Consider the following 144,179-nt stretch of genomic DNA (forward strand, 5'->3'; position numbering starts at 1 on the left):
ATACTGAGAACAAATTGGTGGTTGCCATGGGAGAGGTGGGTGGGGAGATGGGGCAAATAGGTGATGGGGATTAAAGAGCACATTTATTGTCATGCGCACTGAGTAGTGTATAGAATCATGATATTTATGCCTGAAATGATAATAGTGTATATTAATTATACTTGAAAAAAATAAAAATAAGTAAAAGGCAGGTATATGAATAGAAAAAAAATAAGGCCTATTTTTTAAAAATCACATAAGGGAAAGAAATCACTTAGAGTCTGATCACACATACATGATCACTCAACAGTTTGACTCACGTACTTGCAGTCTCTGTAAACACTTTTTATATAAACAGTTTCATGTTATAGTGTTTTAGCCTGTTTTTCTTCACCTAGCAATATGCTATAAACATTTTTCTATGTCAATGAAGATTTTATTGCATTTTATGATATCTGCATGGAAATCCATTATGTAGATAAACTACAATTTATTTAAACACTCCACATTCTCAGACATCATCTTAACTTGTGTCAGTATAAATAACACTGTGATGAACATCACATGTTCTTCGAATAAATTCTTAATGATAATAAAATAGTGAATATTTGTTGAATGCTTAGTAAGAGCCAATGACTGAGCTGAGTGCTTCACAAATGTCTGGATTAAAGAAGTCTCAGAGAACCTTAGGAAGCAGGTATTATAATTAATCCCATTTTACAGATAAAGTAACTGATGTTTGGAGATAGTAAATAACTTGCCTGTGGATAAACAGCTAGTAAATGGTCAAGGCTACACACTTAGGTTTATCTGATTCTAGAACTTGAATAATTATTTCTGATGCCTACATATACAGAATTAGTTTCTGTATCTTTTAATTCTTTTGATACCTTTGTTATAGCCTTCAAGAAAATTCATTCTAATAGTCCCCACCAAAAATGCAGGAAAGTGGTCACAACCCTCATCCACACTAATGTCACGGTTCTTTGTAGTCTGCAAGCTAAAAATGGCTTCATGTTATTGTTTCAATTTGTAATTTTTAAGTTACTTGAGAGATTGCATGTTTTTATATTTATTGGCTGTATTTATTGTTCAAGAATCAATTTTTCATGTGCCTTTTTTCTCTTTCAATGGGCCATTTATCTTTTTTCTTATTGATTTGCTTAGCAATATCCTAGCTATCATACACTTTTCAAGTATTTTTCACACTTCATGCTTTTTTCTTGTAACTTGACAATTTCCATTATTTCTTCATTGACTTTTAGGCTTAGACTTTGCAAGTGTTCCCTTACTAACTCCTCTAGGCCCAAGTACAGAGTCAGTAGGTATGCAGACAGAAAGCTGACACGGCCAGCCAGCCAGCAAGCCCCCTCCTAAAATGCTTTAAAACCAGACTCTGCCCTTACTTTCTCTCTGATCAGATCCAGAGTCACTAACCACAGTCTTGGCTCTCTGTCACAAAAGGTCAGAAGACATGTCAGGTATAGAAGGCCAGCATCCAAAGTACGATTTGGAGCTGACATTTGGTGTAAAATACAGCACAAATCTTAGCAGTGTCCTCCTTAGACATTTGCTAATTGATTAAATTTGTTTTTATTAAGATTTTTCACATACCATAAAATTCACTATTTAGAAGTGTAAAATTCAGTGGTTTTTTATTCCAGTCCCAAAGTCGTACAACCATCCCCACTATCTAATTTCAGAAATGTTTCATCACTCCAGAAAGAAACTCCATACCCATTAGCAGCCACTCCCCGTTCCCCCTCAGTCCAGCCCTGGCAACCACTCATCGACTTTCTGTCTCTCTGGATTAGCCCATTCTGGACACTTCCTAGAAATGGAATCCTACATTATGTGGTCTTTGGGTCTGGCTTCTTTCCCTTAGCATCATGTTTTTAAGGTTCATTGCTCCATGCCGTGGGCTTCATTCCTTTCTGTGGCTCAATAACATTCCATCAGATGGGATTTTGTCTAGCCATTTCATGTGCATGGACATTGGGTTGTTTCCAAGTTTTGGCTATTATGAATAATGCTGCTATGAAAAATCCATGTCCGGGCTTTTATGCAGACCTATGTTCTGTTTCTCTTGAGTAGATGGACAAGAGAGTGGCTGCATCATTTGGTACCGCTGTGTTTAATGTTTTGGGGGATCTGCTGGACTGTTTTCCCCTAGCTCCTGCACTGTATTTTCATTCCCACCAGCAATGCGTGAGGGGTCCGATTTTCTCCACATCTCTGCCAATACTTATATATTTTTATTACGGCCAGCCTAATACAGGGAGAGACTTTTATACTGGGTGGACTTTGAGTCCATTTAAATAAAGACAAGCCTTTTGGGGTGCCTGGGTGGCTCAGTCAGCCGAGTCACTCTTGATTGCGGCTCGGATCTGGATCTCAGGGTCGTGAGTTTAAGCCCTGTGTTGGATTCCACACCCAGCGTGGAACCCACTTAAAAAAAAAAAAAAGGCTTTAGAGTGGGTCTTCTAGGGAACCTGCAGTCAGGTCAAAGAATGACAAGTCTTTGAGAATGACATTTTGGGAGAATTCCAGCTCCCTTTTGCTCCAGCCAGTACTGGAAATGTGGATTTATTTTTCAAGACTGCTGCTGAGCGGGCGAGTGGAGGATGGGACTAGAGCAAGTGAAAAACCAGAAATGTGGGGCGCCTGGGTGGCTCAGTCGTTAAAGCGTCTGCCTTTCAGCTCAGGTCATGATCCCAGGATCCTGGGATTGAGCCCCGCATTGGGCTCCCCGCTCAGCGGGAAGCCTGCTTCTCCCTCTCCCACTCCCCCTGCTTGTGTTCCCTCTTTCGCTGTGTCTCTGTCAAATAAATAAAAAAATAAAATCTTAAAAAAAAAACCCCAAAAAACCAGAAATGATATTCATACGCAAAATTTTCAGATTTTTAAAGCACCTTTTGATGGGCCCAACTGAAAATACTCTTGCGTCAAAACCATCTGTGGGCCCCAGTTAGGATCTTGGGCGTAGAAAGAGGTGGTTTGGTGGGATAGTATGGTTTTCAATTGTTTTAAAGCAGGAGAACCTTTTTGTCAGGGAGAATTCCACTCCGTACCAAAGGTAATACGTAAAATATTTCACAATCCAAAGGCAGAGGCTCCCGCCCATCAGAACAGACACGGGCCTTAGCTGTGCTGGGTGCCGTCCTTTGAGTGGGCTGGATGGTGAGGAGATGGCAGGGCATCCGGGAGGGGGTCCCTCCGGGAGCAGCCCCCAGGGCAGAGCTGCCACAGATTCACAGATGAAAGTGGAGCTTCTCTTTTTAAGTGGTGCTGGGAGAGGAGAACCTGGCTGCTGAACCCTGCTGGGCCCTGGGCCCTCCAGCCCAATGCGCTGGGCCCAGGACTCCCCTGACCCCACCTTCTGCGCCTCCCAACCCCCTGGGCTTTCCTTGTGCTCCAAATTCCCTGTGACTCCACCCCCTGCGCTCTGGACCCCGTGGCCCTCTCCCTCTTGGGCCCCCTTGTGCCTGGGCGTCCTGCACCACCCCTACCTCCTACCTTGGGGGGACCAGAGCTCTGGAGAGGAGTCTAAAGAGCTCCTGGGCCTCCTTTGGTTTGATCTTTTGGATGTGTGCCTCTCACCCCTCGGAGGGTGGGAAGGGGAGTAGTAGGCCTGGGGCACAGGGGCTCTACTCTGGCACAGGGGTGGGGACTCTCTGGGGTCCCCCCATTCTCCCGCAAGGTGGCTGCCCCTTTCCTGGGACCCTCGGGCTTGCTACTCCCACTGCTTCTCCGGGAACGTCATGGGGCCCATGGTGGGGGGGCGGGGGTGCTGCTGGGGCTGCGGTGGGGACTTCCGCCTTCATTCCCGTAACCCCACCACTGCCATGCCTCATGCGGGAGTGCTTCTGGGGGAGGGGTGCCTCCCTGGAGGGCCCCCATCTGTGCCCAGGCTCTCTTCTCATCACCTCTTCCAATGCTCCAGCCCCACGAGCAATTCCGCCCTCCTTGTTCATGAGATGCTTTCTTCCCTCCCCCCCTCGCCCTCCGAATGTGTAGCCTGGCTTTGCTGGGTGCCCTGCTCTCCTGGGTGGGTCCCTCTGAAGCAGGTTCAGTCTCCCTGCTGGATGGAACTGGCTGAATTCCACACTCCTGCCCCAGAAGGAAGCACCCTAGTCAAGGTGAGTACTGATTTTTCATGGAAACAACGACATCTCATCTCCCATAAGGAAGGCATATTAAAAAAAAAACAAAAGTAAAAAGTGGAAAAAAAAAAAAAAAGGAAGGCATATTCACCTGTCGTGTGTCTTGGACCCCGAGGCTTGAGAAACAAAAGCCTTGGCATTACTGGGGTTTTCACTCAGGAACCTCTGACTCCTGTCTGAGCCCGGTTTCTCCTGGGAGTCTCATCAGCAGGTGACAGGCTGCTGGACTGTCCTTCGTGATTGGCACCCGTCCTGGCCGGATCGTTTCCTGCCGTCGTTCTTCATTCAGCTTCAAGGGCACGGTCTTTGGCGGCAGCAAATGGGGTTCGATTCTCATTTCCACAGCTGCTGAGTGATCTCAGGGGCTCACCTGGCCTCTGCGGACCACAGACTCAATTGTGAGCCCGAGAGAAGCCAGTCCTCTTTGCCGGGAGGGTCGAACCGGCTGACGTCCATGCCATCCGGAGGGGCCCACCGGAAAGGAAAGTACGATGCTCAGACCCCGCATGGCTCGCTGGCCCCATCCACGCTGGGGACAACACCGCCCTCCAGCGGGCACCCACGGCCCCGGGGCCGCAGGAAGGCTGCAGATGGAGCGGGGCGGCCTTGTGGTTCCCAGGGGCGTCGGAAGGCAGACTGTCCAGGTTGGAATCCTGCTTCTGCCCCTTACTGCGTTCCTTTGCACTCGCTGCTTCTCTGTGAGTTTGGGTCTTACCTGCTGGGAGTAGAGGGACCTAGCTCAAAAATGGTCTGTGCGGCGTGAATGACCTCAAGCACCTACAGGACTTTTAGTAGAGTCCAGGTGAGGTCACAAGAACCCATTAACACAAACCAGTCCTGCCTGTCATAGCCCCTCGGGGCCTCCACCTCCAGGAACAGCTTAAGGGAGCACGGCATGTGGGCTCTCAGGAGTTGTAAATGGCACTTTAAAACTAGAAGCTTATCATTTGATCAAAACAGCAGAGAGGGAAAATGGCCTCTTCCAGGATGAAACCCAGGGCTCTGGGAGGCTGCCTTTGTGAGTCTAGACGGAGTTCAGGAGTTCATGGAGAGAAGACTCTAACTCCCAGTTGGGGTCCTATTTCCACACTGAGATACAGCCTCAGCTTTTCAAATCGGGTCAGCAGCTTGCTAGGGGGGATTATCTTGATGCCTAATTAATTAGTTGGAAGTAAAAGGACTTTTGCCAAGTGGAGGAAAGACATCACTATCGGGTCATCTGTGTTAAAGTGACAGCTAATTAATGCCATTTTAATTAGGACATGACAGCGATTTAATTTGCTGTGGCAGTAGGGTGCTCTCCTTGGGGGTGTGGTGGGACACCCCCAAAGCTGCGGGTCAGAGACCTGCATTTGGGTGCGTTCCGTCTCCATCACCAACCACAGGTGTCACCCAGGGCATGTTATCTAACCTTCTCAGGGCATGTTTTCCTTCGCTGAGAGGTGAGTATTATTAAACCCACTTCAGCCATTAAACACGGTGATTGATGAGAACACAGTCTAGAAGATATTAGGTCCATCACATCGTGATCATTTCTCTCAGCTACAAGGCCCAGGGAGCCCAGCTTTACCAGAGAGGGGAGATTTTTGTCTCAGTGTTCCTTAACCTTTTACCGATCACCATTTTCCAACAAGGACTCAAAGAAAAAAAAAAGTCTGAAATATTGTGATGATTACCAAAATGTGACACAGACACACAAAGTGAGCAAATGCTCTTGGAAAATGGTGTTGATAGGCTTGCTAGAGGCAGGATTGCCACAAACCTTCAATTTGTTAAAAACAAAACAAAATAAAAAAACACAGGAGCACCTGGATGGCCCAGTTGGTTAAGCGTCTACCTTTGGCTCCAGTCCTGATCTTGGAGTCCTGGGATCGAGCCCCACATTGGGCTCCCCGCTCAGCGGGGAGTCTGCTTCTCGCTCTCTCTCTGCCCCTCCCCCTGCTTGTGTTTGCTCTTTCTTAAATAAATAAATAAATCTTAAAAAAAAAACAAACAACTCACAGTCTCTGTGAAGCACAGTAAAGCGAAGTGCAATAAAGCGAGGTATGTCTGTTCCTTCTGCGGATCTGTGATAACCGGTTGGATAATCTCTGCCTACAAGCGTGAGCCAGTCACGAACGCGTCATGGGACTGGGATGCCTCCTGTCCGCCATCGTCCGTCATCACTTTATGACAGAGAGGCTGACCCGCCCAACTGACAGGAGCTGGGACTTTCATGAACGTCAGTATCAGGATGTGGCATGATCAGACTTGGGGAGGCGCCACTCCAACGGGATGGGGAAGAATCCCCAGTGAAAACGAAGATGCTTTATTTCTGAACACCAAGAAAACCGAGCAGAGCCCTTCTGGGGGAAGGAATTCTGTGTCCAGTCTAGACAGGAAGCGGGTAACTTCATAGCCAATTGCTGGGTCGTCAGCCTTTTGGGGCAACAGTGGTGGAAGGAAGCACTGAGCGCCGTATCCCAGAGGCCGGTCCGGTTCATCAGGTGCTCTGTGCACTGTGGGCCCATCGCAGATGACTCCTGTTCTGCAGGACACGGCTGTCCCAAGCCACTTAGTGAAACCTCCAGATGATGAATTCAGAGAGCCTTGGGGGAACATTGGTAACAACTGCATACTTGAAGAGACATGAGGAAAATGTAGTCCACTGGAGAAAAAGAATGCAGACCAACAATTGAGACCTGAGTGCACCCGTGGAGTACCCTTGAGTGGGGTCAGCCTGTTGCTGAAGACACGAATCCTGGGAGGAAAGGCCGCTAGGCATCTGAGCACTCTGGCCCAGGGATAACCGCCCCCAAATTCACCTGTCAAAATCCTATCCCCCAAGGTGGGGCCTGTGGGAGGTGATTAGGTTATGAGGGTGGAGCCTCGTGAATGGGATTAGTGCCTGGATTAGTCAGGGTTTTCCAGAAAGAGAGCCCATTAGGAGATCCAGTTACCGATAAGAGGAGATCTACTAGGGGATTTGGCCCACATGGTAATGGAGGACTGGAAGCCCGCAGTCCAGTCTCCAAGCCAGAGAATGAGGAGAGCCGAGGGTATAATTCAGTCTGAGTCTGAGGCTGGAGGACTGAGGAGCTTGCTGGTTTTAAGCCCTGGAGGCTGAGGGCCCAAGAACCAAGAGCTCCGGGCTCTGAGGGTAAGAGAAAACAGACATGGAATCTCCAGGACAGAGAGAACTCACACTTCCTTCCCCTTTTTGTTCCATGTGGGCTCTGCAGGGATTAGGTGATGCCCGCCCACGAATATCCTCAGCCTACTGAATCAACACTAATGTCTTCCAGAAACACTCCCACAGGTACACCCAGAAGTAATGCTTTCCCAGCTACCTGGGTCACCCAAGCCCAGTCAAAGTGCATGTGAAATGCACAGTTCCCTTATGGGCAGAGACAGCAGCGAGCTCGCTTTCTCTCCCTCTGCTCTCCACCAGGCCAGGATACCAGAAGCCGGCCATCTGCAAGCCAGGAAGAGGGCACTCATCAGATCCTGGATGTGCCAACATCCTGACTTTGTTCAGGGCCAGTATGTTCAGGCAGCTGATGATGTTGGGTCTAAGCCAATGTTTTTCAATCTATAGGACACAATCCATCACAAGAGTATGGGATCAATTTAGTATGGTATGACTAGCATTTAAAAAATATAAATAGAAAATATCTGAAAAAAATCAGAGTAAAGGTAGTCATTGTTTGGTAAAAGTTTACTTTTCAGGCATATATGTGTGTGTCCACTGGGTTTTGATGTAAAATATACTTCCTATTATGGGTCTCTATCCAAAATGTTGAAAAACACTGGTCTAGGGCAATCACGAAGCTCCCACGCCCCCCATCCCCTGCCCTACTTCCAGCTAACACTGAAAAGAAAAATTAAAGATATGAATATGCATGTTGCTAAAATGAAAAATATCGAATAAATGTATTAAAAATATTTAATCATACGCTTAAAGCTAGGTACCCTTTTAAAAACCCTTGTAAAGTTGGCAAGATTAGGACAGTCATCCAGCCCAGGGCTCGTGAGAGCATTCACATAATGTGTGCCTCTGGAAGGTTATTTTGTGACAACACATCACAAGTGATTTGGAGTCTTTGCCCAAGTAATTCCAGCTCTAGGAATTTATCTAAAGAAATGATCAAATGTGCAACAAAAAGGAATTGAGTAAAGGAATGATGATATGGTCATATATGGAATTCTATGCACGCATTGAAAATATTTCAAATTGTTGCATGGAAGAATTCCCACCACATGTGAAGGAAATGAAGCATGCTTCAAATCAGCATGTGGAGTGTATTTGAAGTATATTTACATGAGGAAACCTATCTCTGTGTGTCCCTTTGCCGAAACAGTTTGAAAGAACATGCACCAAGTTAAATGGTAAAATTATAGGTATTCCTCTCTTCACCCCATCTTTTTCTTAATAGCCTTCTGACTTTCCAGTAATGAACGGATATTACTTGAGGATCAAAACTAATAAAAAGCTTTCAAAGTGAGTGGTATTTGCCATTGCTGGAGCCAGGAAGGAGATCCTCTCCCCACCCTCCCTCCTTTGCAAGGGGCCAGCAGTGCTGGGCACATTATGACCATGTGTTTTGCAAGCACATGCCCGGTGTGTGGTGGGGAGCCCACCTGTCTGGTGCAGGCATGGCATCCAAGTGCCTGGAAAATCAGGGCTCTCATTTCCTGGTTGGTACATGGACATCTCGAACCCTATTGTATCCACCTTGCAGGGGTGAATGAGAAGCCAAGGAGAGACAATTTGAAAAGTGTCAGGTGTCACATAAATCCACGTTGTTATGCCTCGTCATGATTCAGTAGAGAGAAAAAAGGTGATTTGGCCATGAGCAGAACCAGAACAATCCATTCATAATCCAAATTCTAAAAATAGCACTCAGCAACGCCAATCTAGGGAGAATTAGAATCATTCGAGAGTCTGGAAAATGTGAGCCAAAGGAGGTCAGAAGGAATGGAAAATTGGTTATGCATACTTTTGTTAGAAAACTCCTTTTTTAAATTTAAATTCAATTAATTAACATATAGTATATTATTAGTTTCAGAGGTAGAGTTCAGTGTTTCATCAGTCTTATTAAAATGCTTTTTTTGGGGGCACCTGGGTGGCTCAGTCGTTAAGCGTCTGCCTTCGGCTCAGGTCATGATCCCAGGGTCCTGGGATCGAGCCCCGCATCGGGCTCCCTGCTCAGTAGGAAGCCTGCTTCTCCCTCTCCCACTCCCCCTGCTTGTGTCCCCTCTCTCGCTGTGTCTCTGTCAAATAAATAAATAAAATCTTAAAATAAAATAAAATAAAATAAAATGCTTTTTTTTAAAGATTTTATTTATTTATTTGAGGGAGAATACAAGAGCAGGGTGAGGGACAGAGGGAGAAGCAGACTCCCCACTGAGCAGGGAGCCTGATTTGGGGCTCTATCCTGGGACTCTGGGATCATGACCTGAGCCAAAGGCAGATGCTTAACCGACTGAGCCACCCAGGCACCCCGATTCATCGGTCTTATATAACACCCAATGCTCATTACATCACGTGCCTTCCTTAACGCTCATCACCCAGTTACCCCATCCCCCCTCCCCTCCAGCAACTCTCAATTTGTTTCCTATGATTAAGAGTCTCTTACCATTTGTTTCCCTCTCTGATTTAATCTTGTTTTATTTTTCCTTCCCTTCCCTCATGACCCTGTTTTGTTTCTTAAATTCCACATATGAGTGAGGTCATATGATACATGTCTTTCTCTGACTGACTTATTTCGCTCAGCATAATACCCTCCAGTTCTATCCACGTCCTTGCAAATGGCAAGATTTCATTCTTTTTGATGGCTGCATAATATTCCATTGTGTATATATATATATATATATATATATATATATATATATATATATATATATATATAACATCATCTTTATCCATTCATCTGTCAATGGACATCTGGGCTCTTTCCATAGTTTGGCTATTGTGGACATTGCTGCTATAAATATTGGGGTGCAGGTGCCCCTTCAGATCACATTTGTATCTGTGGGGTAAATACCCAGTAGTGCAATTGCTGGGTCATAGGGCAGCTCTGTTTTCAACTTTTTGAGAAACCTCCATACTGTTTTCTAGAGTGGCTACACCAGCTTGCATTCCCACCAACACTGTAGGAGGGTTCCCCATTCTCTGCATTAAAACCAAAGACCCCACCAAAAAGGAGAATTATAGACCAATATCCCTAATGAACATGGATGCAAAAATTCTCACCAAAATACTAGCCAATAGGATCCAACAGTGCATTAAAAGGATTATTCACCATGACCAAGTAGGATTTATTCCTGGGCTGCAAGGTTGGTTCAACATCCACAAATCAATCAGTGCGATACGCTGTATACATAAAAGAAAAGACAAGAACCATATGATCCTCTCAATAGATGCAGAAAAAGCATTTGACAAAGTACAGCATCCTTTCTTGATTAAAACTCTTCAGAGTGTAGGGACAGAGAGTATATATCTCAACATCATAAAACGCATCTATGAAAAGCCCACAGCGAATATCATTCTCAATGGGGAAAAACTGAGAGCTTTTTTCTTAAGGTCAGGAACACGACAGGGATGCCCACTCTCACCACTGCTATTCAACATAGTACTAGATGTCCTAGCCATAGCAATCAGACAACAAAAAGAAATAAAAGGCATCCAAATTGGCAAAGAAGAAGTCAAACTGTCACTCTTCACAGGTGACATGATACTCTATGTGGAAAACCCCAAAGAAAACTCCTTGATGAAGAAACAAATCTTGTGTGTGTTGCTAAGAGCTGTCGTGTAGGGCTGTGCTGAGGTCCATGCTCTGTGGATTGGGGAAGGGCCAACATTCTGTCATCACGGGGATCCGGCTTTAAATCTTGGCTCTGTTCCTCTCTAGCTGGGCAACTTGAGAAAAGAGCCTCCTAGCCTTGGTTTCCACATCTGTAAAATGCGGACCTTGCAGGGACATGGTGCAGATCAAAGGAGATAGGAATTAACAGGCTCTTGTATGATGGTTTGCTGTAGATGTCTAATAGGTACTGCTTTTAAAATTACTACTCTTACTCTTACTATACTATTACTACTACTACTATTACAGTTATTTCATGTCCCAGGTAGATGACAACCTATCAGGGGTGCAGGAGAAGGCAGCTTGCCCCTGGGGGAGAGGTTGGGTGCCCTGTGAGACCCCTTCAAGGCAAAACCGCCATCAGTCTGGGACTTAGGCCACCTCTAAACATGCTACGTTCGAGGGAGAAATGAACAGTGCACTTATCTCCATTCTATTCACAAGGGCAAGTCATGTTCTCTCCTGCTGTGTTTTTCAGTTAAAGGTGGACAGAATCTGAAAGCGCATGGCTTTACTTCACCTGCCAACAGCTCCTTCCCTTCCCAGGTCCAATAGCAGGAGAGCTGAGCCCAGTTTCCTGCTCCTCAGTTGGCGCCCTCTGTGCTCCTTTCCACTTCCCCGTAAGGAAATGTGGTTTCTGTTGGTTTCTCTCGTGGACCGATGAGCCATCCAGCTTGCCCCAGGGAATCATTTCTGCAGGGAAGCGTGTCTGAAGGCCGCTCATCACCGGGATCGTCCAATGAGAAGCAGAATCAGACAAAGATGGACTTGGCCTACTCAGTAGTGTCAGCATGGAAGAAACGAAGCACCGAGTCCAGGCTGAATGCTCTGTCCTGTGTATGGCCAGGGGAGGTTTAGGGGTTCCTGCAGACTACGGCTGCTTTGCCCCTCCCAGGTCAGTCTGAGGTCAGTCTGGGGGGCTCCTGGCCCGGCCCTGGTGTGACGCCAGGCCTGCCTGAGCCCACGGTACTCCATTCAAAACAGCCCCCTTGGGGCGCCTGGGTGGGTGGCTCAGTCGTTAAGCATCTGCCTTCATTCAGCTCAGGTCGTGATCCCGGGGTCCTGGGATTGAGCCCCAAGTGGGCTCCCTGCTCGGCAGGAAGCCTGCTTCTCCCTCTCCCACTCCCCCTGCTTGTGTTCCCTCTCTCGCCGTGTCTCTGTCAAATAAATAAATAAAATCTTAAAAACAAAAACAAACCCTAAAACCAGCCCCCTCACCAGTATCCCTGATTCCATGCTAGCCACGCTGCAACCCAATCTCCACAGTCAGAAAAAAAGCAATATCCTAACTCCTTACCTGGTCCTTGGACCAACAATCCCCTAACTCCTGTCCCTGGGCTTGGATGACCTGGACCCCAGCCCCATGACCTCCGACTCTGCCAGATTTCCTTCTGCTGGTAGAGTACAGCCAGCTCCCTCCCGTGCTAGAGGCTTTGGACTTGGCTGCCCCCTGCCTGAATGAGGTTCCTTCCAGCGCAGGCTGCAGCGGACACCTTCCTGGGTGACCCATCCAATTGCAAGAAAGCATCCTGCCCCTTTCTCATTACCTTGTTTTCTCTATGGTCCCCATTACCTTCTGCAAATACTCAGCCACTCTTGTATCCCAGTGGTTTCTCCACTGGAATAATGGAATAGAACCTTCCAAAGAGAAGACCCTGCATGCCCTGTCCACCATGTCACCAGCTCCTGGAAGAGTGGGGGTGCTCCGTTGAGTGAATCTGCCACAGACAGTTGGGAGCTCAGGTGCACCGCTTAGTGGACTCTGCGTCCTTTCTTCCTCAGCTTTGGTGATTGAAGTTTTGGAGTCTCATGTGATATGTTGACCCAGTGCTTTATGATTTCTGCATGACTCGTCTGGAAGATTCTAGTGCCAGGGGATGGGGGCGGAACCTTGAGGGTGTAGTAGGCAGAAAAATGCCAAGCAAGGTTTGAGGAAGATCTAGAAGACCCTGCTTCTAACCCTGCTCTGTCTTATCTGGCGTCTGGCCTTGAGCGAGCAACAGCAATAAAATACAGATTTTCGATAAACTGGAGGAATATGCTAAAGACCAAAATTCTGTTTTAGTTTCTCCAATCTTTACCTTGGGAAATGCAGATGGGGTTGTTTTGAGCCCCGTAATTCTGAGATCTAGATCCTAGAGAGTGATGGCTCTAGGCCTGGGTTCTCAAACTTTTAACAAGCTTGTGAATCACCAGGAGAGCTGTAAAAAAAGATTGTCCGGCCCCAGTCCCAGAATTTCTGTTCAGCAGGTCTGGGTGAGAGCAGAGAATAATCTGCATTTCTAACATGTCCCCAGGTGATGGGATGCTGCTGGTTGGGGACCACACTTTGAGGACCACTAATCTAGGCTGAGGTCTCAGGCAATGAGGGTCACCAACTTAGATTTGCACAGTGAACAATTCGAGCATCAGATGCACTCTTTTTTGGGGGGAGAGGGGCAGAGGGAGAGAATCTTAAGCAGGCTCCACGCCCAGCACAGAGCTTGATGAGGGGCTCGATCTCACGATGCTGAGATCAAGAGTCCGACGCTTAACCGACTGAGCCACCCAGGCGCCCCGTCAGATGCACTCTTATTCCTCCCAACAATCCCGAGAAGTGGGTATTATCAAGCCTGATCTACAGATAAGCAGGTTTGCAGTGTCATAGAGCAAGTCCCTGCCTCCAATCCCACACAACCAGCTGGCCCTCCCCGAGCTTCCCAGAGGGGCAAACGTCTTAGACACCCAACATCCTGAAAGGTCACCATGCCCCACATCCGCTAAGTCCTGTTCCTCTGGTGGGAACGGCCACGGTCGCAGGGTCTCCTGGTCTCTGTTTCTCTCTCCTCCCAAAAGCAGCGGACACCACAGCCTTCTCAGTTAGGGAAGGGGTTTAACTTTCTGTTCTGATATGCGCTACCTGTGTGACCTTGGACAGGTTACCTAACCCTTTATAGTTTACAAGTAGCTTTTTTTTTTCTTCTCATTTATCCTCTCATTTGATAGCTCCAATGATCCAATTGAAGATCCCATGTAAGCTCCCCCCATCGCCTGCAGGATCAAGTCCAAGATTCTTGGTAAGGCATTCAAAGCTCTCCAGATCTAGCCCCTGCCTCCTTCTCCACCTTCCCTCTGGCCTGAAGCTCTTCCTTCTCGTATTCTCAGCATGATGGTTGGCACACAACACTCAGCCATGGGAGGCCATGTGGGGCCATGCTGTGCTTTCCTCCTTCGTCCCTGTCTGGCTCACCCTTCCTTTCCTTCTTATCCATCTCACTCCTACTCTCTTTTTCAGGCGGTCCGAGTGAACATTCCCCACAATGGCTCATATGTTTAGTCATCCAATAAATATTTATTGGCCACCTGCTCATGCCAGGAACCGTACAAGATAGATGCTGGGGCCCTGTCTAAGTTACATGTTCTGCTGCAACCAGTACCCATATTCATGGCAGCACTTAGGTCACAGGACTGGAATTGCCCAGCCAGTTCAACCATCAGTCTGCCCGCGAGAACTTAGAGCAGAGCAGAGCTTATTTACATCTGTGCTTTCCAAGTGACTGTGCAATTAATATGTGTTAAATCAAGCCCTACAAGATATTTATGCATTTTTCTTGTATTTCACTCTATCTGGTTAATCTTGATATTATAGCGATTTCCTAGTGTTTATATTCTTATGCAGACATATCTAAAATGAAATAGAATACGCTTACTAAAAATAATTACAATTCACCCTTCAAGAGCTTATACATTCTACAATTCCTGATTCAATCTTTTTTAGAGGTGTCACCTGAACCCCAAGACTCCCCTCCCCCCACTGCCCTTAACTTCCCCACCTGCCAAAAAAAGTTGTAAGTTGAGAGCGAAATATGCTGTGCGGATACTTACCCTTCTTTTTCATTAAGTATCAAACAACTTCCAGTACACCTTTACTGCACTACGCCAAAGGGGCCTTCTACTAACTTGTCAAAATGTGTTATCTTTTCTTATTGAAATTTAGACCAAGCAAGCATGGCTGAACATGAGCTGTTCCCTGTAAGCCAACTTTTCAGATCACTAAAACTCTCTTAGAATGCCAATTTCCTTAACAACTTCCTCCTCAACTGTAGACATATCTCAATCAGATTAAACATGACCTAAACCATCCTCTATGTCTCAGGCACTCACGAATGCCGCATATCACACTGAACCCTAACGCAGGGATATTTCGAGCAATCACTTGCACAGAACCATTTGCCTCAAACCGGCCCCAGATGACCATACCTTTGCTGCTCTTTTGATGTATTAACTCCTTTATTTCCACTTCTCTGTGCTGTTAGACTAGATCTATCATTCACTCTTCCTGTACACAATTTCCTGAGCGATTAGGAGCAAGGCCTATCTCGTCAGTAGAGTATATGAACAAATAGGACTTTGCCGTTTATGTGCAAATTTTAAGGTTCCGTTCAAGATGACCAAGAGTGCTGGAGTCTGACCTCTGAATGAGTGGGACATAGTCATCTTTAGCTTTTCCCTACAAAGAGTACGAATGAGAATCCAGACTGTTTTCAGAAGTATGTGTTTTAGAGGTCGAACACCTCACAACATTTATGTGAAGATCTCTAAATAGACCCCTCCAGATTTCTTAGTGTATTAATTTGGGCTGATACAGACCCTCTGGATTCAGTAGCTTAGAAACAAAGGCATTTATTCCTCTCTCATGTGTCGTCTGAGTGTTCCTAGTGGACAGGCGACTCTGCTCCACAGAGGCTTCAGGGACCCAGGATCTGTCCCCCTGCCATCCTATGGACGTGGCATTTATCTGCATGGTTGGGGCAAAGTCACACCTTCTCTGGGTTACAGTTGGTGGGAAGGGAAGAGAAGGTGTAAGGGGTCCATATTGGCATATATCCCTTTGACTTCCATCCCTTGGTGGGAATGTCATGAGGCCACAAGCAACAGCAAGGACTCAGGGATGTAGTCCCCGACTGTCAAGGCAGCTACGTGCTCAGCTGCAACTCTGTTCATGGAACAGAACAGATTCTGGTGGACAACTGGCAGTCTTAATTTAAAAAAAAAAAAAAAATTATTTCCCTGTTTCTATTTTATAGAAGTATTGTGAAACTGCTACATAATTATTTTATTTTACGAAAATACAATAGGGAAAAAATCAGACTTCTATAAAATGTTAAAGAACCATATTTATTTTAGATCTGAAACAAACCTGAAAGGTCTTCTGGTCATTAGGCAACGTGTCTCCAGGAGACGCTATCTTACTGACTTGTTTACTACTGGTCTTCCCCAGAAGAGCTGGAGTTGGGCTCACTGCTGATCCCAGCATCTTAGCAAAGCCTCCTGGCATATAAGGTGATTCGTAAATCCCTGTTGGAAGAATAAATGAACCTGAAACATATCAAAATGTAGTGATTTTAAATGATTTTGTGAACTTATATTGTCCGCTGCTGAGTTAGCAGCAGTGGCAGAAATGTTTTGGGGATCTAATTACAACACGCTTCTTCCATGTATACATATAATGAGTGTACAGTTTAAATACTGGCCAAAGTACGGAAGTACAAAGTACAAAGAAAATTTGCACAAGCTCCTGAATGACCCTTGATGTTTATGCTTCTGTTCCAAAGGAAAAGCTAATTAGAGTCTGACCTATGTTGTGCCTTAAATTTTTTTTAAAAAGCAAAGTACTGTCTTGAACTTGACTCTCAGATGTGAAAAACACATTGTGTGACATTCAAAACACCTGTCAAATGCAAGCGCCTCCATCGGCTGAGAGATAGGAAATGGTCTGTGATCAAGTACTGGCCTTTTTTTCACCCCCCAGAACAAAAATCCAACATTTTGCCACCATTAAGACCAAGAGAAGAATTCAAATTAGACAGTCTTGTCACTTGTAAATTAGAAGTAAATTCTTATTACAGAGTGGGAAATTTACTCCAGCGAATATAACAGTAAACGTTATTAAAATAAGTTCAGTGACCTTTTTAAAAAAGATTACAAAATTGAATTTATTGAGTTTCACACAAGATGCACTTATAAAATTAGTACTGAATGCCATTTTAACAGAGGAAATGAACATCATTCCGAACTCCCAATAGATTCTGCAAAGGAAATGAAATCTTCCAAAAATGACAGCACAATAATAACAGGATAATTCAAGCTGAATTGAAAGATATACCCAAATCATATTCTTGCTCTGATCAGGGCTATGTTTGGCAAAGTTTCCCCCAAACTATTCCATTCACGTGGACACTGTTCCTTTTGGTGGTGAAGAGGAGATGGATATAAGAAGAATTCTAAAATGGCGCTTTGTTGAAACATACACAAAATACGAGTCTTTTCATTTTTAACTTAAAATACTTCCTGGTTTCACAAAAGCATTTCAGTAAGATATCCTCTTTTACCCTACGTGAACATTAATCTTCATATTTCTTTAGTTAATGCAAAACATTAAGATTCAGTTCCATATTTCTACAGAAGCCAAAGAAGCCAAAACATTAAAGCATGCTTTGTATTTCACCCAGGAAAGAGACGGATCCCCTAAAATTTATCTTCTGCATATCATATGCCCGAAGGGTCAGCACAAGAGCTGAACTTCAACATGAAAACATGAAAGGAAATGACAGTTAACAGTTACATCTGCACATTTTGAAATGAGACGCTGTAGAATTTTTATAAAAATGCAGAAAGGTTTCTCAAGATAAAACTGTGGTGGGAAATGACTTATGATGTGGGCCACAAGCTAGTAATTAGCAGAAATGGAATCTTGATCTCAAACAAAACCAAAAAGCACCTTTTGGTTGCTGTTCCCAGCGTCCATACACACACACCTCGCTGCCCCCGACAGCCGCGCTCGCAGCCCAAACACACGGCCGCCGGCCCCCAGCACAGGCACCCCCACGGACGCTCCAATCAGCAGGACTCCCGCATTTTATAAGCCCAAGCAAGACGCTACCCAAACCATTTAGAATATTTGCTTTAAAGCTGCCACTTTAAAAAACTGTTAAAGTTGACACCTTTGGATTTTGTACACTGACAATTCTTTAGCCCATTCAACACCAAATCCTTTTAACTGTAACAATTTATGAAGCAATTCGTTTTAAAGCGAAACCAGTTAACCATACATTAAAGTTAACACTGCTCTTTTTCAGTATAAAAGAGTGCCTTCTTGTAAGGGTATTTCTATTTTATCCATTGCAATGGAACAATACACAGCTCACATTTTGCTTTAAAGAGTAAACTGAAAAATTATGAAACATTTTTCTCCGTGATGCAACCTTCATTAATGAATATTTTTTAAATAAACAAACCGGGTTAGGATTTTTTCCTATAAAATGTTACTATTCATCATGAATTATTTTAGGTAGCCTTTTATTCTGATTAATTCAGATACATCTTCTTCAAGGATTATTCTGGCGGTAAGAACATTTATCTTGACTTACGTTTAATTATTTTTTTTTTAATGCTTTGGCAGATGAAGGACAGTTTGAAAACTGTTTGTGAAAATAGTATGGGACTGGAAAGGTAATGTCATGGGAAAAGCTTCACAGTTTTCCAGGTATATCCTTGTACTGAAGAGGCCTCAAGGCAATTTGATGTTCTGGAAGCGCGGACTGACAAAGCAGAGTGATTCTGACATTTCGCCCGTGAGGCCCGGGGGTGACTGCTCTCTACTGAGCAGGTGGGGCTCCTCCAACCCGTCAGGTTTCCAGAGTCCAGGCTGGAGGTCGCTGCTCTTCTGCGACCTGACCTGCAGCCAGACCCCATTACTGGAAGAAAGATATTAAGATTCGCTTTCCATTAATAATTTAAGTTTTTAAATAAATATTTAAGTGCCATTTTTCGCATCTGTCCGTCCCGGGAGCAGAGCATCTCCCACCCCGGGACTCCGCTGGGCACGAGAGGCCACAGAATTCAGTCGATTCGGTTTCCACAGATTGTGAACCTGTCTACCTCTAACAAATCTTTCTTTGAGGATCTGTGCTTTAATTCAGAGCTTTCCTGCGTTATGTCCTTCTCATCGCCATCTGGAGTTGTGAGAAACTGATCAGAACTGCTTGCCACAAGTAATGGGATGACATTTTCCTTTGGATGAATAGGCTGGCTGGTGACCGAAGCGGACAGGTTTTCCTCTGTGGAAAAACAGATCCAGCTAATTAGAAAAGGATTTCCCTCCAACTCATAATATATACAAGCTTACCAAGAGAGTGGTAATGGAAGGAAGTGTCCATCACCCATACTTTAAGGTAAAGCAAGTCAACACTAAATAGCCTGGGGCATATAAGCGGCCATGGTTTATAATGAAACTCATGGGCTACGCCATTTGTTTGCTCAATTAAAATTTTATAGAAGGGCTATTTGTGGATAGTATCTCACAAATAACACCACTCCCTGATTTTGGGAAGATCAGAACTCCCATATAACAAACTCCCTCCTACATGACCAAGTCCTAATGATTGTTGCCTGAAAAGTTAGCATTGGCTCCCACACTCAGGATGTCAGGGGCGAGCGGACTCGAGGACATCCACCCTCTTCGTGTAGTCACTTTAGCAGCCCTGAGCATTCCACCCACGGGAAGTCCAAACGGAGGCCCCTTCCCCTATGCTCACTTCGTCTACCCTTTGAAATTTAGTTCAGGCATCACCACCTCCAGGATGGGAGCCTCTCCTGTCCCCTCCCCTGCCCCACGCCTGCCGACAACCAGCTCCCCTTTCTGGATTACCCGCTTCTGCCACCTCCCCTGCCAGTCTGGGAGGTCCTGCGGGCACGATTCACTATCTCTGTGTCTCCAGGGTCCCGGATATTACCTGGCACACAGCAGCTCCGCGTATTTAAAATTAAGCCATTTAAACAACAAGTCCTATGAACGGATATGGAACAGACAGGACTGCCATCTAATGACAAACACGGTATCCGTGTCCCACTTCTGCCTCCAAATCTTCCAGGCCAGCAGCCCTGGAATCATCCTTCCTCTCTCTCTCTCACTCTGTGAAACCTCATCAGCAAATCCTGTGCTCTTCCAGACCTATCTGGAATCTGGCCAGTGCTCCCGGCTCACACCACTAGCCCCTGTTCTCTTTTTTTTAAAATTTTTTTATTGTTATGTTAATCACCATACATCATTAGTTTTTGATGTAGTGTTCCATGATTCATTGTTTGTGCATAACACCCAGTGCTCCATGCAGAACGTGCCCCCTTTAATACCCATCACCAGGCTAACCCATCCTCCCCCCCTCCCCTCTAGAACCCTCAGTTTGTTTTTCAGAGTCCATCGTCTCTCATGGTTCGTCTCCCCTTCCGATTCCCCCCCTTCATTCTTCCCCCTTTTTTTTTTCTTAACATATATTACATTATTTGTTTCAGAGGTACAGATCTGTGATTCAACAGTCTTGCACAATTCACAGTGCTCACCATAGCACATAACCTCCCCAGTGTCTATCACCCAGTCACCCCATCCCTCCCACCCCACCCCCCACTCCAGCAACCCTCAGTTTGTTTCCTGAGATTAAGAATTCCTCATATCAGTGAGGTCATATGATACATGTCTTTCTCTGACTTATTTCGCTCAGCATAATACCCTCTAGTTCCATCCACGTCGTTGCAAATGGCAAGATCTCATTCCTTTTGATGGCTGCATAATATTCCATTGTATATATATATACCACATCTTCTTTATCCATTCATCTGTCGATGGACATCGTGGCTCTTTCCACAGTTTCCACTAGCCCCTGTTCTGACCCAGGCGGCCTCCCCGCTGGCCTCTGCCTCTGGCTCGCTCTCCTTGAGTCTCCTTCCCACAAAGCTGGAGAGTGATCCAGCTGGATCACGTCACTCCTCTTGCACCACCTTCCTTCATGGTGTCTGGCCTGTGGTCTCCTGATCTCCAAAACACCCTACAGGGGCACTGAGACACTTGTCTGAAATGCACTTCCCAATCCTGAAACACAGCCTTCCCACACAGCAAGAGACGCACGGCAGACAGCAGGGTGGCCTCTCTGACTCCTTCTCTAGTCCCTCTCCCGTGGATGGGTCCACTCCAGCCACCCGGCCGTTGGGGTCCCTTCACACGCCCAGCAGGTTCCCACCCTGGGCCTTGGCACATGCTGCTGGTGCTCCTCCTCCCAGGAAGGTGCCGCTTCCTTGGCTGGCGGAGTTTTGGACTCCCAGTCACACTTCCCTTTCCTGACCCGGCTGTCATTTTCTCTACAGCACCACTGCCCCCTCGCTTTCTCCCCGTCTCCCCAGCAAGTCAGAATCGGCGCTGCCCTTCCTCCCTACTGCCGTATCCCCAGGCCTGTCCTGTAACAGGTGCTCAACGATCATCTCCTGGATAAGGAATAAATGTAAAAACTCAGAGCACTGTGTTAGGTGTATCTGCGATGAGACCTAAAATACAAATATTAAAGACAACTCAGCAAAGTGAAATCAAATCTTGAAAGCACTGCGAAACACTGACCAAACGGTGATTTACTAGGAAAAATTCAGATCATTAACTCTTTGGAAAATGATTCACACAAGGGATGGAAGGAACCAAACGTACCTTGAGAGGGTTTACATTTGTTCTGTGATTTATTAGGTGGTTTGCCTGGTGCACTGGCTGGAGGGGGATTAAACAACTTTTCTTCCATCTTGGCCTCCTTCACATACTGGCATGATTTCCCCAACAGCACGATGCTATTAAGTACTTTCAGGGATATCAACCTAAAACCAGAAGGAAACAAACACCCATGGTTGGAATTCATCTCAGTCACAGCGAACGTCATCTTCTACCGCTGCTAACGAGAAGGCACGGGGCCAGGTGAGGAGCGTGGGCCCGGGAGCCGGAGGCCCGAGTCTGGGATGGGCGAGTTTCCCATGAGGCTTCTTTACCACAAGGGAAAATGCCTGATCGATTCCTTAGTTCTCATTACAACAAGAAATTGTACCACTTTGAAGTTTTACCTGGTACAAATATTTAACATTTATTCTTTCACTGCAAAACAAATGTATTTAGTAAATGTAGATGAACAAAAAATAACTTCTAATTCCAGAGTCCAGCACTACTCACTGTGATATTTGGTATGCTATGTTTCGGTCGCTTTTATGAATTTATACCAATCCGTACTTTTCCACTGTTTAGAAACAGAGTCTATTTTACAAAGCAGTAGGGGCTGGAGTTCGGGGCCAGGGCAGATTCTGGGTGCCAAGTGTTTGAGTTCAAATCCTGACTCACTGCTTAGAACCTGTGTGGACCTGAGTGCATTTCTTAGCCATGAATCCAGTCGTGATTCCAGTCAGTGCTCAGAACAGTGCTTGGCACACAGCAATGTCCACCAATTTTGCTAAATGCTATTATTGTTTTACATATATATTATTATGAATATTTTCCCTACCAGTTAATATTCCTCAGGGACATTATTTTAATGTCTTATAATATTTCACTGTTTGAGTTACCATATAACAAAGCCGCCTGAAGCCCTTACCCCATAAAGCTCTTAATTTCTGGATATTTGGGTTATTTCCAATATTTTGTTTCTATTTAAAGGTTTCTAATTAGGAAAACTTAGGTTAAATCTGCATCTCCTTAAGATAAATGCGTAGATAGCTATAATTATCGAAGTGGAATTTCTGGGACCAAAATGTATACGACATTTTAAGGTATCTGATACAAATCTGGCAAAAAAAATTCTGAAAAACTACTCTTCATGTTGGTATCTTCTCATGTATGGGGACCTTAAATGACAACCACGGACCCCACTCCAGTGTCACGAGTGAAGAGGCGGCTGCTATCTCTATGGCTGAGGTGAGATCCTGACAATCACAGGAAACTGCGAGTCAGTGGGGGCGAGGCTAAGGAGGGGCCTGGCAGGGAGGTCAAAGAAAGAAGCAAACAGGTTTCCTTCACTGCCCCTAGACTCTCCCCTCCAGGAGCTAAGAATGCAAACATCCAGGGAGGACCTCACATCAGATCCATGGCCCCCAGGATCTTCACGGCAAAACACTCCCCAATTTATCCCCAGACCCGACTGTGCTCCGAACTCCTTACTCGTACCTTCCCTTGCTTCCCTGACCCTGCCTTGGGGATATCTAACAGGATTTCAAACTTACTACAGCCAAGCCTTCCAAAACACAAAAGAAAACAACACAAAATCACAGCCGCATGTACTTCTCACAGGCTTCCCCACTGCAGTATGGCGATTCCACTACCCTCCTTGCTTGGGCCCCAAACCCTGCAATCACACTTGATTCCTTAGGTTCCCTTACACCTCACATCCAATCATTCACCGGCAAGTCCTGTCTGGCTCCACTTTCAACAAAGCCACCAGCTGACAAATTGTTAGCACTCCAACCGCTACCACTGGCGTGGCAGCCACAGTTCCCTGTCCCTGGGAGGCCCGTAAGCGCTTCCTGACTTGGCCCGAGGTCTGCTTCTCCTCTTGCCACACTCCAGGCCGTGCTCCACACAGCCGCCGGAGTGGTCCTGGCCAGAAGCCAGCTGGATCTAGCCCTCTTCTGCTCGGAAGCCTCCAGGGGTTCCTCCTTCCCTCAGCCGGAACCCGAGCCCTTCCCGGGGCTGCTGGGTGTCCTCCGCGACGCTCCGTCTCGACCGCTGTGCTCCGGGCTCCCCGCTGCTGTTCCTGTCGGGCCTGTCCTGTGTCGCCTCTGCCGAGTCTGCTATCCTCCCAGGCATCCGCATGGCTCTCTCCCTCACTCCAGCTGGTCTCCACTGAAGCTCACCAGAGAGGCTGGAAGGCAGGCACTTCCGCTGTTCTCCATCTCCTTACACTACCCTATTTTTCTTCCTGACGATTACTATAAACTCTCACTTTACAGAGATTTGCTTTTCTGGTTGTCTATTTTTCCACTAGAATTTCAGTGCTACAAAGGCAGGGCCCTAGTCTTGCCCCAGGCCCAGTAACTGGCGCCTAGCGGGTGCTCACCGAGGAGTGCCGACTGCAGGAGGAGGGCAGAGGCCTTCCACCTGCAGCTCAGGCCATGGCAAGTCTGGGGGGAAAGAGGCAGAACCTGAGGCGGTGGGGAGAAAGCCCAGCACTGGTGCCAGGAGGCCCAACTGAATTCTGACTTGTCCACACTCAAGGGAGAGTCCTGGGCTTGGTGAGGTCACAGAATAAAGAAAGCTTCAGGGACAAGGTGGTTTGGGAAAGATTTTGAAGGAGGAGAGGATAATTTGGGCACTACCCTGATATAAGGTAATAAGGAGAAATGAGTAGAGTGGAAAGGTCAGTGAGCAGCTGGGCCTCTGTGGACTATCGAGGGGAACAGTGATGGGGGCGTCGTGAATTTTCAGTCATTCAGCTTAAGGCACATCCACTTCGGTGATTTACACACACACAACTGTAACTAAACAAAGGTTTTTCAATGTTGCATACACATGCTTCACTTCCCAGTTTAGGTCAAAAGAAGAACAAAAGAATATTTTGTTAAACAAAGATGGAAGCAATTATAGCAACAGCCCCTGATGAACAAGGCACAATGCCAAGAACTTTGGAGTGCTATGTGAGCATTTGCACCAGAGATGCAGGATCTCATGGTTTTTAATATCAAAAAACTGAGAGATGTGTATGGTTCCTTGAACTTTAGAAGCTGTGAGTCAGTTCCTGTAGTATGAAAAAGGGGCAGGCTCTAGGAGAAATCAAGGCCCCGGGCTCCCTGCCTCAACACAATTTCCTATGTGCCCAGTGTCAAACCAAAGCCACCAATCAAGGTACTGATGACATGGCTTGGGACACTGCAGGGACAGAGGCTTGATGGCCGGGGGGGCATCCTGACTCCTAGAACCTGAGCAAAACCTCGGTGGGGAGAGCCCCATGGATTCACTGAGTTAAAGATGTTTTTAAACACAGGAAAATGTCTGATTGTAATGGCAGATTTTATCGTGAAAGGAAATAGGAATGCAACTGAAACCCTAAGCAGAAAGAGCTTTAACTGATTCCGCTAAAGATTAAAATAAAATCTAAAGTGCTATTAATACTAGTACCAAACAGCAGCATATTTCACTGAATGTCACCAAGTCACGAACACAACTGGAGGTATGTGCTGTTAAGGGAGCCCCGGGCCAGTGAGAATGGATGTAGGGTGCTTTGGTTGCAATTAACTTCCATTACATCTTGCATATATACTTTACTGTACAATCAAAAACATATTCAAGAACAGTTAATCTTACCCAAAATAGAAGAGTATGACACAGGCATAAGACAGGATTCCTTGCACTTTAATTGAGCTTGTTACAACTCTGATGAGCTAGCCAGAAACAAACCAAAACAACAAAAACACACAAACAAAACATACAACCACAGAGTTATTAGTTAATATTTAAATAAAGACTTCTCCATGCTGATTTCAACATTTTAGATACACTCCTGCAGGCTTTGTCTAAATCCAAGTAAGCAGTTCTAGATTTTTCAATTTGCATGAACATCTGGCTGCTTGTGAAAACTTCTGTGGTCGATTTGGATTTGTTCAGGCAAATTTAGGATGCCTGTGGCTAATGTCATGTTCAGCTGTTGCTGACTCTCTGAAGTCGGGCACTGTATCTAGGTTCGTGAATGACACATTTAGTTGTACCCCCACCGAGATGCAAATTAGCTGATTTTTTAAAATGAAAAATCACTCTGGAAAATACAAATAAATTCATCTTGCTGCATGTGTGCCCACCAGAGCTAGAACCATGTAGCACGCCCTTCCCTTGTTCTTGCTTTGTCTTTCCTTGAGAGTCTTTTTAGGAACCCACAGTGACTTACGGGGAAGAGAGGGAAAAGGGAGCCTTAGGAGCTGTGTACTGTTTGAAAAAACGGAGTATCACAGCATTGTCCTTGGAAGTGTGCTGAATTAATCTGGTGGGTCTGTCACTGGAAAATATTTATACGTTACAGGTTCGGCTTAATAATGTGTCTACATCTCAGGGTCTAGTGGGACTGCTACATGTAAATGGAAAGTCTGGGAAAATAACAGACCTTATCCAGCAATGTTAAGTTATCATCAAGTGGAACTCTATTAGAGTGTCTTAAATAAATACCGTAAGATACATTTTAAACCATATTTTACAAATGCTTTTAGTAAAAGAACAACTGGGTAGAGATCGAGGGAACTGTCACGTGTTCCTGAAGGTCCACTACGAGAAGACTGATATGGAAGTCCTTGTCTGTCACAGGCTCTACTGGGGAGATGACCTGCTGTACAAGTATTCGTGGTGGACGTTAACGTGGCTCTAGGATTTTACTGATTAATATGAAAGGCAAGCCAATTGCTGCATTCAAGGCTTAAGTGATTTCATTTTTATCTAATACATTATTAGGTAATTTTAAGGTATGTATGTCTATAGCTTAATTTCCATGAGACCTTAATATATCATTTCTTTTACTTTGCCTGGATATGATTTCATTTTAGGACATAAGGTAACGTTTAGAGAGAAACACTGCCACTCGTGGGCCTTAAAGAGACCTCAGAATATTCCTCAAGGCTCCTAGATGGCTGCCAAAGCTACGGGGTCACTTTGGAGCTCTGCGAGGAAAGTGCTACAGGAGAAAACCCGCTGGATCACTGCCTAACTGCATGATCCCCTCTGAAAATGCAGGAGGTTCTCCAGAAGCATTTCATTAATCAATTATTAGCTAAACTTAAATCTTTTGGTACAACAACCATAAAAACTCATTTAAGGAATAAAACAAAGGCCAGAGAAAAATTTAAAAATACTAAATTAAAAAATCCATACTAATTATGAATAGAGTTTTCTGGCAAATAAATTGCTACTAGTTAGTTATTATTTGGCAAAGCAGAGCCACATTTAAATCCAATCATTTAACCAATCCTTTAAAAATAAAAGAAGTCAGGCAACCTAGGTTTATCCTTACACTATATGTATCATGTTTCCAGTTCTAGGAAACAAATGCAGAAAAATTTTAACATCCTATCAATCTCTTAAACAATTTTACTCCTTAAAATACTCTGTTTTTCCACAGTTCTAGGAGTTCCTTTTCCCAAACAAAAGAAAGCTATGTTATTATGTAACAAACAAGTTACTAATAGAACTGAAAACATTGAGGATGCGGTTGTCTGGAGAGTCACAATGAAATTTACATAACATTAAATCTATTAATCTTCCAGCCTTTAAAAAAGGTCAGGCAAGCTGGTCTCAAATATAGTTGGTATCACAATTTCTTTATACATCTCTTAGGTGACTTCCATGACACTTTGCATCTAGGGGGAGAACTCTAGATGTCCTTTGGCAAAAAGACGGTTGCATTTGTTTCGATGTGAGAGTAGGTAGCCAACGAGGAACATAATCAAATACAGGTACAGCCAGCAAACCTTAATTAACATTATTACAGCCTGATGTGGCCAGTAACTTTTTGCAAGGCTGTTCTGAGCAATTCATTAAAAATATTCAAAGTTGGTGACTATTTTTTGGATTGATTTAATACATTTCAGTGCTAATATTTAAAATATATGTATATATTTTCTGAGTGTAACAGTAAAAATTTTCATTGTAAAAACTCTGGAACAATTGTAAAAAGTAATGACTATAATGGACAGGGACTATGTCTTCACTTGAGCATAACAAAATTTATTTAACCTATTTTACTTCTTGCCAAACTTTTACTATTGTAAATGCCATTGCAATGCATAATCTTGCCTATAAATGATCATGTGCCTTTTATAACTATTTTCTTAGGATAAATTCCTAGAACTCCAATTACTGCATCAAAGCAGTCCAACTGCCTTTTACAAATGCTGGATCGACTTCTCAGACTTCCGTTAATACACGCTACAGTGGTCGCACATGCCTACCACTAGGCATTTCCATTCAAAAAGAAAAATCTTTGCCAAATGAATAAGCAAAAATGAGTACTCTCATTACCAGGAAAGCCATTACATAAAATATTTGTTAAAATTACTTATCTGTTGGACAGCTCAAAATCCAAAAGAATAATATTGTAACTTAAAATTTCCTTCCAGATCATTTACCCTTTAGTTTTTATATCAGGTCCTTCTGAAACAAACTTCTTGATAATTCATTTATTAATACTTTATCATAATAGCTATCTCATTGTAGAAAAGGGAAAAAAGTACGAACTTACTAGAACAGCTAGTGGGAGAGGGATGAACCCCATCCTCCGTGCCACGGAGTCACTGTAATCAGTATATGCCTGCACAGAGAAAGGAGAGAAGGATTTCTGGAACTGAAAAAGTTCGCTTCCACTTACCACCAGCAAACGTTCTCAACGGGGGAAGCTATGCACAAAAAGAAAACCCAGCAACTATTATGTAATTGAGTAAAATGTGGAAATCTAAATGTTCATAAGAAGTTTTAAATCCGAAGTTGTATAACTGTTAGTATGCTACAGAAATCATACCTTATTTAATACTAAGTACTATGATTATTTTACTAAATTACAAACATAGTGTTGAGAACAGAGATAAGTAGGAAGTTGAAGTTTATGCAACCTTCCCTTAACCAATATTCCACACTAAATTAAACCATTGTTCAGGTAATTTCAGACTACTATGTCTTCGATATAATGCTCACATTTTTCTGTCGACTGCTAACAAGGTCAAAAGCAAGGCTGGCTCTATATTCACTGTAGACCTAAAGACAAATAAGAGTGAAATATTAAGTGATATAGTACAAATATACAATATGCAAAGATTTAATCGACTTTGTAGATGAAAACGTTTAATAATTAACCAGGAAAAAGGTGCTGATAGCCAAGGAGACATCTGGATAGTGCTTCTCTGTTTTCCTACAGTAAAGGTAAAAAAGCCTCAGCCCCAACTGTTATGTTCACAAGCTTTTTAAAGATTTTTCTTCAAAGAGGGATAAATAGTCAATGATTATGATCCCGAGAGTTTAGAATTTGGGGAAGAGTGGCTATTTTAAGTAGCATAATAAATATAAAATAATTTTGAAATTTTAAATGCATAGTTTAAAAATTATTACTGTCTATATAACGATAATGATACCTCAATTCAAACAATGGGTGCTAAGCAAGATGTAAAACTGAGTTTGAGAATGTAACATTTACGGAAGCACTGGAAACTGTCATTTCACTAAAAACTGCACTAAGTACTTGAATCAAGTTTATTAATTTTGACTTCAGATGCTGAGAAAATGATCCCATGAAAAGGGGACCATTTTGCACTGAGGAAACCAAGAGAGTAAACAGTGAAATTACTTGATCAGTGCTTTATAAAAGAGTGCAAAATCTTATTTAAGTTTATTAAAGCATTCAGAAGCTCTTAATCAAATCATCATATTGTAGCAGTTGCAACCACGTTAGATTTCAAATCTCTGCCTTTTGAAATAGTACCACGGGAAGACAAAGTACAACCCAAGTAACATCTAGGAAACTGTCCAAATGAATATTCATTTAGGGGCTGAGGTAGGAATGGGGAGGGCGCTGGAACTCCCAGGCTTTGTGTATGATGGGCCTACGGCACACATCTATTTGTGGCAAGTCCACAGAACAGCTGGATGAAACATAAAGCAAATCTCCTGAGTGCTTTCACCAAAAAGCTGTCTTCTACATCTTTTCAGAAATCTACAGCCACAGAAAAATAATCCGTTTTTAAATACAAAATACTTAAAAAAATCTAGCCAGAGAGAAAAGGTTTGATAGTCTATGCTTAAATAGAAACAATGTGATTTTTAAAAGTTTAAGTACACAGATGATAGTATTAACAATTTATAATGATTGAGTTAGTGACACTCTACTCCGACCTGAACTACTGGCCAAACTATACTTCCACCCAAAAGTATGGAACCAGGATTGTTCAATACTGAAATAACATACTTTCTGTAGTATAATACTTTTTAAAAATTTAAAATTATAATTCTAACTTCAAAGTAGTACTCTTATCTTAATAAACGGAGTAAACCTAGCCTTATTTTACATCTTTATAATATTAAGCAGCAGAAGTCAACATTATTTTTTTGCTTTAGAAAATATTACTTTTCATAATTATTATTTTATTTTTTAAATTTAAATTCAAGTTAGTTAACACATACCGTAGTACTGATTTTAGGAGTAGAATTTAGTGATTCATCACTTACATATAACACCCACTGCTCATCCCAACAGGTGCCCGCTTTAATACCCATCACTCCTTTATCCCATTCCCCGCCCACCTCCCCTTCAGCAACCCTCAGTTTACCTCCCTCTAGGTTTCTATCTTATTTTTCCTTCCCTTCCCCTATGTTCATCTGTTTTCTTAAATTCCACGAGTGAAAGCATATGGTATTTGTCTTTCTCTGACTTATCTTGCTTAGCATAACACCCTCTAGTTCCATCCACGTCATTACAAGATTTCATTCTTTTTGATGTGTGTGTGTGTGTACATACATACATACACACATCTTCTTTATCCATTTATCAGTCAATGGACATTTGTGGTTCTTTCCATAATTTGGCTATTATTGATAAAGCTGCTATAAACATTGGGGTGCATGTGCCCCTTCCAATCAGTATTTTTGTATCCTTTGGATAAATACCTAGTAGTGCAATTGCTGGGTCATAGGGTAGTTCTGTTTTTAACTTTTTGAGGAACCTCCATACTGTTTTCCAGAGTGGCTGTACCAGTTTGCACAGAAATCAACATTAAACACTGAATTGCTTATTAAAATACATACATCTGCGGTAATGTCATTGAACTTGGTGATAAAGGCATGTTTTACAATATCCACAGCAGTTTCTGATGCAATCACCATACAGACATCTGGAAACAACACCCAGAGGTGATCTAGAAAGGACAGGGGAAAAGAGACAATTAAATCTCTTAATATGAATAGAACATCATATACCATAATATCACAGGCTGCCATAGAAATCTGAAATCTCCACAGGGCTAACCTACAATGTTGTCAATAAATGATAACAGAGACAAAACTAGCATTCAATTAATTATCAAAAGAGCTATATTTTATCAAGTTAAAGGATAACTCATTCAATAGCTATTTATTCTGTATTTTCTCTGTGCTAAACCCTTGAGGGGCAGGACACACAGGTGAACAGAGCCCCCAACTTTCTTCACGGAGCCAATACACTGATAGAATGGCTAATTAAGCAAGCTTGTCATAACATCCTTTAATTCTATAGCTGCCTAATGTGACAGTAAATAGCTAGTAGGGACAGGTGCTGAAGTCAACTGAACAATCTCTTCCCCTCTTTATTACTATGACTTAAAGATACTGATCATTTATTTCACTGTCACACTGATGCAATTTGTCACATCTGCTCATCTTTATCATATTTATTAAAATGTCAATTTGGTATCAAGTACCTGATAAAAAATGCAAACAAATAACCTCCTGAGACCCTGAAGAAGGATATAAGGGCGGGACTGAGCAAGAAAAGGTTAGAACCGTTGACAAGGACCTAGGCAATTTGGGATCTGGGCCCTGGAGGGCGGGGTGGAGAGACTGTAGCTCTGGCCCTCTGTGCTGGCAGTTTCAGTGGGCCTGGCATCGTGTTGGGGTTTTGGGAATCAGGAAACTTCTTTCAACATTGAACTCTGCCACTAACTGGCTCCATGACCTCGGGCAAGTTTCTTAATGACCTAAGCTCCAGTTTCCTCATCTACAAAATAAAAAGTCTCTATACTTGGCCATTATGAGAATTAAATAAGGAGATAAAGTGCAGAATAATGTGCCTGGCACACAAAATAGCTAGTATTATTTTTATGTTATTCATGATCCTGGAAACTTACAGGAAGCTTCCATAAATGGTATTTTGGTTTTTAAGAAAAGAAATTAAAGAAATCAAAGAGTAAAAGATTAAGTGTTCCTTTTATCACACTCTCTGCCATAGCAGTAATAAAGAAGACCTAAGGTACTTAGTTGAAAGTCACAATACAAATGAGAAGAGGATTTCAAACATCCAGTGGTCAGCAGGCTCAGGATTACTGTCCTTTGGCACAACAGCCCTGCTCCAGGATTGCTGATCCCATGTGAGTTCTGCTGGCACCAGCCGCACATGCCCACTCCCCTGCCTCTCGTAGATACCATGTTCGCTGCCTTGGTTATAAACGGAGAATCCAGTGTGTGTGGAGGAGGGCTTTGCTGCCAAAAGTCAGGCAGACTTTGGGTCTATTCAGACAGGAACTCAAGCCACTGGAAAATAGATCATTTGATCTTATGCTTTCTATAAGCAAATGACTTCTGGAAATATATTTCCAAGATCATGTATCTCATTTAACACCTGTTTCTGGTTTTTCACAGGTATCTGAAAACTAGCAATGAACCAAAATAAATGAACAAGAAGTTATTAAAAGCCTGGAATGTGCATGGCATTGAGGGCAATAAATAAAATGCAAAGTATAATCTTGGTCCTAAAGAACGAGGTTGCATAAAAATGTCAAGACATAAAAAAACTCAATTACTTGAGATACCTGAGCACTTGACCATTTCCCACCCACCTCACTCAGCATTACCAGACTGTGTTATAATCACCTGTCAATTTCTACTATGAGCCTGGGAGTCCTACATCTATCTTAGGACTCTCTACGTGTGCTACAGTGCCTGGCTTTATGGAAATGCCTGCTAAGTGAATGGATAATGAAAATTCATAGAATCTCAACAACTTCCTGTCAGCCTTGATTTAAAGATGTATAAGTAACCAAATGTACTTCCTTACATGATATTTTTTTCAATTTATCCTTATTCAAAATGCTAATTAAGAGACAGTGAATGAGTAAAAAACAAATGTTAAGAAAGAACAAAAGTTCTTTTGGCGAACCGTGAAAATGAAAAAGAGCCGACTGCATTTAGATAACCCCAGTACACCACAGTTAAGAAAACAAAGAGGCTGCAGTGCTGAGCAGTGTCCACTCAACCCAGCTCTAGAGACACTGTGAGGTTGACAGGAAATGACGGGCCAAAGACTACTTCATGCGGTGCGGCATCCTACCACCCGCCACACTACGGGGAACATGATCAGTCCCTTCTACCCAAACAGGTATTTCCAACACCCAAGGAGCGGAGCAGCTAGTTTTTGAAGTTCTCTGCAATATTCACTTTATTCCATGTAAAAGAATGGTTTTTGGTTCAAGAGTAAAATTAGAAGGCACTGTATCTGTTAAGAGTTACGTACCTGGATTCCAAGAAAACTGCTCCATGTTTCTTAGACACACTATTAGCAAAAGCACATAATTCGTGAATCGTTCCTTAATATCTGAAAAAAAATTAACATATACTTTACTGTATATAAATAATAATATAGTTCATGTATAACTTTCTTTTAGTCAGAAGATTATGAAAGTACAATTACATATAAATGTCTGCAAAATAAATATACTATTTTATATATAAGATGGTGTTACATTGGTAAGGCATTTATGTCTTTCACTGACCCAATTCAGGTATGGAAATTCCAGTTTTGTACATGGTTGCACATATCAGTGGTTTTGTCTGTTTTAATAGCTGAGTAGTGTTCCACAGCATGACCATACCACCATTTGTTTATCTGCTTTCTTACTGACAGACATTGGGTTGTTTCCAGTTTTTGGCTGCTATCAATAAAGCTGCCATATTTCTTGTACAAGTCTTTTGTGAAAATGTGTTCTCGCTGCTAAGTTATAGGACAAGCAAACCTTTAACTGTATAAGAAACTACCAGAAGGTTTTCCAGGGCAAATGTAGCATTTCCCACTCACACCGTCAAAGCATGAGAAGGCCAGTCACTCGGTACTCCTGCTAGCGTTTGCCAGCGGCAGACTACGGGAGCAGCCATTCTGGGGGGTGGGCTCTTCCACCCCCATTTTCCACCACAGTACAAATGTCAACACGGTGAGAGATAAATTATGTCTTCATATTCTCATGAAATAGTCTTGACTTTGTGAACTTCACTCCAGGGTCTCGGGGATGCCCCTCCAGGGTTCCATGGGCTATACTTTGAGAACCAGGACACTATGCTGCTTTGATTTTGTAACTATGAAAGATAATGTTTCCAGGGATAGATGTTGTGCTTTCATTCTTCTTAGGGTTAGTAAGGAGCCAGTAAGGCATAACTGAAAAAGCTGAGCACAGAGAGACAACCTGAAGTTTAGAGTCATAACTCTGCTCTTGACATCTGTGCAGGTGACCTTGGGGAAGTCAAATTACTCTCTCTGTGCATTAGTTTCCACATCTATAAAATGGAATATCATCTGCTACAAAGAAATTTCTGGATTAAAAAGAAGCTCTGAAAGTATGGTATGGTGCTATACAAATGTTTGTCATATTTTATTACCTTTTTAAATATCTTGAGATTACGATAACCACGATAATAAGAAAACCCAGTAAAGATGTTGAGGGAGTTAGAGAAAGCACAGCTAAGTCAAAGAAGCAGGAGCCCGGAGGAAATGTGACACAGAGTTTCAGAATGAATTGCAAAATCATACTGCCTAAAGCTGCATGTAGAAGCTAAGTGTACTTACCGCTATTTGACATTTGAAAAAGATTGTTCTTTTCAAACTTCTTGAAAACACTTCCTTTAATTTCAACAAACTGAAATAGTAAACAAAAATATCACCTTTATCATTATAACAGTTTAAAAATGGACAAAGCTATATATAAAACTTCCTGGACAGTAAATAACATTTAAAAAAAAATAATTTTATTCCATCCAGAATACTGCCATTAAAGTGCCCATATAACCTCAAAAATACAAAATAAAATCTCATACTTACATTATTAGACATCATGATAGTAAGCAGTGACTTGTTGTGGGAGTTAAAAGCCACGTTGAGAGTTGTTGCTTGAACCATGATGAGAATTGCATGCAAAACTAGCAGTGAGTGATGTCAAGGAAAAAGCTTGTCTGTTTTCATATTAGTAGATACAACTATGTAATTTAGAAAGTGAATAATGGGGGGGATGATCATGCTTTCTAAATCCAGTCTTGTGTTAGTGTTTTATTATCTTATTAGCTATAGTTGATACAAATTTGACAGGTAATATGTACGGGACCCATATGAAACAAAAGCAGAAATGAGCCTCTGGGCATCTTCGCACTTAGACTGTGAGTCCGGGAAGATGGTTACCTTGTTCTTTCTGGACTTCTGGCATTTGGCACAAGATCCGGGAAACAAGCCCTCAAAAAAGTTTCTAGTAAGTGGAATAAACTATGGTAAATACTGAAAAAAGAGACTTAGCTAATTTGCATTCTAAAATAGAAAAGAACGCAAAGTAAAAGTCAGTCTGGAAGCAACTGGCTTCTGTAGTTCTGCAGGGGGTGGGGGAGTGGGGATGTCAGATGATAAGAAATGTCTGATAATTGAGATTCTTCTTTACACGTCATTTTTGAAGATATTCACAAGTTGCAGAATTATATTCATATTACACATGGAATAGTTTATTTAAATGAGAATAACTGTTTTACTCCACATACTTGGAACAAACTATTACACTTACAGATATCTTATCTTTCCAAGTATTAATCCAATGTTTTCAAGTACAACACTTTCAGAGTCTGTACACATTCCTGTGAGTGAGTCTGGACCCCATATGGAACTTCAGTGTAGCTATGCATGTGTGTGTACAAATACACAGATGGGTACATACACACACGCACACAGTTTATATAGTGAAGCCTTTAACTCTTCAAAAGATAAGCTTTAAGAAGGGGTGTGGGGGGCAGAGGAGATAAAACTTCCAAAATTCTTCCCCAATCAATTTCATATTTTACCTCTAGATGAACCATATACATTTTAAGCCCTAGGCTTTAACAAAAAATTCATAGGCTTAAAGATAACTTCCAAATAATTCCAGTATAGGTATGAAAGTTATGTTGAGCTCTATAAAGTATGTATAAATACGAACCTTGCATTCTCAAGTTCTTCCATCTAATCAGTCAGACTGAGACTAGAACTGCTTTCTACCAGTTAAAGGGAGCAAACATACATGAGGCTCTTTAATTTACAATTACTACTATAGCCAATTCATTAAAAGAAAGCAGACATTTCACGTTAATCTTCAGGACACACACACACGTACACCTTTAAATCTGAGAAATAGCTAACCAAATAAAATAACGTAGAATACGCACTGACTTGAAATTTCCAGTAATTCTAAAGGATACAGACATAGAGAACAGCCATAAAAAAGTGAGGGATCACTCCGATATGGGCTCTTTTTCTTTCTTTAGGTTCTGTTGCCGTCCAATAGAGAGCATCTAATATGTCTTGTCCAAATGATGAAAACAGACGATCTGCTACCTAAGGAGAAAAATCATTGGAAAAATGTTTCTTTTTTTTTTTTTCTGAAAAGTGTTTCTTAATATTCCACCTAAATATGTTACTAAAACTCAGATGCAACTCAAAAATACTGGAGCTCTGACTTTAAATCCCACTAGAAGGCAAGCCACAGAACAGCAGGGATCTCTTTATTCTCTGACACACAGTGAGTGCTCAAAATCTTGTATTATTTGAATTAGACTTTGTCTAATTAGCTATATATTTATAACAAGGAGAGTCTTACTTAGTGGCAAAAATAAAAGGGAGAGGCACATCACAATTACAGTCTGATTTTAATTCTTTAAATTCAGAATCAGGATTTGAACTTCAGTCCTCTAGGATAAATTTATCATTTGACCCACTGTATTTGCACCTAATATTTATAGACAACAGTAGCTGTAATTTGTTTTGGATTAACCACAGAGTATGTAATACGCAGATTTACTTCCTAAAGACACTTTGAGGTATCGATCTCCATGAACAGAGTATGATGAATAAAAAGCAGCAGATAAAAAAGAAAGGAGGGCGTATATTATTCAGGCTTTGGCTAGAATGTTACATCCACACCCAGACTGTCAATCTCTGGCTCCCATAGTCTCTAATCCATCACTCTGTTCTTTTTCATCACGGTATTTATCACTTCCAAATACCTCCTGGCTTACAGTCTCTTTTCCACCTGCAGAACATAAGCTCCTTAAGAACAGGCTTTGCTCACCTCTGGATCTTCAGGGTTTAAGGCAATGCTCGGCATGAAGTAACTGTCGATTAAATATTTGCCGAACGCAGGCATGACAGCGACCTACTGTTTAGGGAGCACTCAACACACGTCTGGCACCGCGCTAAGCCCTGTCTCTACACTGCTTCCCTGCACGCTCGTGATTCCCCTAGCACCTGCGTTCACAGATGAGACAGTAAGAGTTAGACGCACTCCGCAACTAGCAGCCACGTCCAGGGCAGCGAGGCAGTGACTGGAAGAAGTGGGGTTCGGTCAGAGATGGCTTATCTCTAGAACAGAGCCAGGACTCTTGTCCACTATGCTGAAACCACTTCAACAAGTATAGTCTGCAAAGCGAATACGCATTTCAGCCATTCTGATCAGCAATTCATGGACCCTTTCCCTTGAGGCCTATTCTCTAATAACAGTGTTGAGGCCACCCTACAGGGGGCTTTGTAAACTAGGGGGCACACGCATTAAGCGTGGGGGTAGGGAGAAGCCTGCGTCACCTGCAGTCCCCTAAGAGGGAAGGCAATGAAGGAGCCTGATAGGCCACAGAAGGAACGAGAGGAGCCCAGGCTTTTCTCTCTGTGAAAGAATGGCTACTCTGCCCCGCAAACTTCACCCACACTGTCTGCATCCTACTTGGTGGGGCAGAGCAGGAGCACGGGCAACGAGCCTAGAATCAGGAAGCTGGGGTGTGGTTTTAAATCCTATTGGTCAACGAATTTAGGAGGAACCAGGACGGCCAGAGTTCCGTGGCTTCTGGGAAGAGATGGAAAGCTCTCATTCACCACAGCAATGCAGCCTCAGAGCGGAAAGGCCAGCAGCCCCTACACCCCTCCATCTGCCCACTCACGAGGAAAAATCCTTTCCCAGCCAAGTTAAAAGATAAGTAGACCTTATTTGTGTCCCTAAAAATATAGGAAACTGCATTTGAATCTCAAAAGTTTTCTCATATAACCTAGAGTAACTTGCTATTTTAAGAACTGATTAAAATTCTGCCTATAGAGCAAAGCATGTTTTTTTTGCTTTGTGTAGCTGCTTCATTTATTTTTTGTATGAAAGCAGATTCTCACATATTGATTGCTTTAAAGTGAAATATACTGCATTAAAAATATTGGGGCGCCTGGGTGGTTCAGTTGGTTAAGCGTCTGCCTTCGGTTCAGGTCATGATCCCGGGGTCCTGGGATTGAGTCCTGCGTCGGGCTCCCTGCTCAGTGAGGAGTCTGCTTCTCTTCTCCTCCCTGCTTGTGCTCTCTCTTGCTATCTCTGTCTCTCTCTCTCTAATAAATAAATAAAATCTTTTTTAGAAAATATTAAGTACTTGGAGAAATGGGGAAAGTTATGTTTACTTGCTCTATGTAAAAATTCCAAAGCACTTTAAAAGTAAATCTATTATAGCAAATGTATATAAGATCCTAACATTTTTTCATAATTTTTCAAGTTTTAGTAAGAAGTATACATGGGTTTCCAACGGATTTGCAAACAAATTTCCCTACCATCTGACAATTTACATTCTCAAGGGGGTACTGACTAAAAAGTCTCTAGACAGCAGGTACTCTTCTCTCCTACTTGAGGACGTGTCATGCCCTGGGGACCCAGGACCAGCAGCAGGCACCATCTCATGAGGACGAGAGTCTCCAGTCTCAGCCCAGAACTACTTAATCAGAATCTGCATTTTAGCAAGGTCTCCAAGTGACTGTATGAACCAAGGCCAGCAGTCCCAATACGAGAGTTGTCAGATGAGTGTTCTGTATCACTGGGCTCCAAGTCTGCGCCTCGATCAAGCCTGTGCAGGTACAGGAGGGCCTTCACTCACCTCAAGCATATTGTAGATGATGTAGAGCTTGATGACTGACTGCCCTCTTATCAGGTGATACATCATGGAGTAGTCAACATAGTGCATCATAAAATAGCAGATTACCAAAATGACACCCTTCAGAATGTCACACACCTGAGCAGGCTGAAGCACACGTCCGTCCCTGAAATACATAAGAAGTAATAAAAACATGAGTTTTACTTTACATGCTCTTGAAATAATCTTTACTGGACATACACTGGAATACAGAGATAATAATGAGAATTAAGTCGCTCTTTTAAGAACTAACAAGTTATACTGACTACTCAACCGTGTGAAGTTTTCTGCCAAACCAAAAATAAAGGTGTTAAACCAGAATTACTATGAGAAGTGGGTCCTCTTCCCACTTCTAATAGTAATTAGAGGGGAGGAGGAAGGGGGATGGGTTAGCCTGGTGATGGGTATTAAAGAGGGCACGTACTGAATGGAGCATTGGGTGTTATACACAAACAATGAATCATGGAACACTACATCAAAAACTAATGATGTAATGTATGGTGATTAACATAACATAATAAAAAAATTAAAAAAAAAAAAAAAAGTGGGTCCTCTTAACAAAGGGAACACAGAGGGCGGCGTCTGCTGATAACGCTTTGAAACAATGGATTTCCATGATTCTGACCTAAGCCTCATCTTAAAGCCCTGTAGCCCACTGGATCAGCCCTTTCCACACACGGGTAGCGCTCTGCCCTTTCCATTTACCAGGAGAGCAGGTTTCTCCATGTCGCTTCACAAGGAGTCCGTGTTTCTATGACGGCGTCGTGCTCCACTGTGTGGATGCGCTGTGATTTACAGACCACCCTGGCAGACGGCCAGTCTTTTGCAACTACAAACCATGATGCCATGTGCATGTCTTGCCTCATATATGAAAATGCATCTGTAGGACAAATTCCTACAATCGGAGGGTATGTTCCCTCAGCAGAAGCAGTGAACTGCCCTCTCTGATGGCTGTGCCAATGTACGCATTCACTAGCAGCTCCTGAGGAAGGCTGCCACGCATGTGCAGCAATCGGGATTCCATGGGCTGTTGGATCTCTGCCAATCCCACTGCTGAAAAATGGCATCTAGCATAGTTTCAGTTAATTATTCCCGTTAGGATAGTGGCATAGTTCTATATATTTAAGTTATTTATATTTTCTGTGGAATTCTCCCCTATCTTTCTCTTACTGGCTTGCCAAGAGCTGAGTTTTTTCCTAATTACCACTAGCAGAATCATTGCTTACTTCAATGGGGTTCAAACCAGTCCGCTTCAAAATACGCTACTGTGGCATCTTATTTTGAATTAAAGTTACGTAAGAAACAGCTGGTGCAAGAAGGACACTCTGACCTCCTCTGTCCTCTTCAGAGCGGGAGATAAATTCCCCAGGGAACGACAGCCTCCCTGTACCTGGGCACAGAAGACACCCTTACCACCAGAGGTAAGACATTCAGGGCTGAGAAGGCTGTTAAACCACCCCCGTTACTTCTTCATTAACTTGCTACCCTAAGCCCAAACTTCTTTGTCTTGTTAATTCTTCACAAATTTATTATTTCTTTGTCTTAAAGGTATAAAAGTGTCCTGCCTGGTCACTTCTTTGAGTTGCCTATTTTTATGAGTTCTTGTATGTATGAAATTACATTTTTCTCCTGTGAAACTGTTTTATGACAATCTAATTATTGGACCAGCAGAAGAATCTAGATGGGAAAAAAGAAGTTTCCTCCCTTACACTTCAAGGTCAGAGGATGAAGAGCAAAACCTAAATTGTGCATGGAGAGAAACATCTGACAAAGACACAGCAAAAAATATAAAGAAGAAATTTATTATTTCTTTCAGTGGATATGAAACTCCTGTGGCTAGAACGGAAGGCAGCTTGCTCTATGTCTACTGTAGGCAAATTCCTCAAGACAGGAAATGCTCCATCTCCTGTTTGGGAAGCTTTTACATAATCAACAAAAAGCCCCCAGTACTTTCTTCAAGAGTTGCAGAATCCCTTCATTCCCACCATCGTGACAACATTCTAGCAACTACCTCAGGGGTGAGCTCATTTTCCAGCTGGCCCTTGGCATTCTGAGGTCTTCACGTCTTCACTATTCCCTAACCATTGTCCACATTCAGATCAGGGGCTCTTTTCTTCGAGAGAGCCTTGCAGGGCTCAACAAGGAATCTGTAGGTCTTCCAAACCGTTACCTGAAACACTGTTTTACAAGAACAGTGAAGCATTATTTTACAAACGAGGCTTGCAATACCAGCTCTGTGAGCAGGTGATACAGAACCTCATTCTTGTTTTTCACAACGCATACTGCACATGGTTTTCAGTCAGATATGACACTGATCTGTTCACAGAAAGAATATAAGAATTGCAAAAATCCTGAAAAGAGGTAAATTCTGTGAGAACTACGTCCATGAAGGTTTAGAAGTAGATGGGAAGACACTGGGCTGAACCAGCGAGTCTAAATAGGGAGACAGGTTAGAATTTGTCTATGTCAGACCTTGTGTCTTGAGACCAGCACTATAAACTAATAAACAAAGTGAAATTATTCTTAGCAGCTGAGGTTTTGGGCAAAATTGCATCAAGGACAAAGCTGATCAATCTCTAGCACTATTGCCCTGTCCCCCTGACTCTTCTCCAGTGCTATTCCTTTCTCCCAAGTGGACGCCGGCCCGTTTCTCCTCACGGAACCAGAGGGATCTTCACCTCCCATCTCCTAAACACCCAGCCCAGAACACAGATCTGTGCCAAGGGCTATTTCATCATCAACGCAATTCTCTGCTCCCACCCTACAAGATTAAAAACAGAAGAGGTAGTACATTTGTTGAGAGTGGGAGCAAAGCAGGTTTTTCATTCAACCAATGAGAAGAGGAGGCATTCTGAACACTCCTGGGCTGCTGGCCCGTGTGTGAATGTCCCCTGGGACAGCCGGGGGACAAGCCGGTATCAGTACGGACTACGGCAGCCGTCCCTGCCTGCGAAGTGCCGGGTGCAGCTCTGCATATGCTGAATGCCACAAATCACCAAGAGGCGTGTGCCTTTGTAGTTAGGAACTACAGGTCACGCTTTATGAATTAAAGAAAATGATAGGTACCCAAAGTAGGGTAGTATTAATTAATATACATTAATTACAATGGTGACTTTGATAACTAATTAAAGAAAACTATACTTAGAGCTTTTGGTACTAGATTGGCAGCTACTTAGTTAAGTGATCTCAGCCAGAGTAACTTTATTTAAGAGACAAAGGGTTTTTATATATATCATATCCAATCGTGTGTCTTTATAAACATATACAACAAAGGGCCAATGTGTTAGTGTGTGTCTATGAAGGAATGCTGTATTAATTACAAGTCATGCTGCAAATCAGAGCTAACAAACATTGAAATATATATCCCCAAATAACACAATATGACATATTTTGAACTAAGATGATAAAAATTTAAAATCAAGGGGCGCCTAGGTGGCTCTGTTGTTAAGCGTCTGCCTTCGGCTCAGGTCATGATCCCAGGGTCCTTGGATTGAGCCCCATGTTGGGCTCCCTGCTCTGAGGGAAGCTTGCTTCTCTCCCTCTCCCACTCCCCGCTTGCGTTCCTGCTCTCACTATCTCTCTCTCTCTGTCAAATAAATAAATAAATAAATAATCTTAAAAAAAAAAAATTAAAATCAAGCAAGCATAAACAACTTTAACTTTATCTTGCCTAGGATCAAACCAGGTTGTAAAACCACAGAAAAGTCGTACAAACACTTTATGCTACAATTTTCAGTTACTATGTGGCAGGCACTGTTCTAGGCACTTGGAAAATACTCATTTCAGTTTTCACAATAATCCTATGGGCAAGGTACTATCTAGACCATCTCAGCTTTACAGATGAGGCAAGGTGCAGTCAGGAGTGTGCCCACAGCTGGACAGTTATTAAGTCAAGAGGTGGGGGAGTGGGGATCTGAACCTTGGCAGTCTGGCTCCAGAAGGCACATTCATTACTACCATCTACCATTCTAGACTTTTCTTTAAAAGAACTTTTAAATCAACAACTCCGTACCCTTTCTCTTTCAGTATAAGTTAATATGATGTAACTTATCACTGTACTGACAGCTCATCTGGAAAAATTTTGTGCTAAAAAGCAAATATACCCATCATTTTTGTTATTTCTAAAAAGAGAAAAAAAACAGGACCATATTTCACTGGATCCACTGCTCTCTGTGTGCTCCCTGCTCTGGTGAAAATCTCCTTTGCTAATGTCCTAAGTGGTTGCTCTAGAGATGACTCAGATTTTAAGGAGTATTATTCAAATAAAGAATAAAAGTAGCAGAACTCCTAAGAAACAGAGTCTTGTTTTCCTATAAACGTCCCTGTTAATAAAAAAGGAAAGTTGCAAAAATAAAAACTATTTCTAAGGTGGTACCTTAAAAGACATCTGTATGTCTCACAGCATCTCTGAGTAAGAAAAGACCTGACCTCAAAATAAGTTCACAGGATTAAAAGAACTTGAACCAGTCCCAGTATTTGTTTCCTTCTCTGTCAGGGTATTTTTAGATGACTATCTGATAAGTATTTCCAACTCCATAAAAAGCTTATCCACAGCCTTGCCAATCGACTTGGAATTGGCTGTCAAACAATACTTTTAAGGTTCAAGTTCTTCCTTATAAATGTCTGTCAAACAGTAGTTACTAGCAATTCATTTTGCAAATGCTGGAAATCTCATATGAACATACGAATAAGTAGAATAAGCTGTTGGACAAAGTGAAAAACCCACTAATCTAATTCATAGGTTTGGCTGTGAGTTATGGCAAGACAAGTTAACATTAAACAAGATATTCAACAGAACTTAAAATATATTTTTTTTAATTTTCATGTTAAGCCACTCATACAGAAACCACATCTTCTCATTTCTAAGTTTCATCTTTTACTCATTCAAATACTTCCACTGGATATGAGCAATTGTCAATTAAAGCACTGCCTGTTTTTCAAAGGGCTCCTAGATTCGTGGGAACAGAACAATGCAGTGGGCAAAGATGATCCACATAGGCTTCTTCCTCCTGCTCGGTAGCAGAAGGTAACACGCTAAGATTAAAGTAAAAACTGGTAGCATAGAGAAAGATCAAGAAAAAAGAAAGGGCAACACAGATGAGTAAGAAAAATGGGATAATCCCTGCCTGGTTGATTTTCAAATTGGTGTAGAAAAGTGTCAAGCTATCGGCATGAGATATTTCATTATAAAATACATAGACTGAATCTTTCTTTCTCTCTTTTAACACTTTTAGCTCTTTGTAGTATACCTGAAACAATGTAAAATAAGAAAAAGTAAAATATTCAATATGGTTCCCATTTTTAAAAAAGAAGTCCCTTTATAATTTTGAAGTAAATTCAAATAAAGTATTGAGATTAAGATATTTTCCTTAATTAGAAAATGGTATATTTGGGGCACCTAGGTGGCTCAGTCAGTTAAGCATCTATCTTTGGCTTAGGTCGTGAGCCCAGGGTCCTGCGATCGAGCCCCGCATCGGGCTCCCTGCTCAGGGGGAGCCTGCTTCTCCCTCTCCCTGCCCACTCCCCTTGCTTGTGCTCTCTGTCAAATGAATAAATAAAATCTTAAAAAAAAAAAAAGAAAAGAAAACAGTATTTTAAATCTTAAGTTTTCCTGACATACAGTAGAAAAATAATTACTAAGTGCTGAAACTGAATGATTAAAGTGTTTCCTTGGGCTTTAAAATAATTTCAAACTACACTAGAAAAAAACCCAACTGATTTAATAAAGCTATGGAGTAATGCAAAACAAAAACTGCTTATATGGAAGGAACTTATTATAAGCTCAGTTGACTACTGTGGCATTGGGGAAAAAGTACTTGCTCTCAAGGTCTAGGACAGCAAGTGTAATTAAAGATCATTTGAGTGATTTTCCTACGTTAGATAAGATCATGGTCAAATCTTGCAAAAATGTGGACAAAGCTTTAGGACCAAGTAAGGATAGAGACCACGTTTTCCTCAGGTGTCTGTCCTCAAATGGTTATGTCTGCCTATGCTGTTCTTGTTGTTTCCATTATAATTAATATCTGTTTGCACGGATGTCAATTTGGCCAAGAGTAGAGAACGAAAAATCAGGGTTTACTCACCACAAGGAGTCCCTGTGACACCACATTCCATTCTATAAAGGAAGTGAAAGTGCTCCTCCCTTCGGTCTGATTCACGAGAGAGAAAGAAAGAGAGAAGGTTGTAATGTTGCTACGCTACTTAGAGTGCCATGGTGAGGAAACAGGGGACAACAAAACCTGATTTATGAAGACTCTCTAATAAAACAAATATATTGCTCTCTACATATCAGCCACGCAGATCAACCTGGTAAGAGCAAATCACAAACATACTTGTTTCCCCAGAGAAAGCCACCAAGAGCTCTCCCTTCATGTGCTATAGGTGGATATTAAACCATTTAGGGCACAATTGAGGCTTATGTTGAAGAGAAAAATCGTGTGTGTGTGTGTGTGTGTGTGTGTGTGTGTGTGAAGTGAATTTTGGGTGAAATATCTTGAAGGAAGTAAGGCATACAGAGGAAGGCTGACGTTAAGAAACTCTCAAGCATTTCAAATTCATCATTCTTCTGAGAGATAAAAGCCTTCCTGTGGGGTAAACTCTCAGAGGAAAAAGACACTATTGCCTCTTAAACACAAAAAAGTCCACAAAGCCTCATGTTAAGAGTTCTTCTGCCTAAAACAGAAGTGCGATCAGGAAATTTGCTGGCACAGATTTTATTTGCTCTGATAGTAAAAGAAAAACACTCTGGCATTTATTAAGCCTACTCTACACTTACTACCATCTAAAATGTTTGAGCAAAGTTTTCAAAAATAACTCAGTTCTTGGCACCAGATAGCACCATTTTCTCTACAATTTCCTTCAACTTTTAACTTAAACGTTATGGAGAATTCTAAAACACAAAATGAAGTCACAAGTTTGAGCAGGAAAGAGGATTCACAAAAATGCCAGGTAAATAAAAAACAATTCCACAATTGGTTACTTTATTTATTCTCTAAGTAAACTTGGAAAAATGAGGTCTGATACCTCTTTAACATAATACAGAGCAGTCTACTCTTCTAAAAAATGAAATACTTTCATTCTTCCAAGAAACACAGGTACCTCATATAATGAATCAAAATTTAATTCTGATTTACATATCATTAAAAAATTATCCTAATTCAGGAAGTTTCTCGAATGTCTTTCTAAAATGATACTACCCTACATGCAAGAGAGGGAAGAAACACAGGGATCTGCTTTTGAACAATTTGGATATATTTCTTTACTTATTTTAGTCTCCAACAAAATATCTGGGAGTGAAGACTTTTCAAGATTGTTAATTCATTAGTAAAATGTTTTCAAATAAATATTCCTGAGATTACTAAACTTTTTATGGAAGCAGTGATCCTTTGTAGGCAACACAACACACCTACCAAGTCAAGATAATCACCCTGCCAACTTCTCAAAAGAACAACATTTTAACAGGACCAAAAGCTGGCAAAGTGCCTGCCGGTGGGCAGTCACAGTGAAGGCTGGGTTCTCGTAAGGGTGCGCAGGATTGCTCTGGCCTTTAGCTTTAGTGAAAGGCTTGTGTACTAAGTTGTCAAAAGTGGCAAAACCCAAACCCAAACCAAAAACCATGGCAAGTCTACAGAATATTTAGAAATTGGTCCAAAGAATAAATTCTAAAGCAGAAAATCTGGGAGGCTGTCAGTTTTCAAAAGCCTCTCACACATGCTATACCAGATACAACTCTGCAAGCAGAGGAAGCAAGCACACTAATCACAAATACGGAAAGAAGGCAACAACCTGACACAACTATTGATGTGATACTGAAAACAGACAATATTAGAGACTGCAAAGTCATGGTTTTCATGTCAGCATCTTGATTACTCTGATGAATATCCTTTTCCCCCCTTTTGGGGGGAATAATTAAAAATAATTAAGAGAGTAGGAAGATAGTGACTTTCTTAGAGTAAAAGACATATAGGAATGTAAGGATAAGGGAACAGTCAGAAAAAAAAAAACACAATCAACTTCTTTATTGTTCTTTTAATTTCTTTCTATCCCTTTGAAAAAATAAAAGTCAGACTGAAGGAAAGAGCACTTTTTGCTTGCTGAAAAAGACAGAACATAGCACAGCTACAGGCGAGATAAATCAACCTTTAATGGAAGTAGAAAATGTTGAAAGAAAAGGTATAAGAAGGCAGAATTTGGCTATTTCTAAATAATAATTTTGTTAAAAAAATGTATTTTTATATTCCTAAAATATTGAAAAGGTCTTAGACATAATATTAACAATAGCTTTGTTACTATAATTTTTCTTATTATAGTTCAAGTTTTAAACACTTCAAATTTGGTGGTTTTAAAACTAATGCTCAAAAAGACACCATTTTCTAAGTTGCTCTAAGAAAATATAAATTGCTACACACACTACTGTAAGCACAAATCACTCAGTTTTGATAAAGCATACTTTTACTAAGACAGTAAGGCAGTATTTTCATATTCTGTGTATTCTGGCCTACACTTGCACAGAATACTGAAAGTTGCTGAAGTTCTATTATGTAATTTTAACTGCATTTCACATTTTATATATATACATCATATATTTATTAGTGACCGCACAAAACGTAATTTTTCAGTTGGTCCAAATTGCAGAAATAGCAAGAATGGTTTACATAGGAGAAGGGAACAGTCTTGCATGTGGGGTGACACACTGCCCTCTGGTGTCATTTTAGCTCTAAACCCTTGACAATAGAATACATTTTAATTTTGTTTTGAAATGCTACTCAATTTAGACTGAAATATTTCAAAATAATATACAAAAGCAACCACCTCTACTTTATATCTAAAAAAAAAAAAATCTTAAAATATCTAGAAAAGGTTGGCTCCAGGGACCATCGGCCACTCACAACAAAGCAAATGGGAGGAGAGGACTGAAGATCGCCAGCTCTCTGCAACACCTTTTTTAGTTTTCAGAACAAACACTGAAAGACTTCTCTCATGCTATTTGGGTGCCCTGCTTCTCCCAAGTGACAAGGAACACTGGAAATGTGTACAATAACCAGATAGGTCTTCAAACAGAGCCTAAAAAGGGCCTTCAGGAACACTGACAAATCACTGCTGTCACTCATTCAGTAAGCAGCCCCTGTGTGCTAACACACCCAGGGAAGGACCCTCTCTAGAAGGAAGAGAGTTCTTAGGATATTCCCTATAATGTTTTATCTCATCATGCCAACAGCCATATGGAACATCCTATGTCTTTGAAAGCCATTCACTTAGAGATGGGCTGGAGCACACTGTTGATCCAAGAATAACTAAAAAGTTAATTCAGCTCACAGTGTAGACGTGAACACCTCTACGTGGCATTCGTTATTTTATGTCAGGTAGCTTCACCTGGCTCTATCCAAATTTCTATGTCCATCCGTGCTATGCAGTCCACATGAAGATTTATATTTAGTAATATTTTATCAGATACTTTTTTCTGGTCTTCTGAAAACTAAAATAGCCACAATTTTTTTTTTTTAAGATTTTATTTATTAATTTGACAGAGAGAGACACAGCGAGAGAGGGAACACAAGCAGAGGGGGTGGGAGAGGGAGAAGTAGGCTTCCCGCGGAGCAAGGAGCCCGATGAGGGGCTCGATCCCAGGACCCTGAGATCATGACCTGAGCCGAAGGCAGACGCTTAACCACTGAGCCACCCACGTGCCCCTCAAATAACCATAATTTTATTGAGCCCCCAATAGTGATTAAAAAAAAATATATGAGTGGTGCCTGGGTGGCTCAGTCGTTAAGCATCTGCCTTCAGCTCAGGTCATGATCCCAGGATCCTGGGATCAAGCCCTGCATCAGGCTCCCCGCTCGGTGGGAAGCCTGCTTCTCCCTCTCCCACTCCCCCTGCTTGTGTTCCCTCTTTCTCTGTGACTCTCTCTGTCAAATACATAAATAAAATCTTTTAAAAAAACAAACAAAAAAACGAGATTAGGCTTTGCTAATGTTAAAGTATCATGCTACAAATGTCTTTTTAAAAAAAGGTTTGCTACTAAGAATAAAGCATTAAAAACTCTCCCAAAGGTATAAAGAATGTACTTGGCTATCCTAAAGCTGATGATTATATTCCTAAAGAGTCTTCCACTTGACTAACATGTAATTAATAAACTATGTAACATAATTCTCTTATCCTGGTAGGCAGGGCTACAGCATGTTAAGTATCACAAATAACAGCGATGTGATCTGAATTCTTATCACTGTTTTACTCCATGTAATCTGGCAGAGAATTTTTCTCTTTTTACAATATGATCATCATGACCAATAAATTCCTCCAATTTGTATTGGAAGGATTTCTTCCTTATTGAAACTGGTTAAGGTTTATTTCTAAAGGGACCATATGTGTTATTCAGTGCTTAGTAAGTATTTGCCCATTTACTACTTTAAAAGAGAATTTTCTAAGACTTTAGTCATTTAAAAAAAACTCAACACATAATTCTGTATATTGACCATTAATTTTATACCTCAGTTTCCATGGTTAAGTCATTGATAATCACATTAATTATATTTTTATATACCATAGAATAGTCACCTACTTTATAGTTAAATGAAGTTTCTTATTATTGTCCATTTCAGCATTTTAAAACTTTTCCAGAATGAAATGTGTCTAGAGAAGTGATCCATGTAAGAAATGTCACTTGGGCAACTATGCTACGTAAGAACTGTATAGTAATATTCTAGAGAATGACTCCACAGAGTGGAGACATGTTGACATGTCTGTACAAAAAAAGAAAACTGTAAAACCCAAACTTCTAACCTCAAGACCAATAAAGCATTAAGATTCACGTAAGCTTACAACATTTTCATCTTCTTGTTCCTAGTTTTGGCAGAAAAGGAAGGAAGGAAACTAATATTTGTTCTGGTCTACTGTGAACCAGGCACCATGCTGGGTATTCTTTTTACACCTCCCGTATTTGTGGTAGAAGATGCTGGGCTCTCAACATCCCCTTTTTACTGTGATGTGGAAACAGACTTAGAGAATAGAGAAGTTAAGCAGTTGCCCACACACCTCACCAGCTAAGCAATGTGGGGCTGGGTTGTCTGGGGGAGCCTTCCCACTAGGACAATGGCCTTCAAGAGTGTTCCGCGTTCACCAATCGGAGGGAGTCTCATCGGGAATCAGTAACTAAGGCTCCCCAGGCCACTAAGACAGTGATTCTTAAATGAGAGGAAGAGGAGCCCCTGAAGAGCTCCTTAGGAGATTCTGGTAACTCCCAGCCCAGAACCCAGTTCACATTCTACAGACGATGCCTTGGAGGTCAAGGGACTTCACGAACACAAAGGTACTGGGTGAGCAGCACAGTGGCCACCGGGTCCTTGGCTCTCAGTCCCCATGCCTTCCCACTCTTCTATGTGGCCACCTGCATTAATATTACTGTACTGGCCAAAGCAAAGTTCTAGTTCAAAACCATTTGGGAAAAAAGTGTGCATGGAAAAAGTACAAATATTATATAAACACATTATATAATATTCATTAAAAAGATAAACAGCATTAGTTCATGCATTAAGGGCCAAAGTGTGAATGAAAATGTATAAATTATCCCTATTCTGCAAAATCTATCCAAGTGATTATTTACTTTAACAACTACAAGTAGTAAAAACTACTTTTACAAGTAGCAAAAATAATTTAAACATTTGAAATAGCTCACGATCTTAAACTTACCTTAAGCCATAGCAAGGCAGAGTGAAGAGCCTGAATAGTGCCAGGAAAACTCTTAAAGGAAGCAGGGTGAACACATACAGAAATGCATCCAGGCACAGAAAGATTCCAAAAACCATGAGCTGGATTTTAAAAGGAGAGAAGAAAACAAGAAACAAAACGTAAAATAAATATTCTCTAAATAATTGTAGATGAAAATTTCAAAAGAGGGATTTCTAAACATTGTTGGGATTGGTTTCTCCAAATTTAGCTACGTGAATTACAAGTCAGTAGTTGGACTTGGGTACATGTGCCACATTTAATGAAAAATCCTCTTTAAGTGCAACTTTGTATTCTTCTCCCAGAGCCTTTGGTTTACCACCTAGAAAAGTCAATTACTCAAGAGATAATCTGCCCTGGACCACAGCTTGGAAACACCTGATATGGACTTCCTCAAACTTTAAAGATACTGTAGAAAATCTTTCAGATAGAACCTTTAACTCTAACTTGACTCTTTATGATTTTGCTGTCTCCTATTTATCAGAGTGCTTCATGGACAAGAAAGACTGAGACATATATTGAGTTAAAATACTGTCTTTATGCCATAAATGTGTAAAATGATTATTACTTTTAACATAATTTCACGTGCACTCAAATTTGCTGTACTCGGAAGGCATTATTCTTAACTGGAGGAGTAGCTGCTAACCTTTGTACCTCTTCCCCTTTCTTATGCCCTTGCCCCATCCTTCCTACTATTCTGTAACATTATACCTTTGTCCCATTAAACGCAGGACTATTTCACAGGAGGGTGGAGTCTTTTGATGGCTTGGGGAAGTGGCCACACCCAGGCTACCGCACTCAGGTACTGGAGGAGCGGTGACTTTCTGTATGTCTGATAAGCAAACATGGTACGCTCTACATGCCCTCACACATAACACTCCCTGTAACCTCAGGCAATGAACTGTCCTACGTAAATTTATGAAGTAGTTAAAATCCACAATGTAATGGGCAGAACTGTTGTCTGCCCAAAATTCATATGTTGAAGTCCGAACCACCAGTACCTCAGAATGTGACCATGTTTGGATACATGAATCCAGATACATGTATCTGTAGGTTCTTGAAAGAGGTAATTAAGTTAATAAAATAAAGTCATTAGAGTGAGTCCTAATCGAATGTGACTGGTGTCCTTATTAGATGAGAAAATCTGGACACAGACAAGGACAGAGGAAAGATGATACAAAGACACAGGGAGAAGACACAATCTATAAGCCAAGGAGAGAGGCCTAAGAAGAAATCAACCCTGTTGACACCCTGATCTCCATTCCCAGCCTCCAGAACTGTGAGAAAATAAGCTTCTGTGGTTTAAGCCGCCTGGTCTGCAGTACTTTGTGACACAGCCCTAGCAAACCTTTAAAAGAAAGGACACATTTTATTAACCTTTTGCAAGAATGTCTCAAAAGAATATGCACATATATGGGCCAGATTTCTCAATCAGAATATAGAGAACCTAAGAGCTTTTTTGTTTTTTTTTTTTTTAAAAACTGAGATTCACTATGAATACCAATGAAAGTACCAAGTCATGTGCTGCAAACCACTTTCCAGTCTGCCCTCCAAGGCTGCTGGCCAGTCAGGCATCCTGCGTGTGGCCAGCACAGCTACGGTCCTGCATCTGCTTCCTTGTTCTACATACAAAAGAGTGTTGTAGAAGACAGCATGGTCCACGGAAATCTGGTGGTCCGTATTTATTACTTTCCCGTCACCAAGAAGCCTTTCCCTGTTCCCTGGTGGACTGCTGGCTGCACTCCAAAGGCAGAAACTACTAGAAGCCCACACATCCCAAAAGGTATCTGTGTGCGTGCAACAGGAGATCGCATACTGGGAGGGAGAGTTAGTGGCTGTCTTTCTCCTGACCTTCCACTGGGGATGAGCACATTACTCATTCATCCAACATCTACAAAGCTGCTAATATGGGCCAAGTAACACGCTCAGCCCAGCAGGCACAAAGCCAGGCAGGACACCAGGATGGGGTTTAAGCTCATTCACATTTGAGCAGAGAGCCACCCACACAGAGACTGCCACTATAACAGAACTAAGTTTTCAAGGAACAGGGGAGCCCTAGAGAGAGAACGGCCAAACCAACTTGGGGAGATCTAGGAAAAGCTCCAGAGGACACCCTTAAAGACATCTGAGAAGAGGAGGGCTACTGCCACACGGAGAGGGCAGACTGGGCAGAAGAGGGGGTGTGGGGGGGAAGGGGGAGGAAGTTTCCAGAGAAGGAAGCAGAGCAAGAGCACAGAGGAGGAAAGAAATTATGAAGACTAAAACCGTCTCTTAAAGAACAGTACAGCTACCTTTCTCTGGCTTTGAGGAATCTGTATTTGCATCGTTCACGGTGAACAACAGTAACAGAAGTCACATTTGAAACCAGCCCGGCAGACCAAGTGGGCAAGCAATAATCTCACAGGGTACGCTGACCGCGGAACTGCCTGGGGCGGTCAGTCACAGACTGTCACATAAAACTGGAAGGAAAGCAAGGGGCCGTGGTCTGGGGACACTGCAGCTGGGTGGAGGGAAAGCACTTGTGTCATGAGAACACACAATGCACAAGAAAAGCAACAGAAATGCCTTTCAGGTTCTGGAAACGTGGGACTGGGGACTCGACTACTGCACCTGCTACTCGGATGGTGCACTTTCTCATAAGGCTCAGGCTCTTGTTAATTCCTTATGGATGAAAATGAGAAAATCTCCTAATAAAGTAAACAACATGTAACCACAGAAACATTCATCCTTGAAGGAGGTAAAGAAACCATGCCAGGTGCAGGGTGAGCTGGGCGCCCCGCAGGACACTGCATGGGCATCTCTCGGTTAATTCACATGCCACCCCCCACCCCCCGAGTTTGGAGGGCCCGGGCAGCAGTGGCTCCTGCGCTCACATCTCCCAGGTGCGGTGGTAAGAGCCTGCTACTTAATCCTCCTGACGGCTCTTTGAAGTGGTTATTACCATCCCTACTTGACACTTGAGGAAACCGCAGCTCTGAAGCTGAACGCCTGCCCAAAGCTGGGGGTCAGAGTAAAGGAACTGGCGTTCGAGCCCGAGTCTGCCCGACCCAAGGCCTGCACGCTCTCTCTAAAGCAGTTTAAGCAGAGCAAAGAGATCCTACTCCCTACTTTTACTAGGCATAGGGGTTAACACAATTTTCTTTGTGCTAACTCTTACTAATTTGCCTAGTGTCATAAAAAACACAAACAGACATTTAATGGATCAAACTTATAAAAGGCAAATAAATTTCACATATTTAGATTTACTGCTGACTTTGAAAATATGTTACTAAGAATTAAACACTTTGGGCATATATTATGAGAATAATACGTACTTTCACACCTTCAGTTACTTTGCATGGCAAAGCATGATGAAAATATTTCAAGAAGAAATCGAACATGGAGTTTCTGGCTTTTGCTCCTCCATTCTGTGCATCTTCCCAGGGATGGAAGAAGACACAATGCTGTACATGCTTTTGTGGGAAACCTTCCCCGGGCTAACACTCATTCTTTGAGTTGTTCCTCCTTTTCTCTTAATCAAATATTGTGCAGCTTTCACGGCAGAGACTATGATAGCTGCATGAAATCTATGACCACTATTTTAAGAAGGCCAAAGTCTTAAAAAGAAAAAAAAAAAAAACAACTCAAAGTTTTGTAAAGGAGCAAACTGCCCAAAGAAGAGGATTCAAACTCTAACCATGATCCACCATGAGAAAAATACTATGTTTTCATATGCACTCAAAACATTCATAACCACGCAAAAACCCAAAAGAAAAGTTTCACCAAAATAAGATTAACTTTTAGTCCATGGAATTCAAGTTGATATTTTCTACTTCCTCTTTATAAAACAATGTCGGTCTCACTAAATTCACAACCCACTAAAGGGTGGTAACTCACTGTCTGAAAAACAGGTCCCCGGAAAGGCAGGCTGGTTGGAACTCAGTTCCCTTCATGGGCAGCCACACGGGCAGTGAAGACGGTTCAAAGTGGCTACAGGGAGCTTTGCAGAGAATTTCGGAGTCAGAACACACTGGGAAGCTCTTTGTACAAAAATGAACGAAAAGCACTGAGACACAAAATTACAGATATTCAATTTGAGAATACTTAAAGTTCATTCTCAGAAGTAGGGATTTATTAAAATTTACATGGGCAAATAATTATTTCAAAATAATCTGCTTAATTAATAAGACAGCTCTTGCGAATCTTTAGAATAAAAAACCTGTAAGAAGAAACACTGTAAGGAAAGAAACGTCAGCAGGCCTTTGTGTCTTGCAGGAGCTCTCATCTGGAAGGACTCTGGAAGCCTTCTACAGGTGCTCTGCGGTGTACCCGGGCACTGCACCCACGGCCTCAGTCCATCTTCCCTCCCCCACCCAAGAGGCCAGAAGCACCCCCTCACCCCTGCTCTGCAGTGAGACTCAGGAGCTTGCCTGGTTTGTGAGCAGCAGAGACAGGGCCAGACGTCAGCCTGCGGAAGACACAACTCTGAAAATGGAATCACTGTTTCTATTATGACACCTGTTACTCATCCTTCCAGCCTCAACCTTGCTACTGTATTTGGCCTTATACATATTTTTTAAAAAAAGATTTGACATAGCTTTTAACATCTGAACTTCAATGTTAAGAAAACTACAAAATGGCAGATTCTGCAACATTGGTCAACAAAACATCACAGGCTAGTGAACATTTCCACAACCAGCTCTTCCCACATTCATTTTGGACCTACTACTATTGCTCTTCATCATTTGAAAAAGACTCACCTCAAAAGAAATAAATAAAAAAAAAACCTCTCTCTGTGGAGAATGGAGCAGGGTTTCTTAACGTTTTTTAAATCTGTCCCTTTTTAACAAAAATATCCTGCCTTCCTTTCAAGATTTCAAAATAAATACAATTTTATGGCTAAAATCAAAATAGCACAATTCTGGAATACGCCTCTCTCAATTACACAAACCATCTTCTGGCAATTCTGAATACCATCTCCTCCACCATGACCACCACACAGCACCCACTGGTGGGGGGTGGCTGGCCTGGAGCAAAGCAGGAAGCAGTGTTTCCCTTTTCTTCCCTGGCCTCACAATTTATAAAGCTCAGGGTCTCCTCCTGAAAGAGCTGAGACCATATCTGGCTCAATTCTACACTGGGGATCAAAGGTCATTAGGAAGGACATCTTCCCCTGGGGAATTTACAATCTAGTGAGCTGGACACAGTGCTGGTGAATGACGTGCTCTGGGCAGGGTGGGCAGGAATGGAGTGTGGCACTGCGGACTGTACACCAAGGGGAGGAGGAACAGAGTTAGCAAGGATCTCCCACAGAGGAGACAAGAGGGGCACTAGATTTTGGCAGGCACGGTAAGAAGGAACAGAATTTCAAACAAAGGCAAGAGTAAGAAGGAACAGAATTTCGAACAAAGGGAAGAGCATGCCCAGGTGCAGCGTGAGTGGGAGGCTGAATGTGATCACTATACAAGAGGGACAGAAACCATCTTCAGTAATTACGAAGGAACACATACCTTTATCCTGTGTTCCAGGAGTTCTCAACAAACCCACATGCAGAGACCCATTATTGGAAGAATGGATTATCATTCTTAGGAGAATAAGTTATCAATTTAAAAAGTTTACAAATGACTGACTTTGAAAGCAATTACTGCTTCAAGGTCATCCCTATAAAAACTTTTATTCACCTGAATTCAAAAATTCGTACCCCTAGGAAGTCTGCAGTCTAGGAGGAGGCAAACAACGGATTACCGTGACCCATGGACCTTTATAACAAAGCAACACTGCATATACATATGTAACTGCAGAAAACAGAGGAATGTGGATGAAAGCCTTCGTAATAATCACAATCTACACCTGACATATATTTTAACATGAGGAATAAATTTCTTAAGAGGTAAATAAAGAAACAAATTAAAGATTCTAATTTGTAGAAAGACTATATACATGGAAAGGTCCTGGATTTTCCTGCTTCTTTTACAGCCATGTCGAATACTGTTATACTCTAAGCACTTGACCCACATTGATTTCTTGAATGCTCCCAACGCCCCTTGAGGCAGGGACCATTACTTGGTGTTTGCAAAGAGCGCTGTAACACAGTGGGCTGGGCGGGCCCTGCGGACCCTAGGGCACATATGAGAGTCCCGCTGAGGAACAGAGGTGTGGCAGCTGCTGCCGGCCACCATCACACCACCACACCACTTCTCAGCTCCAATCTACTTTTTTAGGGAGTGATCAGGGCATTACAGCAAGCTGAGTAAGCAGAGAGGACAGTGAAGGAGAACAATGGTCTGAGTGAGAGATCACAATGGCCTGCAATGGCACAACGGAAAGAGAGAGGAAGAGAGAGATGTAAAACTGTTTCCAAAGCTAACGCGACAGAAATAAGTTCCTCATTCAAAAAGATAAACACAGGCCCACAGTGGTGACTTCGTAAGTTGTCTTTTAACTACATCAGTGAATGGGGTAGAGCCTGAAGTCTTCAGCTGGTTGTCCTAGAGCTGTCGCATGGGTCCTATACGCCCAACAGGCAGCGGGGCCTCCACCAGGCCACGAGGCCCTGGATGCCGGGCCGCTCCGCCATCCCCTCCAAGCCCCACTTCTGGAGGGGGCTGCCACTGCCGTTGCCAAACGGGTCCTGTCCTCCAAGAGAGTTAAGAAAGGTGAAGACTGTTGCAGAGGCGTGAAGAAGCCTTGGCCACTGCCACTCCAAACAGGGGGCAACAAGCCTCAGAACCTGAGGAATGTCAGCCTGGGCTGCCCAGATGCTGGATTCTGAAAAATGCAGATCCCCATGGCTTTCCTGCTTCTGAGCAGCTTCATGGTGGGACATCTGAGTCAGGGTGTGTCACAGACAAGAGCTGCATCATGAGAAGAACTTAGGGGAATGATCCCCCAAACACACTTCCTTGAAATTAGCAACTGAGCAGGATGCCCCAGAAATTGCTGCCATACACGTGGGTCTGGGTAAGTCCTCAATACAGTTTCACCATGAAATCCCAGGACTGTTTTCCTGAAATAAAGGCGAAACGATGGCTGTGACTACACTTTGTTAACACACACTCACACTGAGAAACAGCGAAAAGGCTTTCTGTGGTAATTCTGAGTAAGTTCATTGTTTTGAAAACAACTCGTGGAATTATTTTTTGCAAGTATTACATCCTCTACCCCCACCCTCAGAAAAGCAGATCTAAGTTCCTCCCCTAGGTAAGTACAATTTCCCTTTCTGTGAAGCTTTCCATTTGCTCCTGTTTCCCCTGCTCCTCGTACGCAAACTCACTCAGAGTCATGGACGATCAGCTCTCTTAAGATGCCCCAGTCCAACCCCATAATCTCTGACAAAGAAAGTCAAAGCCCAAGGAGGTTCAATGCCTTGATCAGGCCACTCGCCTATCACCTGCAGACCTGAGAAGAAGTTAACATTACTGAATCTTGACCCCCAATCTTCCCGTGTCACAGTAACATTTGTCCCTTTCAATAATAGCAATTGTCTACACGGAAAAATAACAACATTCTATACCCATAGCAATACTTATACCTTCAACCTGACAAATTTAAAGCTTAGGAAAATTTACTAGGTTCTTAAAACAACTAAGCAGTTCCACTGAAGACTAAGCAGTTGAGTTCCATTTTCGAAAAAATGTATTAAAAAACTACGGTAACAATGAAATAAAAAATTGCCAAAAAGCATAGAATTACAAGGTAAAGAAAAGTCAAAAATGTATTTTTGTTTTAGTTCTACCTTTTATGATAGACAGTTACATAAACATATGGAAGTAACGGAAAGGAAGTAATTTTGATAAAAGGATTTGTAATCATCACAACCTACACCTGACATGTATCTAGCACACTTATTTCTTAAGAGGTAAAATAAATAAATCAATTTATTTTAATTTGAAAAAAGATTAGGAACACGGAAAGATCTTGAGCCCTTCCTGCTTCTCTTATTGCTAATCTATGTTGAACATGGCTATACAAATTTTTCAGAAGCAGAGTTCTGAGGGGTGGCTAACCCAATCACCATTCTCAGTCTGCCCCTCCCTTCGTTGGAAAAGTATCACATCCACTGTCCTAGTCTCCCGGGCAGCTGGGGATGGCTGTGCAACTCACTCCGGCCAATAAGATACACACTGAAGGAAGTGTGTGGGGGCACATCTGGGAAAGCTTTTAATTCTTTATAAAAGGGACAGTCAAATGGTGGCACTGTCTGTCTCCTCTTTTGGGTGATAATGCAGAGGCATTGCCTGAGGTCGCAGCTGCATCTTTCTATTAAAAGGCAATGAGCAAGAGGACTGAAAGCCAATTTGCCAACGATGGTGAAATGGAAACATAAAAAGGACTCCGAGTCTAGGCTGGCTTCATTAATTGGCTGGAACAAAGGAGATCACCTTCCTCTAGACTCGTCAAAACAATTTTCAAACCTGTTTAAGCCACTGTTAGGTAGTCCGTCACATATGCAGGTAAAAGCATTCCTAAAGAAATCCTCCCAAAGCTAGTCTCCACTGCTTAGTCTGACCACTCACAGTTACCTGGATCCAGTCTCTCCACCCAGTGTACCTGTCCTTTCCTGTCCCTAACAGTTTCCCCACCTCCGGATCTTCCTAGCACACCCCCCCACACCCCCAAGCCCTAAAAATGCAGGTGCAAAATCAACCTCCTTTTCTCACCACCTTGCAGCGCATCACCATCGCAAGTCTGGAGGTGAGCACGGTACTTGCACACTGCCGAAGTGCCTGGACTACAGACGGTATTCAGAACAAACTGAGAACAATCAATAAACAAAGTGAGTAAGTGACCTGTAGCTCCCTAGACTAGCATTTAAGGGTATTAGGGAATTCTAAAGAATACTTTGGTGAGCACTTCCTTACTATTTCCTGCAGTTTGGGATTCACACAGATGACAAAATTAGCTCTTGACAAGGATACTGTTCCCACGGGGTGCAGGATAAATTGTTCCCATGGGGTCAAAATGCAGCACAAACATCAACACAACTGCCACGTTAGTGCAGATGGAGAAAACAAGACTTGAAGAGAACATGTATCGCATGAGGCAGGGGGGAGATGGAATGCTAACTCATTTGAAGTGCTTGGGACAGTGCCTGGCACCTAATCCTTATTTGATAACTGCTATCTGTTTTATTCACACAGAAATAGCTGCCAGAAGTGGGATGTAAATGGACAAGTCAAGGGGGGCTATGGAGCCATAAGCACTTACCAGGAATTGTCTAAGAAACTGGTGATCCTGCCCTGATTTCAGAAAGCTTCTAAAGTGTTGCTGTCTGACCTAACCATAAGCTCTAAGTCATGGGCCTGCTGAGGCCAGACTCTAGAGGCCTGACAGAAAATGTCAGGGTGACAGGGTGTGCTACTATCTCTTTTGACCACCAGCTAAATCCTTCATGAAAGAGACACGCTTTACTCTAAGACAGCATGGTTACAAAGACAGAGGGAAGAAAACAGTTCTCCCCCAAACTGCCTGTGGTCAACAATCCAAGGAGGAGGAGAGTCAGAAAACCATGTCCCTTGCTGGGTTAGAAAAGTCAAATTTAGCAAGTGAAGCAGGAAGATTAAAAGTCTAACATAAGATCAAAGTGGGACATGGGGGAGCCATGGAAACCACACCGCTCCCGGTCACCCCTTGCTGTCCAGGGAGGCCCCAGACGACAGCTATCCCTCCTGTGAGGGGACATCCCCTGGAATGCAACCTGGAGACAAGAAACCTTTCCAAATTTCTCTTGCTCTCCTAGGGCAGGGCATTCCCCAAGTTGCTGAGGTGAGGACTATAAAATATTTTAAAACATTTATATGGGGCTCACCCATAAGTAATACACAGATGAGAAAACTGAGGCAAATGGACAGAAGTGAGTGGCTCAAGGCCTCACAGCTGACAAATGGTGGAGTGGAGATGCTGATCCCGGCAGGCTGGCTTTAGCGTTCATGCCCTTGACCACTGCACTATCCTGCTCTCAGTTTAGACCGCAGAGAAAGTGTAGCTCGGTGTCCTCCGCTGTACAAAGAGAACAGTACAGACCCCACACAGATCACACACGGTGAGGAACAGATCTAGGATGAGAACCCAAGGGGTGTGTGGGTGCAGGTGGAAAGGGATTTGTGGCGGGAAAAAAAGGAAATGCTCCCCAAGGCCAACAAAACACTCCAAAATTTCATCCTTTCACATCAGAATGAGAAGTTCAAATATGAAAAGAGTACCAGCCACTGGAAATACTATTTTGAATATATAAGCAATTTACCTGTTTTGAATGTCAAGTATGTGTTTTTCCACTGAGAAAATTACACAAAAATTCTGGAATTTTTTTCACATTAGTAAACAGGTTCAGTAAGAGATACTGAGTTGACCACTCTCTTGCCTTGAAAATATAAACATTAATTAGGTGTTTTATAGCTCGTGCAATCCTTGTAGAAGCAAAGTGCTCTTTAACTGTCAAGTTTCTCCTCCTGGAAAGGCTACATGAAAATATCATAGCATTTACCAAAAAATAAGGAAAAAAATGAATACAGTGTTATATATTAGAAGTATTCTATATTCTATATCAGGAAAAGATATTATACATTAGGTATTACCAATTAAACAATAAATTTACTGACATGAACATCTAGATAGCCCCCCACCTCTTAAAATAAAAAATAACATAAAGGTCTGGGAGACACCAGAAGGAACTCAGCCTGTTACGAGAAATTTACGCCTGTGATTAAACTGAAATAGAACTCTGGTTTCCTCTATATTTCACTTATTCTGAGAAGTTAAGAAGAAATTGCTTTAAACTGAAAAATGCGCACCCTTTTATACATTTTAAGCAATAAATATGCTTCTGAAGTGTTGTTCTAAGAGACTAAATCAACTTTTCCTAAATAGGCCCAAAGCAAAAGCCTCTGTAATAGGAAACAGGATTAGAAAATTATTACAATTGTGCATGAGCAGTGTTAATTCAACTTTTCTGATGTTATTCCCCTTATATACACACAAATAAAACCAAAGTTTCATGACAAAATACTTACCCTCCTACAGGCAATGCACTCTGATAACTTTTCTATTCTTTTCTTTAAAAAGAAATTCCTAATTGGTTGCAACCTACCTCATCAGTTACCCATCCCATCAGTGGTCCCTTAATGCACCATGGTTTGAAAAACACCCTGGTTCATAGTGAAGTCTTACCAAGGCCTGTGGGCATTTTCCCCAGAAGACAACACTCACACTAAGAAACCTGAAACGGTCGCAAGTTTCTGTGAGAAATCTACCAAGAAACTGCTTGGCATGTCAATGGTGCCAGTAAAGAGAAGAGGATATGTGTATTGACCCTCCTCCGATGAGCTCACCATCATGAGGGCTGTGGCCGCTGCTCATCATTTCGGCCCCACGTTGGGTAATAAAACGGGTCAGACACACACACTTCTTGCTTTGAAGCAATCCCTTGGGTGTGTCCATAGTTTGGCCGTGGATTGCAGGCAAATCTCTGTGCACTCCCCACAGAAAAATGGGAATCCACAACTGTTCAGGCAGGTGAGAGAAAAACCTTCCCTTGAAGAGACCAGGTGGGTAAAAGCTGACTGTGGCTGGCACTGTCCTGTACAAGGACACAGATCCCAGCAAACCTCTCTCCAATTCCCTCTGCCGTGTATCCTCTTATTTCCCTGTCTTGGCTTAACACTGGAAGGAAAAAGGGAGCTCAGAAAATAAGTTAATGTGTTTAAGAAAGACCTAAGAATTACTGTTACTATTACTATTATTATTGGCAAGCAAAAGAAACACTACCCCCCATCGCTGGCCAAAATCTTAAATAAATTCCAATATACAAAATCAAGGTGCTGCCGCACTGGGGGAGCAGTGGTGCCGAGAGCGCCCCCACACTCCTCCGTCTCACCCCCCAGGCCCTGACTCTTCCCTGGAACCCGAGCCTCCCGAGAGAAGCAGCCACGCAATCATATCCAAGGCAGCCACTGTCTCACTGTCAGCACTGTTCTCTCTCCAGGCCGCGCTTGCTCTCATCTCTCCCCACCCGAGCCCAGAACGCCCTCGAGCTGCAGCAGGCGACCTGCCACCCGAGCCCATGTGAAGCAACACTTCTCGAACCGTCACTCTCCAGCTGCCTCCCTTCCCTCTACCACACTGATGGGACTGCTGGAAGTAAAAGACCATCAACCCGACCAGCTGGGTCCTCGCTCCTCACTGTCTCCCGCCCCTCTTGTTCTAGAACACTCTGACCGAGCAAACCAGCAAAACTCCTCTGACAGCCACTCCAACAGAAAGTAAGATTCTAAGGAACTGATCAAACCATTAAAAGTTTTAAGTTACTATAAAAGCACAAAACCATGTTCTAATACAGCCAAAGCTGAATTATTTCTTCATTCCTCCTTTCTGGCAAGAAATCTTGGAATTGCTCAGACGTACCAACTGCAGCAATGCAGAGGGAAAAGAGCGGCCTTCCCGACATCTCTGACTGGTCCTGACAGACCTGAGACACACCCGCGGGAACACAGTGTGCACGGAGCCAGTGCTGCTGGGGCCACGCTCACCCCAGCACGTGAGGTTTTCTGCGGCAAAGATGCAATGAATCGTCTTTTTCTTTGAAGAGCCTGTCATTTATGTTTTAAATATGAGGGCTTTCTGAGAAACTGAAACCTTTAAAAGGGCTGAAATTAAATACTTTGTCATGTTGAATGGAAAAAATACTGCCCCTGGTACAATAAAACTGATGAGAACTAAAGGAGTAGGTAGAGAGTAATTCCTTGGAAAAAGTGACCTGGCTGGGACACAAGTGGAAATACGGTAAGTTTAATACATAGCAAAGTTAAGAAACACTGGATCTTACACTAAAAACACAAGTTTTAAAGCCTCTTCCTGGATGGGAAGTCCTACTCCCAATACATTTAATTACCTATGATCACATTATTTCCAATATTTTAAAAACTCAACTCAAGCTGTTCACAATTTATTTTCATATAATTAACATGTTGACATAACTTTCAAAATGATGTCTTGTAATAGAAAAAAAAATAGTACCTTTTCCAATTCTCTCGGTATTCGCATACAAGTGTATACTCTTTCTCTTCTTTCTGTATACTTGGCCTCATTATGTTCAAGGAAGTACCCTCTTGTTAGTTCAGCACTGAGGAACCTCAACAACGAAAGCTCTACAGGAAAAGAAAATGACACAAAACAAAAAGAACAGTATTTATCAAGAAACTTACATGCTAGCTGGGGCCAAAGATAATACATATATAAAACAAAAAGAGAATAAAACAAAACAGTCTGTAATTCTGTCCCAGAACTGAACAGCTACACACAAATGATCAGCAAAAATTATTGACAAAATTGCTACTCTGTGTGGTATAAAGGGAAAAAGCCACAGGAATATAAAAAGAACAATTACTATGAGCCAGAACTGTTAGAAAAGTGTTTGCAAGAGTGCAGTCCTGGGTCTTATAGGTGATATAGGACCTAGACTGATAGACATAAGGGAGAGTAGAGATCAAGTATATACAAAATGAATAAATGTATATATCTATATCTATATCTCTATATATGATTCTACATAAGCTAAAAGAGAGCCAAGTCACCTAAACAGGCATTGCTCGGGTCCAAAAACCATCCTGGGTGAACTACATTGATTATCAGTGCAACTTCTTTCTTCAGCCTCAGAGATCCTGCAAAAGTACCTAAATAATGCCATTTCCCTAGGTGAAGGCCTACCAACAGGATAATCATCATACTAAGTCATACAAAGTAGAACCTCAACAAGATCTGAAAGACTCACCTTTCCTTGGATTTGTCCACCTGTTATCTCTGTTCCTCCAAAACAAATTCACCCAGAATCACCTCGTCTCAAATGAAAGTAAGGCCAAAGGAGGTTGAGTACTTTCCCCTTGGCTATAACTGGAGTCTCTGGGATGAGATGCTAAGGTTCCAACCCCTTCCCTGACAGCCCATCACCTCGCTGACTTTTCAGGACCCCTGATTCCCATTACCATCCTATTCTTACTCCCCAGGAGGCCAAGCCCTCTTCCAGAAGTCAGGATACCAAAGGTTTCAATTTGTTCTCTTTGCCCTGAGCTGGCCCTTGTGGTCCTTTTACCAAACACAGTGTTGGTGTTCCCTCCAAAAAATGACAAAAGAGGGAAGGTGGATTTCATGTATGAGTACTGACTCACGGAATTGCATCTTATGTGAGTGCCAGGATTTAAAGTCCGCAGGGATGGGGAAGAGTCTAGAGTCAAAAACACCCTTGAAAAGCCCTTAGGAAGACCCAGAAGGAGACTTACTACCTCCTGGGGGCCTAAAACAGCTTACTTCCTCTAGCATTGAACAGATGGCGAGTTCTTCTGAGCATCAGGTCAAATGGGCTGCTCATGTATAGAGGTTATATTACACAAAAAAATATATACATACGTGCACACATTTTTTTAAACTCCAGATTTGTCCTCTCTCTGGAGAGTTAGTGATACCATAAGAGATATCTAGGGATCGAAACAGACGGAGAGAAAAGCAGACTTCCACCCACTCCAGCTTCGAGCAGGGCAGGCCGAATCATCAAATACACTGTGAGCATCATGCTCTCAGTACATTTACAGTTGAAGCTAGGGACATCAGAGGTGAACTGTATTGTTCACATATTAATAGATGTTCCGATTAGAAGGGCTTAGTATCACCAAATCCATGCAGAGTACAATTTTTGATTGGGAACTTTCTAATATACTGTAGACTGGCTAAATCCAGAACACGATCTGCCGTATGAAGGGGAGAAAAAGAAAGCCTTTTGAGCTGCAAACAAGAACAGCCAAACCAATGAAAGATAAAAAATCATACTCTTGGGGCACCTGGGTGGCTCAGTTGGTTAAGCGTCTGTTGATGGCTCAGGTCATGATCCCAGGGTGCTGGGATGGAGCTCCACATGGAGCTCCCCGCTCAGCGGGGGTCTGTTTGTCCCTCTTTCTCCCCCTCTGCCCGTCCCCCTGCTCGTGCTCTCTCTTTCTCAAATAAATAAAATATATTTTTTTAAGATTTTAATATTTATTCATTTGAGACAGAGAGATACAGAGAGGGAGAGAGCATGAGCAGGGGGAGAGGCAGAGGGAGAGGGAGAAGTAGGCTCCCCACCGAGCCAGGAGCCAGACGTGGGGCTCGATCCCAGGACCCTGGGATCATGACCTGAGCCGAAAGCAGGTGCTTAACCATCTGAGCCACCCAGGCGCCCCTAAATAAAATCTTTAAAAAAATGTATACAGATACTCTTATTCAGTTCAGTCTTCCAATTAGAAAGCAAAGACTGTGCTTTTTTTTTTTTTAAGATTTTATTTATTTATATGAGCAAGAGAGAGCGCAGGCGAACACAGAGGGAAAAGGGAGAAGCAGACTCCCCACCTAGCAGGGAGTCCGATGCAGGGCTCGATCCCAGGACCCTGGGATCCTGACCTGAGCCAAAGGCAGATGCTTAATGACTGAGCCACCCAGGCGCCCCAGAAAGCAAAGGAAGTTCTGATTAGCTGATATAGATCAATAAATATGTCATAAACATCAATCCTTTCATGTAAAATCTGAGAAGCAGCAGGCCTCTCTGAAGGCAGGACAGACTGTACTGACAGCAGCGAGCCCCAAAGGTCACTTCACCAGGATTCCCGTCCCCACTCCTGCCTGCCACCCTCCACCAAGGCGCTGCCCTCTCTAGTCGCCCGACTTTTCGGCCCTGGGTGTCTCTGGCAGCTTCTCCCCCACCTGACCTGCAGGGGTTTGCCGGCTCAGTGTTCCCATCACTGTGTCCTAACGAAGCACCAGTCAGAGTGAAACGCCGGCCATCCCTGAAAGCTCTTATTCCTTGGCGTGTCCTTTTCTCTTTTTCCTATTCTCTTTGGACAGTCTAAGGTTAAAACCATCATCTGAATCCTGAAGTCACCATATCTGACCGCAGGAACCTGGACCCATATTTCCAGCTGCCTCCTGGGCAACTCCACCTGGAGCCCCCCACCCTTACCTTGAACCTGTAAGCGGAGCTCAGGATCTTCCCCCACAATCTACCCTCTCCTGCAGCCCTGACTTTAGCTCGTGCACCACCAGTGACACCGTTGTATGTTAGAAGCTTGGGGCCACCCTTCTCTCACGAAGCCCCACTGACTTGTCGTCTGGCACATTTATTCACTCACCCCTCTCTCTCTATGCCACCCTAGTTTGGTCCTTCTCATCCCTCCCCCACCCCCCAAGTTCCCACCTAAGCTTCCTGACTCATGCCTTTCTTCCAGTCTTTCCTCCCTTCAGCCCTAACCCTGCGGGGCAGCCAGAGCCAGCATGCTCGCAGACCGGCTGCGGGCGCCCTTCAGTGCTCTCTGCCACCTGCGGGCCAGGCCCTACACCTCCGTGGCGGTGACACCCGATCCCCTACAACTTGGCCCCCGGCTATGTTCTCAGTCATGCCCCACACCTGCCTCCGCTGAATCTCTAGGTCACCATTCTCTAGTTACGCTACGTTTCACTTCTTGCGAACAGGGCAGTCGGTTGACACCTATCTCAGGGTTGTGGTTACTCCAGGTAGTTCTGGAACAGAATTCCCCTCCAGTTTCCCACAGGTGACCACGGACAGGCGCCTGCTCTGTGAAGCCATCCCCAGGTTTTCTGAACAGAATGCAGCCTTTCCCCACTCGGCTGGCACAGCGACTACCTACTCTGGCGCTTCTACCCACCACACTCATTTTTGGCCTCGTTTTGTCCTTTCCTTTGCATCCTCGGGGTACAGCACGTCATAGGTGTTCAACACACGCTTGCTCAAAGACTGTATGAGATCAAAGAAGGAGGAAAAATCAGAGAGCAGTGTGGCAGAGAGAACAAAAACAGAATCAGAAATCAGAAGGGGTAAAAGCAGAGAAACACCAGATTCTTGAGAAAACAGCCTGTGACAGACTTTCCCGAGGCTGAGCGTGAGTAGGAAAAGAGTGACGAGCTCTTACGCCTCACTGGCCGCAGCTGCCACTGCAGATAAGGAGCCTCCTGGCTGTGTGTGTGTCTAAGTGACTGGAGAGGCTCACCCACCAGGTATCCGGACGTCCCCCCTAAAAGGATAGGGTGCCATGCTGGCAGGCACAGCCAGTGAGCGCCCGGGGCTGCGGGACAAGGATGCTTGCGTTATCCACAGGAAGGGCAGGGAGTGAAGCTGGGCAGCCTGCTAGTATGTCAGCTGTGTTAAGGAAATACAGCAACAGGCTATTACGGATTTTTAAATTTAAAACAGCAAATTAAATCAAAAGATTGAGACAGCTATACCCTGTTTACTTAGAAAATTATCTTCCGCAGTGGCGTCTTCCCTGATGACGCAGTTGACCGAGTTTTACCATAATAAGAGTTTTGTTATGATCCACAAGAAAAGCAGGGATTAGCAATCAGAAGAAGGGGGTTCTGGCATTCTCTCTATCACACATGAGTCCCGTGACCCTGGCTCACATCATAGGTCTCAATTTCACAGAAGAGAAAACTGAGGCTTGGAGCAGTTTTAGAACCTGCCTGGGGTCCACGCAGGAGGGCCAAGGGACCGAGAAAGGATCTGCATGAAAGCACAAAACAACTGCAAAGCATGACACAAGGTCTTGAACTCCTTACTAGTAATTTCAAAGGATCTGAGGTAGTACTCAATTCTGGTTTGGGGGTTCCCTAGTGTTTACTGATGCTGCTTCTGCACTCCTGTTTTCATGGATAAACGGTAATGGGGCAAATAAGTATATTCAACAAACTATCTAACCTAATAACTAATTTTCTGTAAACAAGTCGTACAATATAAACCTACAAAAGTGTCTTAACTATAATACAAATATAAAACAGTGGTATGTGAGGATTCTACTTCTAGAAATGCAAGAATTTTAGTTATAAACACCCATTTAAATTCCACAATGGAAAATTTAAAAGTATGCACTTAAAAAAATCAAAATGAGGGGTGCCTGGGTGGCTCAGTCGTTAAGGGTCTGCCTTCAGCTCAGGTCATGATCCCAGGGTCCTGGGATCAAGCCCCGCCATTGGGCTCCCTGCTCAGCAGGAAGCCTGCTTCTCCCTCTCCCACTCCCCCTGCTTGTGTTCCTGTTCTCGCTGTCAAATAAATAAAAATTTGTTAAAAAATCAAAATGATAAAAACATTTTAGTGCACAGCTCTCACAACTATGAGGCATATTCTACTGTCAGGTCCACTTTGCAGATGAAGAAACCAAGGGATAGAGAGGTTAAGGAGGTCTCCAAGGTCACACAGGAAGAAAGCGGTAGAGCCAGGATTCAAAATCAAGCAGTCTATCCTCAAAGCGTGTGCTTTTTGGCACTAGATTATTTTTTAATTTTTTATTTAAATTCAATTTAGTTAACATATACTGTATTAGTCTCAGGGGTAGAATTTAGTGATTCATCAGTTGCCTATAAAAGCCAGTGCTCAACACATCACTTGCCCTCCTTAATACTCATCACCCAATTACCCCATCCCACCACCCACCTCCCCTCCAGCAACCCTGTTTGTTTCCTAGAGCTAAGTCTCCTATGGTTTGCCTCCCTCTGTTTTTACCTTATTTTATTTTTCCTTCCCTTCCCCTATGCTCCTCTGTTTTGTTACTTAAGCTCCACATATGAGTGAAATCGTATGGTATTTGTCTATTTCTGATTTATTTCAATTAGCATAATACCCTCTAGTTTCATCCACATCCTTCCAAATGGCAAGATTTTATTCTTCTTGGTTGCTGAGCAATATTCCATTATACTCTCTCACACACACCCCCCACATCTTCTTTATCCATTCATCTGTTGATGGACATCTGGGCTCTTTCCATACTTTGGCTATTGTGGACACTGCTGCTATAAACATTGGGGTGCAGGTGGCACTAGATTATTTTGCCTATCATTGTCTCAAGTGCTTTTGTAAACAGGCTACTATGTACTTTCTAGAAAACTGGAAACCCCCCTGCCCCCATCCTCCTCTTTCTCTGTGTTTCACATACAGCACCCTGGGTTTACCTCTGTGAAGTTAACACGGTTAATTGGTCAGCTCCCTTACCAGCTCATGAGCTGTTTGAAAGCAGGCACCACGAATCCTGATCTTCCCAATGTCCAGCCCCCAGTGAGTCCTGAATCTGAGGGAAGGGCCTGCCTATAATTAACATCATACTGATGGGCTAGGAAATGGTTTTTAAAGATACACTAAAGCAATACCAACAAAAGAACCAAGCTTCGTGGAGTGAAATATTTCGGAAGCTTTATCTTACCTTCTTCTCCCCCACTCCTGTAAAACTGGCCCTGCTTAAGGGATTAAGATCCTCCCACTTTATGCCAAGAGGCAGTTTACAAAGGTCTTGCACACAGTACTTCATAAAATTCTCACAAAAACTGAGAGCTAAAGAGAGCAAGATAATGGTGTTCACGTTTTACAAATGAAGAAACTGAGGATCAGAGAGGTTAAGAGACTTGTCCAAAGTCACTGAAAGGTTAAGATGCAAATTGGGAATATAATCTGGATCTCTGACCTCCAAGTCCAGAGTGCTTTCTCCCCTACACCATAATTAGCATCCATCTACCAGACAAGATAACCTTGCCCTAACCTGGCTTCAACCGGCCAGAAAGAGCCCTTTGATTCATACTGAAGGAGAAGGGGCTTACGTTGCCCTGCAGCCTGAGCTAGTTAAGTCCACCTTCCCTAGCCATAGATAGGCTTTGCAGGATGCTACTTAATCTTCTGTTCCAAAGTACAGCTGTGGTTCACTGTTTTTGTACTTGTTGTTTTAAACATTGTTGTCTAGCATTCTACAGATTTGTCTGAACTTACTTATCCTGTGATATTTGGGTACAGCTGCCTGGCTAATAGCCTAAGAAGGCTATTGTTCCTTCACCTGTGGGTGCCACCCCTTAAGAATTCTGGTCCACTTTAACTTTTTCCGTACTGTGATGGCATTTCATTCCTTCTTAGCAAAAGTCGCTCTCACTTGTTATGCCAAACATCTGTCTTTATATTTTAAGAGCAAATTATTTTCCAAAATAAAATAATCCAAATGTTTATTTTCCGAACACTGACTTAGCTTTTTAGATGTCAACCAATTTTAGTTCATTTATTTAGTTCTTACCAAGAAGAAATGTCAGCACGTCTTTTAAAAATACTTATAATACAAACAAGTGCTTCTACGTTAGAAGAAGTAAGTTTTGCCACTTGTGAATATTTCATATAAGGAAAATAATACCAATCATAAATCCAAATCAGTTCCTCCAGAGTATTTTTAATCAATATTCATCTTTTACTGCAGAAATGCTCTATGTTCCGGTATCTTAAATTGAGAAAAAGTACAGTATAAATTGCTTCCTCCTCATCCCTAAAAGAAGGTTATGTTTAATTATCTTCTGGGATAGCTTGGTTTAGAAATAAGAAGCCAGGATACAAAAGTATTAATTAAAAGTAATGAGTAATCATAAATATATTTAAATGTTAAGTAATATGTCTAAATATATCTTTCCTAAGATAGGACTGACCGTTAAAAAATTGGAAAGTAATACTGGTTAACTGTTAGGAAAATATTATAAAACATGCGAATCTCCATAGTCTTAAATAATATAAAATGGTAATAAACTTTACTAAGGTTATGTAAAAATACTACATGTAAGTTTGTTACACAAACACAGAGGTTCATCCTTGTACAAGGCACATTTGAAATCAATACAACAGTGATTCTGTCTTCCTAAGTCAAATAATAGTAAAGGTACCACTCAAGTTTTTAAGACCCTCAAACTGCTTCTAAATAGTCTCACTTAGGGAAGTAAGGAATAGGTAGAATATTCATGAATTTATACATTTATAGATGGAAAACAGGGACACAAAGAGTAGTGACCGTTTCAAAGGTCACAAGGTTTCAGGGTTAAGGACTGAAAATGGGATCAGAATGTCAGTAATCTGACAGTCAATGCTATAGTCTTTCCAAAGACCTGTTTCACCCAAGCATTCCTCAAACTGGGCCACTAAGGAGCCGCCAGGGATGAATTTTGGAGGGTAAACTAGGATGAAGTTAAACATTTTAAAAAGCCAGGATACTGCCCAAAGACTAAAATGAATAACTTCATTGCTTGTTTAATTTACATGTACTAGTTAAATAAAGCAAGTGAGAGTTTTAAAAGCAGAGCAATAGTGTGTCAGAGAGAAGTTAACTCTACCTTACCTATCTCAGGGATGTGGTGGTTACTCCAAGTAACTTCCCAGTCAAGTTTTACAGTTATTACTTCCCTTTGTAAGTGAGAAATTAATTGACTAGAGTATAATTTCAGAACAACAGCCTTTAATCATCCATGAGGATAAGTTTGGGGCCACAGGGATAACCATGTAACATATTCTATGGAGGATAAGGACCAATTAAATGAAAAGGTATTTTAATAAAAATAAATTAATTGTAATAAGAATTTAAATTTTCAATTACACAAAAATAGGGCGTAGAGAATATGAACAGTTAAAACCTCTGTCCCACTCAAAGTCTTTTGTGGTAACCGTAAAAAGGAGCTCAGTTGGCTTTTTGGAGTTTAGGCTTTCTTCTGCCTCTGCTCATTCCCTCACGGAGGTAAAGCAAGAGGTCTAAAATGGGTAAAGAAAGAGAAAAGCAGCAAAAGAGATGGATAACAAGTGTAAGCTCTAGAAGTGGAAGAGTCACCATTTAAACAAAAGGAAAAGCACGGGTTCCACAGCACTGTTGAAATCAGACACAATACTGTTCACCCATGACCTCACTTTAAGCTCTTTTGTTTTACAAGCAACACCTATCCCTATGCATATTCCAACACCTGCATCATATAGGTATTGTTATCCTCACTGGTAGGTACAATGCTTATTTTACACCAGTTCTTCTACTGTTAAGTCTTCACGGGCACTAGAGCCCACTTACGTACTTCAGATACTAAACCATTTAGGAGTGGAGTCATGAAACAGAGCCAAAAGAATTAGGCAAGTGGTCTAAGCAAGCACAGAGTCTAAGAGCAATTTAACAACCAAACCAGGCCAAGAACAGATTGCCTAATTCTTAGTTCAAAGTTGACTTGCTAGATGTAGATTCCTAAATGGGAACATGGTTATATAGAAACTCTCCCCCTTAGAACTTTTACAGATGAGTAAAGTGGGGAACGAGTACAAAACTATGGTAATATGTACTTATTATCTGAGCTTATGTCAAAAAGGACAACAGAAGTTGGTAGTATTTTTAAGAGCAGGAACAAAAGAAGAAGGAAGAGATGAATCTGTAGTTCTGCGCTATACCAAGAGTCCAAGAACTGTGACCACATAAAGCAACATGGAATATACAATGAACGTTCTGAGAGAGAGAAAGAGACAGGTATGATGAGTGGAATATCCCTTTTGCACTCTTAGGGTGTAAGTACCAGTAGCAGAGGAACACTTTCAAGCCACCGCCAGGCTACATGCAAGCCAAAGTCAGAGCATAGAGAATCAAGTAATTCAGAGTCTGAAATAAGAAACAAAATGAAAGCTTACACTTTATGTAGATACACGTACATGGTATATGTAACGGCTTATACACAAATGAATATTCATATATATATCTTCTAGACATATAAATGGACAAAGATAGGTATAGAACAAAAATATTAACCTCAAATACTATGGTTTGAATTATTTTACTTGGATGGGGAGGGTGTGGATAAGCACCTAGTCAGTGTACTCATTCATGGTATCCTAGATTATTGGGACAGGCCAACAAACATTTATAAGACCCCTAAATTCCTTGGGAGAAATAATAAAAAGGACTTTGGACCTAACTGATGGTTAGGCCAGCAAGACACTAAGATTGTGACTTCCAAAGGGAAAAACAAAGGTTGCGCTAAACTGGAGAGGAGGAACTAGAGTATCAGGGGCAGCATAAGAATTAAAAAAAAGGACAAGTATGTAATGGTGACGGTGGCAGCCACACTTGTGGTGAGCACAGCATAACGTACAGACATGTTGAATCACTCTGCTGTACACCTGAAACTAATACAACACTGTGCCAACTATACTAAAAAAAAAATTTTTTTTTTAATGGACAAGTAACACCTTAAGTACAAGCACAGAGGCTTGGAAGACATTTGATTCAGGGAGAAATGCTTCCCACATGACACTAGGTGGTGCCACTCAAAGGCCCTCTGGCCCAGGCCAGCCCCTAGGGAACAGTTTTCCGAACACTGCACTAGGGAGGAGGGAAAGGTTACAGAGCAGTAGAAAGGGGCGATGGTAGAACAGCAATGTGAGGCAGAGCCGCTCAGCAGCCTGGGTATTTAAGAATGACTGAAAGAATTCTAATCTCCAACCAATGCGGCATCCGAGTTAGAGGGTGGATGCCAGCAGGGGAAGATCTGTGTGCCTAGCAGAGTAGAGACACCTGGGGCCCACATGGACCAACACTGGCTGGTGACCCCAGCTGAAATATTCCTGAGATTCTTACCTAAGTCTTGATCCCCAAGAGTTGCCACGGTCATCTCTCCTCACACAAGACTGATGGAATTAGGGAAACAACGAGGGCCACCCCAACAACTAAAGCTGGAAGTGTCTCCCGGATAAAGACTTTCTGCAACTAGGTTAAAAGTCCAACTTCCAACAGGTTAAGTAAACCACGCTCAGAAACTCATGCTGATGAAGAACGCGTGCGTGGTGCGAAGTCTGCGGAAGGCCGCAGTACCAGATATTCAGACCCATCTCTGGAAGGGCCAGGAAAGGGGTGTTAGGGGTTATTCCAAAAACCTGACATCTGTGCTCATCAAAAGGCTCCTGACAACTTCATTTTCTGTGTATGCAAACAACAACAACAAAGGCTTTTATAATATTGGCTTTCCTGAAACTCAGAAGTATTTTAAAGCCATTGTAGTGAAACCTGGCCACTCCTGTTTCCATTTGCACCTGAGCGTCTTTAAGGTTCAAGTCCAAGTCAGTAAACAGACAGCTGAGAGGTTCCATACTGTCTTACTTACATCCTGCCAGTTGAGAAAGTAAATACTCTGGAAAGCAAGTATTTGACAACTAAACCAAACAGTTGAGAATTTTTAAGTGGTTAATTGAAAAAGACTGAACAAGGCACAGTCTGCACTTATTTTTCAAAGACACAGACCTCTTCAAAATCTAACCTTTGTCTACTTCTGACGATTAGCAAATCACACAGGATCTCACCCGATCAACCTTCTGGTATCTGAGTACTCCTACATTTTTCAATATTCAAGTACAATCAATGATGCAGTAAGCCTTAGGACTTAACATTCATTTGCAGGAACTGAAGGAAATAACGGCTAATGGAGCCCCTACTGCCCACCAGAAGCAATTTTGGGGGAAGAAATTTAATGGAGTTACGGCTCAGCTGCTGTTTAAAACTTAGAATTACATAAAAATGCAAATGTGATCACTATACTCAATGAAACATGTACCTCAAAATCTTTTTCTTTGAAGCCTAATATACAACTACCGTATGAATACAAATGCAATTTAAATTTTTTAAAGAAAGGAATCCCACAGTTTAAAAAATAATATTCTAACAAAATGCTTAAAATTGGTCGTTGAAAGTAGGAGTCACGAAGGCATCTTTTCCTATACAGCCTCTTTTTTTTTTAAGAGGCTTACGTTTCGGTTTAGGAAAAGTTCACAGGTAACATTCTGAAGAGAGGTTTCTACGTTATTTCTGTTCTGGGCAAAAGTACTGAACTTCACGGTCATTACCACATTGCTAGCTGCGGCTGAGGAACACATATTTGGAGGGCAAGTTAACAGGTTTCTATGGCTCAAGTTCGCTTAAAATACACAACGAAAAAGTCACCTTGGCATGAAAATAATTAAGAAATCAGCCTTGAGCGTCTCGGTTTGGAGCTCCCTGCGACGTAGAAGGTGCTCGCCAACGACTCCGGGCGGGAGCAGAGCCCGGGGGTCTTTCTGAAGGACCTTTCAAAAGCGGTCAAGTGACCCAGGACAGAACTTCCCGGGCCGCAGCTCGGTCTCTCGGACACACCTGGCCGGGCGTGTGCCGCGGGGGCGCCGGGGCCGCGCGCCGACCCCGCCCGACGAGCTGTCAGCGGCCGCGCAGCCACGGAGCGCCCCAGGAGCCTCGGCGGCTCGCGCACCCACAGCCCGGGCGGCCCGGAGGCAGTTGCGGCCGCGGGGCAGGGGCCCCGGATCGCAAGACGCTGCCCGCCGCCCTCGGCGCGGCCTAGCGCCGCCCGCCCGCCTCACCTGCGCGGCTGCGGCGCCGCTCCCGCCGCCGGTCGCTCTCGTAGAAGCCCAGCGTCTCCGTGTGCTGAGGCGCCGGCGGGGGCCCATGGCCGCCGCCGCCGCCGCCTCCCGGCTGCTCCGCCTCGCCGCGGCCGTCCCGCTCCGGGCCGTCCGCGCCGCTACCGCCGCCTTCTCCCGGGGCGGCCGCATCGCCGACGCCCGCCATGTTCCGAGCACAACAAACTGTCCCCGCCACCTCCCTCCAGCCTCCGGCCCGGCCTCCGCCTCCGGCCGGCCCCCTCCCGGCCTCGCCCCGCCCCTCGCCGGAGCCCGGGCCGCCGCTACCGCCGCCGCCATCCGCGGCTCGCCGGCCGGCGCGCGCCATTGGCGTCAGCGGCGCGTGGGAGGCCGCCGCTGCCGTCGCCGCCGCCACGGCCGCCGCCATCTTCTTCCTGCCCTCGGCGTGGCGAGAGGTGGTTTCCCGCGTCGCGGCGGGCTCGGCCGTCCGGGACACCGCGCCAGGCTCCATGCGGCTGGGCCGCGCGGCCGGAGACAGCGGCCGCCTCCGGGGCTCGGGTCGGGGGCCGGACGCGGCGACGGACGGAGGGTCGGCGGAGGAGCCCCGGGGCGGCGGTCGCTGCGCCCGCTGCCTGTCGTCTGCGAGGTGTCCGGCCGCCCGCCCGGGGTCCCTTTTGCAGGCTCGGTGCCCGGAGTGCGCCGGCGCCGCCTGCCGGGTCTTGGCACCGACCGCGCGGCCCCGGCAGCGAGGGCCCGGCTCCAGATCGCCGACCTCCGCGAGCCCTGACTCCATACGTCCGCTATTTGGACTCCATCTCTTCTGCATATTTATGGTCGCCCGTCACATTCCCTGGCCTCTGGGTTTCCGTTGACAGTTTCCAAAATACTCGGGCAAGAAGGAGCTCGGGGAGGCTGCCCTACAGGTGGGGGCGCGGAGGGGAAACCCGAGGAGCCGGGTGCCTTGTGCATTTCATGCTCCCGCGGGCGTATTAGGCTGTTTTTCGGGATTAGGGTTGGGGTACGGCCCTTGGCCGCCGCGGTGCCGGTGCTCCATCACCTTGGCGGCCGCTTTACTTGGCCGGTCCTTTGCGGCTCTGGCGAGTAATTGCGCACGGAGCGCGGTGTCGAGACCACCCGCCGCAGTAATGGTGCAAGTGAAGATGCTCCAGTGAAGGGGCCGAGGGACTTTGCTACCTGCTTCCCACGTGGTTGCGTGCTTTATTAAGGGTGACCGTGGCAGGTCGGTTTGCCAACTTCAGAACCGACCTGTGCAAAAGGGAAGTTGTAATTCTTCCCCTAACATTAAGCTCCCCGGAATTTTCCCTAGATCTAAACTTGACAGCCAGATATAAACGGGTATGAATAGAGCAAAATTGAGCTCCTGTTGATTCATCAGAGAACCTTGAGGTTTCTGTTGTCACTAGTGAGTGCCTAAATTTGCAGACCCAGCAAATTTAACAGTGGGCTGTTTGGGGGCAGCATGCCGAAAGCAGGCACCTGCCGGTCTGACAGCAGCGTAAGAGCCCAGGTGAGGGACCAAGATGGACTAAAAGGGCCCCAGAGGTGGGACCTGACCCTCACCCACCCTGGGAAAGGAGGAACCAATCTTTGGAAGATCCTTACTCTCCTTCATAAAACAGCAGTTCACAGGAATACAATTCCAAACGTTCCTGTGACTGTCCTCCATGAAATTCTGTTGTGTTATACTTAGTCAAAACTGAGCCTTAATCAATCAAAAACAAATGTTCTGGACAAGTCTTCAGAATCATTTTGAAGATGAAAAAATACTGAAAATTTTATGACCTTTAAGATGCCTTATAGCTCAAATTGTATTATCCTCTGATCTTTTATAGTATAATACCATCCCCATTCCATTGTTTACTGATTTCAAGAAGGAAGTAGACGTTTATTGCTTGTTTATGTCAGTTCTCATTTACTGCCTCACCGTATTTATTGGCTTATTGCCCCTGCCTTTAACTCAACAGGAGCTGGAAGGGAAAGAATCATTCTGTTTCCTAAGGCAGCCAGTTATAAGAATGGATTTCTCTTATTTTCTATATCAGGCCCAAGGAAAATCACTGTCCAAGGCTGCCTATCCTTTTTAAATAGCAAAGAGGAAAGGAGCAGCTGTGTACAGTCTAGGTATGAAGGTGTCACACGCTGAGGAGCAAAATGAAGAGGGGAAAACTAAGGGATGTGTAGCTTCTCATCAGTTGGGTCTTTTCACTGGAGCTGTATTATTTGATCTAATACTTTGTGAAACTGCACAATTTCAAACCCATTATGATATCAACATACTAAACATTTTGAAAACAATATAAAATTTTTTTTTCATTTAACACTGTCCTTCCCTTGTATAGGTTTTGATGATTAGATAATCAAATATCTCACTGTAATACAAAAATTTATTTTCTTTGGGTTAATTCAACCTTCTGCAACTTAATTCAGAATCCAGGAAAGGGTGTTTTCAAATGTGTATTCTAAATCTTCAAAATACTGACTTACAAATAATCTCATGTAAGAAATCGTTACACAGCACAGAAGAACCAATTCTCCAAGGAAAATAAATAGCAATTGAGATATCATAATGTTTTTTTATATCAGTTGTAAAAAGATATAAGCCTAGATTTATAATACCACCTTTAGAAAACAATAGGGATATTTTAAAAACATGACAAATCTCACCATCAAAGAGACATCAGATTACATTCTGAGTTAAAGTACAAGGGAAAAACAGGATTTGGATGACAATGAGGTACAGTAATTTAAACCATTAAGCAAACAGTGAGCTGGTGTGCTATTCACATGTCACTGTCCCAGCTGCTGGTCAAAGAAATAACTTCACTCGTGAGAAGTACTTTCAGTGGAGGAAAGGGAAGAGCAAGAACAAGAAGTTGGGGAGAATCTTACATGTAAAAGAGAAGGGAAAAATTCAATAAGCTAAGAAACCTTTCTTAGGAAAGGAATTTATGTATTCAAAGTTACATTTTAATATACTTGCATAATTGATATAAATTTAAGAGCTTGTAAAATTGCTGCACATATTTTTAATTGTGTATTCTTGTACCTTCTGGTTGTAATATCATGTGGCTATTGTGTTTTGAAGATAGACAAGCACAAAATACCATTTTTAAAAAGAATGGAAATTTGGTGAGTAGTATGCACAATTTTATTCTATTTTTTAAAGATTTATTTAGGAGAAGAGGGAGAGGAGGGCAGAAACTCAAGCAGAATCCCTGCTGAGTGTAGAGATGGAAGGGGGCATGGGGAGTGTGGGCTCATTCCCACAACCCATGAAATCATGACCTGAGCAGAGACCAAGTCAAAGGCTCAACCAACTGAACCACCCAGGCGCCCCAGTATACACAATTTAAAAAAATAAATTGCGTAACTCCATATTTTAGTAATTAAAGACAATAATTTTGATTTTGTGACTAAACAAAATAAATTGAACCCATTGTGCATGAGCCATGGATTCAAACTCCAGAAAACTATCTTGTGAAGTCTATAAACTGATTCTCAGTGCCTTTCGTTGGTAAATGGGGCAATACCTACCTATTCTGTAGTAGGAGCCAATAAATAAATAAATTTACCCTTTTCTTTCTCCTTAATGATAACTTTGAATGTTTCCTTTCATTTAAACTTAGTAGGTTTTATTTTTCAACTATAAAGCATTTTAGCTCAATAGCACTTTATATATATGCCTATAAATATGTTTGATATTAGTTCTATGTATTTTTCCTGAGTCCCAAAAACATCAAGTATTTTGATGACTTGCAAGGATCCTCAATCAAGAAAAGGTCTATACTCTCTCTGACTCTCCAGTTAGAGTCTTTTGACCTAAGATAACACATGTGACCTCTCTATGCTTCATTTTCCCCCCTTATAGCATATTGGACTAGATTACCCTGATGGCCTCTTCCAAAATGTTGGGCTAACATCCTGGCAAACCCTTTTGCAGATTCTTGGACTCTTGGGTTAAAAATAGCTCAATATGCTTATATTATGAAGATTTATAGAAAAGTATGAAATCCTTAATTACAGAATGACTTTGTAATTTGGGCTAAAATCTGAATGCAGGGAATTAAAATGTGGTAACTTTATTGATAACACATCAAAGACGTGTAAGTCTTTAATGTACCTTGTTTATGATCCATGCATTAGTTCTGCATCCCTTTATGAGAACCCGTAGCGTTCGACCTTTCCAGTACTCATGACAGGTCTCAGGATAGAAACCCACTTTAAACAAGTTTCCCATATTGTACCTATGCATACCTCAGTCTAAGAACACTGCTTTAAGGTGGCATTTAACAGCAACTGAAATGGTATTTGGGATGATTACTGTTATACAGTTAATTTTGGTAGTATAGCTTCAACCACTGGACAGATAACAGTTTAATTTTGTCTTTCTCAGTCGAAAACTTACTTCAGTAGTACATGACTTTTTTTAACCCATAAATGTCACGTGTCAAATTTGCAAAATGTCTTGCTGAATTTAATTCATCATTTTGTCTTCAAAGAGAAAAGTAAGAGTTGATGTTTTTTAAAAATCAGAACAGCTTTGCAACTGATGTTCTAAAGAAATAAAATAGAGTGTTGGGCCCAGAGCAAGGCTTGCAGCAAATTTACGTGAGTTTACTGAATCTCTGAGTTTGAGTACTAATACTTCCTATCTTCGGCAGTCACTTTTGGACTGCTACTCATTAAATTTTATCCTGACTGGGCTTTATTCCATGCGTTTCTAAAGGACACCAATGCAGTTTGTTTCTGAAGATGTAGCACAAATTGAATAATGTACCTTTGATTCTAATGTACCTGTTACAAGATAACTAAAACAGTCATGAGCAAAACCTTATTTCTAAAAGCATTTATGTGGCAGGAGAATATAGGACTGAAACCACTTGAAATAGACCCTATTGATAAGTGTATTTTGTTAAGAGGTATGTTTTATAAAAAATATTCTGTTTTAAAGACCTAAAGTAGGTTATATTTATGTAATAAAAGTGTATGAACACAAATGCATACTATATTGGCTAATAGGACTTTTTATTCATGATCAGATAAAAGGTTTAGATTTTAAATCTCTGGAAAATTCTAAAATACTGATGAAAGGGACCATGGTGATGACTTAGCAAGCTTTCCATTCAAGATTTCTCTCTTTGAAGAGAAAGCACATTGTTCCTTTTTCATTATACACATAAAAAAGTAGAAATGTCATGTTTAGAATGGTTTTAATCATTTAGTCACCTAATTGACAAGAATCTATTTGCAGAGTGAACTCAGACTTTCCAGATAACTGTTAAATCCTTCTTATCACTGTTAAAATCCTTCTTTGTAATTCCGGCTAGCAAAGCCTTTATTTTTATAATTCACCCAATAAAGGTGATTTTATTTAACAGTGAGATCATGTTGGATTTTGCCTTTCAGAATTTTTATTGTCCTGTTTTCATTGTTCCCTGGTGGTGAGTTATTTATTGCTTCTTTTGGCCATTTATCAAATAATTGTTGGTAATCAGAAGATGTTACAAGATATTTAGGATACATTTTTACTTTTTTCTAGTGTTTCTGATTGAATTGTCATGGATCAAGATAAGAGTAATTTTTTCTCTTTACTTGCATGTCTGATAAGTTCTTTTGGGCTGTGATCATTCACTCCTGCTCTTGCAATTTGCTTTTGTTCTGCTCATTCATCAGGGTTTCCATCCTAACATTTTTTTCTATTCCTCTCTCCTCTTTCTAAATAGTTAAAAGTAAATGGACTCTCTGGGTCTCATAAACATCTATTTTTTTTTTAAGATTGATTGATTTGAGAGAGAGAGAGAGAGAGAGAGAGGGAGGGAGCACAAGCAGGGGGAGGGGCAAAGGGAGAGGGAGAAACAGACTCCCCTCTGAGCAGGGTGCCTGATGTGGGACTCAGTCCCAGGATCCTGGGATCATGACCTGATCCAAAGGTAGACTCTAACTGACTGAGCCACCCAGACACCATTAAACATCTATTTTTTAAATTTTATCTCTTCTTATGCAAGCCTAAGTATTTCTCTGTTTCATCTTTGTTACCAAAATGTATTACAAATGCATAATAGATTTTCAGATTCTCAAAATTATCCTCCCTTAAGCGTTTCTGCTTTCCAGGTTTTAAAAATGTGTTTATCTGAGTTCAAGGCCTTGGGTTTTCAGATTGTTCTTTTATATGCATCTGCTATAACCTTTTCAGTATTCTAAGTTTATGTTTATATGCAAAATCCTTCTGTTGTTTCTGACATTTTCTAATTTAGTATCAATTTCAAATAATGAACACTTTTTACCTCTTACCTTCCGTATGGATGCTCTAACTTAGGTGTACAGTTTTGTGAAGGAGACCAGTAATGTGGCTAATTTTTCAAAATAGCAATAAAAAGAAAACATATAGTGTGGCTTTAGCAAACATTATTTTCTTGGGACAGCTCTGTCCTCCTAATTATGCTTGGTCTAAGCTGGTACTAACATTAATTCACATTCCCCTGAGCAGATATATGCTGCCGTTAAAAATCTGACATGTATAATTCATAAATAAATATTTGATTGCTAAAAAAAGTGAGGCCAAATCAGGCACTGATCATTATTTATCATCTCTTTATTTTCACACTGATCTTTCATCCATATACCTAAATATGTCATAATACCAATTGTATAAATAAAAATTCTTTTCTAGTGCTGTGAACTATTTTTAAATATTCAATTTTATTGTTCATTATTCTGGAACTTATGATCTGACATGGTTAGATATTCTTTTTCTAAACAATATTAAGTTTCATGCAATTTCATTTTATTTTTACAAGTTTTATATGCTCTTTCACAGTTTCTAGTTTATCTTAACATAGACCATAAGATCAATCTCGTATTAAATAATTAAAGGTACAAAAATAAATTGATGCCATTGACTTTGGGTAACTTAATGTCCACTCTAAATCTTGTGCTACTTGTCTACTTCCACCATTTTAATCCTGTTTTACAGAGGAAGCCTAATTGGTGTGATGTGGTCTCTTCACTGGTGTTTTATAGACAGTGTTGTGTTTTATGGAGAGTGTAAATGGGTTCTCTCTTGAAAGCTAATAATTTTCTTTGTATTAAGAGTATATATTTTTTAAATAACATATCAACAAGGATTTTTATTCTGCGTCTGTGATTTTTTAAACCAAATACTCAGATACGCAGTGTCTGTTGATCCTTCAGGGACCCACTGAAGCACACAGGTGGGTTCACCCATGCACACATTTGTTTCTAGCTAACGGGTGGTTTTCTCAAAATAATCTGTTTTTGTGTGTCTGCATCACAGTAGGTAGAATTTTCGTCTGGGCCTAGATCCTAGAATTTAGGCTCAACTGACGGCACTGGACTAGCAAAGGTCTCCAGTAGAAGACAGCAGAGTAAGATGGAGAGAGCTGTGAATTTGGAGTCCAGAGACCTGAGTTAGGGTTCTGTGCTGCTGCCTACTAGTGTGGAATCTGAGAGGAGGCCCAGGTCTTAGTTTCTTGATCCATAGCAGACGGTCCCTATAGCTAGATTGTCTCAAAGTTCCCTTTCACTTCTAAGATGATGAGATTTTAGGGACCTCATTATTTTAGGCTAAAGTTAAATGTGGACTTGGTTTAAGTTTGTAGTATTTTTCTTCAGATGAACTCCAGTATCCTGTTCTAAATTGCAACGTTTACCCTAAGTTGCTTACCTTTCATCAGCATACTTTATTAGTGCTGATTCAACAAATATTTGTTGAATGTTTTTTTATGTGCCAGGTACTATGCAAAGCCCTAGGGTAGCAAAGATAAATGAGATGTGTTTCCCGTCCACAAGTAACAATATTGCTTGTGTGGTAAGGACCACAGTAGACAAACGAATGAGGTGCCGTGGTAGTTCAAAGAAAAGATTGGATAAATCTGCTTTGGGGAGAACCAGGACAGCTTAGAAAGAAGTGGCATTGACTGGGTCTTGGAAGATGTGTTTGCCAGGTGGGAAATGGGGCTGAGGGAGGTAACAAAAGGGCCTCACAGACAGATGGAGTAGCATATACAGAGTGAAGAGGTAGGAGGATCCATAGTGTTTGAGTGGAACTTCCAGATGGATTCAGTTTCCAGGGCTAAATCATAGGGAGCAAATGGTGAGAGAAGGCAGGGCATTGAATAGACAGAAGAATGAGCAAGAATGGTTGAAGTGGAATGAGGAATTAGGGGATGAAAAGGTTGATATCGATACCTCTGGGCCTTCTTCACAAGTTGAAGAATAACTCAAAAAAGTTTTTTGAGCCTCATATATAGTGAGATTTGCTTGCACTACTACTCATAGTTGTTGAGTAGAACAATTAGAACGTCAGTCCATGTCTATTGGGCATTTATTGTGTATTGTCTTATTCCCAATGTCCAACTCCAGTATCTAGTTAAGTATTACCCACATTGTTTTATCTTAAATGTAATATTTGCAAAACATTTTTTTAAAGATTTTATTTATTTATTTATGTGAGAGAGAGAGCACATGAGCAGGGGTGGGGAGGAGCAGAAAGAGAGGGAGAGAGAGAATCTCAAGCAGACTCCCCTCTGAGCGGGGAGCCGTCATGAGGCTCAATCACATGACCCTGAGATCAGGACCTGAGCCGAAACCAAGAGTCAGATGCTTAACTGACTGAGCCACCCAGGCACACCGCAGAACAAACTTTTTTTTTTTTTTTTAATTTGTTTTGTTTGGCTATATGGCAAAGGAATTTTTTTTTTTTTTTTGGACAGGGAATTACAGATACATTGTAATGATAACCAATGTATTCTTCATATATAGAATATCACATTTCACCTCAAAATTCCAGATTAAGTCATTTCAGTGTATTTAAGGGATGAAATGAGATGATGACTTGGAAGCTGCTTCTCATAAACTTTAAAGGGTAGATTGTGTGAATAATTATAAATGTCAGAAAGTGCACTATTTATTAAATCTTATGTCTGAGTCTCATCCCTCTCCCCCCACAACTATGGGGTGGGGTAAGAACTATATGTCAACTTGGAATCAGACTCTGTTTTGAGCCATTTAATTTAGACACTTATTATTTTAATGTAAGCGCTTTTACTTTGGCAGGCAGCATACAATTTTAATTAGCACTTGGAACACAGCAAAATAGGTTGATGAGGTACAAGACATGGAGAAATACGTTCATAATGGCCTGCCCTAGGACTCTGGCAGAGCCCAGGAGAGACGCTTGCAGCATCATGCTCAACGCTTCTGAGAAATCATCCCACTGGCACTTAAACTCTTATACATTTAATCACTTTAGTGTTTTAAAATGTTGAAATATTGGCATTAGCTTTGTCATCTATACTACACGCAGAGAGAATATTAATTTCTTAAGCTTATTTGTTGCAGCAACTGATGTATAAGAAAACTGAACTCATTTTCTACATCTGCCCAGAATTCACTTCCCAGCTTGCCAGTCAAGCTCTGACTCATCCTTTAAACCCTAGTCCTGATACCCCCTCACAGTCTGACCTACCCCCCTCCTTTCACCCGTGGCCATTCTCTTTTTCTTTATATACCCATAGCCCAACACTCTGTTCCAATGATTTTTTAATGCATTATTCTCCCCTGTTGACTCTCAATGCCATATTTGTAGGAACTGTGTCTCCCTATCTGCATTTTGGTTGCATACAATTAAAAAGCACTGCACTGTGGAATAAAAAGAACATGCACTTTTTAGTTAAACTCATGGGTTAAGTCTTGACTGCTTCTTACTTGCTATAGGAACTTGGACAAATTATTTAACTTCTTTGAGCTTCTTTAAATAGGATAGAAATGCCTGCTGTGCAGGATTGTTGTACAGATTAAATAAGATCCATCCATCAGTTTAGCAGATACATAGAGAGATCCTATTACGTGTCAGCCACTGTACTTGGTACTAAGAATATAATGATGAATAAGGCGTGATCCTGCCCTGAGAACTTTATAATTTAGTGGAAGAGACAGACGAGAAAACAGACGATTGCAATTTAATTCTTGAAGGATGGATAGAAATTCATTAGCACAGGAATTCTAGGGGTTGGGGTGAAGGTAGCAGGATCTGGGGTGGAAGGAGAAGCGTATGTGTTGCCTTTGAGCCAGAGAGAGGCTGGCAAGTCAAGACACAGAGAGAGGCTTAATATAGTAGCTGTGGGGTTGAGGCTGGAGACGTACATACCACGAGGAGCCTTGCAAGCCTGGCACGGGGCGGAGGGAACCTATAAAGAACATGTGATCAGATTTGCCTTTCTGAAAGACCTCCTTCCTAGGCAGCGTGTGGAGTGGTTTGAGATAGTCAAGGCAATCAGTATGACCGGATAAGAGGCTGTTGACTAACCGTGCTGATGGCCTCCACAGCAGGAATTAGAGTGGGGATGGGGAGATAGAATATATCAAGAGATGTTTAGGAGCCAGAAAAGGCAGGATGTGGTCAGATGTGTTAGGAGAAAGGTGGTAAGAGAGGGAGAGGAGTCAGGGAGAGGAAACAAGAGGAGGGGTGTGGGGTATATGAGGAAGGAAAAGTGAGTCCAGTTTGGAAACTGGGGTTTGAAGGACCCATGGGGAGTGTGGGACATTTTGACTTCATCATTTTGGGCTCCTATATATTTTTGACCCTCTCGGTTTTTTATTCTAGAACACAAACATTTCTGTTAGGATGATATCAACACTGATGAATTTTGTGGCAAAGATTTATTCCTGGATGAATTCCATAAGGCATTTTAATTCCTTGGTCCATGTTCAATGTAGCATATTTAAACTGTTTCCAGTTGTTGTCACTTAGATTTTTATTTTACTAACATTATTTCCATCAGGATAAAAATCTTTCTTGTGCACAATTTACAAGGAAGTTTATTGATTTTCCAACTTCTTTTTCATGATCTTTGTGAAATTTATACAGATGATAGCTTTTCCATGGTAAGTCTTCTTTTATCTCTATTATTTTTACCATGTCAGATTTTACACATGTAAGCTTTTATCAAATTTTTTAAATTTTTCATTAATTTGTGAGCAATAATAATTTTTACCATTTGCTGGTTTTGCTCTTGTCAGCTATAGTTTACATTTCTTCTTATCAAGCCTAAAATTTTCCTGAAGTAAATTTTGCAGTTTTTAAGTTTACTAATGATATGTAATTCTCAAGTCAGCTATTCTTCTATAACAAATTTTACTGTGTATCACTTTGGCCCTTGTCAGTTTCATTTTGGTCCTTACAACCGAGTTGCCTCAAAATGACAGAATCAAAATGGCATACTTCAGCCCATGGACAGCCAAGGGGAGATGTCTAGGAAATGGGATATACCCATACAGCTTTGGTGGTGTGGAGAGAAATCAGGGGTCAAATATAAATTTGACAGTCATTTTCATCTGGGTGTTGAGGCCAAGGGAATAGGTGACATCTCACAAGAGGGGTGTACAGCATGAGAGAAGAGCACTCAGGAAAACTTGGAGGAGCACCAACATTTGGGAAAGAAATGGCCAAAGGGGGAGTCCATGAAGGAGAGGTAGGAGGTAGGAAGAAGCTCGCAGGAGGCATCGTCATGGAAGTCAAATCAAGGAACGGGAGTCGATGATGGATGCTGCAGAGGGCACGTGGGATACATACTGAAACATGTCCTTTGGATTTAGCATCAACGACATCATCACTGTCCTCAGTGAGAGCTACCTCATGAGTGGAGAAAAAAATACCCAGCTGGATGTACTCACAGAGGAGTGAGAAGGAGATGAAGAAGTGGAGACAGTTGTAAGCCAACATCGGCTGTAGGAAGGGAAGTTTGTTTGCGTATTCATTGAACGGTTTATTTATTTCCTTTTAATAGAAGAGAGCTTTGAGCATGGTTAAGCACTGATTGTTGAAGGAAGAGGATGAACATACATGAGAATGGGAATGGGATCCCCAAAGAGCACGGTAGGCCTGTCATGCTTTCTGGGGGTAGGATCTGACGTCAGGCTTGCTGCCTAAAGCTCCGTATCCAGTGAGTTATCAGCAGCCATGTGCCCACAAGATGTAACCATCATAAATCAGCCCATCCAACTGGGCTTCTACTTTGGTGGCTTTTTTTTTTTTTTTTTGAGATTTTATTTATTTATTTGAGAGAAAGAGAGAGAGACAGAGAAACAGCATGAGAAGGGAGAGGGTCAGAGGGAGAAGCAGGCTCCCCGCTGAGCCGGGAGCCTGATGTGGGACTTGATCCCAGGACTCCGGGATCATGACCTGAGCCGAAGGCAGTTGCTTAACCAACTGAGCTACCCAGGCGCCCCTCTACTTTGGTGTCTTAATCAATCCTGATTCCCGACTGGACTCGGAGCTCTACCATGAACTATTTTAACTATTTGCTTATCACTTACAGCCCTCAGTCAAGAGGATCTTAAGTATTGTCCCTAAATCCACAATATGATCACCTGCCCTGAACCTTGAATACTACTACTTTCGAGAATGTCCTGCTGCTGCATATTGCCCATGACATCAGAGATGCTGCAATATCCTTGCTCTGCAATTGCGAGCTGGGGTTTTTTGCCACATCTACTTAGATCTGTCGCTTACAGGGCAGATAAAATAGAAAACGACACTCTACAATGACCCTGCCTATTCCCTGCTCCTTCCATTTGTCTGCACATGTTATGGCAAAACTTGGGTTACCTCCCAAATAATGGGGCAGTAGCCAATGCACACACCATCTGTCCATCCATTGAGCTCCCACCTAGCCATTCATCCACCCCTTCACTTCTCATTTGTGGGTCACTTAGTAGCACCAGGTGCTGTGGTAAGCAGTGAGGTTACAATAGGAAGAGACAGCGCTCTCAGAGCTCACTATCTAGCAGGTGAGTTAGTCGTTGTTGCAATACTGTGTAAAAGGTGGGCAAGGTAAAGAACCAGTTCGTCTAGGTAAGCAGGGACTGGTAGAGTGCCTTTTTTTTTTTGTACAATCTATAGCAATCTCATGAGGTCAGTTCGACATATGAAATGTGTGCTTCTTATCCCAATGCAGTTGTTTCACCTGTCAATTCATAGAGGTCCAAAAGTTACCTCTGTTTATGAGGATGGATAGGTTCCAAGCCTGTGATTACCATAAAGAAAACTCATCTCCTTACATAGCAACCAAGATCAGTTCCTGAATTTACAGGATATTAAAGAAAGGGCATTTTCTTGGAATCTTTTTCTGGGTTTAGCTAGTATCCCCTTCTACCCTGTCCCAGTCCTCCCGTGCTGAGCCCCCTATTTTTGTTGTTTGCCTTCAGGACAAAGGGCAGGACAATTTTGTTGGCCGTTGTTGAGTCATGTATATTTGTCTGAACTCCATGGAATTTAGTTCTGGGCACATGAATTAAATAAAGGTGGACCGAGCGGTCATGGTCTGCATCCCACCCTGACAGGTTCTCCACACTTCTGACTTGGCTTGCTTTGCTGTTTCCTGACCCCACTGACAGGCCACTGCCTCTGGATCCCAGCACTGGCACCCCACGTGTGGATGGGACACTGAAGCGGGACAGCCAGGGGCTGGGGGAGCCTTGGGAACACCAGAGTTACCCTGCTTTTGTTTCTGTGCACCAAGCTGCTATTCCTGTGGGAGTCTAAGCATGTCTAATTAGGTGGAGAAAGAATCGGAGGTATTGGGCATACATCTCATCCCCCAAATTGAAGTGTGAAATAAACGCTACAGTAAAATGATCTATAAACCAATATAATACTAAGTTTATATCACATTATGGCAGAGAGTTGGAAAAAGAAAAGGGGAGGACACCCTCACTCCCTCCCCACTCCACCACCCCCGCACTCACGCTCTCTCTCACTCTGATGTGTGTCTTAGTTCCTGGATCTTGTCCCCTGCCAAAGAATATGTGGGGGTCCATTTAATCTTTGTTCACTGTCCCTCAAGGTCCCTCTGCACAGCCCTTTATATATAGTGGGTCTCGCTCTGTTTCCCTGTCTTGCCCAGAGCACAGGACTCAGGCTGGGCTGCCCCTGTCCCCCCTCCTGCCCAGAGGGTCCCAGCCACATAACCATTCCTGGCACAAGGCTTCCCCTCCCTGCCTGGAATGATAGGAGGATCTTCTCATTTTCAGGACCTCAGATGTCATTTCCCCCTTCTTCCTCACCCTTTCCTAGGGCAGGGTAGGGTGGGGCGGTGAACGTTAGCCAGGCAGGCTCTTATCTTCTACCCCTTCACATCCGTTCCCCAGTGAACACACAGCTGGGGTGAGAGGGAGGAGCATACCCACAGCCGGAGGAAAAAGACACCCTTCAGTGTGATAAAACAGCCCTGCCACACAAGCAAAACTGCTCAGTAGCCTCCTCTAAATATTTAGAAAAAATATTTTTAACTTAAAAAGTTATCTGTGAATGACAAAGATTTCAGGCAAGACCGAGGGAGAAGATTTTGCGGACTGGGGGAGTGGTGGTTTGGGGAAGCAGTGTCTTGTCTACACTGGGGTTCCTCCCTTCCTGTCCTCTTGGCCCTTCCTCTTGGCCATTCTCATCCTGAACCAAACTGTGTCTCTATCTCTGTCCATTCCCCATCTTTTCCCTGCCACTGTCCTTCATTCCCATCTGACACCCATTGTGGGAAAGGCAGTTAGAGGCTAGACCAGGCACTCACAGGTTCCCTGACTTCGGGAGTTTATTCAGAGGGCCAAACACCACAGTTTGACTTCTCCCTGGGGATTGCTTCTGTAAAATAGCTCTTTCTAATTTCTGCATGAAATATTTTCATTGCTTTTTTTTTTTTTTTGCATTTAATTTTACGCTTCGAATACGTGTAACATTTATGGGATTCCAAAGTCAAAATTATATCGTTGTACACGGGGCACTCTAGTGTCCTCCATCCTGTTTGCCTCAGCTGTCTACAGGGAATTAATTTTGTTTCTGGTTTATTCTTCCAGCGTTTCTTTTTGCAAATATAAGAATACATATATGAAAGGTGGCATATGACTTAGCAGTTTGTACCTTGCTTTTTGCACGTAACAATTCATCTTTGTATCCATAGATAGGTGCATAGGAAACTTCCTCACGTCTTCAAGGCTGAATATACAGAATCGTGGGAATGTATCATAGTTTATTAGTCTCTTATTGATAAACATTTGGATTGTTTCTAACCTGCTATTTTAAATAATGGCACAATGAATAGTTTTCTGTATCTGTTGCTGATTTTGTTTTAATAAAAACAAATAGGAGTGCAGGCAGGAGGGCAGGGGAGAGAGGGTAAGAGGGAGAGATGAAGACAGAGAGAGAGAGAGATGCTTGACAGTCAGCTGACTGAGCCACCCAACTCCTTTTGGTTTTTTATGGAGGCTTCATTACTTAGGCATAATTGATTAAACCATTGGCCATTGGTGACTGACTCAACTTTTAGCCCCTCTCCCCTCCCTGGAAGTCAGGGCTGGGGGTAGGACTGAAAGTCCCAACGCTCTAATCATATGGTTGGTTCCCCCCGCCCCAACCAGCCCCCGTCCTTAGGTACTTTCCAAAAGACACCGAATTCACACAGAAAAAGCGCCTTTAATATCCTCATCACTTAGGAAATTCCAATGGTTTTAGGAACTCTGTGCCAGGAGCCAGGACGAAGACCAGATATACATTTCTTATGAAATCACAATATTGCCCATCTACCATGGACACTTCATTGAGAAGACACTTCGACAGAGCAGAGGACAGCGCAAGGGTGACGATGCCCAGTTGTGGAAGATGGACAGGGTATCTTATATAGGAGGGAGGAAGGAGAGACTGGGAGCTTGTCACACATTTCCCAGCGGTTCACCAGGATGTCTCCCAAGCTCTGCAAACGTAGCATACCTTCACTCCTGAAGCTGTGGCACCCTCTCTTATGAGTTCCAGTCCCCTCTCCTTGGTTCACTGACACTACAAACCTTGGTTATTTGTCCTTATCTCTTTGCCTCACCTATTTTCACCCTGCAGATGTTCTTTGTTTTGTCCCCCAGCTATCCCAGCTACTATTACCCTGGGAGAGTCCTTCCATGTGTCTCTCCTGGAAGATTTCAGCAGAGGGGGGAAGAAAGGCCTGCAGACTCTGGAGTCAGACTCCCCAGGTTTCCTTGGTCGCTCTGTACTTACTAGCTTTGACCCCCTGGCAACTGACTTAACCCCTGAGCTTCTGTCTCCTCCTGTCACTTGAGATGCACAATAGTATTTGTGACCTTCAGTCATAGCGAGGATTAAGTGAAATCCAATGTGGAAAATGCTTGGAACTGTCCTTAGCATGTCACAAATACACAATAAGCCCTAGAGACGTTTCAAAAGCCTCCCAACTGGCTTCACTACCTTCTCATTTCTCTCTCACCCTCTCTCTCTTTCTCAGTTTCTCTATTCCCACACGCTGGGCAGATTGGTCTCTATAATACATCCGAACAAGGCACTTCCCCCCGGAACACTTTTCATGATGCTCTGGACCTCCTCAAGCTGGCTCCAGGCTATCTGCCCAGTGTCATCTCCTGCCACGTCTCTGCAGCGCTCTGCTCACCTGGTCCTCGCACCTTCATCTGCGTTCCCATCTCTGTGCCTTGGGTGCTCTTGCCCTGGGATTTCCTTCTTTCTCCTTTCCTCCTTGGTAATCCACCTCCCATCCTTCCAGGCACAGGTCAGATGTCATATCCTCTGTGAAAACTTTCCTGAAACTCCCCCTCCTCATCACCAAGTCATTTTGGTGGTTTCATCCTCTGTAGTCCCACGGCAATTTGTATACACCCTTCCAACTTAACCCACTGCCAGCACAATGTGAATGTGCACCCCACGCCACCTGTGCCCCATGGAGGGGACGTCATCCCATCCTGCATATCTTGGTTTCCACAGGATTTCCTCATGACTGGATCCCTGTATACCTGTTAAAGAAAAAGAGACAATAGGCCCAAAATGGAGTTACTTGTGCTAAGCCCAATGTCAGCAAATCAAGGCTTAACCCTAATTGCAGTTTCAGCTTCTCCCAGGAATATGATCCTTATCCAGTCAACCTGGAATTACCTGGTCAGCCTTAGTGAGGTGATCCGCACGCTAGACCCCTGCCCTTCCCCCAAAGGAAGCTTGCCCCAAATAGTCCAATCTATTAAAATTTCTTTTCCTACCCCCTTCTGCCTGTAAAAGTCTTCCATTTTGTACCCTTCCTTGGAGCTCCTTTTTACTTGTTGGATGGGATGCCGCATGATTCATGTATTGTTGAATAAAGCCAATTTGATCTTCAAATTTACTCAGTTGCATTTTGTTTCTTAACATGCCTTCCCTCACGGCATCACACAATTCTGTTAGCAGCTCTTGTTATAGTCCCTAAAAGAACTGAGGGAAGGGTTCTTTAGTTTATGGATGAAAGTGCTTGAGAGAGAAAATAAAAGAAATGAGTCTGGGGAAGGGCAGATTTTCAAGAGTTGAATTTTCTGGTTCCTGTGCCGTCTTTGCTTCAAGAACTTTCAGAAACATTTTAAATAATACAACTGTCAAACTCTGGGAGGTCCCTGCACCCGGGATCTGCTGTCTTTTTTCTTTAGTGCTTATTTCCTCCCCTGGGAGGCAGTCAAGAGAGGACAGAATAAAATCCTATAAAACCACGAAATAGATATGATATTGTAATATTGTCCTGTATAGAGAAGAGGGCGACATGCCTTGCCATTGTCCACTCTGATGTTGCTTGTTTTAACAATGTAGCACTGAATTCAAATCTAAATCATTGCTGTTCTATGTTGGGTCATCATTCTCCTTCAGGAGAAAATCCGCTAAACCCAACTGTATCAGATTGGGTTCCCCAGAAGCAGAGTCAGAGACCACAATTGCTCTGAATGTGATGTATTGAAGGAGTGCCCTCAGGAGAGGGGACTGAGAAAAGAAAGCATGGCATGGATATGGCCTCGTCAGGGACTAACTTGGGGCTGATTCCCTGGGGAGCTCTGGAGCCTGAATTGCACCACAGAGTTGGTCCCCTTTTGAGACAAGGGTTGTGGTTTTCTAAACCCTTGTGTCAGTGAGTCATTGTCCCCTGTCTTTTCTGAAGGAGGGATGGTAGGAGCTTAATCTCCTGGATGAAGTAGTTCCCTTTTGGTTGAGCACGAATAGCATCCATGATGCCAACAATCTTGGAGCAGAGGAGTGGGGACAGCTCAGAGGATGTGCTGAGCACCAGAAACAACCGCACTGGGGTACCTTGGAGAGAGTGACACCAGGATGGGGCAAGTGTGTGCATGTCGTGTCTGTCTATGTATGCCTGTGTCAGGGGAGGGTGGCCACAGAGTTTCCCAAGGTATATGGTATTGGGGCCCAGACAGTGTTATTAGGATATTTAAGGAATTATGACCTCAGAAGACACAAAGACTTAGCAGAAGTGAAGCAGAAGATACTTGTTTTTGATAATCCAGGGACTACTTAAAGGCCATACCTATTCTATGTTCGTATCTTGATCTAGCAGCAATTGACTGTGGCTGCATGTTATGCTTTCTACCTAATTTAATTATTTTACTTGGAACTTCCACCCTGGTTTTATAAAGTTTAACCCATATAAATTAGGCTATTCCAAAAGGGAAGTGGGGAATTACTACAGGAAGCTCTGAATTGAGCTCTGCCTTCCATGTGAGCTAGACAAAAATGGGGTGAGTGTTGGGCTAGAAAGTTCTTATTATTATTTGAAAAAGAAAAAAGCGAATTATAGTGTGAAGAAAGACACAAAGCTTTAATAATCTCTCCCATTAATCTCAAGCTACATGGGAGGGACTCCTTGCATAACTTGAGTGGTGTACCTAGCTAGATGGCTCTAAACATGACTTCTTGGCCCTCCCAGAGGTTCTAGAGCTCCTTAAGTTTCTTTTAAGAATAGATGGCCCCAGAAAGCTGGAGCACTTGAAGACATACATATGGCCAACTTTGTATTTTTATGTATTTAAGGGTTTTGAAAAGACCATAGCTTGTTAGTTAACTAGATATCTGTGGGTCCTACAGATATTTTTACTGCCATCAGAGGGTCCAGTATTATGTCCTAAAGTGTTCTCCTATCTGGTTTTTAGTGGAAATTCCTATCTCTGCAGTCATCATTTTCTAGATGCCTGAGTAAGATCTTCCAAAAGTAGGGTTACACATGGTGAAAGGGCTTGTATGGGCCAAGCTTGAACAATTTTCCCTCTAAAGAATCTTTAGGTCTTAAGAACTAGATATTATATTTTTATGTGTGCATGTATGGTTGAGGTCTATAGATTCAGAAGCTGTTTCAACAGCTCCTTAAAAAGGTCTCTGACAAATCTGTAATTATTAGCTTCTCTCCTTCTTTTAGACGTCTGGTGCAGAAGAAAGAATAAACAGTTAAATGAAAGGGTTCATTCATTTGTGTTCTGGTTAAAGTCAGAAGGCTCTAATCTTAGTGCTATCGACCCCAGGAAATGATCTAGACCACCTATAAAACAGCAATAATATTATTTAAAAGTATTATCAGGAAAGTAATTTTTTAAGCAGAGATATAAAGATTTAATATATATATGTGTGTTCTTATATCTATAGTGAGTTAAACTTTATATAAATCCAATTATATATGTGGGATAGGGTGCCTGGTGTGGTGGAATTTTTTATTTAAAAGTGAACATTGAAAGTCATATTGGAGCTGCATCCTTAACACAAATACAAGAATTGAGGCATGTCTTGACTTTGGAATATGATATACAATAAACTTAAAAAAAATTCTGTTGCAAAAGACTTCTCTATTTAGAGAGGTTTAGGAAGGGAATGGATATCTGTGCATAGGATCCTAAAAGCCTCCTGGCAGGGAAGAAAGGAAGTCAACCGCCCATTCAACCAAATGTTAAAATTAGGAAAACCTGCCACAGTGGACCGTGGTCATCCTGACCAAGGGACGGTGACAAAAGAGAGCATTGAGTTTCCCCAGAGGGAAACACATCACAAGAGAAAGTGGGGTCTGGCAATGATGTGAGCTCCACACAGTAACCCCAAGTCAAGGGGAAGATCCCCATCTGGCATATTATGAAACTGAATTCAGAAGATCCACAGGTAGGAGCCAGCAAACCAATGATTTTGCATGCCATGACAAAGAGTGTAACCATTCCATGTTGCGCCAAGGGCCACCGAAGAGTTTTAAGCAAGGCAATGGCTGGGTTTTTGCAGTAGAGAGCTCGTTTCAGTGACTGATGTGGAGGTTATATTTAAGAAAAGCAAGAATAGAATCTGGGAGGCTGTTGACATGGTTCAAAGGAAAAGAATAGGGCCTGGATGAGCGAGTGATAAAAGAAAAAGATTCAAGTAGAAGGAGGTAAAGCTGTCTTGACTTGGTAATTGATTGGCTCAGGGGGAGCAGTGCTTAATTTGTTTGCTATTTGTGCTCTTTATTACCATTAGAAAAAGTGGGGATTGGAATAAATGGCCAGTTATTCCCTTCCTGATCATTTGTTTCAGTTGTTCACCTCTAAAAAGAAAATTATGAAGACGGGGCTTTGATTAGTTCCACTTATTTTTATAATGACTGTTGTTATCATTTCCAGTTTATTGAATGGAGTCATTGTTTTAATTTGCATAAGTGGCATTTGGATATGCAAAAATCCAATTACATTAAAAGCTAGATATCAATTGATGTAGGAGAAGAATTATCTAGATATGGCCATGATATTAAAGTGAACAAATGTCTGACTCGAGAGTTTGCCAACATTTCCATTGAGTTAATGCTGGCTGCCAAAGACTGATGAAAAGAAAACATAAAGAAAAGTATAGATGATCTTAGCCAAATGGTACCTTTACAGATTAGAAGGAAGGGTATATCTTTTTTTGTTTTGTTTTTAACAAAGTGCTTAAAATTAGAAAACCAACAAGTTTTTTGTTACAAAACAATAACAACAACAATAACCCAAAACAATAAAATGGTGTATATTGTAAAAACTAAAAAGCATCCTTCACCACAACCAGCCAGAACCTGTGTGGGTAACTACTGTTAACAGGTAGGTGGGTATTCTTCCCAGTAGAAAGTGTCCTTAAAGAGATTCTGGAGCCAAGAATATACAACGGGGAAATGACAATCTCTTTAATAAATGGTGTTGGGAATACTGGACAGCCACTTGCAAAAAAAATGAAACTAGATTACCACGTTATACTATACACAAAAACTCAAAGTGGATTAAAGACGTGAATGAAGAACTGAAACCCTAAAACTCTTAGAAGAACACACAGGTAGTAAGCTCCTGGCCATCAGTCTTGGTGATGATTTTTTGGCTCTCACTCCAAAAGCAAAGGCAACAAAAGCAAAAATAAACATCCAACTAAAAACCCTCTGCACAGCAAAGGAGATCATCAGCAAAATGAAAAGGTAACCTACTGAGTGGGAGAAAATATTTGCAAATATCGTATATATGATAGGGGTCAATATCTGAAATGTATTTTTTAAAAAGCTCATACACTTCAATAGCAAAAGCCCAAACAATTTAATTTAAAAATGGGCAGAGGATCTGAATAGACATTTTCCCAAAGAAGACATACAGATGGCCAACAGGTACATGAAAATTTGTTCAACATCACTCATCAGCAGGGAAATACAGATCAAAAAGACAATGAGATGTCACCTCACACCTGTGAAAATGGCTATCAAGAAGATAAGAGATAACAAGAGCTGACAAGAACATGGAGACAGGGAACCCTTGTGCACTGCTGGTGGGAATGTAAATTGGTGCAGCCACTTACCTATCGAAAACAGTATAGAGGTTTCTCAAAGAACTAAAAATAGAATTACCATATGATCCAGCAATTCCACTTCTGAGTATTTATCCAAAGAAAATGAAAATACTAATTTGAAAAGATATATGCACCTCATGTTTGTATTAGCATTATTTATAATAGCCAAGATATGGAAACAACCTAAGTGTCTATCAATGGATGAATGGATAAAAAATGATGTGATGCACATGTATGCGCGCATGCGCACACGCATGCACACACACGCACACACGTGCACACACACACAATGGAATACTATTCAGCCATAAAAAATAATGAAATCTTGCCATTTGCAACAACATGAATGGACCTTAAGGGCTTTACACTAAGTGAAATAAGTCAGAAAGAGAAAGACAAATACCATACGGTCTCATTTATATGTGGAATTAAACAACAACCACAAAACCCCAAGCTCATAGATACAGAGAACAGATTGGTGGTTGCCAGAGGGTGGGAGTAGGGGGTGGGCAAAATGGATGAAAGGGGTCAAAGTTACAGATTTACCATTATAAAATAAATAAGTCCCAGGGATGAATGTACAGTGTGATGACTATAGTTAATTATACTGTATTACATATTTGAAAGTTGCTAAAAGAGTAGATCTTAAAAGTCCTCATCATAAGAAAAAAAATTTTTGGTAACTATATACAGTGATGAATGTTAACTAGACTTATTATGCTCATTTCACAATATATACAAATATGGAATCATATGTTGTCTACCTGGCATTAATATAATGTTACAGGTCAATTACACTTCAATTTAAAAACATTTTAAATAGATAAAAATCAAACATTTAAATTGACCAAATGAAGGTAAAAAACACATACTCATTTCAATATATTCAGAAAAATCAATGGGCAAAATCCATCATGTATTCAGAATTAGCAAACAGGCAAAAGAGAATGAGATGAGAGATTCTGCTCATTTCACAGAATGTAAGACAGCACATCCTTCATCAGGGTAAGTTTGACCTATTTCCTTATCTGATAAAGTGTCCTTGATGATTCAGGTCCTAGCTTGCCCTGTGGCTGAATGCTAGAATTGCCGTTGGCAAGAGATGCTGTCACATTGGGACAGTTGACAGTGAGAATAAGAGAGACCGGACAGAAAGCCAGGAGAAAAGGGTCACGTGAAGGTTGAGTACAAAAGGCAGATGCCAGGGATGATTAGACAGGCTTGGGAAAGGAGGCTTGGAAGTCCACCTTCTCTGCTTTTCACTCTTGCCACACTCCTTGTCACCCTACCCCCTGCTGCTGAGTTTTACCCCCTGCCTTCTATTTATTCCCCCAAAGGTCACCAAGGGGCCATTTGGTCACCATGTTTGATGACCTTTCCTCCATTTTCACCTTCCTTCACCTTGCTCAGTGTTTGACTCTGCCAACCACAGTGGTCTTCATGAATCATCCCCTCGGCGACGGTGACACTGTGTTCTTTCAGTTCATAAACGTCCCTGACTTCCATCCTGCTGCCTCCTCCTCTTCTAGTCCTCAACTGTGGGCTCCGCCTACAATTCTGTTCTTTTCCTGCTTTTCCTTTCTCTGCATTTTCTATGTCAATGAAACTTGAATCTGCATCTGGGGCTTCAACGATCATCCCTATGAGGGACACTCTGAGATATTATAGATACAGATAGACATAAGAATATGAATCTGGCCTTGACCTTCCCTGGAGTTCTGATCTTCTGTTTTCTGTTACCTTCTAGACATGTGCCATTTGTATCTCAAACTCGGCATCTCCAAAATGAAACTTGTCCTCTTCCCATCTAACAGCTCCCTTAGCATGGTCCAAAGGGGCCTTCGTGATCTGTCCCTGCCTACCTTTCCAGTCTCATCTCCTGCCACTCTCCCACAAGCCCCCTCTTTTCCAGTCTTACCTACAGAACCACCATTGCACAGATATGTCGTGCTACCAAAGACCTCCATGCTATTAACTATGCTCCCTCCATCTGAAACGCCCTTCTCCCTGGTCCTGGATTTTTCACCCCAAACAGTTCTTCAACCCTCAAAACTTCTCTCAGCTATCACCTTCTTTAGAAAGACTTGTTTGAATTCTTGGATGCAGTGGCCCACTGCTGTCTCCCACAACCTCCCTGGAAGCTGCTGCTAGAGTCCTTATCCCACTACAGTGTATTTGGTTTTGTCCTTGCTTATAAATGGTAAGACCTTTGAAGAGGAAGACTACGTCTTTGGGCTCTGCACCCATAGGGCCTAAAAAAGTGTTTCACACATATTAAGTACTTAATAAATATTGGATAAATAGAAGAACCAGTTTCTCTTGCCTGGCTTTTCTATTTTTGATGATGGTAAAGCCATCTCAAATTTATATCTCTAATCCTGACTCCTCCCCCTAACTCCAGAATCATATCTTTCCTTTGCAACATCTCCAGGTTTATCAAAGACAACAGGCTGTAAGCAAAGCTCTTGTTTTCCTTGCCCACCATCCCCCCATTTCAGTAAGGAACTGTTCAGGACACAAACTGTAGAAGCATCCTTAGTTTTTTTTCCCACTCCACATCAAATCCAATGAAGAGTTCTGTAAACTTTATCTTACCATAAACAGATTCTGGCTGTTTTTCATCTTCTCTAACATTATCACATTAGTCCAAGTGACCATCACCTCCTGCCTGGACTCCTGCAAGTTCACACTTTTCCTCTACAAATGATTCTCCACATGGCTAGAGTTCCTTAGCCTGGATTACAAAATCCTTTGGGATTTGGCCTTTGGCTCTCCCTCTCGACCCATTTTCTACCACCCCTACCTTGTGGTCTCTGCTTTGTCTGCACAGGCCTCCTTGCTGCTCCTTGAACATACCAGACAGGTGCCTACTTTGAGGATTTTCCTTTACCATTCTTGCTGCCTCAAATACTCTTCTTCCAGAACTTTGTGTGGATCTCCAACTCACTCCCGTGTGGTCTTTGCTCAGAAGTCACCTTGAGAAAAAGGACTTCTCTGATGACATTATCTATAAAAGCACCTGCCTGACCCTCTATCCTCTTAACCTGATTTTTTCCCTTTCCTCCCTGAAATTTTTTGTTTCTTTAAAGATCTTTTGATGATTTTTTTCCCTACTATATACACTCCCTGAGGATAAGCTATTTGTCTATTAGGTTCTTTGCTACAGCCCAGCATCTGGAACAATTCCTGGCATTATAGTAGAACCTCAGTAAATATTTAATCAATAAATTAATTATCCTTGTTCTTGAGGGCTTTGGATCATCTTTAACTGCCCACTTGCCTTCCTTCCTGTTTGTAGTCATCAAGTCCTTTAGAGTCTTCCTTGACCTTATTCAATTAATATTTATTGATGATGCGAAGTGTCTGTCTTAGGGTATGCCTATCATTGAGCTCCTTACTTTTCACAGTTGCCGGATCACATGAGGTAATTAATGCACCAAGAACTTTGTAAATTCTAAAGCACGACACAAGCCATTTGCCTTCCAGTCATACTGCAATGATACTAATTAATGTTACTTCCATTTCCAACCTGTACAGGAGCGTCTGACTGATCTCCCTGCTTCCAAACACTCCGTAGATAATATATTCTGAACCCTGCTGCCCACTTAATCTTATTAAAGCATTGCTATAATTATGTTCCTCTCTTACTCAAAAACTTTGACTGCTTTCCAATTCCTGACCAAATAAAAGAGAAACTCGTTGGCTTGTAACCAAGATATTCCACAACCTGGCTTCAGACGGCCTCTTCACTGTCTGCCTCCAGTCCCCATTGAAGCTTTGGTTTTCAAGTCTGTCTAGAACACTCACTTTTCCTAGGCATACCTGCCTTTCCTCTCGTCTCCACTTACGCTCTCCCTCCATCCAATAGGAATGCTGCCTGCACACCTTCCCCTGAAAAATTCACGCTTTGTGGCCCCAGAGTAAATGAACATCATGATGCTGTCCTCCTCGGGTTTTTCCATGTCCAGGGGATTCTTTCTTCACTCTGGGCATGTTCACAGCATTTAGCTCTTTCATTTACCTCTGGAGGGGCCATTCTTATCCTTCCTCCTCCTTTTTCTTAAAGGAGGAAGGAAGGAAAATGATGCAAGGAAACTTGTGGTATCTCTCTCCTCTTTTACTATCCTGATTTGGAAGGCAGGGAGGGTCTGATCTCCATTTGCCCAAGCTTCCGTGATTGTCCCTTCCTTCAAAACAGGCCATGTGATTCCCTCTCTGGGATCTGCCTGCCAACAATAGGCATGCATTCATGACTCCTGCCTGCATATGGTAGGGTTCTGAAGACAGGTTGTCATCTTGCCTTTCTGAGTTGTGCGGGGGTGGGGGGAGTCTTGGGAAGCCTACATTTGCTACAGGATAAACGACATTCTCCAATCTAGCCTTTCTGAATTATAAGGCTTATGTTTTTGTCTCCGTGTATCTGACTCTACTTCTTAATTAGTTCTGAACTCTGAGGAGAAGCAATTAATTATCTCCCTACCTTAAAACTCAAACATCACCCACGTGACCCTTTTTATGAACTCTTCTATAGTACAGCTATTTATAATGTCTTATTCATATTTGTAACCCAATACCATAAGCATATGGAAAGAAAGGCAATATTATATACTCTTACTCTTTTTAAATCTCTTTTGACTTCAGATTCATGGGCCAGTATTTATTTGCATGGAGGTTGTAATGAGGTAATAAATTTGATACTAAAAAAAAAATAAAGTATAAATGATGAGAAATGGGCTGTTTCCTGTTGGAATTTTGGCTGATGACCAAAGCTAGTTATAATGTATGACAATTCCCTGCATTATAAAGAGTAACGCTGGACACATTTCTGGGGGACTTACTTTGAGATGAAAAAACAGGTCCTCTGACTATCAGTTCCATTGACCACCTTCAACTATATAAGGAAAAGCTTGGGAAGATAATTTAAATGGGATTCACAGGTATAAGAGCATCATGGCATTTCCATGCTCTTCCCAACTCTGGGGGGAGGGAGAAGGGCTTGTTCCTTGAAGCCCAGTTAGGATGGTCCTCAAAGCAAACCTAGAAAGGGGGAATGTCTGCCAGGAGGGAATATTGACATCTCACCCCTGAGACTGGTGTCTTCTACTTGCTTAAAGAACTGTGAGCATGTGAGTGTGGCCAAAGCTGCCTGAGATGGCAGATGAGGACTTAGGGCAATAGGGGGACTGGCCAGGACTTCTAGAATTTGATAGAGCAAGCACATCCAAGTGACCCCACTGAAGGCACTCAGACTTGAGTTGTCTTAATACAATCATACCCAGAGTGGGTGTGAAGACAGTTGTGGGAGAAAAATTACATTAACACTCATGGAGTGTTTGTCCAGGACTAGGGAGGGTACATGGATTATTTAACTCATCTTCTCAACAACCCTAAGAAGTAGTACTTTCATTCCCATTTTACAGATGAGAAAATTGGGGTGAAGAAGTTGTTTATTTGCTCAAGACCATAGGATTAGTTAGCACTGTTTATAACTGGTGTTTAAAGAGGAAAATCCTTGTATATATTTCTTTGGTTTTGATACCACTATCTATTGGCAATACCCAAATTTATTACTTCCAGCTCTGTGCTCTCTCTCTCTCTCTCTCTCTCCCTCTCCCTCTCCCTTGAACTCAAGTCTTGTATATCCAACTCCTTACTTGATATCCCCATCTGGGTCTTTAATAAGCAATGGAAAGCTAATTTATCTATATAAATCGAAAGTTCTTGATTGTAAACTGTTCCAGTTCCACTCTTCCCTATTTCAGGCGCTTAAGCCAGATTGTCCCTATCCCATACACCCGGTTCATGTAGGCCTCGATATGCTTCCTTCTGCTGTCCATGACACTATCACGTCCTTGCCTTTATTCTTCCCTCTTCAGTCCTCTCTGCAGTAGATATAAAATTCTTTTCATTCCCCTGCATCGGTCTTGCATTTCTCTGAGAAGAAAAGGCGAACTCAGTACCATGAAGCCTTGCAAGGCCTGCTTTCTCCTCCTTTCCCAAGTCTCCTGCCATTTCTCACTGGCCTTGAGCAGCACCAGCCTCCTTTCTGTTCCTCAAGAGACCTAGCACTTACTCTTCTCTCTGCCTAGAATGCTCTTTCCCACCATTTTGCATGACAACATCATCCTCATTCTTTAGATCTCTGCTCAAGGTCACCTTCTCATTGCTACTCTTAGTTTCTCCATCTCTTCCCTTGTTGCCTTTTTTTCATAGCTCTTCATACAATTGGTAAGTATTTTGTGTATTATTTTTTGGTTGTTTTCTGGGTCATTCATTTCCACCTCCTTCCCCCAACTAGAACATAAGCTGCCTGAGAAAGGGACCCAACTTACCATCTTGTGCATCACTGTATTCCCAGAATCGAGTACATTGCCTGGTGTATAATAGGTGCTCAGCAAATACTTGTTAAATAAATGAATGAATATTTCAGTAAATGCTTGTTGTATGAAAGAATGAAGAGAGAACCAGATGTCAGATGTCATATGCTGGATATGGTGACTTTTTAACCTGAGAAGGTTGGAAAGTATATTGTGGGAAGTATGATAGTTATCATGACTAAGGGGACTGCCTCTTTTGGAGACGTTTAAAAGGTACCACTTATCACCCATACTTATTCCTGTATTCAAGCAATGTTTTATATTTTCTCATGTTCTAGGCACTAGGTTAGTGGCTGGAGATAAAATGAAATAGGCACATTTCCTGTTCCAAAGGTTATGATGAAGCATTTCTCTCTGGACAGGAGTAAAGAAAGGTGGGGTGGGGGCAGGAATCGGAGCAAATCTCCAGTAACCCCTCTGCTATACACATCTCCAGGAAGTTGAAGTCTCAGTTTTTTCATCTTAAATACAATGCATAATAAAAGCACAGAAAGAGTCTCTGAGGGATAGCAAAATGCCCATCCTTTAAAGATAAGAATTACCAATGAGAAATTCGAGCAGAGTTTCAGCTAGACATCAGTTAGTTATTGGGATGCTAACTTTTCTGATGTGAAATGTGTAGGTTGCCAATGCTAAAGCTGAAAGTTAGAGCTTAATACACTTTTAGCCATTTAGAAATGACAATAGCCTCTTACACAATATTTCTGCCAATGTCAACTTGTAATGCAAGGGGACATTCAAGAATGGAGAACACAGTGTGGTTGGAAAGCCTTGATGAGTGTCCTTGCTCTGTTCCTACCAGCTTATTAGCCTTGAGGATGTTACTTAATCTTTTCAGGGCCAGTTGACTCATCTAGATATTGGGAATAAAAAAAAATCATATATCTCATGACATTGTTGTAGATTAAATTAGCTAATCCATGTAAAATGCTTAGCATAGTGACTGCCATCTAGCACACAGAATAATGTTAGCTAATATTAATATGATTGGGGGGAAATTATAGTACCACCTACATCACAAGGTTGTCATGAGGAGTAAATGATGTTTGTGTGTATGTATGTGTGAATATCTATCGTGGTGCTTGGAACAGTAGGAGTCAATCAAGAGTGGTTGAATAAGCTAATGTACTGGAAAAGTTACAAAGTGTAGATTGCTGTAAAAATGCTTTTGCTTCTTATTTTATTATTTATTTTTCAACAAAACTAGATTAGTTAAAAATCTCTGTATGAAAAAATAAAAAGGATGTTCAAAACTTTCCCTTCCAACCAGGTATGATATTTAGCATATTTACCAATCAGTAGGGCATGGATGCTGACCAATCAGAAGAGAGGTGAGCACTAGCTCCAAAGTAGGGCTCTGAGGACCTCCACTCTACTGAAGCATTACTGTGGGAAGGCCTCAGATCTGTCCCAAGCAGGGACCAGGGAAGAGGAAAATGTGGTATAGGGTGGAGGGATTTGCATAGGGTAGCAGGTGTTTTCCAGCAAGTCCGAAGCAATTTTGCTATTTTAAAATCTGGGTTGACTGGTGCCTGTGATCTGAAGCAGCTCTGTCCCCAAACTAAACCCTACATAAACTAGATTTGAAAGGAGAGAGAGAATATAGCCGATGTATACTGTTCTCCTGTTCACTTCTCAATCCTAACCGAAGGTTGTTTGCCTGAAAGTAATGCTGTCAGTGAACTGGGTCAAAGAAAAGACCCAGAGAGTTCCACATCAGAAGGGTGATAGTATTACATCACAGATCTAAACAAGGCGGTCTGTTTTTGGAAATACGTGGGTGACTTGCCAATTGCATCAGCCTTAGCTGTTGCTGCTCTTGATAATACATTATTAGTCATCTTTATTCCAACAGAATACTCACCATTCTCTCCAGATTTGATGCTGAATTTCAAATCCACTTTAGTAATAATATTTATAACTGGTAGGTTAGAAAGCCTGCATTATTTGAATAAAAGCAACTTATTTGAAGATCAGAGGGAAAGTTGGGGAATAAACAAGTTCCTGGTCACTGATTATTTTTTTTAAAGTGCTATTAATGAATTGAGGCTTAGCATACCTCTGTGTAACTCTTTTAAGATCTATACTGACATACCAGATATCATGAAAATTCAGTGGCCGCTGTGGGGTTTGGAGTTTGGAAAATAATGAAGAGAAGTGGATGAGGAATCACAAATGTTTATGTCCCTATTTGGGTGAAAGAAGTTTGAAAAGGGTGTATAAGTTGATTGGCACAAAAGACTTTCATAATCCACCTACTGCATAGCTTATATGAAAGCACTTTTCATAAAATGTATTATCCAAGGTTTTCTGAAGAAATAGAACCAATGAGATGTCTGTCTCTGTCTCGATCTCAATCATCTGTATCTCCCTAATTGTTATATCTATCTTTAAATCTATTTATCTAATCATCCATCTATTGATGTATTTCAAGGAATTAACTCATGTAATTGTGGAGGCTTGGTGAGCCCAAAATCTGATGTGGCAGGCCAGCAGTCTGGAGACCCAGGGAAGAGTTGCAGCTCGAATCCAAAGATGATCAGCTGGCAGAATTCCTTCTTGCATGGGTGAGGTCAGTCTTTTTCTATTAAGGCCTTCAACAGATTGGATGTGGCCCACCCACATTAAGGGGAGCAATCTGTTTTACCAAGAGTCCGCTATTTAAATGTTAATCTTTTCCAAAAAAAAATACCTCCTAGAAACACTGAGAATAATGTTTGACCAAATATCTGGGCACTGTGGCTCAGCCAAGTTGACACATAAAATTAACCATCACAATGTGAAGGAGGACCAATTCTTGTTAGTTATCTATTTCCAAGGAAAAGCTGTCAAGGTGGCAAAATGACTGCTAGCTGAGGTATTACTGAAGGTTGAGATGTTAAACTAGAAAGGAGAAGACTTGGGGACAAATAGTAACACAAAGATAGTAACAGCTCTGTGTTCTCACCACCTGCAGATATATAATGCATGTGTAAGATAAACATTTTCAAAACACTCACGTGCCTGCATGTGAAAGGCAGAGAGCAGAACCAGACTTTCAGAGGAGACAAATTTTGCCTCAAGACTGATTGGAAGCATCGGGAACTGATGACTTCTGGCCACAGCTGGTCCTGATCAGACCTGCGACTGCCTTTCTTTGGTGAGCTTGCTTCCAGCTCCTCACAGCGCCCATCGTGAACTTTTCTTTTCCCTGGAGCCACAATCCAGCCCTGTCCACTTTACCTTCTGCTATGCAGATACAAAAGACCACTAATTCTGTAGCACCCCTTCAAAATACCTCTAGGTTCAGCCCTTCTTCCCTCTTTTCTATGAATTGGTTTCCTGGATTTTTCCTGAGGCCAGTTTCCCTGCTTAGACGCTTGCCACCTTCTCCAGGTCCTTGATCATTTGGTGAAAATAAATACGTGATGTTCTCTGCATTTACTATTTTATGGCAATTAGGCTTTTTAGTCCCAGGGTCTGCTCTGCTAAGCTTATGGCTGACAGAATTTTTATGGAACTCAGATGACGTGTATCTATGTATTTATGAAAGCAACATTGGTATGTTCAGACTAGGGCAGCCATTAGGATGACAGAAAGGAAAGCAGATGAACAAAGCTGAGAACAAAAGATTAAAATGTGAAGCATTTGTAGGTGGAGAGACTGAGAATTCTTTGCTATTTGTATTGAATCCATGTAGATCATATAAATTTTATTTGTTATATATTCATATTTATTATGTATATTTATATAGAAAATATATATTTATAATTATTATATATTTATTTATAGATATAAAATCTCTTCTCTCTTTATATATATATATACCATTCTGTTTCTCTGGCAGAACCCTCACTAATACAGATCATCTCTGGGTTATTTCTCCACCCTCTGGATTTTCAGCTCTTCCATCAACTCTGTAATTGGTTCCCTGTATTCAATTCCTTCTATATGGAAGAGTGGGTTTTCTTCCCCTGCTGAGCCCTCACTGGTACAGCATATTTGAAAGAAGCTTTTTGAAGGACATTGGTTAGAGACTCTGCCCGTATTACCTTAAAACATTGATGGGTGCGGGGCACCTGGGCGGCTCATTCAGTTAAGCGTCTGCCTTCGGCTCTGGTCATATCTCGGGGTGCTGGGCCCCGAGTCGAGCTCCTTGCTCAGCAGGGAGTCCGCTTCTCCCTCTCCCTTTGCCCCTCCCTCCTTGCTTGTACTCTCTCTCTCAAATAAATACAATCTTTGAAAAAAAATTGATGTGTGTATATAATTAATGCTTGAAGAGAATTTTACAATTTGTAAAGTGCTAATACAAATTATATCATGTAAGGATCTCTCCCTATTTTATCCCAGGGAGCTGTATATTGGAGTGTTGCATTTCACTGAAGACAATGAACCTCAGAGAAGTTAAATAATTCAACCCATGTCATGTATCCGGGAGGTAGAAGAGTTGTAGTTTGCTTCCTGACACAAAATTGGGTACGATTTCTAACACCCCTATTTGAGAACACAGACTATCGGTGTGAATGTGGGCAAGTTATTTACATTACCTGTGCCTGGTTTGCATACCTATTAAATAACAGAATCCACTTCATGAGTAGATTTTGAGGACTAAGGGAGATCATGTGTATAAAGTACTAGAAAAATACTTGATGGCGGCACATCATAATTCCACAAGAAAAGTTAGCTGTTACAGCCATAGCAATATATGTCACTTAATACTACATATGATTTGCGCTGAAAATTTGTTTGATGAAAGGTCGTTGTTAGAGTTGTGTGGTTAGAGGAGTGGTGGCTGTTTATGAACCGTTGGTTACCAGTCTTTAATAAGATAAAATTTAGAAACTTTTATACCAATTTAATATTGCTCCAACATCCAACAACATAATCAGTGAGTTCATGTTGTTTTGATTGTATTATTTTGATTTACAAAAGTATCAGTCTGTGGTAGATTGCAGGAAGAACGTTTCTTCACCACAAGATAGTTTGGGAAACACTGGTGTAGGGAAACTCTCTCATTTTAGGGGACCCCCCCCAAGATTTAAGCTACCAAAGTCAAGAGAAAAGGGAGAAGTAGGAGTGAAGAGCCAAGAGTCGCAGGGGATGCATTTTGAGAGGCACTCCAGAGGTTTTCAGTGGAAATGTATGTCAGGAGATGCTTTAAATCGCAGCTCACAGACTGAAACCCCCAAAGCAGCCAGATGGGTAACATAAATGCATAAATGTGTCTAAAAATAGTCCTCTTTATTTTCATCTGAAACGTGTAGGAATATTTTTCTTGTTTTTCTCCAACTCTATGGCCTTTCCTCTGATCATTTTCTCAATTTTTAATAGAAATATTTGCATAGAAATAGTTCAATTCCCTCTAAACTCTATTCTGAAAAAGTTAAGAGTGTTATGCTTGATAATAAATGACAAACTGACTTTCAGCCAAGCGCAGTAGACAGGATTCTGGTTTCTGCCTGGTGTTACATGGTCTGGATTATCTCTGGGACTGTAATGGTTATGGGTCATCACTCTCATGATTAGGTTATGTCATACAGCACACCTGACTTTAAGAAAGGGAGAGTAACCTGGGTGGGCCTGAACTAACTAGGTGAGTTCTTAAAGGGGACCGGGTTACCTCTGGCGAGAGATGAGAGGCATGAGTGGGATTTGGTGCGTGGTAAGTTCTCCGTTGCTGGCTTTGAAGAGGGAGGCGATCACGTTGTGAGAGATGCAGAAGGCCAATAGGAATTGAGAGTAGCCCTGCTCAGAACCAGGAAGGAAATGGGGAGCTCAAGCCCACAACCACAAAGACCTGAATTCTGCCATAACCATATGCTTGGAAGAGGACTCAAAGTTCCAGATGGGAATGCAGCCTGGCTGACACATGGTTGTTGGCTTTGTAAGACCCTGAGCAGAAAATGAAGTCATGCCAGGTCTGGACTTCAGACCCACAGAACTGTGAGCTAATCTGTGGGTGTTGTTTTAAGCTTCTAAGTTTGTGGTGATTTGTTACATGGCAAGAGAAAACAAATATAGCTAGGAAAGACATAACAGAGTCATGAGAAACACTGAAGGGCTCTTGCTTTGTCCGAAAGGAATAGCCACCATTTGATTTCAGCCCCATGTTGCATGTGAAAATACGGACTCAGTGTTGGCAGATCTTCTGTATGCTCCAGATAACCCAGGGATCTGGATTTTTGTAAGGAAAAGTGTGAATGTGAATATGGGCAGTTCTTAAAACACACACACACTCACACACACTCGCATACACACTCAGGACAAGCAAAATATGTTCATGCCCTGAACTTGCAGGTGAATTTCTCAGTGGTGTTGGTATGTTTCCTTAAAGTTTCAAGTTTCTTTCCAATATCATTAATAGCCAAATAAAATTCAAGATCTGACTTTGAGAAAGGCTTTATTATAACTGGTTCTTGGTATCTGTTGAAAACTTTCTTGGCTAGGAGGTCGGTTTTCATTTCCTTTAGTTTAAATGTAAATGAAGAAAAGATGTCTCAGAGAATCCAACCCTTCTACCCATATTATACTTTAGTCTCAAGAATTTGTACTTAAAATAGAATGTGTGAATGTGTGGAGTAAAATAATGCCTTTAATAGATCCACAGCACTTGAAAGCTAAGCTGAAAATCACTCAAATTCTTTATGTTGTGTTAGAGTCTTTGTGAGGCTGACATTTGTTATTAAAATGGCTTTTTACTTCCTCACCTTGTAATATCATTATTTGTTATTACATGCTGCCCTCTAGTGAAATAGCAAAAGGGCCGTGCTGGTGATTTCAGATTTTGTGCTTTTTGCATCTGAATTTTGGTTAAGTATCACAATTCTCCCAAATTATATAAAACTTTAGACTAAAAACATTGCTATCGGAAAGATTTCCTATAAATAGAGGGTCTATATAATAGACATTTTAAAGTCTTTTTTAACAGATAGGAAGTTGCTTTGTTAGATTTTTGGAAGACTAAAATAAAATTCAAAAGCATGTTATATATTTTTAAATGTTTTATACTTACACATAGCTTGCTTTGTTTTGAAAATTGGTATGCTTCATTTGTTAGAGATGTGGAAGTTCAAAAAAAGGGGAATTTTCTGGAAAAAAAGTCATCATTAGTTTGAGTGTTTGAAGAAAAGTGTTCCTGCTCCACCAGGCTCCATCCTAGAATTTTCTAACATCATACCCTTGCCATCATTCCTCTTTACCACACCTTCTTGTGCTCAGTTCTGGGGATTTGTTTGTTTAATTTCTCAGCGAAGTACTTAGGATTTGAAACTCCCAACATGAAGAGAAGGTCACCTATTGCAATAAGATTTATAGAGTCATAGCATTTTCCTCAGCTAGAAATGATCTCAGACTTTTACAAAATGTACCTCCCTCAGTTTATAGAATGAACATACACCCAAATGGGCCATGTGGTTTCCCCTGGTCTCTGGGCTTCTACACAGCTAAGCTGAGCTGAGCTGAAGTATCTTGATGGCCACTGAGCATCCTAGACACTAGGACGTGTTCCTTGTCCTGGAGAAGAGAGCTTGATAAGGCTGAGCTGGGATGAGAAAGAGATGCGGTGCAGTAGGAGAAGCGAGATGACCCTGGTCAGAAGAGGGGACTTCAGCTCTGCAGCCTCTGGAATGGTCTGTGGCCAACGAAGAAGTATGTATTAGGAGCATTTTATCCACCTAGCCTTGCGGGGTCCCGTCCCCACCTCCACCCAGGGCATGCAGAGCAAGGGGAGAAATGACTGAAATTACAGGGCATGCATCTGCTATCTCTCTCTCACAGGTGGGGCTGGCTTCAGCAGAGGGATGCTGAGCTCACAGACCGACAGCTTGCTTGAATGGGGTTGAGCCCAAACCACTCTCTTTGACTCCTGAAACACCTTTTTCTATACAAGCCAAACCTGTAAAAAAGTAGTTAAAAGCAATTTAATATTAGCTTAATTATTACTAGTAATTATGGATTTTTAATATATGCTTAAAATATATTAATAATTGATATTAGCTTTTTCACAGCAGTAAAATCACTGTAAGAGATAAAGAAGGTCATCACCAATAAATTAAGCAATTCACCGGGAAACTAAAATAGTTCTGAAATCATCTGCATCTACCAGTATCGTTTTCAATATATTTAAACCAACATTGAAAGAATTTCAGGGAGAAATGGGAATATTCTTACTAATCATGAGAGAGTGTGACATATCTTTTTTAAGAATCTGATAAATAAGGCAGACAGAATTTTTTTAAGGATTAAGGAGATTTGGACAATACAATAAAGTAGGTATAATAAAACCACCCTGATCCCATCAATTAAAGAATTAATATATACAAAGCCTCAAAGTCTCAGCAAATACCTGAAAACAAATACACTATAGACCTTGTTGTTCTACTAAATGCAATCAAGTTAGCAATCAATACTATAAACAATCCTTATAGTTTTAAAAATGAAAAAAACAATAATTAATAATATGTATCTCAAGAACAAATTATAATAAAAATTACAAAATATTTAGAATTGAATAAAAATAAAAACACTATAAATAAAGGATAATGGGGTTTAGTGATTGCAATACTTTAATTTATGGAGTTAATACATTTATCAGACAAATATAAGAAATTACAAATAAAGCTATTTAATTCAACAAGCTAGAAAAAGAGTGGCAGAATAAACCCAAAGCAAGAGAGGAGGGTAGTACCAAAGATAAGAACAGCTGCCCACCACCTAAGATGAGTTATTCTAGAAGATGATACTGCCACTTGTGTCCTATGCAGCACTTGGTGACTGGACCACCTTTTGGTATCAGAACATGACCGGGCAAGCTTCTCTTCAACCACCACTCTTTCTCTGAGTCAGACATGCATCGAAATATGCCAGTGCTTTGACTATATCCACCATTGCCACACCTGACCCAAGACATCTGAGGGCACTGGGGAGTCTTGAATGCGAAGCACCGTGTGTGTTGGAGCCTGGGAGGGAGACCCGTGAACTCATTTCTTGCTGTTATTAGCAGCTGGGAGCTCAAGTGTCTCACTCAGAGTTCTGAGAGTGGCATTATCTTCAAATCCAGAACTGTGTAGAGGATTAAATTTACTAAGACACCAGTGGGCTCTCAAATATCCCATGGATCTGGCTCCTGGGATGTGGTTCAAGGTAATATGCATCAAACTCTGGCCACCTTTGGAGAGCCTAATAAACGCTCTGGACAGGGCTGGGAGCGTGGGACCAAGAGGTAGCAACAGCAGAAGCAGGTCCTGATCGACACATTCTTGGAGTGGGGGAGGCAGGAATGTGTCCCAGGACTGGGCTTCCTTGGAGGCCATCTGAGACCCTGTCAGGGGCCGAGGACACTTAGGGTCCTGGATTGGAGACTTTGCTGTCAGGCAAGCAAGCACCTGCAATTTTGCCATAGGACTTGGGTTCCCTGAGCCAGTGGTGCCTGTGGGAGCAAAGACCCATATGCCCTCACTTCTGTAATTTCATTTTTTGGCAGGGTTTGGGTGACCTCAGGAACGGTGGTCCCACACTGTCTACCTACTCTAATAGTCATTTTCCTTTGGTATTACGTAACTGCACCCTTTTCCAACTGGAACAAGGGTGCTACAACCCATGTAAGTGGGCTCTAAATAAAGTTCTAAAGGAGAAATTCTGGAACAAACAAATAAAATAAAACCAAAAACAAACAAAAAAAACATCCCACCAAACTTGAATAATGGCAATATCATGGGGTTATTTGTAGCCCTAGGGGAACTACTTTGGATGCTACATAAAGCCTTGCGCACAGAGGTCAAGCAAGTGTATTAAGGCATTATGTTTTAAATCTTACTTGCCTACCCACATAGGCGATTTTTTCAGAAATCTTAATAATCACATTTTACATGCTTACAATACTTGCTGTATGAGGCTCTGCTCTAGGAAATCCACACATATAACTCATTCATTCTCCTAGCAATCCTAGGAGGAATGTATTCTTGCTCTCTCCATTTTCCTTGTAAGCAACTTGCCCAACGCCATACAGCTCTCAAGTGGAGGAAATGAGGTTCAAACCCATGTGGTCTGTGTTGGGAGCTTGGTTCTCCAACAACTACTTGCCCTGCTTCTGGTGAAGTCATGTACTCACAGGTTGTTTCCAAATTTAAACTGATACAAGCAATCTTTAGAAACAGCTCCAATCTAGGAGAGGGTAATGACCTTCTTTTCACCCCCTCCACTGAATGCCATGTAGATCTTACACTTCTCAGGAGAAGTGTATCAAGTTAGGGTTCCTTTTGGGAAAGGCACAGAAACAAATGCCGGTTAAGATCATCCAGAAGGGGAATTTGTTGGAGGGATTCTGTGTGGATCAGGGAATGGGAGTGAAGCTGGAAAATCTGGCCTAAAAATAGGATGGGAGGAGCCACAACAGAATCCTGTCTGCTGGGGGGTGGGGGTGGGGAAGCTGCTGGCATGGCTCCAAATTCAGGCACTGGTGCTGGGAGAATGGGCTCCATTCCATATGAGTCTTGGGAGAATAAATCTGATTGTCCAAGCTCAGGTCCTGTGCCTTCCCAGTGGCTGTGCAGAATGGGGAGGGAAAGGTTTGGAGAAGGAGCCTTTGGGTACTTCCACCGGAGGTAAAACATGTGGGACTTAGCAGGGGAAGGCAAGGACCTCATGAGCTACCATAGCACCGAATGGGGGAGAAGTGAGCATGAATGGGGAGGAGAAGGGAGTCAGAAGAAACTGATCTGAAAACAATCGTAATAGAACAAGTAGGTGGTAGTGTAGGACTTATACTTGGGTAATGGAGGAGAGACTGGGGAGACATGCAAGGTTTTAAGAGGATGACCGAACAGGAGTTTTCTTTTTCTTTGTCCTCCCCTGTACTTCAGGTTTTAAGCATCACCTCCTGCCTCAGGTCTATTTGGGCAACTCTGAGAGTTAAAGCTTGTCTATTTCCACATGGATCTTCTGGCCTGAAGACCCTCAACTGTTGACCCCTCCTCTCAAATCCTAAATCTCATCTCAGTATCATTTTGTTCCCAGTATTTTCAATCCAAAGTCATTTTACATCTGATAGAGACCACAGCAAGTATGGTTTATCTTTTTAATGTAAATGTAATTTCAGAAGCAGACCATGCCCCTTGATTATAGGCAAAATCAAACCTAATATTAGTTTGGATTTATTTTACTGTAAATATTATTTACCCTCTAAAAAGAGACTAACCCCAATTAGCATTGTGAATTGTCTGCCCTATAATGACCAGATATCCCATTCTATTACATTACTGAAATCATTTGCATAGTAATTATGGTTTAGCTTTATGTGTAATTGGAATTGTTTCCCTCCTGGCAATGTTGTGCGATGGTCTCTCATTAATCACATGGAAAACCTTGCCAGATGGCAGAATTAAGGAAGTACAGTCATACACTCCCACTAAACTCATGGTCATTGTAGGTTATAAACCAATGATTCAGTGTGCTCCGTTTTCTTCCCTCTGTTTTTTAGTTTTTAAACCACTCATGCAACAGAAAAACAATTTAAATTGCAAATGTGATAGATCTACAGAAATTTTATTTAAAAATTCAAGTGTGAATTACCCATCTTGTTCCTCCCCTCTTCTAGATTTCTCCCTCCTCCAATATGACAAATGAAGCCTGAAAACAAATATCATAAGCTATTAAGGCAACTGAGACATATTTATCTCTGCGTGTGTGTGTGTGTGTGTAATCTGTGTTAAGTAAACTAAATGTAGTCTAGGAAAACCTTGACTTGCATAACAGAACACAACAAAACAAAACTGGAGACGTAACCTTCACTTTATAAAAGAATTCTTTTAAACAATATCTTCAAAAAATATTTTCAAATCCTAAGTGCCCCTGGTGCAATTAAAATATTAATCTGTAAATTTTTTATTTTTTTTCAGAAAGGTTAATTCAATGAAACAATCTAAATTCATGTGCACCCATATACACGTGTGTGCACCCATATGCATATCCATCACGTAAACATCTGAGGCAAGATGGTATAGTGGAAAGAGTGCTGGTGTAGAACTAGAGAGAGCTGGTCCATCTGTGGCTACGATTGCATGTAAGTCACTCTATCTATCTGAGCATTAGTTTCCTCATCTGGGCAACAGCATTAAATAATACTCTATCAGTATTAGCTGGGATACAGCTTGACACTTGTAGCAAAGACGTCAAAGCAGAAAGCAAGACAGAGGGATGTCAGGATCCTTACAAACAGCTGAAGTCAGAAACTCATGCTCCCTCTATTTGTTGCTCCTTGTCTCTGGGTGGGGGTGGTACTCTTGTTCACAAGATCCAAAATAGGTCACCACCACGTCTATATTCCAGCCTGTAGGAAATAGAAAGTATTAAGAAAGAAAGATGGAGAGAAAAAAGGAAAGAAAGAAAGAAAGAAAGAAAGAAAGAAAGAAAGAAAGAAAGAAAGAAAGAAAGAAAGAAAGGAGGGAGGGAGGGAGGAAAGGAAGCAAGGAAGGAAGGAAGGAAGGGAGGGAAGGAGGAAGGAAGGAAGGAAGGGAGGAAAGGTAAAGGCACCGCTAGCTTTGAACAACCTGCCTGGAAGTTGCACAGACCACTTCTCTTCACACCCATTGGCGAGAACTTGGTGATGTAGTTACATCTAGCTGCAAGGGAAGCTGAGCATCAGCAGCTTTCCTTTGTTGCTTTTGGTTTACTTTGCGCTCATTTACTTTGTGCTCATTTAAAATGAGGGAGGGCTCTATTACTAAGGAACAAGGGGGAATGGACGTTGGGGGATGCCTAGCAGTCTTCTAATCCATGCCACGTGGTGGTTTGGAGAATTCAATGAGATAATGATGCCTGGTGCAGTCTATATTCAAAATAAATCCCTTTGCACACCCATATTCATCACAACACTATTCACAATGGCCAAGAGGTGGAAGCAACCCAAATGTCCATTGGTGGGTGAATGGGCAAACAGAATGTGGTACGTACATACAAGGGACTTATTCAGCCCTGAAAAGGAAGGACATCCTGACACATGTTACAATGTGAAGGAATGTTTTGGACATTATGCTAAGTGAAGTAAGCCAGTCACAAAAAGGCAAATAGTATATGATTCTGCTTCTACGATGTATGTGGAGTAGTCAAAATCATAGAGACAGAAAGTAGGATGGTGGTTGCTGAGTGCTGGGGAAAGGGGAATGGTGAGTTGTTGCTTCATGGGGACAGAATTGTCATTTTGCAAGATGAAAAGAGTCCTGCGGGTGGATGGTGGGTGATGCTTGCAAGACAGTGTGAAGGTATTTAAAACCACTGAGTCATACATTTCAAAATGGTTGTGATGTTAAATTTTATGTGTTTTTGACCACAATTAAAAATAAACAAATAAGTAAAGTAGAAGGTAAATCCCACTGGACACTGTGTTCTGCACAGATCCCCTTGGGTCCCTCTTACTGCATCTGTGAGCCCCTTTCCTGGTTTCAGAGTATTTTATTCCCAAAGCCTATGCCTAGGGCTCTTTTCTGAGCATTGCCCTGGGGCTCCTGGAAGCAGCCTATGCAGAGCCCAGAGTGCCTGGGACTTGAACTTTAGAGCAGAGCTTGGATGATGGCTGAAAACCCGGCTCCCAGATGTCTTCCTGTCAGCTCTAATACCTAATTATCTGTCTCCATGATATTTTAGTTGGTATATATATATATAGCACTTCCTAGTGGTCCTTAAACATATCACTTGCTTTCTCTGAACCTCAGTTTTCTGCCTAAAAAAGTGAGTAAAATACTTCCTCCAACACAGGGTCCCATAGGAAAGAGCTGTTGTCTAGACACCTGGAGTACTTTGGCTCTGAGTTCAAGGTGAGACCTTTTCTCTCCTCCAGAGTTCTGAGCTTAAGGAGGAATTTGACCAGATCCTGGGGGCACTTGGGAAGAGACGTGGTTCTCAAACGCATCTGGATATTAAAGGGACTCTGCTGAGGAATAAATTGTTAGAGCTGCTCCCTGGGCTGGTGATTCTGCCCTGGGGGTTGTGCTGGTGGGTGGAGCTGTGCATGCCGGCCCTGTGAGGGCTGTAGTTGGTATGGCCCCTGGTCTTCTCCCTTGTGGCCTGGTCATGGCCCAGTACTCTTTCTCGGCCCACTGGGCCTCATGCCAGCTTTTATTTGCACCATAGAACTCCCGGGCTCCTGTCACTTCCATATCTAGCCTTTTGCCACAGGGGACACATAGCAGGCAATTAGCTCTCAACCCAGCCTCCTGCTGCCTCCCTCTTTGAGGACAGGCAGGGACTCCTGTGTCCCATTCTTCCTACGTGGAAACTGAGGTCATCTCCATCTCTGCTCAGTATCAAATCTATCCCCTTTGCGCTTCCTCGATATCTCCACTTTGATGATGACTAAACATTTCAGATCTTACATGGACACCTGATCTTCCCCCCCCAGAGCTACTCTACTCACATCTTTCCAACCTCGGGTACTGTCAGCTTCACTTTCCAGTTGCCTACAGCCAAGAACACTGGTATCATCTGTGACTCTTCTGTTTTTCTCCCACTTCCACATCCAGTGGCACAGAAACTGGCGCGGGCTCTATCTTCAAATGTTTCCCAAACTCAATGACTTCCCCCCGCTTTACTGCGACACTCCACTCCTTTGCCTCGATTACCAAAATGGCTGCCAACACTTAGGCCCCCTTAGAGTCTATTCTTCCCATAGAGGCCAGCACCATATTTTAAAAACCCATTCTATATAATTTATTTAGGTATCACACTTACTGTCTCTCTCCCCCGGAATCTAAGCCTTATGAAAGGAGGGAATGTGGTTTTCCTGACTGGATCAGTGTGTCTGATGTGCCAAAGGCACTCTGGGATTATTTTTTTTCTTTTTCTTTTTTTTTTTTTAAGATTTTATTTATTTATCTGAGAGAGAGAGAAAGAGAGAGAGCACGAGAGGGGGGAGGGTCAGAGGGAGAAGCAGACTCCCTGCTGAGCAGGGAGCCTGATGTGGGACTTGATCCTGGGACTCCAGGATCATGACCTGAGCTGAAGGCAGTCGCTTAACCAACTGAGCCACCCAGGGGCCCCTGCGATTATTTTTTTTCAGTGATGTCACTGGGGCATCACGGGAGATGATATCTTCCCAAAGCCCCACGTGTAAGTGTGGCATGCACCCTGCTCTTTTGTTATCCCCTCATTTCTTGGATGCAGCCTCCCCTCACCCAGCCAGAGCCCAGGGAGGGGAAATGAGGACACATCTGTCTCTTTGGCAGCTTATTTCCTGGGTGGGACCAGAATGGGGAGTGGGGTGAATGTTTTATTCTTCCCCCTTCTTGTCTCTTGGGACACCGTTTGTTATGTCTAATCCAGAGATGGCAGGTGTTGGGCTTTTAAATTTCCTACATCTCATTCTCTTTTCTCTTAATCTAGCCCCGTGGCTAAATTCAGTGATGAGCAGAGTGAATCACAAGGGTTCAGGCTTATGAAATTTAGGCTATTTAACTGAAGTGGCATTGCTTTAAACTGGAAGAAATTTAGAGAACTTAACTTCATCTTGCTATTCACTGGGTGCCGGTTAGTATCCATTTGGATGCAGAAGACAGGCATTAGACATAATAAAGTTATTTTTCGTGAGTCCACACCATGTCTGTGATGTTCCTTCACAGACAGGCAAGGAACATAAATGAGCAAAGCAAGCAAAATGTAAAGCAAAAGCAGTTATGACAGTATTTGGAAACTGGAGAACTCATGCCGCATCCACAGAACCACTGCGAAAAAATTCATCCAATGAATACTAATTTTCCATAATTTGCTGGGAACAGTCTTAGGTACAGAGGATACAAGCCCCATGGGACCAATCCCCACTTTGGGCTCTATGCTCAGTGGGGAATCTGCTTGAGATTCTCTCTCTCTCTCCCCCTCTGCCCCTCCCCCTTGCTCTCTCTCTCTAAAATAAATAAATAAATAAAATCTTTAAAAAAATAAAGCAGTTCTACTTTAGTTCTATATTTCCTAGTTATTTAAAGAAGTCCTCAGCTACTTGGAGCTTAAACTCCTTCTAAGTGATGCAGCTATCATGTCACAGGACTTTACCAGGGAAACCTTCACCTTGACGATTTACTGGAAGAAGCAGGGGATGGATGTTGGGCAGGTAAAAAGTTAGACTCTCTCCAGGACACAGTAAAGAGTAAAAATGGCACTAAGATCAATATGTTCTGATTCCAACTTGGAGTTCTTTCTACTACCACAGGAGTGGGCAAACATTTATTTAAAATTGAAGAGGGTAAACATTTTAAGTTTTGCAGGCCTTAATATTTTCTGTCACAGATTCTCAAGTCTGCTGTTGTAATGACAACAGCCACAATAATATGGAAATGAGTGTGCTGTAATCCCTACCTATGTCAAAGTTGAGATAAGAATTCTGATTCTAAATCTCCCTGTTTTCTTTGGCCTATTATTCAATAATAATGTTGAAGATGATATTTACATATTGGGAAACCATTACACCAGAAGTTTGGAACCTTAGCTTCATGTCCTGGATTTCTGACAATTTGCCTGTGAGATTTTGGACAAATCTTGTCACCATTCAGGACCTCAGTTTCTTGACCTGCAAACTGAATGAGTTGTAAAAGGAGACCTTGGATACCCTTTGTAATTCTCAATACCTGTTTATTTACTTCTTTTCTTTGCTAGAGAGTAAGTTCATGGAGGGCAGAGACCACACCTGTGTTGTTCACCTTTTTATCCCAACAACTGAGCAACCGTGGAACATAGTAGGTTCCCAACTAATTCTTGTGGGATGCACAAATGCACTTCAACTCTGGGTCTACCTGCTTCAGCTGCCATGTTTTCCTTCATCACTTGTCTCTAAATTCCTTTCATTCTTTGGTTTTCTTGAGACAGCTATTGAATAATAATAGAGTGAGCTCCAGTACTGCTGTCAGATTGACTCTTTCTACTTGAATCTTGGATAACTACTCTGAGCTTCAGTTTCCTTATCTTCAAATTGGTAAAACCATTCCCACCTCAAAGAGTTGTATTACTGAGTAAATTTGATAGTGAATGTGAAAATGTTTTGGTAACCCCCCCCAAAATCATACAAATATGAGTTATGATTATAACGATCTTGACTATTGAAAAAGGGTAACTTTTTTATGTTCTTGGCATAAGCAGTGAGTTCTAGGTTGAATTTAATTTTATATCCATTAATAACAAGCATCTTGAATTAATACTCAGAGGTAATGATGACAACAGTCTTTCTTCCTTAAATAAAAAATGGTTACTCCTTCAGGCAAAATGTGAACACTAAAGACTATAAATAAATTATTTCTTTTTATTTGCCTAAAATATTAATGAGAATCACTAATATGATTTTCCATTCAGAACAATTGAAAGACAGTGCAAAATTCTAGACTGGGTTCTGGAAAATGAAAGGGAAAGAAAAATCAGTTATGTTAGAACAAGTAGAAAATTATAGAAATATATAGAATTAAACATTATAAAAGACAGTATATTGTAAAAGCCATTGGCAATAATTCAGTTCAAATAAATAAAGAACAGTGATGTTAGTGATAGATAATACCACCCTTCCTAGGGTCAGATGGCTGGTACAGAGTGGAGCTGAACTTGTAACCCACCATCTTAGCCACTATGAATTGCTCAGTGTTGTCCACATGGGATAATGCTGGAGGTTCTGAGAGACCTTACCTGTCAGGGAGAATATCTCCTCTAGCTTCTCACCAGATCCCGAACTTCCTTCAACTGCAGACAAATGCTGTCATGTCTTAATAATTAGGGTTTATATTGACTTGTAATTTCATGGTTTTATTTGATTCTTAAAGCAATCTTGGAAGTTGTTTTGGCAAAAGTGATGCTCTGAGTGAAATTAAGTCAGTGTTGCAGGATCACACAGGAAATAAATACTGGAGGTAGAACTGAAACTCAGGCCATTTGATTGTAGGTTCAGTGCACTTTCTACTCTAGCAGAGCAGCCAATGAATCTAAAGATTAAATGCAAATACCCATGGGAAGTTCGGGACAATACAGGCACGTGTAGATTGAAGTAAAAGTGATCCATGACAAAATGGGAATGGGGGAAAGACAAGACACCGAGCCTAAGAAAGAGGAAGGTGAGGAGGTGGTAGAAGGAGGTAATGCTGGAGACGCCAAAGATAGACTTTGCCAACTTCGAACTTTTGCTAGAAAAGGTGTGGATGGATCCCTGGATTAGGGGGATCGCGTGCGTGTCCCACCACTTGCCCCTTACATCTGATGGCAGGCATAATTACTCGATCATGCCGGGATCCCAGCATTCTCATCAACACAGAGCTGTAGGCAACCACTATCATTCAGATATTATGGTGTGGAATTATATCAAGTTGCCATCCCTACTCTGAAGGGTCAAAAATAAAATTTGCAGGGTTTCAGCCAAGAAAAGAAGCTCAATGTGATCAAGAAAAGAAGCTCGATGAGAGAAATCTTGATATATCCTGAGAGTACTGAGGCTCTTTACTAAAGTAGCTAAGCCTTAGTTTCCTCATCTGTAAAATGGGGATAACAGTGCTCACTTCAGAGGGCTGTTGGAGGTATTAAAACTATAATCCCTACATAGCATTTGGTGTGTGTGTTTTTTATATTATTATCACTAGTACTCTTATTATTATTACTAGTTATATTTATTATTACTAGTTATATAGTAACTGGGCGGCTACTGTTTCCCAGCAATATCTGTAAGTACACATGTAAGAAGAAAACAGAGTCTATTCTCTAATTTGGTTCCCAACATAGAAGCAAATTCATTCATTCATTCATTCATTCACTCATTCATTTGAGTCAGTGAGTACCTGCCATGTCACAGGTACCTTGTTGGACATGGGAAATACAATGGTGAATAGACAGGTTGGAGTTCAATATCTTTCCTACAATTAGCTTCAGGGGGAATACGACTGTGTAACAGACTGCTGATTAGGATTTTTTCCTTACCCTCTACTGTTGGTAACTAGGACCTGAGACTGAAGACAAAAAAGTATGGAGCATGCCCCATTCTAAAGGGAGCTGCCAATCATTGATTTGGGTCTGATGGCTCCCATCAGGGATTACGTAGAGGTGGACAAAACAGGCATTACCACCATTGGCCATGCTTCACCCCTTGACCCAAGTGAAGGCTGTTGGCTGTCTTAGGGAGAAGAGGCATACCTCCCTCCTCAACCAGAGGATGCTCCAAGAAAGCCATGTGTAGGGATCAGAGGTATCTGCATGAAGGACTGCCATCTTGCTTCCCTGCCAGTAGCTTGCTGAGGTGCAGCAGACCCCACAGGCCCCCTAGTACTGCCAGCAGAGGGGAGTGCACAGTAGTAAGGAGTTCTTGGGACAGCGTGACACGTCCCCTGAATGATGTTAATTGTTTTTTGCTTCTATATTCCTGAAAGCAGGAGACTTGCTTGAGTCTACTGTGCCAGCAGGACAAGTACCCGGGAGGAAAAGAAGGAGAGGGACACCTACCCCCGTTTCCTTAGATGATAATCCTGAGAAGAGGGACCCATGCCCAGTTAGGCTCCACGTGAGGGAAACAAAAGTCAGAGAATAAGGCAGGAGCAGAGGGACTCCCCAGGTAGTCAGTAAGGGGACCCTCACTCAGAGAGGGAGCTGGGAATCTCTCCCTGCAGCAAGTATCTTTCCTCCCTGCTTTCCACCAGCCTCAGGAGAACAACACCAAAAAGAGGGAGGGAGAGGGAGCTTGTATTTCAGGGCTAACCACAGCCCTCTTTCTGCTTTAAGGCTCTCAGACTGAGAAGAAAAGAGTGGATCATACCCCAAACTTCTATCCTAATTTCTTTCTTAATTCATTCTTTCTTTCTTCTTTCTTTCTTTCTTTCTTTCTTTCTTTCTTTCTTTCTTTCTTTCTTTCTTTCTTTCTTTCTTTCTTTCTTTTTCTTTCTTTCTTTCTCTTTCTTTCTTTCTTTCTTTCTTTCTTTCTTTCTTTCTTTCAATTTAAATTCAATTAATTATCATATAATATATTATTTGTTTCAGGGGTACAGGTCTGTGATTCATCAGTCTTACATAACACCCAGTGCTCATTACATCACATGCCCTCCCCAATGTCCATCACTCAGTGACCCCATCCCCCCACCCCCCTCCCTCCAGCAACCCTCAGTTTGTTTCCTAAGATTAAGAGTCTCTTAGGGTTTTTCTCCCTCTCTGTTCTGCCTTGTTTCATTTTTTCCTCTCTTACCCTATGATCCCTCTGCCTTGTTTCTTAAATTCCACATATGAGTGAGATCATATATCCTAATCCCTTATGCCACTGATCTAGCCTGAGTTGCTTGGTGGTGAGGAGGGTGTAGAGAGGAGATGAGATTTAAATAGTGTTTAAGTCTGAAGTTTTAAACTAGTCTGGACTTTTTTTTTTTTTTTTTTTAAGATTTTACCTATTTATTCATGAGAGACAGAGAGAGAGAGAGAGAGAAGCAGGCTCCCAAGGAGCAGGGAGCCCGATGTGGGACTCCATCCCAGGACCCCGGGATCATGACCTGAGCCGAAGGCAGACGCTTAACCATCTGAGCCACCCAGGTGCCCACTAGTCTGGACTTTTAATAACTGAATATGTCTAGAAAGTTATGGAATCTGCCCAAGATGCCCCTGAATATTTCAAAAGACACTCTAAAGAGAATAATTGAAGGCAATAATTGTAGAAACATAAATGTTTGAAAAAATAAATGTTTTAGGTTTCTATTTTTATATCCCACGGAGAGGATACTACTGATTAGTGTATATTGAGATGCACATTGAATTGCTGTAATACCAAGCATCACCTGTAGGTGGAGCTGTACACCTTTCCCAGAACCCTACCTTTTTGAGTTCGGAGAAAACTTGGAGCAGATGATGTCAAATGTGTTTGCCTTTTTTGGGATTTCCTGAGAGACTGTAAAAGTATGGATTCCTGCGCACCAGAATCTCAGAGATTCCAATTCAGGAGTTCTGCAGTGGGTCCTGGCGGTAGAGATACAGTTGGTGATAGGCTATATTTGAGAATCACTGACCTCAGAGGGCTTCCATCTTCTAACCTTGGGGCTGCCTTTGGGAGACAGATCACTAATTCTGCCTGATGAGTTTGCTTCTCATTCTCCACGAGGCACAGGAATTTTTACGTATGTTTCTTCACGACGCCAAACACTGTCCTCAAAAATCTTTTGTGCTTGGGGCGCCTGGGTGGCTCAGTCGTTAAGCGTCTGCCTTCAGCTCAGGTCATGATCACAGGGTCCTGGGATCAAGCCCTGTATTGGGCTCTCCGCTCGGCGGGAAGCCTGCTTCTCCCTCTCCCACTCCCCCTGCTTGTGTTCCCTCTCTCTCTGTCTCTCTCTCTCTCTCTGTCAAATAAATAAATAAAATCTTTAAAAAAATTTTTTTTGTGCTTGATTGTAGGTTTTCATAAATTGAGGCTGACTCTTCTTTTTTGATTAAACCATAACATTGGTTGTTTTGGATGATAACAAAAGAAAGTGTAAGACTCCAGAGACTGAGGACAGCCAAGGAGTTTTGTTCTCCTTTTGGTTCATGTTAAATAAAACTTCAGAATCTGTACTGTTCCTACTTTCTACCAGAAGGTGGTGTGGGACAGTAGAAAAAATATTTTTATGTTTCTACATGGCTAGGGCTTTCTGAGTAAAGAAATGAGACTTGGTTTAAGGACCAGCCTGGGAAGTGTGATTGAGTAGCCAACAGACCTCAGGAAGGATTTAGAAACTTGTCTTTCTCTGCGTTTACACCTCAAAGGGGGATAAAGACCTTGGTTATAAACTCCAGTTGTTTTACCTACTCTATGGAGCATTTATTTATATTTTGAAGGGTACAAACTCAGGAACTTTCCCTTTCTCTTCCCAAAGGGAATACATAGACATTAAGGAGATTGGGTTTCCTCTCCTCTCTGGAGTGTGTGTGGGGGGGCAGCAATATGTACATAAGCTCTCAGTTTCCTATTTTTAGGGCTCTTCCCCTGCTGGAGAGGGTCTCATTGTACCACCTCAGAAGGGGGAAGAATTGGGGCACGAGGAATGGAAACAGTTATTGCTGTAAGTAATAATGATTCTCTTGATCCAGAAACCTCATGTTTGCATTCAGGATAATATAAAGAAATATAAACATATTTATAATATTTAAATACTATTATTTATAAATAAATATAAATATTAAAAATTTATCAGCTGGTAATCTGAAGAGTGTTAGGGCTCCTGAGATGGCATATTTTACTCATTGAAGGGGGCAATGAGCAGATGGGTTGCCCAGACTTATGGCTGAGCCTCTGTTCACCATGGTGTAATATCCAATGTAGGAGTGAGATGGCAGAAGAAGGACATGTTCTCACTCTTTTTTTCTGTTTCAATCAGCAAAGAAATAAAGAGTCCATTGTGATATCTAATCACTAATCTAATCTTTCTTTGCTTTTTTTTTGCGTTTTATGTTTATTTGGCAAGTCTGGCATACAGGGGGTGGGCTGGTAACTGTTTAACAACCGGCTCTCTGGGGGAAGGGGTGGGCGGGGAAGCCCTGATTTGTAGTGTTTGCCAACATCTGTGGTGTAAATACTCCTACCATGGTTGATTTCAGGCTGCCAAGGTATGTCACCCAGCTTGCAAAATTCCTGAAAATTTAACAATAGGCTCTCCCAAGCTGATGGGAGCCAGCTGTTTCACACCACTGACATATGGTAAAAACAAACAAAACAAAACCAAATGGAACATATACATCAAAGAGCAAGCAATAAAAGAGAATTCCAAATAATATATGTGAATGGTCCCCCTTCAAGACTTGAAGTTTAATCTCCACTCCCCTTCATTGCTACCTATTCAGCGTGGGTTGCACTCAGTGACTCTTTCCAAAGAATAGCATAGGGAAAGGGAAAAATAGCGTCTTAACAGTGGAGAAACCTGGCAAACCCTGGTTTAACCAGGTGGTGAAAGTTAACATCACCATGTCGTCTGATACAGTGTCATGCAAATATGTACCCCCTCATTTGATGTAATTAGAAGGGTAATTCACATCTTTAGTTTCCAGGAAACCCCTCTTTTTCAAAAAACCTGTAATCCCAGGCTAATCATGAGGAAAACATGAGACAAACTCAAATTATGGGACATTTCATAAATTACCTGAATGATTGTCCTCAAGACTTTCAAGGTCATGACCACCAAGGAAAGACCGAGAAACTGTCAGAGACCAGAGGAGACTCGGAAGATATGACAGCTAAATGCACTGTGGTTTTCTGGATTGGATAGTGGAACAGATAAAAGATATTAATGAAAAAAATGATGAAATCAAAATAAAGTCTGGAGTTCAGTTAATAGCAATATACAAATGTCAGTTTCTTGGTTTTGACAAATACACCCTGAAAATGTAGCATGTTCACAATGAGAGCAACTGGCTGAGGGGTATACAGGAACTCTATGTAATATTTTTGCAACCTTTCTGAAAATCTTAAGTTATTGCAAAATAAAAAGCTATACTAAGATTTTTTTTTTGAAGCAAGCATGACAGGGGAGAGATGGATGAACAGGTAGAGCACAGAGAATTTTTAAGGCAGTAAAACCATTCTGCATGAAACAGTGATGGTGGATACATGTCATTCTATGTTTGTTCAAACCCATGGAATATAAATAACACCCAGAGTGAGCCTTGACATAAACTGTGGACTTTGGGTAGTTGTGACATGTCAGTGTAGGTTCATCGATTATAACAAATACACCATCTGGGGGGATATTGACAATTAGGAGGAGTGCTTTGTGTGCAATGCAGACAGGATGTGTATAGAGACTCTACTTTCTGCTCAATTTTGCCATGAACATAAAACTGCTCTAAGAAATAGTCTAATAAACAACAATAGCCAGGCAAGCATGATTTCTGAACAGAAAGCACTTTTAATGGCATTATATATATTTTCCCTCATTGTAGGTATATATGGTCTACCACTCAGAAGGGGTAGTGTACTTGGTGTCCTTGTTCAGAAGCATCAGTCTTTTTTTTTTAGAAGAGAAAGCAGTGGCTCTCAGAGCTCTCGGGCCACACATAGAGGTCTTTCTTTGAAGACCTTTTAGAACCCCTTCATTTTTTTGAAGTAAATTTCCTAAGTCAAAAGAGCACTAGCTTCTTCTTGCATTCCTTCAGATGTTTTCAGAATGTATTCATTCTTTATACAAGTAGAAGGTGAGACAGTCCAATTGTGTTTTTATACATCTCCTGTTATCATCAGGCAGATAAGACCAACTTGATTTTAAATCATTTCAAATGGGTTAGCTCATCTCTCTGTGAGCTAAATAAATAAGAGAGGAAATAAGAGCAAAATTTCTTAGAGATTTAACTCCTTTAAGGTCTCTGAGAAACTAACAGAGATGTAATGCATACTCATCTTCACTCCATGACAAGCAAACACTACTTCATGTTAAATCTGGTAAGAATTGAACCGTATAAGGGTCTGACCCCTGGTTTGATGGAGGAAAACTGAGGCTCAGTGATCTGCTCAAGGTGAGTCTGTTAGTGACAAAGGCCAGGACTTGGGCATCTTGTCTCCCACCCCAGGGCTCCTGTCATTACATGCAGCTGTTCAAAGTGCATCACCACACAAGGAAGAACCACAACAGAGTTGTCAACTGAATAATGCTGAAAAGAAAAATGAGTATCTCCATGGCACGTTAACAAGCATCCTTTTGTTTTCAACAATAACCATGTCTGGGAAATCATCATTTATCAATATTCTGACTCATATAGCTGCGTAATCTTTCTTGAGCAAAATCTTTAAAACATACTTTAAAACTTTGCTTTTAGCTTTAATTACCTATCCACCTGCCTCCATTTGGGTGGACTGTAAAAGCTCCTTTTTTTTTTTTTTTTTTCCATTTCCTAATTCAGAAATGGCTGGTGAGCTAAGGGTTGGCTTGCATGCTGAAGTTCTAGAAAACAATTTCAGGCAGAGGATGACTCTGTGTAGATATCAAATTAGCACAGTCTATGGCTCCACCCTTGAATGCATCCTTTGAAATGGATGAAGCGATAGAGAAGGTGGTGGCTCTGGGAATGTGAAAAAAAAAAACTATAATAAACTCCCAGAGGGAAAATAGTGGTTGGGCCACAAGATGGAGGGAAAATGGCAGCTCAGATGGACAGGATAGGCAGTGTAGATGAAGGGAGTTCTCTTGTGTTTATTTCTCCCATGTTTTCTGCCAATGTAAATCAGAAAACCAGTAGCAAAAGCTAAGCCCTGGTTAGAGACCAAAGAGAAATGACACTCATATGCAGTTGGGGTGGGAAGCAAATAAGAGGTGAGGGCAGACCTCCTCTTCATTCCCCTCTACATATCAAGGAGCAGATGATTTGATTATAATATTGTAGCACTCAGGGCACAGGTCCATACAGGTTCTCTGAAGGCTGTGATGGGTTGTGGGTGTCTCAAAATTCATAGGTAGAAATCCTAACCCTCACTACCCCCAGAATGCAACATTATTTGGAAATAAGATCATTGCAGATGTAATTAGATAAGATGAAGTAATACTAGAGTATGGTGAGCCCCTAATCCAATGTCCCTGGTGTCCTCATAAAAAGGGGGAATTTGGGCATAGGCACACATACAGGGAGAACGCCATGCGAAGATGAAGGCAGATATTGGGGGGAAGGAGTTTTCTATAAGCCAAGGAACATCAACGATTGCCAGGAAACCACCAGAAGCTAAGGGGGAGGCACAGAAGAGATTCTTCCTCATAGGTCTCAGAGGGAATCAGCCCTGCCCATATCTTGATCTTGGATTTCTAGCTTCCAGAACCATGAGACAATAAATTTCTGTTCTTTAATCCACCAAATTTGTGGTACTTTGTAAAAACAACCCTACGAAACCAATACAGAGGACAGTGTTACCTAGTGAGGGTGGCAAATAGGAGAGATTGAGAACAATGTGTGATGCCAATGATCCACCATTCTAAGATATGGTCCCCTCTCCTCCTTAAACTCACCAGGAGAGCAACTAAGGACTAGACTTTAGCCTCTCCTCCTGGTACCAGTTACGCAGGGAAGTTATAACAATCCACATAACAGATCAAACAGTGTCATAAACTATTAGAACTAATAAGAGATACCAGTAATATTAGCAAAGACCATTCAACCTTTAGTGTCCCTCTATTACCAGCAATAAAAAACTAGAAAATATAGTGGAAAATAACATGATAGCAATAAATTCATAGCACATCTAGGAGTTTACTTAACAAAGAATGCATGGCATCTTTACAGTGCATAAAGTTTTGTTAAAGGACAGAGACAAATTTCTGAATATAGGACTATAGAATTATGTTCACAGATGGGATGACTTAAAATTGTAAAGGTATCAAATTTCCTAAAATTAATTTATAAACTAAATGCAATTCAGAAAAATTCCAGCATTAATTTTTTATCAAGTGGAAAGACTAATTCTCAAATTTGTGGCTAATATCAAAAGTCAGGTCAACTTTGAAAAGGTGAGCAAATACAGCAGAATTCCTTAGCAGATATGAAGACATACTATGAAGCCATGGTAACAAAAACAGTACTGGTACAAGAATAATGAACTACAACAATGGAACAAAATGGAAAATTTAGAAGAAGATCCATATATATCTAGGAACTTGATATATGATAGAGATGACAAGACAAATTAATGGAGAAAAGACAGCTTCTTGAGAAGTTGATCTTGGGAAAGAGAAAGTGAGATCTCTACCTCACACCATATACAAATTAGATAATTTGACACTTAAATGTGAAGCATAAAACTGTAAGGTAATGAAAAAAATAGGAGAATTTTTAAATAGGATTTGTATCTAAAATATGCAAAGTACTCCTGCAAATCAACAACAAAAAGGCATGAATACCAACACAATGGTTCAGACTTGAGTAGGGGAGCCAGAATGGGACACTCATGTGACTCACAATATAGGAAAAGAGTTCCACTTCACTCATAGTCATAGAAATGTCCAGTTTAAGCAGCAACAAGACACTGCATTATATCCATCGGTTGACAAAAATCAAATATTCAGAGAATATTAAGAAGGATGGCAAGGATGTGAAGAAACAGGAAGGTTCACATTTCAGGTGGTGGGAGTATTAATATTAACTGGATCAACATTCTAAAGAATGATTTGGCAAGTAATATGGCAGAACTCAGGAAGATATTATGATTTTAATTATAAAATAAACAGAATTTTAATTAAAAATATGAAATTCTGAATGGATTTTTTGTGCAAAATACAATCCTACAGGACATCAACGAATTTATATCAACAGTACTGAGCACCTCCATGAATGACAGAAGTCCAGGCTCATTCTCCTCTGGCAATGTCGTTTGGAAGAAAGGACATGTCTTTTGGAGTTCGACCCTCTACCTCCAACTTCAGTGCCCTTTCTACTGCACCATGGACAACTTGCCAATGCTGTTAAAACCACGATTGCCACGAGACTGAAACCAGCCACAGCAGATTACTCTTGTTAACTGTCAGCTCAGACTGAAAACCTAGCTCATAGGCCTAAATAAAATAATGCTTTAAAAAATTACTTTCATAAATATTGTTAATACAATAATATCTCCTGGGTAGGGGCATCTCAATATCAACTGAGAAATGTCAAAGATTGGACCTATTAGAGCAAAATGCTGATTCATCTTTGTATCTCTAGTACCTAACTCAGTTCCTAAAATTTAGGGACTTCTTCGTCATTTTTTTTATTGAAAGACAGGAAAAGCCACTTGTTCCAAAATCAGAGGAAGACATTTTTTGGAGACAGTGACCTCAACTCTTTTCCTCCTCTGAGGGTCCTTTTAGTAAAAAACAAAACAAAACAAAACATATTTGGATCCCCAACTGTGTGCCAGGAACTGAACCAAGTGTATTACATGCATGTCATTGAAGCCTTCCAAGGATCCACATGTAGGAGCTATCAGATCACTGGGTACAGACAAAGAACCAAGGCTTGGAAACTTTAACCTTGCTCATGGTCATATTGCAAGGCATAGAGTAAAAAATTAAACCAAGTCTTTCAACTTCACAGATATTAAAGCAACAGCTACAAGGGAGAGCCCTCCCTCTAGTATTATAGAAGCTGAAAAGATAAATAGAACATGCTCTCTTTTCTCAAGAACTTACTCTCTACTTAGTCATTTGTAAACTGTGGAAAGTCTGAAATATTTTATGCAAAGAATTTTAAAAAAGGTCTAAGAGATAACAAAAGGAAAAGTTTAATTCTCTCTGATTAGGGAGTGGCTTCCCAAAGATGGTGGCATACGAACCAGGCTGTAAATGGCTCTGAATTTGAACGTATCCAGAGGCATTTTTTGAGAGGCAGTTAGTCAGCATGATTAAAGGCTAAAGGGCAAGATATTTAGATCAGGAATAGTGAGGGAGGCTGGAAACAAAGGGCTGAAGATAGAAGGGGATATGGTTTCTGAGATGCATTTTCGTAGATGTGATAGCTACAAGTCTGGGACTCCATCACATCACTGAAGGTAATGCTGCAAAGCCAATATTCCAAACATGGAGTCAGGAACTTTGCGAATCCCCTGAAATTTTTGGCAAAAATGAATATGCGTGTGTGTGTGTGTGTACGCACGTGTAACAGAAAGAGAGAAAGAGAGAGAGAGAGAGGAAAATGTGTGGGGCAGAATGGTGATATGAGTGTTATTTTCTGAAGAGAAAGAGCACGGTCCATAGCTGATCATTGGTTCTCTATGGATTAATAATCTACAAAAAGGTGAAGAATCTCGGCACATAGAATGATAAGGCAAAGATCAGATCTTTGGAGTTACATAGATAATGTGGATTTGGTGAAGGAGGCTGGAAGGAAATTGTCGGACCCATGAACATCTGCTATTACAGAGTGCCAAGAGAAAAAAGTAACTCAAAGCCTGGGATGACTGGTCAACCACTCCTAGCAAGGATGAGAGATCAACAAACATTTTGGTTCTCCCAGGTGTGATCATATGTGCTTTCCTGGGTTATCAGGAAATATTTGCTGCTTTTAATGGATGCTTTACATGATTAGGAATAATCAAGCTAATGCAATCACGGCTGAAAACCAAACCCTATTTAAAAACGATCCACAAGATGGCACTATGGGGCAATAAGAATATTCATCGAGCCTTCGCAAATGAAGTCTGTTTACTTTCCTCTCCTTTTTTCTTTATCCTTCACTAGTATACTGCAGCCTGATCCCCTGCATTATTTGTCTATTAAAAATACTGGCATTTGGAAATAATATCCCTACCTTTCACGATTCCCACTTACTCTTTATGTAATCATCAGTAGACTTTGGAAAGACTTAATTTGAACCTCAGTTCTAATACAGGAAGTTGGATCTAATCTCTAATTTACTAAAAACCCTCAGAAGGCTGTGTGTAGTCATTGCTGGCATTTATTGGTCCTTGGGGAGCTTCAAGATTGGGAAAGACAGGAGGGAAATAGGAGTAAAAGGAGAGAAAGAGCTCTCAGTTTGATCAGAAAAGCAAAGAACACAAGCTTCAGCCGTGATTGGCCCGGCCAGGAAGTAAAGCAGCCCGGAAATCCAGGAAGCTACGTCGCTTTCAAGAAAAAGAATCACATTATCCTAGTGTACATATGAGTTGGGACTTTCATTTAAAAACCTGTGTTTTAAAAGTTATTATTATGCAGAAAGAACAAATGGCTTAAATTAGACACCAAGAAGAAGTATTAAAATTTATCCTTTGGCCAAAGGAAATCATAATACAATTTTACATTTATATGGCACTACCAGTTTATGAAGTGCTAGTCTACCTCCATCCTCTTGTATAATTCTCAAAACCACCTAGTTGGTGGGCATGTAACCAACCCCACTTCACACATCCGGATGCTGTGACTCAGAGAGGTTCTGAGCCTTGCTCAAGGACACACAGCCACCAGTTGGTGTGTCCAGAGCTGACACACAGCCACCAGTTGGTGGGAGAGCTGGTATGAAAATCTAGGTCTTTAACTTCCTTATCTGTGAAAGGAGCTGATGACACTGTTGCAAAGATGTCTCAAACATAACCACATAGTAAAGGTCTAGTCAGAGAGTCAGTATATGTTAGCTAGTTTCATTATTTAGAAAGAGTAAGTTAAGATGCCTATTTCTAATGATACATATGTTAAGGATCTTTGGTTGCAACAACAGAAACCAATTAACTTGCTAACAATCTGCTAAATTATCTCTTGTTACACCGTGCCCCCTCCCCCATTGTGCAAAAACAGAATTTATTGGAAGAACACAGCATAGGCGCAGAATCAGAGGAAAAGCAGAAGTACTTTGCAAGTACAGGAGGCAGGAGAGATCGGGATTGACCCACTTAGGACCCCGTGTGCACTCCATAGCTAGGGGAGGCAAGGCTGACACACAGCCCTGCCAGGTGAGGGCAAGTTATCTGAACTGGAAATTGGGGTGCTGTAATAGAAGAAGAAATAAATACCTGGCAGGAAAAAAAAGTCAGATGTCATTGCATAGAATATTTCTAGAATGAAGATCTTAAACACTTTATGCAGAGCTAATAGTAATGGCCTATATTTCCTGAACACTTACATGCCGGGCACTATTACATTTATTTACTTGTTTAATCCTCGGATAATCCTACAAAGAAAGTGGTAACATTAGCACCATTTTGCAGGGAAGGAAACTAAGGCATATTTGACCAGAGTGGCAGAGGTGAGTTTCAAACTCAGCTAGAGCTCATCACACCAGAAAACAACAGTCCTTAGATGATTGTGGTCAAAATCAAAAAAGTTGTTATTAGACGGAAACATGAATTGCTGGTCGTTAGCCTTTTTGCACCTGGAAACGCAGCGGTTTCCTATGACTTCACCTTATACTTGTACAGCACTCCGAACAGTGAATGGAATATAGTCTGTGTCCAAGGATGCTTCTAAATTATTATTAGATAATCCTGTCCATCTACAAGTAAGTGGGCTTTAAAAGCTAAAATTGAGCAGGCACATTATTGTATAAACTGGACTGGGAGTAAAAGGCCAGGAGGGTGTCCTTTGATTGGTGCTGAAGTTCCCGAAGAAGAGAGCTAGACGTTGTGCTTATTCTTTTCCACTTATGATCTCTGTGCTTCTGTACTGTCTGCTTCTCATCTTTATTCTCAGATGTCAGTTTATAGTATATTCCTTGGGACTGAGGTCAACACAACCACCTATGCAGAAGCTCAGGCCTCATTCTTTGGGGCTTGATCCCCCTCCCTCTCTGCTCCCTTGCACCCTGCTTGCCCTTCAGGCTCTGCAACTGAAACTACCCTGAAGAAATCGTCTGTGACCCAGAGCTGGAATTGTCTCTGGGAGCTGCTTCGCTCAACCTTTGAGCTGTTTATCAACAAGGAGGTGGGGGCAGCTAATCATCCTGTTGTGAAAAAGGTGGCAGGAGATGGCCCCTGCGTAGGAGGAGTAGCTGCCACCAGCCAGCCCTGGGGAGGGCTCGGATTCTCAGATAAGGTGGGACAATCAATGACTCCACAATTCGCTACAAATCCACACACCACCTCTGAAAGAGAAAAATAATTCCTAAGCACAATTCCATGCTTCTCCTTCAAACACAATCATCGCTGCAATCTGCCTGAAGAAGCAAGGTCGTGCATGAGCCAAGGGTTACTTATTTTCTGGAAGGATAGGACCTGTTTTCAGTGAAACTGATTTCCAAGAAGCATGTGTCTTCTTGACTGCTGACCCACTTCTGGATTCAATCCTGGTGGCTGCACTTTTGAGAATATCATCAGGGTACCTTCCTGCTGTGAGTCCATGTTGGAACTTACATGGTCTTTAAAAGGCACAAATAGCTGCATTGCATAATGTAACCTGATGTTCTGACAACCCCACTTATACTCAGGCTAAATTTAAAAGGTCACCAACACGGGGAAATAGTGGCAAGAGAATGAAAGTGCCTTAAACACGAATTTCACAGACGGTTTCTCATTTTGAGAGTCTTGCACTATAAAATAGAGGCCAAATTGCCAGTGAGCTTAACATAATATACAAGCATAGAATCCATTTCTTGGGAACAAGGTAGCTTTAGGAAAAATGGTAAAATAGGTAGACACAAGTGTGAAATGGTCCAAGTTTGTCTTAGATGTCCTCTGGAAGATCATTCATTCTTTCCCCTTATATTCGTCAAGACTCAGCTAAGCCCTATGAATCAAATGGTACCCAAGACAAACATAATCCCTGTCTTCACAGAGCTCACAGCTTATCGGGGAAGAAACACACACAAAGATGTAATCACAATAAAGGGAAAGAAGATTATAAAAGAAGAAACTGGGAACATCTGAGAAGCAGGGTGTGGACAAAGGTATGGACAGCCGTTTCCCCAGGGAAGTAATGGTTTAGCTGGGAACTAAAAGATGAGCAGAAGAAAAGCATTTTAGAAGAGAAAGGATAATACAGCTAGAGGGAATAGCACATCTAGAAGCTCAGAGAGGAGAAAGAACAGCTGTAGCAGACACTAAAGATAATCTAGGGCAGGCTCAGCAAATTATGGTCCAGCCTCCTGCCTATTACGGTCCAGCCTGCTGCCTACTTTTGTAAATAAGGTTTAATTGCAATGCAGCCACATCCACCTGTTTCCTTATTGTTTATGGTAGCTGTTGCGTGGTTCAGTTGAGTAGTTGCGACTGAGAATGTACGACAGCCAGCTCTTAGTGGGCTCTTACTAGTGCCTGTTCTATTACTGCATTCTTCTAATTTATCGATGAGAACATTGAAGTGAAAGGGCTTAAGGGGGAATAGAAAGTTCCTATCTTCCTAGGAAGGGGCTCAAGGTTCTTTGGCTAGACCTAGTTTTAAACCCATCCTAACTGATCAATAACCACTTTGCATTAGCACCCACAGTGCTGAAAGTCATTAAGTCAGCCACACTGTCACACAGTCACCCACAGCCAAAGGTCAACCAATCTGTGAACACCCATCTGAAAAATCCATCCATCTCTGATTTCTACTCTTCCCAAATATCTCTATATATCTCCAGCTCTCAGCTTTGCTTGGAGTGATCAAACCTTACAAGTTGTTACTTGTTTTCCTAGTTATGATGGCTTCATTTTTGGAGATGCCCAAAGTAAGAAATGTGTCTGAACCGGGATTCAAATCCAGACATATCTCACTGCAATTACATGCTTTCTCGTCCACCCCTATATTTCTCAAGTTTGGAATGCATACCCCTGGTGTTAGCTGGGATGATAGGAGGTAGTACGCAACCTTGGCATTAAATAACATCACGTCACATAAGGAGGAAGTCATTTCCTTTTCCGTCTTCCATTATTTCACATAGCAATGAAGAAAACAGGTTCTGGAGGAAGATCATTCTATTGTATTATCTTTCGCTGTGAAACAAATTAGCCCCAAACCTAGAAACTTAAAACACCAATTAAAATTGGTTATGTTACATGGATCATGTGGGTCAGACACTTGGGAGCAGGTAAGCTAGGTGGTTCTGACTTGGGGTTTCTCAAGAGGTCACAGCCAAGGTGTTAGCCAGGGCTGCAGTCATCTGAAGGATCCTCTTTCAAGATGGAGCACTCACATAGCTGGCAAATTGGTGCTGGCTGCTGGTGGGAGACGTCATATGGACGTCTTGCCTTGCCATATGGACCTCTCAATAGGGCTCCTTGAGTGTCCTTATGATATAGAAGCAGACTTTCCCAGAGCAAGTGATCTGAGAGAATAAGGTGGAGACAACAGTATCTTTTCTGACCTAGATTTGTGTTTTAATCAGTTTGGGCTGCTATTGTAGAATAACACAAATGGGGTGGCTTATAAACAACAGAAATTTATTTCTTACAGTTCTGGAGGCTGTAAGTCCAAGACCAGGGTGCCAGCAAGGTCTGTGTCTGGTGAGATCCCTTTTCTGGTTTGTAGATGGCCATCTTCCTATTGTATCCTCACATCATGGGAAGAGGGCAAGTGAGCTCTCTGGAGGGTCTTTTACAAGGGCACCAATCCCATTCATAAGGGCTCCACCTTTATGACTTAGCTACCTCCAAAAAGCCTCACCTCCTAATATCATCATAAGATTTCAACATATGAATTTGGGGGGGACACAAATGTTCAGTCCATAACATCTTGAAAGTCACACATTATCACTTCTGCTGTATTCTTTGGTCATACATACTAATGTTGATATGAAATGGGAGCCCACTACAGAAAGGTATGAATACCAAGAGGCCAGGATCACTGGGGGCCACTTTGGAGGCCATTGTGGAAGCTACCACTACCACTTATTAGCTGTATAATGTTGGATAAATTATTAAACTTCACTTGCCTCAGTTTCCTTATCTATAAAATGAGAATAATATTACCAACCTGTTTTGAGAACTAAATAGGTAATATCAGTAAAGCCCATAGAACATTGCTCAGAAATAGAATATACTGAAAAATGTACACTATTAATACTTTTATACCTCTTTAATTCACTGCTACTTAAAAAGCCAGTCTTATCAGGAAGTAAGGGTTAACACAAGAATGTAAATCAATGCATTGATTCCTTCATCGAGGGAGTTGTGCTAGCAAAAAAAAAAAGTCGTTTGTAAATTAAAAATATAATTTTTAATAATAAAAAAAAGCCCACTGAACACAATACCACATGTAGTGATATAGATGACTTACATTCTGGAGCAAGCTGTTAACTGCTTGTAGATCGGGAAAGCAATTTGCAGACCAGCAGCCAGTCCACAAATCACACTTTGAGTAGTGCTTTTCTAACTTTTCATCATCTCCCTCTTTAACCACAGGAGTGTAAGCAACAGGGATTAATGCCGTTGTGTTCTTTTTTCTTTTCTTCTCTTTTCTCCTTAATTTCTCAAAATGTAGAAGGAGGTGGGTGAACTGCAGAAGAAGGAAGGAGAGAAGCAGCTAAGAGGAGTAGGTGTTGAGGGGTGGAGTCATGGAAAACAATGGAAAGGTAGTTACCATCTGTTTAATGGCAAATGGTTGTTTCTCTTCACTTACAGATTTGTTGCAGAATTCTTTTTAAATAAACTCATGCCTTAGCCTGGGTTCCCTAAAAGCAGAGCTGGAGACAAATACTTGCCTGTAGGCTCTTCATCTGGAAAGCAATTCCAGGGAGTAGACACCGAGGAGAAGATAGGGAAGCAAATACTAGAACAAACTGTTGAATTGACCATTGCTGCAGGCTCTGGTGTTTTGTCTCACCAGGATCTTCTGAGAGCTTTTTGATATTCCTGTCTCCCTGGGATTTAAAGGGAAAAACATTTATCCACAGGCTTCTTTCCTCTCTTGGTCTTAGCTCTCCTTTACTTCAGGGTTGCATGCTGCATGTAAGTGTTGCATGGGTTCCTGAAGGGAGTTGAGGGCTGTGTCAGAAAAGTTCCAGGTTAGGAAACAGGAAGTGTGTGGTGTAGCTGGAGGCCTCATGCTCTGTGCTTATTCCTTTGCAGACCTCCTTGAAGTCTACTACTTGGAATGTTCACAGCAGCAGCTATAGCAAAATATAGGCCCCAGAAGGCTTCTGTGGATCACAAGAAAAATCCAGTAGAATGCACTGAAATAAAGAAGTGTGTTTTGAAAAACAAACAAACAAAGAAATAGTAAGTAGGGACTTTAAGTTTCAACTCAAACATGTAAAGAGCTTAGAAGCCATTACTCCCATCCTTATAAGGAAAAGCTGGATAAATTAAAAATCAATGACTTTTCCCAGACCCATAAGAGAATTAACGTTGGACCTACCAGAGAAGTGTAAATGTGGGGCAAGTTGCCAGCTCAAGGTGAAGAGAAACAGAAAAAGGCTTACCTAGAGAGAAGCTGCTAGAGCCATGACCTGGTGGGAACATCAAAATGGTAATTTCAGCAAATTACTAGATATGGAATATGGACTAGTGTGACCATGAGAAACTGCTGAGGACCATCAGTCTTAGGGGTCCCCCAAACTTTCCTGGGCTTTCCCTCTAGGAGTCCTGTCAGGTTCTCATGGGGAGATCTGAGAAAAATCCCCTTCTGACTCTGGCAACAACTGTGAAAGAAGTCCAGAGCCTCCTTTTCTAGGAAAAGACTTTGCTAGAGCCATGTTCCAGATGGAAGAAGAGAGTTCCTTCCCCCTTCAGTCTTCCTGTCCCCCCTAAGGGAACAAACAAACAAACAAATTTCGTCAGGGAATGAGAGCAATGTCACAAAGGACAGGAGGGAGGAATTGTTAATACTGTGTTATAAGATACCTGCACTGCTCACGAAGTGGTAAAGTATCTTGTGGGCTTAGATTAGTATTGTGTGGTAAGCATATATCACAAACTCTGGTGACCACTAGGAGAGCAGATAACATGAAATCGTACTTAAGATCATGAGGCCATAGACCTACATGTAAAATGCAGAACTATAAAACTCCTAGAAGATAATGTGGGAGGAAATCCAGGTGACCTTGGATTTGGTCATCAAAATAATTAAGAAGGTGATAATTGATAAATTGATAAGTTGGGCATCATTACAATTAAACACTTCTGCTCTTTGAAAGACTCTGTTAAGAGAACAGAAGGGCAAGTCATAGACTGGGTGAAAATCTTTGCAAAACACATACTTAATAAAGAACTGGTAATCAAACTTTACAAACAACTTTTAGAACTCAACAATAAGAAAAAAACTCAATTAAAAAATCAGTAAAATCCCTGAACAGACACCTGAAAAGATGCTCAAACCTCATAGCTCATTAGGGAAATGCAAATAGGAATGACAATGTGACACCACTACATGCCTATTAAAATGGCTAAAGTCCAAAACACTGGCAGCACCAAATTCTGGTGACGACGTGGTGCAACAGGAACTCCCATTTTTTGCTGGTGAGAAATGGCTCAGCTATTTTGGAAGATAACTTGACAATTTCTTAAAAAACTAAAAATACTCTTACCGCCTGATCCAGCAGTCATGCTCCTTGGTATTTATTCAAATGAGTTGAAAACTTATGTCCATACCAAAACTTGTACATGCATGTTTGTAGCCACTTCATTTGTAATGCCAGAACTTAGAAGCCACTAAGATGTCCTCTGATAGGTGAATGGTAAAACAAACTGTGATATCCATACAATGAAATTATACAGTAATGAAAAGAAATGAGCTATCAGGCCACAAAAAGATATGGAAGAGCCCTAAATGCATATTGCTAAGTGAAAGAACCAATCTGAAAAGGCTATGTACTAGATGATTCCAATATATTACATTCTAAAAAAGAGCAAAACTATGGAATTAGTAAAAAGATCAGTGGTTGCCAGGAGTTTGTGAGAGGGAGAGGAAAGGATGAATAAGTGGAGCGCGAGGAATTTACCACAGTGAAACTGTTCCGTGTGATACTGTAATGGTGGATGCTTGTCACTATACATTTGTTAAAACTCACAGAATGTACAACGCAAAGAGTGAATCTTAATGTAAAGTATGTACTTCAGTTAATAATAATGCATCAATATTGGCTAATCAATGTAACAAATGTACCATAGTAATACAAGATGCTGGGGGTGGGAGGAAGTCTATGGAAACTCTACTTTCTGCCCTATCTTTCTGTAAACCCATAACTGTCCTAAATAAATAAAACCTATTAATTAAAAAATGTTATCATATAAAATGCTCAATTAAAAGCAGAGAAGGCAAAAAGAGAGGGAAAAGAAACCAAGAACAAAAGCAGTGAGTAGAAAGCAGTTACAAACATAAAAGATATTAACCCAACAATACCAATAATCACTTTAAATATGAAGAGTCTAAATACGTCCATTAAAAAATAGAGATGGCATGACTGGCTATGTAGAAAATCCCAAAGAACCTACAAAAGACCCCAACAACGCTTGGAACTAATAAGCAAGTACAACAAGCTAACTGGATACAAGGTCAATGTACAAAACTCAAAGGCCTTTCTATGTATCAACAAGGAACAACTAAAATCTGAAAAGAAAATACCATTTACAACTGCATAAAAAATGTAATAGATATAAATCTAACAAAATATCTTGCCATTTGCAAAGACGTGGATGGAGCTAGAGAGTATACAGCTAAGCGAAATAAGTCAGAGAAAGACAAATACCATATGATTTCATTCATATGTGGAATTTAAGAAACAAAACAAACAAAAAAAGGAAAAAGAGAGGGAGACACAAACCAAGAAACAGACTCTTAACTATAGAGAACAAACTGATGGTTACCAGAGGGAAGGTGGGTGGGGGATGGGTTAAATAGGTGATGGGAATTAAGGAGGGCACTTGTTGTGATGAGCACCGGGTGTTGTATGGAAGTGTTGAATCACTAAATTGTATACCCGAAATTAATATTACACTGCATGTTAAGTAACTGGAATTTAAATAAAAACTTGGAGAAAAAAATAAAAATAACAAAATACAGGGCAACTGGGTAGCTCAGTCAGTTATGTGTTTGACTCTTGATTTAGGCTCAGCATGATCTCAGGGTCATGAGATCAGGCCCTGCATGGGGCTCCATGATGAGTGTGGAGCCTGCTTAAGATTCTCTTACCTTCTCCCTCTCCCCTCCCCCTGCTTCCTGCTTACCCAGTCTGTCTCTCTAAAATATATATATTATATTTTAGGTACATATGCAAGATATGTATATGGAAAACTACAAAAGACTGATGAAAGAAATAAAAGGAGATTAAATAGGTGAAAAGGTATTCTGTATTTATAGGTTGGAAGAGACAATATCACTCAGATGTCAATTATTCCCAACCTGGTCTATAGGTTAAATGCAATTCCAATCAGAATCCCAGCAAGCTATTTTGTAGATATCAACCATCTGACTCTAAAAAAACTCAGACTCTACATTTTTACATGGACAAGCAAAGGACCTAAAATAGCCAGCACAATACTGAAGGACAAAACTGGGGGACTTGCATTACCAAATTCAAGACTTACATTAAAGATAAAGTGTATGGACAAAAGAATGGACACATTGACCAATGGAACAGAATAGAAAGCCCGGAAACAGAATCACAAAAATATAGTCAACCGATTTTTGACAAAGGAGCAAAGAGAATTCAATGGAGAAAGGATAGTTTTGTTCAACAAATGGTGCTGAAACAATTAGATGTCCATATATAACACAAAAACCTAGACACAGACCTTACACCTTACCAAAAATTAACTCAAAATGGATCATAAACTTTAATGTAAAATGCAAAACTATAAAACTTCTAGAAGAAAATATAGGAAAAGCCTCTGTGATTCTGGATTTGGCACTGAGTTTTTAGCTACAACACCAAAAGCATGATTCATGAAAGAAAAAATAGGTAAGCTGGCTTTTGTTAAATTAACAACTTTTTCCACTGAAAAAAAGACACTTTTAAGAATATGAAAAGGCAGCCACAGACTAGGAGGAAATATTTGCAAACATAACTGATAAGGGACTTGTATTCAAAATATACAAAGAACTCTTGCAGCTTAACAATAAGGAATGAGAAACTCAATTAAAAAATTGGCAAAGCGTTTGAAAAGACATCATCGAAGAAGATAGACAAATGGAAAATAAGTGTAGGAAAATATGTTCAATATCTTCTATGTGGTAGGCAACATAATGGCGCCCCAAATATGTACACATTCTAATCTTCACAACCTGTGCATATGTTACCTTTCATGGCAAAGGGATTGCACATATGCTTAATGTTAAAGATCTTGAGAAAGGAGATTATCCTGAATTATCCTGGTGGATCCAATCATGTGAGTCCTTAAAACTGGAAAAATGTCCTGGCTGCACTCAGAAGGAGATGCATGACAGGAGAAGGATCACAGTGATGCTCTGTTGTTGGGTTTGATAAGGGAGGAAGGGGCCAAGAGCTAAGGAATGTGAGCATCCTCTAGAAGCAGGGAGTCAAGGGAACAGATTCTTCCTCCCCTCGAACTTCCAAAAAGGAATGTAGCCCCACTGACACCTTGATTTTTAGCTCAGTGAGACCAGTGTTGGACTTCTAACCAATTCTTTTGAAATATAACCCTTTGTGTTATTTAAATTCACTTAGTGTGTGGTAATTTGCTATAGCAGCAGTAAACAAATACAATTTGTCATTGGAGAAATGCAAATTAAAACTACAATGAGATACCGCCGCATAGCTATTAGGAGGGCTAAAATAAAAAATTGACAATACTAACTGCTGGTTAGCATGCACAGCAACAGGAACTCATTCTGATTGGAATACAAAATGGTACAGCTTACTTTGGAAGACAATGGAAGTTTCTTACAAAGCTAAACTGTGTTGTCATATGACCAGCAGTCGTATTCTAAGGTATTTATCCAACTGACCTGAAAACTGACATCAACAGAAAAAAGTTGTATTTGAATGTTTATAGCAGCCTTATTCATAATTGCCAAAAACTGAAAGCACACTGGTATGTCCAAAAATAGGTGAATGGATAAACAAACTATGGTATGTCCATACAACGGAATATTGTATATTCAATGACAAAAGGAATGTGCTATCAAGTCATATAGATACATGGCTGAATCTTAAATGCATACTGTAAGTGAAAGAAGCCAAACTGAGAATTCTAAATACTTTATGATTCCATTTATATAACATTCTGGAAAAGAGAAAACTATAGAGTCTGTAAAAAAAAACCACCCAAAACCAAACCAAACAAAACAAAA

At 41.7% G+C, this 144,179-nt stretch overlaps 1 protein-coding gene and 1 long non-coding RNA gene across 3 annotated transcripts in view; both read right to left on the reverse strand.

The window, feature by feature from the left end:
* The window catches only part of LOC118524564 (uncharacterized), a 15,112-nt gene extending 6,001 nt beyond the window's left edge, over positions 1-9,111 (reverse strand). Inside the window, exons 1-3 of the long non-coding RNA XR_004911716.2 lie at positions 8,763-9,111; positions 6,144-6,789; positions 4,234-4,857 (exon numbers count right to left, since the gene is read on the reverse strand). This is a non-coding gene — a long non-coding RNA (uncharacterized LOC118524564). The remainder of the gene's footprint in view (positions 1-4,233; positions 4,858-6,143; positions 6,790-8,762) is intronic.
* Positions 9,112-16,118: 7,007 nt separating this feature from the next.
* On the reverse strand, positions 16,119-76,141 carry TAPT1 (transmembrane anterior posterior transformation 1). 2 transcript variants are annotated; one of them, XR_013446290.1, is made up of 15 exons: positions 75,619-76,141; positions 63,447-63,577; positions 50,421-50,539; positions 38,697-38,859; positions 36,006-36,141; positions 34,615-34,712; positions 34,363-34,432; positions 33,040-33,120; positions 30,582-30,691; positions 28,482-28,541; positions 28,033-28,101; positions 25,119-25,195; positions 21,495-21,655; positions 18,397-19,086; positions 16,119-16,324 (listed from the first exon to the last, which is right to left on the reverse strand). XR_013446290.1 is itself a non-coding variant. In XM_036074805.2 (14 exons), exons 1-14 carry the CDS (start codon positions 76,124-76,126, stop codon positions 18,869-18,871), a joined length of 2,001 nt encoding a protein of 666 aa, XP_035930698.2. In that variant the 5' UTR covers positions 76,127-76,141; the 3' UTR covers positions 16,936-18,868. The 2 variants fall into 2 exon arrangements, 1 of the variants encoding a protein (XP_035930698.2); XM_036074805.2 differs by lacking the exon at positions 16,119-16,324 and having other exon boundaries at positions 16,936-19,086.
* Positions 76,142-144,179: the final 68,038 nt, after the last annotated feature.

This window comes from Halichoerus grypus, chromosome 3, assembly GCF_964656455.1.
Source record: "Halichoerus grypus chromosome 3, mHalGry1.hap1.1, whole genome shotgun sequence".
Lineage (NCBI taxonomy): Eukaryota > Metazoa > Chordata > Mammalia > Carnivora > Phocidae > Halichoerus > Halichoerus grypus.

Bases quoted from the DNA above. Each gene is read 5' to 3' on its own strand.
- TAPT1 (XM_036074805.2), bottom strand. From the start codon at position 76,126: ATGGAGCCTGGCGCGGTGTCCCGGACGGCCGAGCCCGCCGCGACGCGG. The intron at 50,540-63,446 runs GTACTATTTTTT...TTTAAAATCCAG, and splicing joins TACCGAGAGAATTGGAAAAG to CTCATGGTTTTTGGAATCTT. The intron at 36,142-38,696 runs GTGAGTGAAGGC...TTTTCTCCTTAG, and splicing joins TCATCTACAATATGCTTGAG to GTAGCAGATCGTCTGTTTTC.